Here is a 127,667-nt window from a genome sequence, read left to right as displayed (position 1 = left end):
ACTGATTGAGGAGTATCTGTAACATTTGCACAACCAACATTGTCCCAGATGATCGCACTGCTCGTCACTTTAAACCGCATACACTCCTTGAAGTCTCAGCGCCCTTTGCACAATGGTCATTGCACCGGACTATTGCAATATTAGTCATTCGAACTGCCCTAAGTGCTAGAGGACTCTGCATCTTTTTGCACAATTGTTTTTTGTTTTTTGTCAATGTCTTTATGTCTCCAAAGTGTTCTGTAAATTGACTGTCTGTTGTACTAGAGCGGCTCCAACTAACGGAGACAAATTCCTTGTGTGTTTTGGACATACTTGGCAAATAAAGATGATTCTGATTCTGATATGGCTGTATTTTTGGAAAAACCCGCAAAGCACTGATGCCGCAAAACGTGAAGCGTGAAGTGGCGAGGGAACACTGTATTGGGTTGGAAAGCGATGCAGATCCACCAGCCATTTGTTTCTTTCGGCTGACGTCCTTCCAAACCGATTGGACTCGTCGAAGGTGCTCCTTTACCGTGGGAACTGCCACCGTGTGCTCCTTTTCCTGAAACAGAGGCGGTTGGATACCATAGCATGCCATGAAGGTGAGGGAGTTGTGGGCGTATTCCACCCATGGAAGAAAGGTGGTCCAGGAGGTGGGATTGCGTGCAGCCACACAGTGAAGAGCGGACTCCAGATTTTGATTCGCCCGCTCCGTCTGACCGTTGGATTGTGTGTGGTATCCTTGAGACCAGGGGTGCCCAAACGTTTTGGCTCAGGGGCCACATTGCCGTAAAAAAATTGTCATGCGGGCCAGCATTAATTTTACATGCTACCGACGAGGGGAATGCTTTTTTGTATTTATTTTTATTTTACTTTGTTTTACTATGCTGTGTGCTGCTAGGTAGATCTTATAACTGCCTGACCTGGATAAATGAAGGTTAAAATAAAAATGAATGAAATGCAAAATAAAGTATTTTTATGAAATTTGACTCAAACTCAAACTTTATTCATCAGAATCAACAAACAACATGTTTGCATTAATGTGAAGGGTGATACTGAGATCTCGACTGCAGTAAATGGGGCAGGTCTGGCTCAAAAGCGGTGGTTTTAATGCGCAAGATGTCACGCAGGTGGGAGTCACTTCGTCTTGTCCTCACGCGGTTCTTATTCATGTTCATGACTGAGAATGTCTTCTCACACAAGTATGTCGAGCCAAACAAGCTCAACATTTTCTTAGCAAATGTACGAATCTCTTGGAACCCGTCTTTATCCAACTGCTGGTAAAAGTTGACAAGAGGGAGTTGTTGGTACCGGCTGCGACACTCCGTGTCACACTGCAGCTCAATGAGTTCCAACTGCAGGTGGGCTGGAACGTCACTGAGATCCACGGAAACGGGAGAAGAAAAAAGCGTGATCTCCTTTTCAATAGTTGCAAAATCCCTGAAACGCTGTTGAAACTCCTCAGTCTGAGATGAGATGTTTGCGGCATACGTCCTCATTTGCGCACTGATATTGTGCGCTGGAAAAAGGGTCATTATTTCTTGCAGAGATTAAACACAGCCACAGTCTCTTGGCAAATTAGGAAGTGAAAAAATATTCAGACTTCCATTTGTCCTGGAAACGTCGGCCCTCGCTATCAACTTTCCTTTTCTTACTTCCAGTTGCCATTTTAGAAAGGGTCAAAAAACAGATCATGCGCAAAACGGCCCCGCGAGAGTTCAGCCACAAGTTTACTGCCATCCTGTGGTGAAATATAAAATTGCGCGTGTATTTTGTACTGCCGGGCCACATATTACTGATTTTATGACAAAGGCTTCGGGCCAGTGGAAATATGAACACAGGCCGGATTTGGCGCGGGGGCCGGACTTTGGGCATGTCTGCTTTAGACAGACTGGCTCCTGCGCCCACTACTTTACAGAACTCCTTTTACACATAGGTGGAGAAGTGAGGACTTCGGTCCGATACAATGTCAATGAGGATGCCGTGGAGTCTAAATATGTGAAGGACTAGCAGGTTTGTGGTTTTGAAAGCAGAGGCTAGCTTGGGAAGGGGTACGTAATGGACATACTTGGAGAAACGATCAATAATAGTAAGAATGACGGTGTTACATTCAGAGCGACGTAGGCCGGTAACGAAGTCCAGGGCAATATGGGACCAAGGGCGGCTCGGGATGGGTCAGGGACGCAGCTGACCAGCTGGAGGCTGATGCAAAGCTTTTCCTCTGGCACAGATGGAGCAGCCTACGACAAACTATTGGATGTCTTTTACCAGGCTGGACCACCAGAAGTGTTGTTGGATAAATTGGATGGTACGGGTGATTCCAGGATGATAGGTAAGTCTGGAGTTGTGGACCCCCTAAAGTACTTCGGTGCGGACAGAAATGGGCAATAAGAGCCGCTCTGGTGCTCCGGTCTTGGGATCCGGTTGGGTTCTCTGAGCCGTTTTCACCACTTGTTCTAGCTCCCACGTGGCAGCCCCAACAAAGCAGGAGGAAGGATGGATGGGTTCCGGTTCTACCTGGTTGGAGGGGGGTGAATATAGGTGAGAGAGGGTGTCAGGCTTGCCATCACGTGAACCAGGGCAGAAAGAGAGGCTGAATTTGAAACAACTGAGAAAAAGGGCCCAACAAGCTTGCCGGGGACGCTTGGTGGAACGGAGATAGGTGAGATTCTTGTGGTCGGTCCATATTATAAATGGAGAAACGGTCCCCTTTAGCCAGTGCCTCCATTCTTCCAGAGCCCAAACGATGGCCAGGAGCTCACAATTTCCGACGTCGTAATTCTGTTCAGACGGAGAAAGGCGACGGGAAAAGAAGGCACGGGGATGTAGTGTTTGGGATTTTGGTCCTCCTCTTGTTTCCAAGATGGCGCCTACCAGTGTGGTCGCCTCGGTTATGCGCTCTCTAGTATTGTTTTTGCTTTTGTGTTTTTCATTCGTCTTTGGAGACATTACACGACTCACTTACACAAGGGGAGACTTGCTAATCATCAAGGGACTGTTTTTTTTTTTATTTTTTTACCTGCATTACCAGATTCCTAGCAACCTTTTATTGCTCAATGTTTTTCTCAATGTCTTTATGTCTCAAAAGTATTCTCTGTCAATTGTCTGTTGTCGTATTAGAGTGGGTCCAACTACCGGAGATAAATTCCACTTCCTTTTTTGGACATACTTGGCAAAATAAAGATAATTCTGATTCTGATTATGATGTATGAAGGAAATGTGCTTGGATTCATGTGTACGCAAAGATTCATACATCTGGATATTTTTGTGCTTACGACATTTTCTGGATTTGAGCATACGCCATGTTTAGGAGGAAAACTTTTGTAAAATCTTTGTACATGAGGCCCCTGCTGGGACAGCGTGTGTGCGGCTGTCAATGCTGTGGGGTCGAAACAGCGCACGCACGCTGAACTAAAAAAGAAGTGGTCAGACATAATGGTGCACGTGATGAGCAGTACAGCTGCCCACCACCCACCGCCAGAATGTGCCCAAAACAGGCGGAGGAACAGGCGCGAAGGGCCTAACCCTTATCAAGGAGAGAATCACTGCAATCATGGGTGACACTGCTCTCTTAGTGGTGGTGGGAGCACATGTGGCTGACTCTGACTCTCCCCCAAGGTAAATACCATGTATTTTCAAAACTCACAACAAATGTGTTCATACAGTAACCTACATTCAGCCCTATGAGGCAAAGGTTCATGCGTAAATGTTGTATGTATGGTATTTGTAATACATCTTTTGAATTTAAATAGAACCATGTCAGCGTATTAAAGAGGAAATCAAAAACTTTGACTCCTGTTTGATTACTCAATTTATTATTTTAATACACAGGAGAGGACACGCAGTCGCAGCCATGCGATACATGTTGGGGGGGATTCGTCCACCGTCCCTGGTGTCTCTGGTGTCACAGACATGGAGCATTCATCCACTCTTCCTGGCGTCTCCTCCGGCATCCCCAGCGTCTCAGATACAATTACGGTCCTATAACTGGCTGCTGCTGCCTGCCTGACTGGCCGTGTCCTCACCCGTGCACACTGATAAAAAGAGTCCTTTGAAGTTACTTAATTTGAACATGTACATCGGTTGCATATGATTAAAATGTGTTTAAATGACATACTTGACCCCTCTTCTCCTAAAAAATTTTCATTTTTGTCATGATCCATGCCCTGCAGTTCCTCTTTTGGAGATTGGGTGGCGGCGTGTGCCTTGTCTCTCCCTCTCCCCCTCTGTCTCCCTAGCAATCAGCAATTATATTTGGCCCACAAGCCAATACCAAATGAGCACTAGAGCTGGCCCACTGGTAATATACAGCACATTCACTGCTAATACTACAAATCCCATAATCCTCTGCTGTTGTTTTGGTGCGTCAATCAGCACTCCGGTGTCCTCCCACATCCCAAAGATTATTCCACACCAGATCGTGAGGCAGCTCGCTCCCTTGTCACCTGACAACAAGGCAAGTGCAGGGTGTCAGATTACGCGATTGAGTTTCGCATTCTAGCAGCTGAGAGTCAGTGGAACAACAGGGCACTACTCGATGCATTTTTTTCAAGGACTATCCCCTGCCGTCAAAGATCATTTGCTTCCACTAGACCTGCCGACCGACTTGGACACTCTCATCTCTCTCTCGCCATAAAGATCGACAAAAGGCTTTTGGATCACGAGCTGGACGGAGATCGGCGGAAGGATGCGTCACCGCGCACTTGGAGGACGAGCCTCAGTGACCAGCCAAACCAAGGCAGATCTCATTCCACTGCTGTCACCACGGATGAAACCATGCAACTGGGCAAGTTCCGTCTCTCCCCTGAGGAACATCAACGCCGGCTGAGGGAAGGGCGATGCTTCTACTGCAGTCAGTTGGGTCATTCCCTGAGCAACTGTCACGTCAAAGTTGCCGGTGCCAGTAACAAGAGCACGGGAGCAGAGAGTCTAAATATCATTAAGGAAGACTCTAACCAGGTTCTTCCTAAAGTGACACTATGCTCTCCAGATTAAGAGATTCATACATCTTTATTGATTGACTGGTTCTGACGCAAGTTTACTCAACTCCCTCCTCGTTAGACGAATGCACCTTTGAACCTTTCAAGTAAGATGCTGCAGACGGCAGTTTTATGGGCAAGATCACTCACCGCACCCAAACACTCACATTAACATTTCCTAATTCTCACTCGGAACGCATTAGTTTTCATGATTTTGACGCTATGAATTATGACCTTATTTTAGGGAACCCTTGGTTGAAATTACATAACCCCCACATTGGTCCTCTGGGCATGTTATGTCATGGGGCAGCAATTGCGCCCAGAACTGTTTCAAGCCTCTATGTAATGTTCAGGGATATGTTTAAAATTAAATTCCACAGAACCCATCTGGGGATCCTGACTTTTCTCATGTGCCCACCTGTTACCATGACATTACAGAAGTTATTTCCAAATCCAAAACCCAATCCCTTCCACCCCACAGACCTTATGACTGTGCAGTTAACTTGCTGCCTGGTACCACACCTCCATGGGGGAGGTTGTTCTCTCTTTCAGTTTTCGCCAAACTAGACTTGCGTAATATCTAGTCAGGATAAGGGAGGGGGATGAATGGAAAACAGCATTTAACACACCAACGGGACATTATGAGTATTTGGTAATGCCTTTTGGACTCACTAACGCTCCAGCTGTTTCCCAAAACTTTGTCAATGATGTCTTGCGTGACATGTTGAATGTGTATGTTTTTGTCTATTTGGACGATATTTTGATATCGGATGAGGAGACTCACATTATTCATGTCCGCTCTGTATTGCAGCAGTTACTGGAGAATGAACTTTATGTCAAGGCTCAGAAATGTGAGTTCCACAAGGCGTCCGTTTCTTTTCTGGGTTTTGTGCTGGATCAAGGTGAAGTCAAAATGGACCCTTGCAAAGTTGATGCCATAACTAACAGTAATAATAACTAATAATAGTAGTAATAACTAAAAATAATAGTAATAAACACTAATAATAACTAACAGTCTGTCATCTGGGTTTCATCCTCAAACCAACGGACAAACTGAGAGGCTGAACCAGGAACTGGAGACTGGGCTCCGATGTCTCGCTTCACAGGAACCACAATCCTGGACTCAGAAGCTGTTTTGGGTCAATTGCTCTCACAATTCTCTCCCCTCTGCATCCATTGGTCTATCGCCTTTTTACATTGTGCATGGTTACCAACCATCTCTGTTTCCTGCCATAGCCCCCGAGTCTACGGTTCCATCAGCATTGACCTTGGTGAGATGCCACAGGAGGACCTGGGAGCGAGTGCGCTGAATACTGCTACACCAAGGACAGTCCTACAAGACCGCAGCTGACCGTAGGAGGACAACGGCCCCGAACTACAAAGTGGGTCAGCGAGTTTGGCTCTCCACCAAGCATATTCAACTCCGGGTGGAGTCCCGGAAGCTCGCTCCCAGTGAAGGAACCTGTGTTTTAAAATCTCCTATTACTCCCGTGTTTCCACGCGTGCTCGTTTTCGTGAAAGAACTTCGTTCACAACAATGTATAAAAACCAACCAATTTATTCCTGACAGAGGAGTCTATACATTTTGCAGAGCTCTGGGTGCGTAACTACCCTATCTTATCCTTAGCAGATAAAGTAGTCGAACTCAAACTATCTGATTCTACCCCATACAATGTTTCAAAACGGGCCAGTATGGAATCGCTGTCGTCTGATTGGTCCGTAATCTGACGTCATCGTTGTTCGGCAGAATGATGACTATCTGATCTGGCTCCAGACGCCGCCTCCAGGTGTCGCCTGCAGATGTCTCCTGCATTCAATGTTTATAGCGGCTCCCCGCAGTTCCTTTCTTCCTTGACATCTGTCTCCAAATACCCCCTGATGGGGGGCCTTCCTGCAATATCCTCCTATCTGATTATACTCCATACACATTCTTGCTCTTCCAATCCAGTTAAACCATGAAACTCTATAATGTATTTTATTACATATAGAATAACATATTACAATATAAAGTATTCTATATTCCCTTCACCAGGTTCGTTGGGCCCATCCCCATCATAAAGGTCATCAACCCTGTCACCATGAAGCTTAGGCTCCCAAGGTCGATGCGAGTCCACCCTGCATTTCACATCAGCCTGCTCAAGCCCGCTCGGGAGTCCCCTCTGGTCCCGCCTTCCAGGCCCCCTCCTCCCGCACGTTTCATGGACGGGGGCCCTGTCTTCACGGTGAGTCGGTTGTTGTCGTCTCGTCAGAGGGGGAGGGGGTTTCAATATCTGGTGGACTGGGAGGGCTACGGGCCTGAGGAACGTTCATGGGTGCCGTCTGGGTTGATCGTGGATGACGCACTTATTCAGGACTTCCACATCGTGCATCCTGGGGCTCCAGGGCCGCCTGTGGCCGGCCATTAAAGGTGGGGGTACTGTCATGGGTGTGTGTTATGGTTGTTGTCGTCCCACTGTCTCGTACACACCTGCTCCTGAGAGCATCTTCCCCACCTGTGCCTCATTTACCCTAATTACCCCATGCATTTAACCTCGTGTCTCATTCTTTCTGGTCGCCAGTTCGTTTTCCCTTGTTGTCACGTTCCAGCATTCCTTACCGACTCATAGTAAGACCAGACCCTGTCCTGATTATCGACCTTGCCTTTTTGCCTCACGTTTTTTGGATACTGTTGCCTTTTCGGATTGCCTGCCTATGTACCGACCTATGCCCGTTTATTAAACCTCTCTTTTTGAAACTATCCATTTGATTTGGAGTCGTGCATTTTGGGTCCTTTCCTTTGTTCATGACAGTTGGAGTGTGATGCTTGTGGGCAGAACTAAACCTGTAAGCGAGAAGTTTTGGGAATTGTTTCTGTGAGAAGAATATAAGAAATATGCTTGTGAAGCTGAGTCAGTTTTGATCGTTTTGTTCAACAGTTGTATTTCACAGAAGATGAATTGTATTCAAGGATCAAAGAAAGCTATTTCAACACTCTTTGAATAAAAAACGTGTGGTAGGTTTATTGAAGACTCTAAATTCTTGCCCAAAGATAGCTGGGATGGGCTCCAGCACCCTAGTGAGGATAAGCGGTACAGAAAATGGATGGATGGATTTAACGCACAGTTTTCTGTAGTTAATCGGAATTAATAAAATTGTTCAACATCTACTGCTACTATTGTCTAGGATGCTTGTAACAGCTATTTACTTGAGTAAAATGTTGAAATTAATGTGCAAATCATCAAATAAAAAGATTTAGATTCAAAGACTTGATATATCTGTTTTGATCCTTGAATACAATTCTTCTGTAAAATACAACTGTTAACAAAACGATCAAAAATGACTCAGCTTCACAAGCATCTTTCTTATATTTTCATAGAAATAATTCTCAAAACTTTTCGCTTACAGGTTTAGTTCTTCCCACGAGCATGACACTTCAGCAGTGTTGATTTGTGAGGCCCCGTGGAGATGATTTGAGTACGGTATATTGCTCTTGAGATTATTTGCCAAAGACATGCAACTAATATGTTACTTGAATTTGGCTTCTAAATGTGCAAAGTACTTACTCCAACAAGCATCAAGTTTTAAATAATTAAAATTTACCTCAAAGATAATGCTTTAACCTAATTATATAATTTTTTTTAAATCAGAGGTAATGACAGTGGAATATCCAGACTTCAGGGGACCTTTGAAATGCAAGATCAGATTTGGATGGGATCTTTTGGTAGCGACCTGGGGTGGTCTAGTGTCCGCCAGGACTGGACTGATGTATGAATACTGAAAGGATTTTTTAAAAATAATTTTACAAGTCAGTGATAGTGACAGCGAAATATGCATTTTTCAGGGACTTTTATTTTGAAATGCCACATCAGATTTGGATGGGATCTGTTTTGGCGGAGACCTGGGGTGGTGTACTATGCCCCAGAACTGAAGTGGTGTTGTGATACCGAAGAGATTTAAAAATTTTTTTTTTAAATCAGTGGTAATGACAGCAAAATATGCAGATTTCAGGGGACTTTTATTTTGAAATGCAACACCAGATTTTGATGGGACCTCTTATTTTCTTCTTGTGTCCCCCAGAAGTGGAATGGTCTTGCGATACCTCAATGATAATTTTTAATCCTATTTCAAAATCAGTATTCATTGATAGCCATATCTTATTTATAGGCTTTGATTCTGAAGGTGGCTTTCGCTGCTTGTTGGCGGTTTATTACTGTAATGCCTAGTATGAACAAAATTAGGGTGGCTTGACCGCAGTGGAATTCGTCTCCTCTGGCCCGGCTGAGGAAGACGCACATGGCCGCTTGGGCTCGGACCTCCGTTCCTGAGTGGAATCGCGGCAGTCCCAGCAGTGGACCTTGCCGGGGGCATGCACAGAGTTTGTCCAGCTGCCCCTTGGCCTCGGCTGAGGAAGACGCACACGCCCGCTTGGGCTAGGCTCTCCGCTCCTTAGCGGGACCAAGTCGGCCAGTGGTGGGCCTTGCTGCCGGGGAGGCAGCGGATCTCGCCACTGAGCTCGTAGCAGCGGTGGCCCTCCAGTCCGTGACGTAAGTTCGGCGAGAACAGAGTTTGTCCAGAATTCCTGATTTTGTGGGTTTTAGAGCTGGAAGCCCAAATTATATAAAAATTAATACATAAATAATTGAAATTGGAAATAAATAAAACATTTAAATTGTTGAAATCATGGTGGCACTGTGATAGACTGGTTAGCGCATCTGCCTCACAGTTCTGAGGACCGGGGTTCAAATCCCAGCCCCGCCTGTGTGGAATTTGCATGTTCTCCCCTGTGCCTGCTTGGGTTTTCTCTGGGTACTCCGGTTTCCTCCAACATCCCAAAAACATGCATGGTATGTTAGTTGAAGACTCTAAATTGCCCCTAGGTGTGAATGTGAGTGCAAATGGGTGTTTGTTTATATGTCCCCTGCGATTGGCTGGCAACCGGTTCAGGGTGTACCCCGCTTCCTGCCCGAAGTTAGCTGGGATAGGCTCCAGCACTCCCGTGACCCTTATGAGGATAAGCAGCTCAGAAAATGGATGGATGGATGTTTACATTTTTTATAATTAATTAATTAATTTATTATTACTTATTTGGCCGTGAATATACAGGGTGATTGAAAAGTAACTCCCTATTTTACATCAAAAGGTTCAGAGAATCTGGAGAAATCACTGCATGTAAGCGGGAAGGCCGAAAACCAACATTGAATGCCCGTGACCTTCGATCCCTCAGGCGGCACTGCATCAAAAACCGACATCAATGTCTAAAGGATATCACCACATGGGCTCAGGAACACATCAGAAAACCAATGTCAGTAAATACAGTTTGGCGCTACATCCGTAAGTGCAACTTAAAACTCTACGATGCAAAGCAAAAGCCATTTATCAACAACACCCAGAAACGCCGGGGGCTTCTCTGGACCCGAGCTCATCTAAGATGGACTGACGTGGAGAAGTGTGGAGAAGTGTTCTGTGGTCCGACGAGTCCACATTTCAAATTGTTTTTGGAAATTGTGGACGTCGTGTCCTCAGGCCAAAGAGGAAAAGAACCATCCGGCCTGTTATGGACGCAAAGTTCAAAAGCCAGCATCTGTGATGGTATGGGGTTGTGTTAGTGCCAATGGCATGGGTAACTTACACATCTATGAAGGCACCATTAATGCTGAAAGGTACATACAGGTTTTGGACAAACATGCTGCCCTCCAAACAACGTCTTTTTCATGGACGACCCTGCTTATTTCAGCAAGACAATGCCAAACCACATTCCGCACGTGCGTGGCTTCGTACTAAAAGAGTACTAGACTGGCCTGCCTTCAGTCCAGACCTGTCTCCCATTGAAAACGTGTGGTGCATTATGAAGTGTAAAATACGACAACGGAGACCCCGGACTGTTGAACAGCTGCAGCTGTACATCAAGCAAGAATAGAAAATAATTCCACCTACAAAGCTTCAACAATTAGTGTCCTCAGTTCCCAAACGTTTATTGAATGTTGTTAAAAGAAAAGGTGATGTAACACAGTGGTATACATGACCCTGTCCCAGCTTTTTTGGAACGTGTTGCAGCCATACAATTCTAAGTTAATGATATTTGCTAAAAACAATAAAGTATATCGGATTGAACATTAAATATCTTGTCTTTTTAGTGTATTCAATTAAATATAGGTTGAACATGATTTGCAAATCATTGTAATCTGTTTTTATTTATGTTTAACACAACGTCCCAACTTTATTGGAATTGGGGATGTAAAATACTTATAATTTATTTATATATATACATATGAATATACACATTTTTTGTGTATATTCCATGATTAAAGGAGCAAGTCTATTCAACCAAACCAACGACTTTGGAAGAATTTGAAGGGCGATTACGAGAAGTTATGTCTTCCATCCCACAAGAATTCCTTGTGAAATCAATAAATGCGGTTCCCACACGGCTTGAGAAACTGGTGGCTAATGCTGGCGCACATATCGAATTTTAAATAAAACTCCATGCAATACACTTTCTTCTCATGTTTATTTCTTGTAAGAATTATAGTTCAGAAATAAATTACAAGTACTTAAAATAGGGAGTTACTTTTCAATCACCCGGTATAATCTATGAAAGTTTACCTTTTTGAATGAAATTATAATAAATATATTTAATAAATATTTTTTTTGGAATGGGTCTGTATTTTAATCCTCTTGTTTTGAGCCTCGGCACGGTGTTCAACTGCTTAGCACATCCGCCTCACAGTTCTGAGGACCCAGGTTCAAATCTGGCCTCGCCAGTGTGGATTTTGCATGCTCTTCCCGTCCGTGCCTGCGTGGCTTTTCTCTGGGTACTCCAGTTTCCTCCTACATCCCCAAAACATGTACAGTATGTTAACTAAAGATTATAAATTGTCCGTAGGTATGAATGTGAGTGTGAATGGTTGTTTGTTTATATGTGCCCTGCGATTGGCTGGCAACCAGTTCAGGGTGTACCCTGCCTACCGCCCGCAGTTAGCTGGGATAGGCTCCAGCACGCCCGCGACCCTAGTGAGGAGAAAGCGGCTCACAAAATGGATGGATGGATGTTTTGAGCTTAGCGTAACGCCGCAAAATGGCAGCTGTGTGAATGAAAAAGCAAACACCTACAGGCGCCTGTCAACCAATCAGCGTTCTTCAGCATCTGTGAATGAAAAAGTAAACACCTACAGGGGTCTGTCAACCAATCAGCATTTGTCAGCACAGCCCGCCCCCTCAAAGACTCCCAAGGAAGACCCTATCCGTCAAGAGGAACAAAATAATCCAGGGGAACCTTCCGTAGTTTGGTAGGTTTTTTTTGGTGGGAACAGAGGGGGAACTCAAGCTACCAGGGTAGCTAGGGAACTTCCCGCAATGGTTCCTGCCATGGGAAACCCCGTTGATACTCTTGAGATTTCATTGTACCATGCACAGATGCAAGACACCCTGTGCCAGATGTAACAAAGCAACCCCAGAACATAACAGAGCCTCCTCCATGTTTCACAGTTGGGACAGTGTTCTTGGTATGCTTCATGTTTGCATCTGTGAACATAGAGCTGATGTGCTATTCCAAAACACTCTTCTCCTTTATTCCACATTCACCCAAACCTGTTCCATGTTTCCCAGTTAAATGCATCCATCCATTTACCATACCGCTTATTCTCAATCGGGTCGTGGGCATGCTGGAGACTATCTCAGCTAACCTTTGTCGAGAGGCAGGGGTACACCCTGAACTGGTCGCTAGCCAATCGCAAGGCACATAGAGACAAACAGCCATTCACACTATGGACAATTTAGAATCTTCAGTAAACCTACCATGCATGTTTTTGGAATGTGGGAGCAAACTGGAGTACCCAGAGAAAACCCACACAGGCACAAGGAGAACATGCAAAGCCCACACAGGAGAGGCCAGATTTGAACCTTCAGAACTGTGAGGCAGGTGTGCTCACCAGCCGTTTACTGTCCCGCCCAATTAAACACATTGTCCCTTTTATAGTCTTGTATGTCCCAATCCTAATCTTGTTTGTTCCCTTATGTTTTCACCGACTGTCTTCATCCCTGCCACCATCTGCTGTATTTGTTCGGGATGCCATCTGGTGTGACCTCCATTCCAACGTTTCTGCCATTCAGTATTGATTATGCTTTTTACATAGGCCTTGGCCACTCCCACACTGAAGGATATTTTGATCAATTCTTTCCGTTTAGGTGCTTGTTTTGCTAAATAACCGGCTTTTTTCATTCCCCTTTATTCCTTTATGTGCTGAAACCATCATAAAATCTGAGTCTTATCTCTAGTTTGTTTATACAATGTCTCATAAATTTCAAATACAGTAACAAATCTGACCTGCTTTGTGATACCATGCTCTTTAAGGACAAACACCAATAACACTGGGTTACAAGTTTTTCTTTTTCTCTTTCTTTTCTTTTTTTCTTCTTTTCTTTCTTTTCCATCCATCCATTTTCTGAGCCACTTCTCCTCACGACGTGCTGGAGCCTATCCCAGCTATCATTGGGCAGGAGGCGGGGTACACCCTGAACTGGTTGCCAGCCAATCGCAGGGCACATACAAACAAACAACCATTCGCACTCACAGTCACAATTTAGAGTCTCCAATTTATGCATGTTTTTGGGATGTGGGAGGAAACTGGAGTGCCCGGAGAAACCCTCACAGGCACGGGGAGAACATGCAAACTCCATACAGGCGGGGCCGGGGATTGAACCCCGGACCTCAGAACTGTGAGGTAGATGCTCTAACCAGTCGGCCACCGTGCTGCTTCTTTCTCCTTTTCTTTTTTTAAATTATTTTTTTTAATTTGTAAGTTGTCTGTTTTTTCAACTGATTTAAGACAATTTTGCATTGCTGAATCTGAAAATGAAACCAGTTTCTCTTGTTCAGGTCAGGTTTTTATGCCAAGTTGTTAACAGTTTATTAATCTAATGTTACAAACTTTGCTGACTGAAAAACGAACAGTAAACATTGATAAAACTAAGTACCTATAAATTTAATTATATCATCATTGTTCAAAATTCAGGGCATGAACCTCCGTTTATTTGAACACCTTAAGTGAAAATACCTGTACATGTGGCCATAGTTAAAAAAAAAAGTTGACCTGATTGAGCAAAACCAATGTGATATTTGGATTCAAAATTGTTCTAAATCTGGCAAAAATGTTAGACAATAAATTTGTTGTTGACCAGTGTAATGAATCTGAACAGACTTTAACTTGCGTTAACTTGTTTTGTTCAGTTCACTGTAGTGCCATTGTCACTGCAAGAAATTCCACTGTATATACTGCTAAGTGATCTGATGTTCGTTCCTGAATGTTTAAATTTAAATCTGGGATGACATATGTAAACGCTGTTCTTCCATTCCCAAGATCTTTTGAACCATATGTAAAAACAGAGATGTAAAATTGATGTGTTGTTCAAACTCTCTGCTCGACTACTTCTACCCTGTTTCCTTTTCAAAGATTCAAGGAGTTTAATTGCCATACCAACAAACATGATATGATGCACATGATATGGCATTAAATGTGATACCCAAGATCCCACATTAGCCCAATGAGTCTCAAGACTTATGAAATGCAAATAGAATAAGAACATAATATAAAATAAAACAAGATCAAAAATACCTATTTGCAGTTGTGAATGTGTACAAAGGTGCTAATGCAGCAAGGATTTAGATGCAGCAGAAATACAAATGCCAGAGGCTTGAATTGCACATAATATTTACATGATATTTCCATGGTCCATTGTACTTGAAAAGAATGAAGTGTTCAGCACACAACCCTGGGGGAGGCCAATGCTGCGGGATAATGGAGAAGGAGACAGTGTTGTGGATCCTTTATCCTTTCGTTTAGCACCACGTATACTCTTTTGTAAGGATCTTTTTCCACAGGGGGGTATAGCCTCAAATGTGATGCTAAATAATCTGCTGCTATTTTTGTTCTTTGTCCCATTTGATTTGCCATTTGATTTGCTGTTCTCCCAGAACCATCTATCTTGCCTTTGCCACTCCCCTTGTATGGATGAAGAACCTTCACAGTTGGATGCTGCTTTTCTTTGTGACTCAAATGTTGCCCAGTAGCTCATCATCAGATGTTTATTTCTTTGCAAAGGCATTTCTCCCATCTCAACCTATACTGCATTGGCAGGAGACGTCTTTAAAGCACCACAACATAATTGTAATGCATAGTTCTGCATCACTTGTACTTTTTGATGTTTTTGATGCTCCTCTATAGACCAAGCTTCCATAGTCCAAATACTGAGCATATTAAATGAACATAAACGTTCTCTAAAGTATTTTTACTGGCGCCTCATTTGGACCCATAAGACCTCTCATTATATTTATGAATATTTAGCATTTTTTCTCAACCTAGCTTATATGTTCAGTCCATGTCATCTTCGAGTCAAATATAACTTCTAAAAATCAAAGACTTATCTTTTAATTGTTTTCCATACATATTTATAGACACATCTTTTATCTTTTTTCCTATTAAACATGACTAACGTTGTCTTTCAACAGGAAACTTGAATCCCCATCTGTATGAACATTTCTCAACCATCCTTATTGGGGTTAGTATATTATTTTGGATAAATTAAATTAATATTCTTGCCTCTCTTCCATAAAGCGGCATCACCTCCAAATAGAGGCCCCTTCACAGTCTCGATTTTGCTTTGAAACTTTCCTATCCTATCCAAGCGTGATGAACCGGAAGTACTTGAAGGATAGGTCGTTCGAATTCTACAAAATGCTTTGGAAAGTGTCAGTTCCCACTCAGTGACAGTGTGAATGTGAGTGCGAATGGTTGTCTGTGTCTCTATGTGCCCTGCGACTGATGGCGACCAGTTCAGGTTGCAGTCCGCCTTTTGCCCGAAGTCTGTCTCGAGCAGGCTCCAGTGCCCGTGACCCTAGCCAGGATAAGCGGTGTTGAGAATGGATGGATGGATGCTTTGGAAAGGTGCCTCAATGCCACCTTTAATATAAGTTACTCTTGAGCAACCTTTATGAAAGGAAATCAGACATATTACCCACAATCATTTACGAAGTTTTGCGAAGGTGCTCGAGTCTCACGCGAGAGACATCTTTTTTTTTTACTAACAACTAACTAGTACAGAACGATATGTATAAACAAACATGCATCAAGAATAGTTTTTGTTAACAATGGCAATGTAAACATATGAATTTGCCTCGATCAGTGTAAGACTAATATTATATCCATACAAAGAAACAGCTTAAAACTCAAAATATTATAAAATATAGTAATAGCTGCGAAGGATACAAGTGCGAGTGAGACAGAAAAAGGACTGAAGAAAGCGATATATAGACCTTTTTCATTAATATTTATGTATATTTTTTGACTTTATTTTAGTATGTATATTTCTTTTAATCATTGTAGAAACCCTTTACATGGGTAGAATGGGTGAATTATTAACAATATATTTTATTACTAAGCAAATATTTAGCAAAAAAGGTAAATACATAAATGTCATTTATTTATAGAAATATGATGTGATATAAATATGTAAACACGAATGAAGCCTAATTATCAAATGCCGTAATCTTTGGTTGCTTTATGCTGACCTTTTGTGGTAAAGACATAATAGATGTTGTATTTTATTATTAATTAAATATTTTACGGGTAAAGTCGGCAAGCTCGAGACCTGACGCGACCTTACCAGTTAAGAAAAGTGGAGTCGAATTAATTTGAAACTGATTAACCCCATGACGTATTCCAACAAAAGTTAAGGAAAGATGGCTTAAAGGTAAGGAGATTGGACTTGTCGAGGAGTGCCTGTGAGTTCTTTTTCTTCGAGGAATAAATGGTTACTGGCAAGATGGCGGACCGGATGTTTTGAGTTCCGTTTGTCTGTCCCAATATCATTTAATTAACTTACCTTCCCCCTCCTTGAGCCGTCACCTTATCGTGGTGGAGGGGTTTGTGTGTCACAATGATCCTAGGAGCTAAGTTGTCTGGGGCTTTATGCCCCTGGCAGGGTCACCCATGGCAAACAGGTCCTAGGTGAGGGACCAGACAAAGCACGGCTCAAAGACCCCTTATGATGACGACAAAAAAGGTTTCCCTTGCCCGGACATGGGTCACCAGGCCCCCCCTCTGGAGCCAGGCCTCAAGGTGGGGCTCGAAGGCGAGTGCCTGGTGGCCGGGCACAGCCCGAAAAGGGTAACGTGGGTCCCCCTTCCCATGGGCTCACGACCTGTGGGAGGGGGCATAGGGGTCGGGTGCAGTGCGAGCTGGGTGGTGGCCGAAGGCGGGGACCTTGGCGATCCGATCCCTGACTATAGAAACTGGCTCTAGGGACGTGGAATGTCACCTCTCTGGCAGTGAAGCAGCCCGAGCTGGTGTGTGAGGTCGAGAAGTTCCGACTAGATATAGTTGGACTCGCCTCCATGCACAGCTTGGGTTTTGGTACCAGTCCTCTCGAGAGGGGTTGGACTCTCTTCCATTCTGGAGTTGTCCACAGTGATAGGCGGCGAGCAGGTGTGGGTATACTCATTGCTCCCCGGCTCGGCACCTGTACGTTGGGGTTCGAGAGGGTAGCCTCCCTCCGCCTTCGGGTGGGGGGACGGGTCCTGACTGTTGTTTGTGCCTATGCACCAAACAGCAGTTCAGAGTACCCACCCTTTTTGGAGTCCTTGGAGGGGGTGCTGAACCCTGCACCTCTGCAAATGTCACTGTCAAAGGCACATTAGGTTGCGTAAGTGTTGGTGGTGGTGCTGGTGGCTCTTTTTGATTTGGCACGGCAAATCTTGGTTTTGGCGGGTGGTGGGCGGAGCCTCAGGTCTAGCTTCTTTCACTCATTGTTCATGGTGCTCTCGTGATATTACAATTACCAACTCCTTTCCCGCTAAGGGATTACAGGGTGTAGCTACCTGTACTCTCATGGCCCACACTGATGCACTTTCCGCTTATTCCCAGGGCAGATTGTGAGAATACAGTCCGTTAACGTCGACTATCACACGCTGTGCTCCTTTTTCAATGGCCGCGTCCAACCCAACTCCAAGACTTCTTGTCATCAAATCTCGATATTCATGTCATTCCTGTTCCTTGCTGTACCTTTTTATGGGCAGGTGAATAATCATGCAAAAGTTAGAATTACCTCCACTTGTCACCAATCCTTGAAACTTGGACAGGGAATCTTCTCCTCATTCTCCGTGATACATGCAAATCTTCGCTCCTCCATTCGTCTCCACATACTTTGTTGAAGGGGGCAAACTTGGGTGCGGTTCCATCCTAATAAGAGGACACATTTTATTTTCTATGTGTTTGGTTTTGTTCTTATTTTTTTTTTTTTTTGAAGCCCAGGCGAGACTCTTCTGAGGCTGACGCTTGTTCAAGAATGGCTTGACACAAGGAATGCAACAGCTGAAACCCTTGTCTTGCATATGTCTGTGCGTGGGGGTTCTTGAAGCACTGGCTCCAGTTGCAGTCCACACTTTGTGAATCTCCCCCACATTTTTGAATGGGTTTTGTTTCACAATCCTCTCCAGGGGGCGGTTATCCCTATTGCTTGTGCACTTTTTTCTACCACATCTTTTCCTTCCCTATTAATGTGCTTGGACACAGAGCTCTGCGACCAGCCAACCTCTTCAGCAATGACCCTTTGTGTCTTGCCCTCCTTGTGCTAGGTGTCAATGGTCGTCTTTTGGACAACTATCAGGACAGCAGTCTTCTCTGTGATCGTATAGCCTACAGAACTAGACTGAGACCATTTAAAGGCCTTTGCAGGTATTTTGAGTTAAGTAGCTTATTAGAGTGTGGCACCAGGGGTCTTCAATATTGCACCCCTCCACAATATTAAAATTTTCTGAGATACTCAATTTGAGGTTTTCATTAGTTGTCAGTTATAATCATCAACATGAAAAAAATAAACACTTGAAATATGTCAGTCTGTGTGAAATGAATGTATACATTATACAAGTTTCAATTTTTGAATGGAATCACAATGATATTCTAATGATAACCTGGATAAGTTGAATGGGCAAGTTGTGTCGTCCTTGGGCTCTGGGCGCAGACAGTGTCGTCTGCTGTCTTAGCTGGAGTCGCCATCGCTCACAGCCAGTCGTTTAAGTTGTAGAGTTGAGCTGTTGTCTTACAAAGTCTCCTGCAATGGTAGGGATGTACTGCAGCTTCTGATTACTCAGCGTCGCCTCCGCTGTCTCATTCTCAGCAAACCAGTCTTTGACGAAAGTGATGCCTTCCACTCTTTGATTCTCACAAAGCCTGAAATTATTTACAAAAATTAAAATGTTCGCGATCTACCTGGCTGTCCTCTTTACAGAATGGTGGCTCTGGCCCCCGGTTTAAAAAAAAGCGGATGCCCTACAAAAAAGGTAACGTTCAGTTCAGATTCATATAGGTGAATTCTTCGACCAGGCGGTCATCGCTTGTCCGGACTGCTTCTCCACCAACAATGCTGTTCCAAGACAGTTGTCTTATCCATCAACTTAGTGTCGACTGACTCAAAATACGACCGTGAGTCGAGTTGGGAAGTCATTTGGAAAGAAAAATAGGATAAACTCACACTCAGGTTCAGTAGGGCTTTCTGCGCTGTGGTTAACAAATAGTTAATGCTTTTTATTTGTCCTAAACACTTCCAGGCCCCACTGTTGGGTGCCAGCAGTCATGTCTCACTTAGCCTAGGCTCCCCTGCTCTTTAGAACTAAGGGAGTTCTGACAGGCTCTTCATTTCAAGGGTTAGAGCTTCCCATTGTCCCTGCATATTTCACAATCGACCTTGCTTAAGCCGGTGTCGAGAGAGATTCGCCTAGGTTCTCACAGCCGCTTATGAAGCGATGGCCCCGCTTCAATTAGGCTTCACCTTCACAGAGTAACCTTAGTAGATGTTGGGTGAAACTCTAACCGCTTTTCTTGAAGGCTGCTCTCCCGCTTTTGACTTGTGGCACTTGAAGTGACCTAGGTAGATTAGACGGTCTTGGTACAACAGTCTGGATCTGTTGTTGTTATAGCCGAAACAACCTTTTCAAAATAGAGCTAAAGTAATCAATGGCTGTGTTGATAATATGTTATTAGGTCTGCTAACATAGATAACACTACACACATTACTCTTAAAAGAAAAGGAAGGGAATTTTTTTCTATGCTCAGAAAAGGGTACTTTAGTAAACAGGATTTAGCAAGGGCAAAGCTTCAAATAATAAAAATAAAAATAATAAAATTCACAAAATGCGGCACGTTGGGCGACTGGTTAGAGCGTCTGCCTCACAGTTCTGAGGACTGGGGTTCAATCCCCGCCCCCCCCCTGTGTGGAGTTTGCATCAGAAAATGGATGGATGGATGAAAATTCACAAAAAGGACCTGCATGTGAAACATCTACTCACTCACAAATGAGATGGAATGTTCCAAGCCAGCCCTTGGAAGAGCAAACCAAAACAGTCCAAAAGCATCAGTGCAATAAGAACATTCAAAGTTTCAAAAGATGGTAAAATAAAACAGTCCAAAATGTGAAAGTCCAAAGTACAATAAAAAATAAAAATTAAATTAAATTCAAATGAAAGAAGGAATATTCGATTGATCAGGTCGAACATCCCTCAAACCTTGAGTTGAGAATAGGTGTGGGTTCAGAAGAGAGATGTTGTGGGGCTTCGTCCCTTTGGTCATTGCTGTACTCTTCTATTTTAGTCTAGCCCATTCTCTAAAGCAGTTCAGATCGTCCCTTTTTGAGCTCCCTCTCGAATAATCCTGCATCTTACACATCGATAGATCTGAGACTAAGCTGTTTACCTCAATAGCTAACCGACGGGAGAACAAAAGCACTAAAATCTATACAAGAGGCGGGCCTTGCCAAGGTCTTGTGTTAGCCTAAGGGAGAACTTTGGAGTCATCTGAGAATCACTCACCCCCATCTCTACAAGTTTAGAATTTTCTTTTGACCTTTTTTGCCAAGAGACAAATCATATGATGATAAATTTCCCCAAATGAGTTGAAACTTCTCATAAATGGCCTCTTCTTCCTGTAAGCTTCTCGCCAGTAATTTTCCTTTTCAATGAATGCAGTGAATGCTAAACCCACTTCCTCTAAAGACATTTCTCAGACATTCCTCGAAAAACCTTTCTCAGAAACATCTGAACATCTTTTCTTTCTGTTTGTTTTTTATCAAAGGATTGTTCATACCTGATGAATCGTGAAACAGAATTCACAAATCATTCCTTAACACATCGTCAAACATAATTAAAATTACATATTTCATCAAGTATCTAACGTTCCATTATAACTCCTACTTTTACAATGAAAGGTCTTAACACTTCATCAACTATCTCACATATCACAGGGTGGGCTCAATGATTGGCCGACAACGCCCGCATTGCGTGACGTGACCGACGAATTGGTCTGCGCGGCCCCTCTGCGTAGCTTGACGCACACACGGCAAAAATTGTCTCTAAGCGTAAAATGCCACGGAGATCATCTCTCGTGCTTGGTCCGTTTTAGTCACATGCTGTGATGTAATCAGTGTTCCTCCCGGTTACACAGACCACCTACGCTGCCACCTTCTCGATCGATTTTGGCAGTGAACTACGGTTTGTTGTTATTGAATGCGTGAAATGACTTTGTTGGTATGCACAACCTCTTCACAGGAACTGATATAGGATGTGACAGTGTCCGTATATTCATCCAGGCTGCAAGCTGAATTTTCAAAGACACTCCAGTCTGTACAGTCTAGACAGCTTTGCTTCATTGATCCACTTTGTTTCATTGGTCCACTTTTTCAATGTTTTCACCGTAGGCTTCGTGTATTTAAGTTCTTGCCTGTATGTTGGTATTAAGTGAATTAAACAATGATCAGACGAGCCCAGGGCTGCACGAGGTATGGCACAATATGCCTTATTTAGCGTAGTATAGCAGTGGTCTAAATGTTATTTTCCCTGGTAGGAAAGTTGATGTGCTGCTTGTATTTAGGGAGTTTCTGGTTGAGTTTAGCTTTGTTAAAGTCACTGAGAATAATGAGGGGTGAGTCTGGGTGTTCTTCTTTCAATTTAATTTACTTGTTCAGCGAGTATTAGCAATGCAGCGTTCGTTAGCTTTAGGCGGAATGTAAACACCAGCAAGAATGAAAGATGCAAACTCACGCAGCGAGTAGAATGGCTTACAGTTCAAAAACAGTTCACTATAAATGCGGGCTGCACTGTGTGCTGAGCTCTATGATTTCCATACACCATTTTTCATTGATATAGAAGCATATCCTGCCGCCTTTTGTTTTCCTTGATAATTCCATGACGCAGTCTGCTCAGTAAAGATGGAAGCCGGGAAGCACAACGGCGCCGTCGGGGACAGCCTCACAAAGCCAAGTCTCTGTAACGCACAGGGAAGCAGAAACGTCCGAAGTCTTACCAGAAGATGAAGCTCGTCCATTATGTTGGGTAGGGAGCGTAGATTCGCGAGGTGGATCAACGGGAACGTAGGGCATTGTGATAAAAGCCATATTGTTTGTATTTCATTCATCCATCCATCCATTTTCTGTACTACTTATCCTCACTAGGGTTGCAGGCGTGCTGGATCCTATCCCAGCTATCTTTGGGCGACACCCTGAATTGGTTACCAGCCAATCGCAGGGCACATATAAACAAACAACCATTCGCACTCACATTCACACCGACGGGTGATTCAGAGTCTTCTATTAACCTGCCATGCATGTTTTTGGGATGTGAGAGGAAACCTGGAATACCTGGAGAAAACCCACGCAGGCAGTGGGAGAACATGCAAACTCCACACAGGCAGGGCGGGGATTTGAACCCCGGTCTTCAGAACTGTGAGTCAGAGGTGCTAACCAGTTTGTCACCGTGCTGCCATATTTCATTGAATTGCTCAATAATAAAAATTATTCTTGTTCTTGCATGGTAGGTTGATTGAATAGGTGTGAATGTGAGTGTGAATGTTTGTTGATATGTGCCCTGTGATTGGCTGACGACCAGTTCAGGGCGTACCATGCCTCTCACCCAAGGATTGCTTGGGTACGCTCCAGCACGCCCGTGACCCTTGTGAGGATAAGCAGTCCGGAAAATAAATGAATGAATAGACACACATTGATGTATTACTGCCATCTACAGGTGAAGGATATTACATCAACACATTCAATCATTCATCAACACATTTCCTTACTGTAAAATGAAAATATTCATTTTACAGTAACATACATACAATATTTAGTCATTAATACATAAAATAAGCCAGGGTGATTTTAAATAAAACATTAGATGAAGAGCATAAAATAACAATTTTAACTGTTTCTTTTCCAGTTAAATATTGTATTCATGTATTGTCATTGTCCACTCTCCGCTGCTCTTCTCTCTCTACACGAACGCACCCGGCTGTCAAACTTGAAGTTTGCAGACGACACCACAGTCATTGGCCTCATCAAAGACGGAGACGAGTCTGTGTATTGACAGGAAACGGCCAACATGACCTGGAGCTGAACACGCTCAAGACTGTAGAAAAGATCGTGGACTTCAGGAGGCATCCTTTGCCACAGCTGCCCCTCACGCTGTCCAACTGCCCTGTGTCAACCGTGGAGACCTTCAAGTTCCTGGGAATTACAGTCTCTCAAGTGGAAGATCAACATCAACTCCATCCTCAAGGCCCAGCAGAGGATCTACTTCCTGCGGCTTCTGAAGAAGCATTGCCTGCCACAGGAGCTGTTGAGGCAGTTCTACACAGCAGTCATTGAATCAGTCCTGTGTTCTTCCATCACAGTGTGGTTTGGTGCTGCTACAAAAAAGGACAAACTCCGACTGCAATGGAAAATCAAAACTCCTGAAAAAATTGTCGGTACCTCCCTGCCCATCCTTGAGGACTTGCACGCTGCCAGAACTAAGACAAGAGCTTGCAAAATCCTCTTGGACCCTCCACATCATGGACACCACCTCTTCCAGCTCCTTCCCTCAGGTAGGCGCTACCAAACAATGCAAACTAAAACAAGGAGAAGAGGGAAGAAGCTGTTGGAAATCTTCTTCCCTCTTGCCATTAACTTCTTAAACAGTATCTCTGCATCTTTTTGCACATTGTCAAAAAAAATAAAATAATTGTACCAGCATTACCACATTACAGGTAACCTTTTATTGTTTTTTATGTCTGTATGTCTCACTAGACTACTTGTCGTACTAGAGCAGCTCCAACTACCGGAGACAAATACCTTGTGTGTTTTTGATATACTTGGCAAATAAAGATGATTCTGATTCTGATTCTGACAGGTGATTTTGCCAGACGTTCCCAGCAGACCCTCACAATACGTTTGGGCCTGCCAGGTCGGAACGGCATTTTCCCCCACCATCGGAGCCAACTTACTACCAGGTGTGATCAGTTGAGAGCTCCGCCCCTCTCTTCACCTGAGTGTCATTGAAAGTAATTGAAATAGTTACACTGCTATTACATTTTCAACAGGGTAACTTGCAATTGGAATAAACTGCATTTCCAAAGTAATCTTCCCAACACTTGCACCATAGATAATCAAGATTCAGCCTGAGACTCATACGTTTTCAGATGCTGATGTCCTCATTCTGTTCCTGTGAGCAAACTCAAGTCAACATCAGTTAAATAAAACACAACAGTGTTAGTAATAATTTATTATAAACTGTTACAGTTTGTATTAAAATATATACTTCACATTCTCAGATTTGTCTATCTATTTAAAGGTCATATCATCAACAGTATATAGTAGCATATGTAATAGTGAATTAACTACAGCACTTTATGTATCCATCCATCCATCCATTCATCCATCCATTTTCTGAGCCGCTTCTCCTCACTATGGTTGCGGGCGTGCTGGAGCCTATCCCAGCTATCATCGGGCAGGAGGCGGAGTACATCCTGAACTGGTTGCCAGCCAATCGCAGGGCACATACAAACAAACAACCATTCGCACTCACATTCACACCTACAGGCAATTTAGAGTCTCCAATTCATGCATGCTTTTGGGATGTGGGAAGAAACCGGAGTGCCCGGAGAAAACACACGCAGAACATGCAAACTCCACACAGGCGGGTTTTATATATATATATATATATATATATATATATATATATATACTTGTATATACATACACACACACACACTGTGTAGCTTTTATATGTCAAATAAGAATTTAATTAATTTCGGAGAAAGTAATAAGCCGGGAGCGATGTTTGCGTCACTTCCGGTTCATCGTAATTTTAAATCTAATTGTTAAAATCAAACTCATGTCTCGGAAAAGGGCAGCACGTCGCTTTTTGCAAGTTTAACTTTAGACGAAATGATGACAAACCTTTTTAATCAGTCTCATAATCTGGAGGTTGCTACACTCTACAATATTTTGTGTCCTAGGTTACAGGGGTTTACTCAAACTCAGAACACACACAAAATATAACCAAGAGTGGAATTTTATAGTATATTTCATGAAACACACAACTACAACTGCAAAAATAAAATAAAACTGAGTGTAAAAGAAACAAAGAAAATGAGGCGTACGAAAATGGAAAAGAGGACATCGTGTGTGGTCGCTAGGGCTCCCCAAGGTTGTGTCCTCTCTCCCCTGCTTTTCTCTCTCTACACGAACGACTGGTGTCAAACACCCGGGTGTCAAACTCCTTAAGTTTGCAGATGACACCACTGTCATCGGCCTCATCAAGGACACTGACGCGTCTGTATATCGACAGGAAGTGGAGCGGCTGGAGCTGAGGTGCGGCCGACACAATCTGGAACTGAACACGCACTGTAGAGATGATCGTGGACTTCAGGAGGCATCCTTCGCCACAGCTGCCCCTCACGCTGTACAACTGCCCTGTGTCAACCGTCGAGACCTTCAAGTTCATGGGCATTACAGTCTCTCAGGACCTGAAGTGGGCGATCAACATCAACTCCGTCCTCAAAAAGGCCCAGCAGAGGATGGGCTTCTGAGAAAGCACGACCTGCCAGGGGAGCTGCCGAGGTAGTTCTGCACAGCGGTCGAATCAGTCCTGTGTTCTTCCATCACAGTCTGGTTTGGTGCTGCTACAAAAAACGACAAACCGGCAACCGACAATCAAAACTGCTGAAAAGATTGTCGGTACCCCTCTTCCCACCCTTGAGGACTTGCACGCTCCCAGAACTAAGACAAGAGCGTGCAAAATCCTCTCGGACCGTCCACATCCCGGTCAACGGCTCTTCCCTCAGGTAGGCGCTACCGATCAATACAAACTAGACCTAGCAGACATTCCAACAGCTTCTTGCCTCTTTCAATCAACGTCTTAAACAGCTAACCTAAAATTCCATTGCAACATGCTGCCATTTTTTTTGTCTTGATTTTGTTGTCACATTTCTGTCGGGCCAATTATACATTACTCGTGCACTCACTGTAGTAGTCTCGCCACGCTGCATTATTTGCACATCTGTTGTTGACCAATACTGGCCACTCATGCCAGAGTAGCATCTGCACCATTTTCACAATGACTGAGGAGTATCTGGAACATTTGCTAAATCAACATTATCCCAGATTATCGCACAACTAGTCACTTTAAACTACATACATTCCTTGAAGTCTCTGCACCCATTGCACAATGGTCATTGCACCGGACGATTGCTATATTGCTATATTAGTCATTCAAACTGCTCTAAGTGCTAGAGGACTCTGCATCTTTTTGCACAGTTGTCAAAAAAAAAAAATTCCGTCCATCCGAGCCGCTTCTCCTCACTAGGGTTGCGGGAGTGCCGGAGCCTATCCCAGCTATCATCGGGCAGGAGGCGGGGTCCACCCTGAACTGGTTGCCAGCCAATCGCAGGGCACATACAAACAAACAACCATTCGCACTTGCATTCACACCTACGAAGCAAGGGGGTCCGGGAACGTTCGGTCAGAGGGGTAGGACCTCCTGCACGGTTTGAGCTGGGACATTTTCGAGCTCAGCCATTCCTTTCTACCAGAAGACCTCAGGCAAGCATTGGAGTGCTGTTCTGAGCAGCGCCGCCGCTCCTGGGTCTTTCGGTAGAGCAGGGAGGCTAGCCTGAAAATCATGTAGTGGTCGAGGATGGTTAGGGCCACTAAGTTAAGGTCTTTAGTCAGCTGGAATGTGCAAACAGGGGTTTTGACACCTTAGTGTTGGTGATGTCAAACCCCCGAGTTCCTTCAAATGTAATTTGTTCCAGCATTTCAGGGCTAAATTCAAATTTGCGCTGTTTGAGAAACAATCACAATTTGGCTGTCGTAACTGCTGGATGGTAGGTGGTACCAAGTGGCTCACTATACAATGTGGAATCTTTGATTGCGCAAGCGGCAAGAAAGTGTTTCTTTGGAACTCAGGATTGATATGCAGAGCTGTGGAACTTATAAGGAAAAACCTGAGGTGGGCTGGATTGGTGGGGCCTGTCTGGGCCATAGACCGAGTGATTTTAGTAGAGCTGAGCAAATGTGGCAGAATTCTATATTTTGCCAACTTGTCTAGAAAGGGTGCAATTTCACATAGCCTGTCGTTTATCAACATGTCAGCAATCTGTGTGTGAGCATAAACCGTTAGGAGCGCCGATGACAGCGTGGTTATGGCCTGCCTATTTTGGTTTAAAATTACACAGCAAATTCTGAGAACTAAAATGGCTACTTTTAGCAGGTTGCTTAGCAACCAAGAATTGACTACTTTGTTAGCCATGATTTGTCGGGTGGTTGGGATTTTGTACTGCAATTCCCGAAGTTGTCTCTCGATAGTAGTAAGGCTACAAACGCCACCGTTGGGGGCGTTGTGGATATGTTTTATTTTGGTTGCATTCATATTAGCGGTTTGCAGCGGAACAGCGTGTTTGGTTTCACCTGTGTCTTGGTTGAGCATCTGCGTTGGCGGACTTAGTGTAGCAAGGATGCTGTCACGGAGGCTGGACTTGCTTGCCCGGTCCGGTCTCACCGTGTTGACCATCCTGTGTTTCGTGCGTGGTGCATCGTGGGTGGAGTCTTGTGTGGGCCCCCCTCCCCCCCTTTGCTGCGTGGAGTCACGAGTGGCTGAGAAGTAAGCTCCACGGAGGCGCAGTAACAAAAGTCCACGATAACGCAAATGATCAGGTGCAAAACCAAGGAGAAACCAGAGTGAAGCTTGCGCAGTGCGCAGGAAGAAAGAATTGAGAGGGCGGCCGCCAAGGCGAGCCCCGGAAAGAACAAATCAAAAGCAGGCAAATTCGACATCACAAATGACATAGAACAGAAGAGGAAGTCTGGGAACCAGCACAGAAGGAATCACACATCACAAGTGGTCATTGCAGGTGCAACAGAAGAGTTGGGTACAAGGCGTTGCCCTGGAAACAAAAGGGTGGGCAGGGTGGGAAAATCGATTTCACTGAGGTGCGCTTTGCAAGGTGTAGAGAACAACTGCACAGGAAGTCTGAGGTCTCTGATAAGAGACAAAGCCAACATGTCCTGTGCTGTAGAAGCCATGCGTGTGTGAAAATCACAAAAGAAGTACAATGACTTAGCGGACACTGAGAGTGACGGCCAGCTAATCAAGAAAGGTTGGAGTGAAAGCTGAATGGGTGGACCAATGATGAGGGCCCTATAGGTCGCATCTCACCGAGGGGTCTTGTGGTCTTGAAAGCTTGGGAGAATGGTCGGTGTTGAGAGAGCGACCACTGCTGGACATCTTCAGCGTTCCTGGTATGCACATCCCTTTCGTCAAGCTGTCATCTAGCTGCGATTTGGGTCCAGGAGGCTCAGAGCGTAGCACTGGGAGGATTCTCTGTTGTGTTCTGGCCGCTTCAGGGGCCGGCGCACCTGTGCATAAATCTCACGCCTAGTATAGTCAATTAATGGCATGAAACGACTTAGCAGATCTTGTCCAATGAGCAAAGGTACTGACTTGACAGGTGACACATACACAGGATGAATTATGGAATGTGGCCCTATTGTCCAACGTACCCACACGAGTGAGTTTAAGTGGGTGTTCCCCAAAGCAAGGGGGCGAATTTTAATTTCGCATTGTTGAAGGTTGAGTGTACGGTTGTCTTGCTGTACTTTGTCACACAGTAGGTCAGACATGTCCTCGGATATGACAGTGATGTCTGCTGCAGTATCCACGAGTCCGTCATATTGGAACGTACGTTCAAGTGTGGTTGTGAAGTAAAATTTTTCTGATGTGTCATTAACGGTGAGTTTACCTAGAAGACGCCGAACTGGCTGGTTGTCTTTTTTGTTTGACAGGTAGCTGGAGCCATTCAGTGAGTCACAGGGCATGGTCGGAGACTGTCAAGGTCTGATTGTCGAACTGGGTTTTGGTCTGGGAATTTTGATTTTAGTAACGTGTGTTACCTGGTTATCGTAGTGGTCTGTTATGTGCTTGCCCACGGTCTGTTGGACGGGACGCTTGTCATCGCTAATTGGAGAATCAGCCGAATGCACAGAGACGTCGGAGTCAGAACAGACCATCACAGCCGGCTGGCCGAGCTCAGGGCCGTGGCCTCCAAACAGGGGCCCAGGCTGTCGTAGGTCTTACTTCATATTATTCACCAAGCTGCGGATGATCTCAAGGATAGCATGTGCAGCCGTACCCGATTCTTTGTTAGTGACCCCTTGTGGGGTTGCGAAGGAGGATACATGACTTTTGGGCTTGTCGCATTCGAGCGAACCGGACCAGGTGTCAGTTCTTCCCTGCAAATGTTCAAATTTTTGGCCCGTGTCATTATTTTGGTACATCAAGCCACAACTACTGTGATCCGACTGCTTGGTGTTGGTCTTTATATGAATAGCGAAGCCTTTAGCGGCTAGGTTGCACAGTCGTGAGCTGGACAGCGTGTGAGGGCATGCTGCTAGCCCCAAATGTTGCTTTACATATGGATGCTTGTTTTCAACAAAAAGAGTTTTAAAATGTATGTCTTCCTCCATGTTGGGTTTGTTTAAATTTCCGAAGTATGCTTTACGCAAACGACAGTAACAAGCTTGTGGCGTTTCGAGGCTCTCCTGTTTAACAGTAAGAGCCGCCAGGAAGCTGGTTGGGGCCACTGGATCATCAAATTCTTGAGACAAAGCCTTGACAGAGGGCTTGATAGTTTGACAATACATGTGGCGGTTGTCGTTTGATTAAGCTACGTACTACCTGGTAAGATGTAACTCTAATAAGGTACGATCTATCGTCTGTAGTAGCGGAAGGAAATCGTTTAAGGTAAAAGTCGATGGCTCTCAGGTACGCGGCTGTGTCGTGTGAACCATCAGATTTAGGTTCGAATCTCAAAATGTTGCACGCAATTCTGTCCAAGTCTTTTAAGCTCATACCTGCAGTGACGCCAGGAGAAGAGACAAACGCAGGGGCGGCATTGAGGCGGGCCGTTGACCGTATCCCAGGGAGGCCGGAACCAAGCTCTGCTTTGTCGCTCCTAGAAGGCAGACTGACAGGGTGCGTTCATTTATTTCATTAGACAGTATTTGCTGGAGGAAGACGTGTTCCCGGTTGGCAATTAATTTGCGGGCTGTCTGCAATTCCTGTCGAACAAGTGTTACTTCAGCTTCCTATTCTAGCCTTAGCTTTTGAAGATGGCACATGTCAGACTCTAGTACTGTCAATAGTGACATGAGTTTACATGAGTCCTCGACGCGTTTAGCGCGTTCATCTTTGAGTACCTCAAGCTGCGTTTCAACATCAACGAGGCGGGCTTGTGCAAGGTTTAAATGAGTGTTGGACTCTGCTAGTTGATTTGTTGCTGCTGTTCAGCTTCTAGTTTGAGTCTAATTCTAACTAGAAGCTGAACAGCAGCAACAAACCTTGCACAAGCCCGCCTCGGTGATGTTGAAACGCACCTCAAGCTGCGTTTCAACATCAACGAGGCGGGCTTGTGCAAGGTTTAAATGAGTGTTGGACTCTGCCTTTAAGTTGATTTGTTGCTGCTGTTCAGCTTCTAGTTTGAGTCTAATCCTGTTTTCTTCCGCATCGCACCATTTTAACTGTGACACTAAGTTTTCAACTTTGCAACTGAGCATTCGAGCAAGATTTTATTGAGGGCTTCAAGGCTAGCATCTTTGACAGGTTCTGCATAGTCTGGGACGAGGTCTTTGGTAAGGGTTACTTAAAAGCCGTGTTAACGAGTCGAGACTGTCATAAGGACTTTTTACAAGTTTTGCCATAATTGCGTAGCGTATGCAGTAGCTGTGCTTGGCACGCAACTGGATGGTTTGTAATGTAAGCTCGTTTGAACGGTGCGTCTAATTTGGAATAGATGCACAACAAAAGCGATGTAATAAATAGTTTAAACAATTAAATAGCATTCACAAACTATGGTGCCAATGTTCATCACGTACATTTTAAAAGTATTTGCGAAGATGCGTAGAAGCAGTAATCGAATAGAACAAAATTGTCCAATTTTGTATACAAATTAATTCGATCGAATTAAAATTGCTGCACGAGGTTGAGCAATTTAATCTTTGATTCAAAACTGTGGCGAAGGCATCTTGGTGTAGTGAGAAGAATCAGCTTGTCAACTAAATTTGAAACTAAATTTAACTAATTAATTTGTTTAGCAGGTGGCATGGTGACCGACTGGTTAGAGCGTCTGCCTCACAGTTCTGAGAGGTACGGGGTTCAATCCCCGCCTGTGTGGAGTTTGCGTGTTCCCCCCGTGCCTGCGCGGGTTTTCTCCGGGCACTCCGGTTTCCTCCCACATCCCAAAAACATGCATGGTAGCTTCATTGACAACTCTAAATTGCCCGTAGGTGTGAATGTGAGTGTGAATGGTTGTTTGGATGGTCAGTTCAGGGTAAACCCGCCTACTGCCCGATGACAGCTGGGATAGGCTCCAGCACGCCCGCGACCCTAGTGAGGAGAAGCGGCTGAGGAAATGGATGGATGAATTTATTTAGCTCTGGTAAATAAATTAAATCTAGTTAAGATTTAGTTAAGCAAATTGATTTGATGCTGTGTGATGCTGTCACTACGAGTCAATTCAATTAGTGAACGCAAGTTAGGACTTTAGCTAATTCACAAGTTTTACTTAACTTTGGGTGGAAGTTAAATGTACTTATAATAGGCTTGTGAATTAATTAATTGCGTGTGTGGCTTCCAATGATGTTGGCTTTGGCAGAGGAGAGACGCAAAGCAGAAATAGTTTTAAGTCTCAAAATTGGTTAAAAATAAAAAGGCACAAAGCTTCAATCGTACAATTGTACCGGTGGTGTTAAAGCAAACGAGCGAAAACGGGAATGTTTAAATGAATAACACATCCGCGATCGTGAGTGAATGTCTAGTTAACGGGCCAGCGGTTGCTAGGCCACGCACCGGCTGCAGGCTCCAGGCTGCACGGCGCGGAGCGCGAGGTTAATACTAGCGGAAAAGCACTCGCAAAACAACAGATAAGCATAATGTGGTGCGACAATCACAAACTAAGTTTATTATTCATAACGTCACGTGGACAGCAAAGATGGCGGACGACAGAAGCCTCGAAGTGTTACGCGAACGACCACATGGCAAATCCTCGTGGTTGTAATACACAAAGCAGACAGGCAAAATGGCGGCGGCCGCAGATGCCACGTGTTTTGCACCCACACAAAATAATCAACACTCTATTTTTACTGAGAGGCTAATCTTAGTTTCTCACATTTACAAGCGCTACCACGCCGTGTCTACGGTACGGAATGCTGCTCAACACAGATTACATTTAGACATGCCACACACAAGATGGCGGGCGATGTGTCGCTCTTACTGAAAAAATATTTTATTTTTGTGTGTTCTGAATTAAAAAACTTGAAATCTCACGCGTGTTGCGCCAATATATAGCGTTTATATGTCAAATAAGAATTTAATTAATTTAGGGGAAAGTAATAAACCGGGAGCGACGTTTGTGTTACTTCCGGTTTATCGTAATTTTAAATGTAATTGTTAAAATCAAACTAATGTCTCGGAAAAGGGCACCACGTCACTTTTTGCAAGTTTAACTTTAGACGAAATGACGACAAACCTTTTTAATCAGTCACATAATCTGGAGGTTGCTGCACTCTACGACAGGATTGTCAAAGCCCTTTTTGTCACGGGCCACATCGTAGTTATGACTTCCCACGGAGGGCCGTTATGACTGGATACCCGTATGAAGGAATTATCACCTCATATAATTAGATATACACAGCGAATCAGAAGCCTCTTAAGACATTTTTTTAATTACTACATTTCTTTTCAAAGCGGGATTGGAAACAAAAATGCTTGCAATATCTCAACGTCATTACATTGGAACACTATTAGCAATTTTGATTTGCTTTCGCGGGACACATAAAATGATATGGCAGGCCAGATCTGGCCCCCGGGCCACCAGTTTGACACGGATATATAGCACACAACTGTGCCACCTTAAACCTTGGATTCAAAATGTCATGTAGAGCACTGGCTCTACATGACATTTTGAATCCGAGGTTACAGAGGTTTACGTAAACTCAGAACACACACAAAATACGACCAAGAGTGGAATTTTATGGTATATTTAATGAAACACACAACTACAATTACAAAAAGAAAAGAACACTGAGGGTAAAAGAAAGACTGCGATTGGCTGGCAACCAGTTCAGGGTGTACCCCGCCTCCTGCCCGATGATAGCTGGGATAGGCTCCAGCACGCCCGCGACCCTAGTGAGGAGAAGCGGCTCAGAAAATGGATGGATGGATGGTAAAAGAAAGAAACAAAGAAAATGAGGCGTACAAAAATGGAAAAGAGGACATCATGTGTGTGGTCGCTGGGCTAAAATAAATGAGCGTGTGAGGGCTTAATGCGTTGAGTCAGAGCGAGAGAAGGCAAAGTTGGGATTTCATATGAAGGTAGTCATTTCCCCACAATTATTAAGCACTGATTTTGTACATCAAATTAACGATTGCAGTTTCGACTCACGGACGCCGATCAGCTGGTCTTTGGGGTGGACTTCTTCCGGACCTTGGGCGGAAACGAAGCAGGTTTGGTTGAATAAAAACCAGATGCACAAAAAGAAAAAGAAAAAAGAAAAAGGAAATAGGAAAGGAAACTTTTTGTCCCGTTTGGAATGCGTTTATAACTTCCCCGCCGGTTGACCTGGAGGCGAGCCGAGCTCTGGCCCTCAGAGGCGTGCGGCACCGTACGGGATGCCGGCAGTTGCTCGCTGAGGCCCCGCCGACCGATCGCGGCTCGGGAAAGCGATCGGAGCCGCATGGTCGACTTCTTCGATCGAAAACGCAGCCGGCTTGGCAGAGAGTCGTAGGAAGAGGGATTGCCGACTTGAAGACCACACCCATCACCCTGAATCTTGTCTACAAGTTTGAGTACATGGGTTTTAAAATAATATTCATCTAAAACACTCCCAACTTTGTACTCCCACGCATCGAATCATTGTTTAAACTTTGGTCGTGGCAGATGGGTTGCTTATTGTTCAGTACAACATTTCGTATTGTTTGATTTCAAATCATGAACAGCTTTCAAAATATTGCAGAGGACCTGCCAAACTGAGAATAGTGAGACAGACACCAAGGCATACATTTGGAATATTTCTACAGTTTGCAAGATATCAAAACAGACATTTTATCTTTCGTTAACCAACAGAGGCGTGGGTGGCGTTTGCAGTTCCGCTCAACGCCGGTGGGTGGCGCCTCACGCACATGGGTGAATATTAGCCACATAGTCTGCTTGAAGGGAGTGTCCCTCCAATCTTTTGGGAAGGAGTCTTTTGAAGACACTAATCAAGATTTGACGAGAAGCTGCTAATTAGGTTAAGGTCCACTTGACGTACACTAGGCACGATCCTAGTCGCCGTCTTACAGCAGGGCAGCGTGGAGGAGTGGGGTTCTCAGGTGGTCGCGAGTCTCTGTGGCGCCTCGATTTGGGGAGCGCATGTCCGCATGAATATCAGTGGTAGACCATGCATTTAGTACCTGGGCCTTCAGTGGGGACTTACCCGACCAACTTAACTGACCTCTTAATCACTACGCTCACGTTGCAATTATAGGAACCATCAAAGAAAAAAAATATATATGTAATATAGCACGCAACTCTGCCACATACGTCATGTAGAGCAGTTTAGAATTCATATTTATCTGATGACATGGAAAAAAAAAAAAAAAAAAAAACATCATACTCACTAGAGAAATGTCTTAACGTGCATATTGATACAGACGAGTTTTTCTAGTCAAATTTGGCCTGCTCTGACTGACTAATCAGAGGACGTAAAAATGATGATGTCATTGTAGGCCAACTAGCTAGCCCTCCGAAGCAAACTTGAAATGTGATTAGTTAAAGAAACACTCCCATTGCAAATATAGTTACATCGGTCAAAACTAACGATTATGAAGGCCTTGGGGCAGATTAGAGGACAAAGAGGCTGAAGTCTGATTGGACAAAAAAATAATAATAATAATCTCGTTTCCGCACTGTATGTCCTGGAAGCACGCAAGTGGAACACGAGAATAGATTGTTGGGAATAAATAATACAATTTCGTGGAACAAACATTCGAATTTACGCACTATAATCTTTACAGGTTAAATCGGCCTTGTCGAAACTTTTGAATGCGCGACCAATTGTTCCTTGTTGTAGTACTTTTTTCACACCTCGCTGTTCTCTAATAAGGGGCTTCGAACGGCAAAATTTACAATGCCGAGGAACTGTTGGTCGCTTGTTAGATATCTTGGTCCCATGATGTGAAACTGTGAGCAGCATGATGAAGAGGACTGTTTAAATACCAATTCAAATTGACTCGGGAAAATTATTAGTTGATCATGGATATTAATTTTTCCATTCAGCTCTTTGCTAAAGAAAGGCAAAAAAGTACTCAACCATTGAACAATTGAACAAGGGCATTCAAAGGTTTAGAGATAATCAAATTAGGTTCACCTACAAAGTTTAGTGCATTATAGAGACATCCTGAAATAATATTTTTTTGTGGGTATTGTGTATACAATAAGGTGGCAACATTAAAATACGTTAATTTAATAATAAACTCATGCAACAAAGGAGTATTCTCATGATTTTATAATGTAAAATCAAAGACAAAGCACCCACGGTAAAAACACAGCCTAAAAAAAAAAGCACTGAACACTGAAGATTTAACGTATTACATAAGTAGTATATTATGACACATCTCTGTCACTTTGTTCTAATGACAATTATTCCTGCTACTTTTTCATACTGCCGTGTGAGGACATGGCAATTAGTACACCAACCAAGTCTTGTATTTGAAGTAGGTTATTTTTAGTGTTAAAATTTCAATTTAAATATTAAGGCACGTGCACAGACATTTTTGGGGGCAAGGTGCTCTGGCGAAAAAAGGACACTCATCGTCAAAATTATTTCTACAATTCTGAAAAACATGTATTTAACTTGTATTTATATCCGTTAACACAATCAACACAGTCAATAATACAACTATTAACAAAGGAGATTAAGGGAGGTTACGGTGGATATAAAAGGTCAGCACACCCCTGTTCAAACGACAGCTTTTTGGAAGGGGGCTGCGAGCAAGGCTCAATGCCCTTCAAATTAAAAAAAAATTATCTAATAAATAAAAGTAAAATTGATGACAGAGAGGGTAATTATTATTATTATTTTTAATATTGATTGACAAAAATTGGCTGGAACAAAAAGGGTACTTTTTTTTTGGTTCAAGGCAAAAGTTCAGGGCACACCACATAGTGGTTGTGTGTGCACGTGCCTGTAAATATTAATTGTTAAGGTAGCTGCCATGTCCAGTATTGCTTCAATAAAACAAAACTATTACAACACTGGAGAACATTCTCTAAGCAATAAACAAGATAGGGAACTTATAATTAAATGTAATGAGTTCGAGTGAAAGGCTGAGTACAACCTAGACTGGTGGCCTGTCAAACAACAGGGAACACACATTCCAAGATACATAGATAACTATTCACATTCCCATTGTCACTAAGTGGGAATAAAACCCACGCTTCCTGCATCAAAGTTGGGCGAGTAAACTACTACTATCAATTCTGTTAATATACCGGTAATATACTGTAGGTCATTTTCATATCATTAAATCAATAATGGTAAAGAAAAAAAAAAACTAATTTAGCAATTATTTTATGCCGCCTTGGTTTTATATAGGTAAATGTCTCCCATGCTTCCTCCTGCATTCCCAAAACATGGATAGTAGGTTAATTAAAGACTAATTTGTCCAAAGGTATGGGTGTGAACGGTTGTGTGCTTATATGTGCCCGCCGATTGGTTGGTGACCAGTCCGGGGTGTGCCCAATTTCGGCTGGGGTAGGCTCTAGCTCACCCCTGACCCTAATGAAGACAAGCGGTATAAAAAAAATGGCTGGATAATATGATATAATAATTATTAATATATATCAGCTTTGCATAGAATTGTCTTTGAAGTCAAGAACATAATAATGAATATTTTTTTTCGATAATACATCATCAAATATTGGGACATTCCTTGTGAAGGAAGTACTGTATGTTGTATATGTAACAGTAAGCAGCCAATATACAGATAAATCACAAGGATAAAAACTATGTTCTGTATGTTAAAAATAATGTACAGTACAATATTCTGTTAAGAATTATAATGACAAAATAACAAAATAAATAAATGTACAGTATAGGTTGTGTGCTCCAAACACATTTTTGCTTTTAAATGATGTCATCAAGAAGATGTGGAGTCCCTACCCAGTCCAAGGTCCTTGGCTCAGAGGCAGCCATAATCATGCACATAAACTGTTTACCTGTCCTCTTATCAATCGGATAAATCGTGGTGGGGGTAAATCTTAGGTTATTTTCCACAAACTCACAGAGCTGCTGATAAACTTGTGGATATTCATGGCGTAAGAATACTCCTCGGATCCTTAACTCTCGTTGTATATTGATAAAACAGATTTCTCTGGCCTTCCTGCCTTCTTCTCCCTCTTTGTCAATATCTGCTGTTCCTGGTGGTGGAGTTAGGATCAGGGTTTCCATCTCACCCTGTTTTTTGTGGATCTTTCTGTCAGGGCTAAAAGAAGCCAGAGCAACTTTTGCATATTTTCTGACTGCTGGAGCTTGGTTCCTTGGTGAAGGCCCATCAGGCAGCTGTTCACCGACAGCAATGGATACATTCAAGATAAAACATTCATTCGGGTCATACTCATTTCCAGCTTCTTGCAACTCTTTACAGTACTCACCGAGGTTGTCTTTGAAACTTTCAAGCTCTCTTAGGGACAAGTACGTAGGTGACATAGGTAGACTATCCAGGCCTGCCTGCAAAAAGTTACTGGATGACACAGTGTTTGGGAAACCAAGGAAGAGTACGCCTTTACCTCGAGAAAGGTAACCAACTTTGGCAAGACGGGAGAAGGCTTTGTGGACTTCAATAGTCTCACGACAATGTTTGATGATATGTCGACATGAGCTGCCAATTCTACCATAAACACAACTCTCTTTATGAATGTCCCAGTCTTCTCTTCGGCAGTTGCGAGAGCAGTAATATGTGTAGCAGCTGTGGCAGGATTTAAAGTAAAGGCAAGCATTGAACAGAGTTTCAGTTCTCCGGCATTTGTTGTTTGAACACATCATTGTATCATCTTCATCTGGGCTCTGATCTGGGGAGCACTCATCTGCACCCATCATTGCATCACTTGCCCCATCCATATCTTGAAATGAATCAGGGTTTAATCTTACTGAGGTTGGCTGCTTGTCAAGAGGTGGTGGTTCTTCTGCAACAGCCTCTGAGTTCTTCCTTGACAGAGATACTGCCTCTTCCTCATCAATTAGCTTCTTTAGCTGATCTAGTATATCCTCACTTGCCCTTCGAGTGTGCGGTTTGTAGTCGGTCACAAGATCAGCCAGCAGCTCATCAAGTTGTTCAAGACTTTGCTGAAGAGAGTTGTCATGTGGCTTTTCTTTGGTTGAGGCTGTAATTTCTTGATCTTCAGTGCCTCTAGAGTCCAGAATATCCCAACTGGCAGACTTTCCTTCAGCCTTCCTAAGATTCCCAGTCCGAAAGTCATTATCAGTGATTGTAATTTCAGGAGTTACTAACCACTGTTTGCTAGTTGTGTTCTTTAATGTCGGTGGAGGACTTTGGTCAATCAAGGAGTTATCAGACATTGATAAAGCTGCATAACGTCTTGGTGAAGTGGAGAGATTGACTACCACTGGCTGTGGTTTGTCAACTGAGGCTCCGACAGGTTTCCTTGGATCTAGATCATTATAGCTCTGATGCCGTTGAACAGAACGGGGTTGTTCCCTCCCTGTATGTGACGTGATGATATCATCTAATGATCTGGAGTATGCTTTAGAATCTGTGCCAATTCTTTGAGTTTCTGCAGAAGGGTTAGAATACCAAGGCATTAATACAGCTTCTTGTTGGACTTTGGTTGGAGTGACTTGGGACACATAAGTTACCGGATTAGAGGAATATCCAGAAGCATATGAACTGCACCAGTCATCTGTCTGTGCCTGAATGATTCTCACATTTTTTTGGCTGTCTGTATAATGGGCCCTTGCTGGGACATGGTGCAGTGGTGGCATGGCGTGCATGTCATGTGAATAATAAAACCTTGGAGGAGCAGTCTGAATTTGATAAGTCCTTGGGTCATCTCCATAAAATATTCTAGTTGGTTGTGGTTGTATGATATATGGCCCTGGCTCATTTGCTGTATGGGATTTTGGATACCCGGCCTGTAAGGTGTATGGATAGGGCTCCATTTCACTGTAATAAGGCCTTGTACCCATAGCATGCACCAGTCGACCTCTTTGTTCATGTACATATTGCACTTTGGAGGTTTGTCCTGTGTTATGTTGATCATGAAAATAAGAACTTGGCTGAGGAGGAGCAGTGGTAACATATCTACCAGGATCATCATCATAAAATATTTGGATTGGCATGTTAGGACTGGAATGACTTCTGTTTTCCATATCATACCCAGAAGAAGACATCCTTTCAAAAGGGACCTCCATTTGGTATTTGTACTTATTTGGCAGACTGCAGGAATTTTGAGAAGCTTGTCTACTCTCTGTACCCACTGAATCAGTAGGAGTTGGTGCTCTGGAATAGGAGAAATGGCGGGGGACAGTCAGGCTCCTACTCCCGAAATTGTGGTGTCTCTGCCAGGGGATGTCCATTTGAGGAGTAGGCTGTTTCTGTCCAGTATGATGTAATGCTGAATCATTTGGTTTAATGTCTACCCGACATCTGACATGAGGGCTGGTTGCTGGTTTATCCAGCAATGCCTCCTCATAGGTATTAGCCACGTAACGGGGTGAATAATATCTATTGTTATCACTAATTTGAGGATGAAGTCCAGCAGGATGTATTTCATGTAAATGTGTTTTATTTGCTGCATAGGAGGACTCCTTACGTGGTGATATATCATGTCTCCAGTGAGATTCTACAACAGTCCGTCGGGACTCCCTTCCCTTCCTCCCTGAGGATGAGGACTCCGATGATATAGGGGTGAGACTGGTTTGGATTCGGGGTGCACTTTTTGACCGAGCCCTTCGTTTATGCTCAGGAACAGCAGGCTCACTGTCCATATGTGTTTCCGTTGGTTGAGATGTTAACCTATAATTGAAAATGTCTGGAGCAGAAAAGCGGTACCTCTGCTGGTGGCCCAGGGCATTCCAGACAATATTTAGATTAGCTCCATGCCTATCCGTCTTCTTATTGTATGGGGAATACATTGAGTATTTATGATGATTTGGGTACTCCAGTGAGTTATAATCAAAGGTACGGCAGTGTTGCTTCTTGACTTTGCTCGTAATGTCTTCCAGTGTGCTGCAATTTAAAGAATTACATTCTTTGGAGAGTTGCAAGGATTTGGAGAGTGAAGAAATGGGGATAACCTTTATGTCTCGATGCACACTTGATACCAATAAGTCAAGTGGTTCGGTGAGTGTCATCTTAAAAGGACTCCTTTAGTTTTCTCCATTAAACTCAATGATTGTTGATGTTCCCTAAAAGATAAACAAAAAAAAGTAACAATTCAGATTTTTATCAAAAATTCATGAATGATGAATAAATATTGTAACGTATCTGTTCCAATGGAATTCCTGAACCAAGACTAGTTGCCATAAAAATGTTTTGAAAGACAAACAAACTTACAAACGAAGCGAATTACCAATTAAATGTGAGCATTTACATCAGTTTCATAAAACCGGTAATTTAGATGGATAGATGAATATGGGTTAGCAACACAAACCCCCAAAGATGTATAAAAATGAAAGGGACCTTAACATGTTAACTTTGAGTAGTTCATTATATAAATACCTTTAAAATATGCATTTAATTGCACTTTTCTATTTTTGCACTCCAGGCTACGCTAAACTTTCCTCAGAGCGCCAATTCTTTATTCCTGATAATTCTGATGCACGAGATGCATTGAGTGATGTCAGCGCACAAAAATGTTTGACTACTGACATTGATGGAAGAAGCAAGACTGCATTGCTTGGTCCATTGCTCAAAAGTCCATGACTAACAAGGTGCCGTAAAAAAAATTGTATTTCCAGTTTGTAGCATTGAAGTGCTGGGGCCCAAAGTAATTATCTTTTTCTCTGGGCCCCATATCCCTGGCGGCACCCCTGCTGGATGAAAAGTTTTTGCTCTTTTTAAAAGATGGAGGGAGGCACGGTTGGCACATCTGCCTCACAGTCCGCCTGTGTGGAGTTTGCATGTTCTCCCCGTGCCTGCGTGGGTTTTCTCCGGGCACTCTGGTTTCCTCCCACATCCCAAAAAACATGCATGGAATTTGATTGAGGACTCTAAATTGACACTCCCTTAGGTGTGAATGTGTGCACGAATGGTTGTTTGTTTCTATGCGATTGGCTGGCGACCAGTTCAGGGTGTACCCTGACTCTCGCGCGAAGATTGCTCCAGCACGCCCGCGTCCCTAGTGAGGATAAGCGGAACGGAAGTAGAATGAATGAATGAATAAGAGATGGAGGCACTGAGGACAGCAAATTGTTCTGTGCATATTGTACAGCAAAACCTTATAACACAAGCACTTCTTGCCTACAGCATCACATACTATGCAACGGGTTTTGCCTTAAGGTGATACTTTGATGAAAAACATGCATTTTGACTCAAGGTAATACCATGGGATAATGTTTGTGTCAACAGTTCTTTTCAGAGCAAGGCTAGTTTATTTGAACTGTCTGAACGAGGACAAAATAGACTCAGCGGTATCATGAGAACAATGTTTTTTTAAATCACACTGAAATGTTTAAAATGTTCTGGTCTTTATTTCTATCGCAGTCTTTCCTCAGGATATTCTGAGAATACATTTTCTGATTTGGGTAATTGAAAGGACTATTTTAATTATTTTTAATTGACCATTTAGGTTTACTTTTGGAAAGTATATTTGAGGGTTCCTCCTGTACTGCAATCAGAATCATCTTTATTTGCCAAGTATGTCCAAAAAACACACGAGGAATTTGTCTCCAGTTGTTGGAGCCGCTCTAGTACGACATTAGACAGTCCATTGACAGAGAACACTTTTGAGACATAAAGACATTGAGAAAAACAGTCACTGAGCAATAAAGGGTTGCTCGTTATCTGGTAATGCCGGCACAATTTTTTTTTTGTATTTTTTTTTGACAATTGTGAAAAAAGATGCCGAGTCCTCTAGCACTTAGAACAGTTTGAATGTCTAATATAGCAATAGTCCGGTGCAATGACCATTGTGCAAAGGGCACCGAGACTTCAAGGAGTGTATGGAGTTTAAGTGAAGAGTAGCGCGATAATCTGGGACAATATTGATTGTGCATATGTTGCAGATACTCCTGAGTCAGTGTGCAAGTGGGGAAGATGTTACTCTGGCATTAGTGGCCAGTATTGATCAACAACAGATATGCAGGTAGTCCAGCGAGACTACTACAGTGAGTGCACGAGTAATGTATAATTGGCCCGACAGAAATGTAACAACAAACTAAAGACAAAATAATTGGCAGCATGTTGCAATGGAATTGTAGGTTAGCTGTTTAAGAAGTTGATTGCAAGAGGGAAGAAGCTGTTGGAATGTCTGCTACTTCTAGTTTGCATTGATCGGTAGCGCCTAACTGAGGGAAGGAGCTGGAAGAGCTGGTGACCGGGATGTGGAGGGTGCGAGAGGATTTTGCATGCTCTTGTCTTAGTTCTGGCAGCGTGCAAGTCCTCAAGGGTTGGTAGGGGGGTACCGACAATTTTTTCAGCAGTTTTGATTGTCCGTTGCAGTCGGGGTTTGTCCTTTTTTGAAGCAGCGCCAAACCAGACAGTGATGGAAGAACACAGGACTGATTCGATGACTGCTGTGTAGAACTGCCTCAACAGCTCCTGTGGCAGGCTGTGCTTCCTCAGAAACCGCATTAAGTATATCCTCTGCTGGGCCTTTTTGAGGACGGAGTTGATGTTGATCGCCCACTTCAGGTCCTGAAAGACTGTAATTCCCAGGAACTTGAAGGTCTCAACGGTTGACACAAGGTAGCTGGACAGGGGCAGCTGTGGCGAAGGATGCCTCCTGAAGTCCACGATCATCTCTACAGTCTTGAGCGTGTTGAACTCCAGGTTGTGTCGGCCGCACCACAGCTCCAGCCGCTCCAAATCCTGTCGATATGCAGACTCTTCACCGTCTTTGATGAGGCATCTGTCATCTGCAAACTTCAGGAGTTTGACAGCCGGGTGCATTGAGGTGCAGTCGTTCGTGTAGAGAGAAGAGCAGCGGAGAGAAGACACAACTTTGGGGTGCCCCAGTGCTGATGCTACATGTGGATGAGGTGGTCTCCCCCAGCCTCACCTGCTGTGTCCTGCCTGTCAGGAAGCTGTAAATCCACTATCAGATGGCAGGTGAGACAGCTGAGCTGGTGAAGCTTGGAGGAATGGTGTTTAGGGATGATGGTGTTGAACGCTGAGCTAAAGTCCATGAACAGGATCCTCGCGTAGGTCCCTGCACTGTCGAGGTGTTCTAGGATGAAATGCAGTCCCATGTTGACTGCATCATCTGCAGACCTGTTCGCTCGGTAGGCAAACTGCAGGGGGCCCAGCAGGGGACCTGTGACGCTCTTGAGGTGGTCCAGCACGAGACGTTCAAAGGACTTCATGACCACAGGTGTCAAGGCGACAGGCCTGTAGTCATTTAAACCCGAGATTGTAGGTTTCTTGGGGACTGGAATGATGGTGGAGCGTTTGACACAGGATGGTACTTCGCACAGTTCCAGAGATCTATTGAAAATCTGTTTGAAGACTGGAGTGAGCTGGTCTGCGCAGACTTTGAGGCAGGATGGTGACACATGGTCTGGGCCTGCCGCTTTGTTAATTTTTTTTATGCGTCTCACATCCTGTTCATGGATGATTAACGGAGAAGTCAGGTGTGATTGTGGTCGGTGGTGTGGCTGGGTGGGTGTGGCCCTGTGCCCGCTCTGATATGCGCCTTTCTTAGCTTGGCGAAGTTGCTTAACTTTGGCAGTGAACCACAGCTTGTTGTTATTGAATGTGCGAAATGACTTCGTTGGTACATACACATCTTCACAGAAACTAATATAGCATGTGACTGTCTGTATATTCATCCATCTGAATTTTCAAAGACACTCGAGTCTGTGCAGTCAAGACAGCTTTGAAGTTCTATCTTTGCTTCATTGGTTTACTTTTTCACAGTTTTCACCGTAGGCTTCACGCATTTAAGTTCTTGTCTGTATGTCAGTATTAAGTGAATTAAGCAGTGATCAGATGAGCCCAGTGCTGCACGAGGTTTGGCACGGTAAGTGTTATTTAGCGTCAATGTGCTGCTTGTATTTAGGAAGTTCATGGTTGAGTTTAGCTTTGTTAAAGTCCCCGAAAATAATGAGGGGCGAGTTCGGGTGGTTTTTTTCAATTTTGTTTACTTCTTCGGCGAGCACTAGCAGTTCGTGTTAGCTTGAGGCGAAATGTAGACACAAGCGAGAATGAATGATGTGAACTCACAAGGCGAGTAGAATGGTTTACAGTTCCAAAACAACGACTCTAAATGCGGGCTGCGGTGTGTGCTGAGCTCCGTGAAGTCCGTACACCATTTTTCGTTTATATAGAAGCATATTGTTTTCCCCGATGATTCCATATTGCGGTCTGCCCTGTGAAGATGGAAGCCGGAAAGCATGACGGCGCCATCGGGGACAGCCTCACAAAGCCAAGTCTCCATATAGCACATGGCGGCGGAACATCCAAAGTCTTTACTGGTCTTTATCAGAAGATGAAGCTCGTCCATTTTGTTGGGTAGAGAGCGTAGATTTGCGAGGTGGATCGGCGGAAACGGCAATCTGTATCCTCTTTTGCGGAGCTTCACCTGGCTTCCTTCTGTGGCGCCGCCTCCATCTCCATGCGCCAAAGACTGCGGTCGCTGCTCCGGTGAGTAACTCAGGGAAAGTAAACTGAGCGGATTTGCAAAACTTGGTGAAGGAAAGTCCGGAGTAGCCTCCTTGATGGTTAGCAAGTCTTCCCTCGTGTAAGTGAGTCGTGTAATGTCTCCAAAGATGAACGAAAAAAATAAAATAATCGAGAGCGCGTGGATGTACTCAAAAGTAAAACAAAGGTTTCCAAGACATGATTTTTTTGTGAACATTCTCAGCCAAATTACAAAACGTTGGTCAGGAGTTGGGATTGTAGTAGCTCAGTATGTAAGGACTTGGGCTTTGGAGTCAGAGGACACGGATTCGAGTGCCGGATTTGAGTCGTTTACAGATCAAGCCCACTTACAGACTGCAGAGCAGGTATGCACAAATTGGAAAATAGTTACTTGCTATTGTTTGCAGCTGTGAAAAATTCCATCAATATGTTTATGGAAAATACATCCTTGTTGAGAGTGGCCACAAGCCGCTTGAAAGTATTTAAAAAAAAAAAAACTTACACCAAGCTCCCATGAGACTTTAGAGCATATGTGTCAAACTCTGGCCCGTGAGCCAAATTTGGCCCGCAGTGTAATTATATTTGGCCCGCGAGGCAATACCAAATGATTACTAGAGCTGGCCCGCTGGTATTATACAGCCGCATTCACTGCTAATACTACAAATCCCATAATGCTCTGCTGTTGTTTTTGGCACGTCAATCAGGACATGACCCATAAACACCCTCTGTGACAGTAGTCATATCACGCTACAACTGTCACCGTGCTACCCCTTCCCAAAAATGGCGAAACGAATGGCAGAAAACAGGAGCTTTCTGAACAGGTGGGAGGCAGAATATCTGTAACATCTGCTGTCAACGTGGCTATAACTAAGGAGAACAAGATTAGACGACATGGAACGACACACCATGACAAGTAGAAGGACTTGGACATGACTCAAAGGAGCCAGAAAGTACAGGAGATGAAAAGAAGTTGTTATATTGTTAGTTAGTTATATTGTGGCAGCAGAGATCGCAAAATCAGCCCAGCCCTTTGATGAGGGAGAGTTTCTGAAAAAGTGCATGATGAAAGTTTGTGACCTTGTGTGCCCAGAGAAAAAGCAAGCATTTTCAAACGTGAGCCTGAGCAGAAACACAGCAGCTGATCGTGCTAACCAATCTGTATGACCAGCAGATGGAAAAGGGAAAATATTTCATTGCATTCTTCCTTGCTGTGGATGAGCGCAGTGACGCATCTGATACTGCTCAGCTGTCAGTCTTCATCCGTGGAGTGGACTCAAATCTGTGTGTTACGGAGGAGCTATTGGGATTAAAATCAATGCATGGCATAACCACAGGAGAGAACATCTTTGAGGAGGTTTCCAAATGTGTAACTGAAAAGAAGGTGCCGTGGGATAAACTCGTGAGATTAACGACAGCTGGTGCGCCAGCGATGTGCGGTAAAAAGAGTGGACTGGTGGGCACGGTGAAGGTGAGCTAACTGTTTATCACTGCATCATACATCAGGAATCACTGTGTGGCAAAGCCATAAAGATGGAACATGTTATGACCACAGTAACACAAGTAGTTAACTGCATAAGAGCCAAAGGTCTGAATCATCGGCAGTTTAAGTCTTTCTTGGAGGAGTGTGCGATACGAATACGCAGATGGGCCTTATCACACAGGTGAGATGGTTAAGCCATGGAAAAGTACTTAACAGATGTTTCGAGCTGCGTGAGAAATATGTCAGTCAAGGACACAGCAGAGCTCTGGGAGAAAAGGATTCTGTGAGCTGGCCTTTCTTTTTTCGAGCCATCTCGAAGCACTGAACCTCTATCTCCAGGGGCGGGGGCGCATCATCACAGACATGTACGCTGCAGTGAGCAGCGTACAGATTTTAAAATAAAACTGTGCCTGTGGAAGAATTAGATGCTGCAAGGACACCTTGGCCATTGCAAGTTAACACAACAACCGCTAGCTAAGCTCGTCATTACGACTCAGTAAACGTCAACAGCTAACATAGCACAAGCCAGGGGTGAGTCTTTAGGGGTGCTGAGCTACTGGCCAGGCAAGATAAATGTAACGCTTTTGTAGCCTACATTTTAACGCAATTTCTATAACACAGAAGTACAACACTTTTTGGGAAAGAGTGACAAAACCATAAAATCTGACAAAGGTTATTTAAATGTTGGGCCACCACAGCAAACGAGGAATGCACTGGATTAATAAAACAAACATATTCTAGTCTACTCATTTCTAGGGGAAGATAACTCATTGCATTCACCATGCAGTATGCATTTTTTTCTGGAGTAAACCAGCCCCGTATAGTGAGTACTAAAATAACCAAAAATGGACCTCGGACTCATTTTTTTAACCTTTATATAAAATACAATGCAACATGTATAACACAATAATAGGAATTGACTTTTGTTAATACATGTACTTTGAATACTAATACATAAAATCCTCTCTTGGCTCCTCCCTCTCTCTGTCTCCTAATTGTAGTTAATTGGCATCCAGTCAGTTAGACCACCACCATCTGAAACATTTTCTAGATGGAAAAAAATGTCAGCTAACTCCACTTCAGCTCACAGATCCTCTAGTCTAATTGCAACAACATAAAGAGGCTCTCTCCCATGGAATTAAAGGTAAAGACAGCTTGAGTGACAAAGGACTGTTTGTAAAGGAACCAAAATAAGGAACTCTGAAGACACTAAGATGCATTTGGTGTTAGTTTTCATGGAAAAGGCATATTAAGCAATAGGAGAAAACTATTATATATACAGGTATATAGTGTATGGATATTTATACAGGGTGACTGAAAAGTACCTCTATTTTAAAATACTTATAATTTATTTATGTTGTGATATTTTTCTAAATGTTTTTGTGTATGTTCCATGATTAAAGGAGCAAATCTATTCTACCAAACCAACGACTTTGGAAGAACTTGAAGGGCGAATATGAGAAGTTATGTATTTCATCCCACAAGAGTTCCTTGTGAAATCAGTCAATGCGGTTCCCAGGCAGCTTGAGAAACTGGTGGCTATTGCTGGCGCCCATATCGAATTTTAAATAAAACTCCGTGCAATACACTTTCTTCTCATATTCATTTATTGTAAGAATTATAGTCCAGAAATAAATTACAAGTACTTAATAATATAAATAAATATAAATATAAATAAATTACAAGTACTTAAAAATAGGGAGTTTTCAATCACCCAGTATATATATATATATATATATATATATATATATATATATATATATATATATATATATATATATATGTGGCACGGTGGCCGACTGGTTAGAGCGTCAGCCTCACAGTTCTGAGGACCCGGGGTTTTCTCCGGGCACTCCGGTTTCCTCCCACATCCCAAAAACATGCATTAATTGAAGACTCTAAATAGCCCATAGGTGTGACTGTGCGTGCGAATGATTGTTTGTTCGTATGTGCCCCGCGATTGGCTGGCGACCAGTTCAGGGTGTACCCCGCTTCCTGCCCGATGATAGCTGGGATAGGCTCCAGCACGCCTGCGACCCGAGTGAGGAGAAGCGGCTCAGAAAATGGATGGATGGATATATATATATATATATATATATATATATATATATATATATATATATAGCGTATATAAAATCTAATTAATTTAGGAGAAATTTTATTTAGGAGAAAAGAATAAGCCGAAAGCGACTTCTGCGTTACTTCCAGTTTAGCGTGATTTTAAGTTTAGGCGTTAAAATCTAATTGTTTTATCTTAAAAAGGGGCACCACGTCTCTTTTTAGATGTGTAAAACTCCAGGAAAAAGTGACGAAAAACCTCTATGTCTCGTCATCTGAAGGTTGCTACAGGAATTAGATAAGAGTTCTCGATAACCAGAGGTCTTTTGTTGAATCCAAACACACAAATGATACAGATAGTGGATTTTTATAGAATTTTTAAAAAAATCTAACAGGGGAATCTACAGGAGAACAATGCAGGAAAAGCAAAACAAAGGACAGACAAACATTGGTAGAAGGAGGCTGGACATGTGAAGTGAGGGTGGAAAGACAAGTGACAATGCATAGAGCTGGGGTTTCCTGTTCTCGTTAGTTTAAAGCCAAATATGCACCAATCTGTACTTTTGTAGACCGCAAATTGGACTACGTGGAACACGATTTAGGCAGGCTGGTTGATCTCCCGAATGTTTGGCCGGTCCAGTCCGTATGGGGAAGAGGTGGAGTTGACGGAAGGAGGAGGAAGAAAAACAAATAATAAAAAGAGTTCCAAGTGCAGGGCGGCCAGAGCCCGGGGTGGCGCAAGTCGCAATATGCTCAGAGCAGACTTGTGCCGCCCGTTCCCTTCCCAACGGAGCTTGCCCGTGAGCTGCCCAGGAACCCGCAAGGATAGCTCAGGGAGCTGGGAGGGTGCCCTTCAGCGGGGAAAGGTCTGATGTGTCCTCGCCACCTTGTGGTGATAGCTGAGGCTTCCTGGCCTATCCAGTCTTCGGCAAGGTGTTCAAGCGAGCGAAAGCCAGCCAACAAAGGAGACTTTATGCCCAGCCGAAAGGGGGTGGTGCCATCCCTCCCTCCCCGGGGGCCCAATGGGAGGTAGACCGCTCTTAATGTTACTTTTCCATCCTATGAATATTTTGTGGTTGCAAAACAGTGGGATAAAATATTAATTATTGGATCTAAGATAACGAGACCAGTTTCCAGCTTTGCATTGTCACGAACACATCCTCTTTAATCCTTGTAATGAATGTTTCTATTTTATGTGGTTGTTGAGAACACTAATATTAGCAATGTGGCATTTGTGTTGTGTGTGGGGAAAGATCCCATCTGGCCCAGTAGACAAACAGACAGACATCAGTTTTCATCAGTTTTCTCCGGGCACTCCAGTTTCCTTCCACATCCCAAAAACATGCATGATCGGTTAATTGTAGACTCTAAATTGCCCGTAGGTCTGAATGTGAGTGCGAATACTTGCGATTGGCTGGCAACCAGTTCAAGGTGTACTCAGAAAATGGATGGATAGATGGATGGCTATATAAACAGTGGGTACGGAAAGTATTCAGACCCCCTTAAATTTTTCACTCCTTGTTATATTGCAGCCACCCAATATTGACAGAAAAAATAAAAAGAATTGTGGACATTTGTACAGATTTATTAAAAAAGAAAACCTGAAATATCACATAGCCATAAGTATTCAGACCCTTTGTTGTGACACTTATATATTTAACTCGGGTGCTGTCCATTTCTTCTGATCAACCTTGACATGGTTCTAAACCTTCATTGGATTCCGGCTGTGGAATACGGATTGGACTTGATTAGGAAAGCCACACACCTGTCGATATAAGACCTTACAGCTCACAGTGCACTTCAGAGCAAATGAGAATCATGAGGTCAAAGGAACTGCCTGAAGAGCTCAGAGACAGAATTGTGGCAAGGCACAGATCTGGCCAAGGTTACAAAAAAATGTTTGCTGCACTTAAGGTTCCTAAGAGCACAGTGGCCTTCATAATCCTTAAATGGAAGGCGTTTGGGACAACCAGAACCCTTCCGAGAATGGCCGTCTGGCCAAACTCAGCAGTCGGGGGAGAAGAGCCTTGGTGAGAGAGGTAAAGAAGAACCCAAAGATCACTGTGGCTGAGCTCCAGAGATGCAGTCAGGAGATGGGAGAAAGTTCTAGAAAGTCAACCATCACTGCAGCCCTCCAACTGTTGGTTGGGCCTTCCAACAAGACAATGACCCTAAGTACACAGCAAAATTAACGAAGGAGTGGCTTCAAACCAAAGCAAAACAAAGCAAATTTATTTATAGAGCGCATTTCATACACAATGTAACTCAATGTGCTTTACATGATTGAAAGCATTTAAAAACAAAGAAAAAAAACCAGCATATAAACATTCAAAACAAAGATAAAAAACTAAATAAAACTATAATTAAAACAGCGTAGTGCAAGAAATATCATTTAAAAGTGGAAATGCTCTTAAAAGCATGGGGAAAAAAGAAGAGTTGTTAACCTGGACTTAAAAACATGCACACTTGGTCAATTTTGTTGGCAACTTATTCCATTTGTGTGCAGCATAATAGCTAAATGCGGCTTCACCATGTTTGCTTTGGACTCTGTGGTCCACTATTTGAGCTGAGTCTGTCAATCTCAGAGCCCTACTGGCTTTATATGCCATTAGCATTTCATTCATGTATTCAGGACCTAAACCATTTAGTGATTTATAGACCAGTAGCAGAACTTTAAAATATATTCTCAAGCTGACTGGAAGCCAGTGTAAAGAACTGAGAATTGGAGTAATATGTTCTGATCTCTTTGTTCTGGTCAGAACCCGAGCTGCAGCATTCTGAATGAGCTGCAGCTGTTTAATGCTCTTTTTAGGGAGTCCAGTCAGAAAACCATTACAATAGTCAAGTCTACTTGAGATAAAAGCATGGATGAGCTTCTCCTGGTCTGCTTGACACATGCAAACCTTCACTCTGGATATATTCTTCAGATGGTAGAACCCAGTTTTAGTAATTAATTTGAAAGTCAGGTTGGAATCTGTCAGAACACTGAGGATTCGGACTTGGTCTTTGGTTTTTAAAGAGAGGGACTCCAAGTATTTTACTAACAGCAATCCTCTTCTTTTTATTGCCAAAAACAATTATCTCAGTTTTATTGTGGTTTAATTGAAGACAATTTTGGCTCATCCAATTATTTATCTGTTTTAGACAGTGACACAACACCTCAACTGAACTGCAGTCACGTGGAGACACTGCTAGATATAACTGTGTGTCATCTGGATAACTATGATAGTCAAAATTAAAGTGCTAAAGAATTTAAACCAAGGGTAGCGTATACGGGCTGAACAAGAGGGGTCCAAGAACTGAGCCTTGAGGGACCCCATAGCCATTCGATGAGATTGAACACTTCCAATGGTTACAAAATAACTCCTTTCATCCAGGTAGGACCTGAACCATTTAAGGATTGTTCCATTTAGTCCTGCCTACGTTTCCAACCTTTTAGCAGTATATTATGATCTACCGTATTAAAAGCCGCACTGAGGTCCAACAAGACCAGAATTGACACCTTTCCCGAGTCAGTATTCAACCTTATATCATTTAGCACTCTGATAAGAGGAGATTCTGTACTGTGATGAGTTAGGAAACCTGATTGAAATTTGTCATTTGTCTCATTTGCTCTGACGTGCACTCTGAGCTGTAAGGTCTTATTTAGACAAGTGTGTGGCTTTCCTAATCAAGTTCAATCAGTATAATCAAACACAACTGGACTCCAATGAAAGTGTAGAACCATCTCAAGGATGATCAGAAGAAATGGACAGCACCCCAGTTAAATATATGAGTGTTACAGCAAAGGGTCTGAACACTTATGGCTGTGTGATATTTCAGTTTTTCTTTTTTAATAAATCTGCAAAAATTTCAACAATTCCGTTTTTTTTCTGTCAATATGAGGGGCTCTGTGTACGTTAATGAGGGAAAAAAAATTAACTTAAATGATTTTTAGCAAATGGCTGCAATATAACAGAGTGAAACATTTAAGGAATACTTTCCGTACCCAATTTAAGGAATATATATATAGGAATATATATAGGGAATATATATAAGGAATATATGTATATATATACAAAAATGTAATTTGCATCTTCAGAAAACATGCTGCAAATCATGAAAATTCATTTTGGACACCAAGTAACAAAGACATTTTGCTAAATTAGATACTAGTTACCCCCTCCTTGAGCCGTCACCTTGTCGTGGTGGAGGGGTTTGTGTGTCCCAGTGATCCTAGGAGCTAAGTTGTCTGGGGCTTTATGCCCCTGGCAGGGTCACCCATGACAAACAGGTCCTAGGTGAGGGACCAGACAAAGCACGGCTCAAAGACCCCTAATGATGACAACAAACAATGGACTTCGTTTTCCCTTGCCCGGACGCGGGTCACCGGGGCCCCCCACTGGAGCCAGGCCTGGTGGTGGGGCTCGAAGGCGAGCGCCTGGTAGCCAGGCCTGCACCCATGGGGCCCGGCCGGGCACAGCCTGAAAGGGTAACGTGGGTCCCCCTTCCCATGGGCTCACCACCTGTGGGAGGGGCCATAGGGGTCGGGTGCAGTGTGAGCTGGGCGGCGGCCGAAGGCGGGGACCTTGGCGATCCGATCCCCGGCTACAGAAGCTGGCTCTAGGGACGTGGAATGTCACCTCTCTGGCAGGGAAGGAGCCCGAGCTGGTGTGTGAGGTCGAGAAGTTCCGACTAGATATAGTCGGACTCGCCTCCACACACAGCTTGGGCTCTGGTACAAGTCCTCTCGAGAGGGGTTGGACTCTCTTCCACTCTGGAGTTGCCCACGGTGAGAGGCGCCGAGCAGGTGTGGTAAGTATTTACTGCCCCCCGGCTCGGCACTAGCCTCCCTCCGCCCTCGGGTGGGGGGACGGGTCCTGACTGTTGTTTGTGCCTATGCACCAAACAGCAGTTCAGAGTACCCACCCTTTTTGGAGTCCTTGGAGGGGGTGCTGGAGAGCGCTCCCCCTGGGGACTCCATTGTTCTGTTGGGGGACTTCAATGCTCACGTGGGCAATGACAGTGAGACCTGGAAGGGCGTGATTGGGAGGAACGGCCCCCCCGATCAGAACCCGAGCGGTGTTCTGTTATTGGACTTCTGTGCTCGTCATGGATTGTCCATAACGAACACCATGTTCAAGCATAAGGGTGTCCACACGTGCACTTGGCACCAGGACACCCTAGGTCGCAGTTCGATGATCGACTTTGTGGTCGTGTCATCGGACTTGCGGCCACATGTCTTGGACACTCGGGTGAAGAGAGGGGCGGAGCTGTCAACTGATCACCACCTGGTGGTGAGTTGGCTCCGATGGTGGGGGAAGATGCCGGTCCGACGTGGCAGGCCCAAACGTATTGTGAGGGTCTGCTGGGAACGTCTGGCAGAATCCCATGTCAGAAGGAGTTTCAACTCCCACCTCTGACAGAACTTTGCTCATGTTCCGGGGGAGGCTGGGGACATCGAGTCCAAGTGGACCATGTTCCACGCCTCCATTGCTGAGGCGGCCGACCGGAGCTGTGGCCGTAAGGTGGTCGGTGCCTGTCGTGGCGGCAATCCCCGAACCCGTTGGTGGACACCAACGGTGAGGGATGCTGTCAAGCTGAAGAAGGAGTCCTATTGGGCCTTTTTGGCCTGTGGGACTCCTGAGGTAGCTGATGGGTACCGGCTGACCAAGCGGAATGCAGCTCTGGTGGTCGCTGAAGCAAAAACTCGGGTATGGGAGAAGTTCGGTGAGGCCATGGAGAAAGACTTCCGGACGGCTTCGAGGAAATTCTGGTCCACCACCCGACGTCTCAGGAGAGGAAAGCAGTGCACCACCAACACTGTGTATAGTGGGGATGGGGCGCTGCTGACCTCGACTCGGGACGTTGTGAGTCGGTGGGGAGAATACTTCGAAGACCTCCTCAATTCCACCGACACGCCCTCCCATGAGGAAGCAGAGTGTGGGTTCTTTGAGGCGGGCTCTCCTATCTCTGGGTTTGAGGTTACCGAGGTAGTTAAAACCTCGGTAACCTCAAACCGAGATTTGCCCGGAGTTCCTAAAGGCTCTGGATGTTGTGGGGCTGTCCTGGTTGATACGCCTCTGTAACATCGTGTGGACATTGGGGACAGTGCCTCAGGATTGGCAGACTGGGGTGGTGGTCCCCCTTTTTAAGAAGGGGGACCGGAGGGTGTGTTCCAACTACAGGGGGATCACACTGCTCAGCCTCCCTGGTAAGGTCTATTCAGGGGTGCTGGAGAGGAGGGTCCATCGGGAAGTCGAATCTCAGATTCAGGAGGAGCAGTGTGGTTTTCGTCCTGGCCGTGGAACAGTGGACCAGCTCTACACCCTCGGCAGGGTCCTCGAGGGTGCATGGGAGTTCCCCCAACCAGTCTACATGTGTTTTGTGGACTTGGAGAAGGCGTTCGACCGTGTCCCTCGGGGAGTCCTGTGGAGGGTGCTTCAGGAGTATGGGGTACCGAACCCCCTGATACGGGCTGTTCGGTCCCTGTACGACCGGAGTCAGAGTTTGTTCCGCATATCCGGCAGTAAGTCGGACTTGTTCCCGGTGAGGGTTGGACTCCGCCAAGGGTGCCCTTTGTCGCCGATTCTGTTCATAACTTTTATGGACAGAATTTCTAGGCGCAGCCAAGGCGTAGAGGGGGTCCGGTTTGGTGGCCTCAGTGTTGCATCTCTGCTTTTTGCTGATGATGTGGTTCTGTTGGTTTCATCAAGCCGTGAGCTCCAACTCTCACTGGAGCAGTTCGCAGCCGAGTGTGAAGCGGCTGGGATGAGAATCAGCACCTCCAAATCTGAGACCATGGTCCTCAGTCGGAAAAGGGTGGCATGCCCTCTCCAGGTCGGGGATGAGATCCTGCCCCAAGTGGAGGAGTTCAAGTATCTTGGGGTCTTGTTCACGAGTGAGGCAAGAATGGAACGTGAGATCGACAGGCGGATCGGTGCAGCGTCTGCAGTGATTCGGACTTTGTATCGGTCCGTTGTGGTAAAGAAGGAGCTAAGCCGAAAGGCGAAGCTCTCAATTTACCGGTCGATCTTTGTTCCTACCCTCACCTATGGTCATGAGCTGTGGGTCGTGACCGAAAGAACGAGATCCCGGATACAAGCGGACGAAATGAGTTTCCTCCGCAGGGTGTCCGAGCTCTCCCTTGGAGATAGGGGGAGAAGCTCGGTCATCCGGGAGGATCTCAGAGTAGAGCCGCTGCTCCTCCGCATTGAGAGGAGCCAGATGAGGTGGCTCGGGCATCTGATTCGAATGCCTCCCGGACGCCTCCCTGGTGAGGTTTTCCGGGCACGTCCCACCGGGAGGAGACCCCGGGACGACCCAGGACACGCTGGAGAGACTACGTCCTTCGGCTGGCCTGGGAACGCCTCGGGATCCCCCCGGAAGAGCTGGATGAAGTGGCTGGGGAGAGGGAAGTCTGGGCGTCCCTGCTAAAGCTACTGCCCCCGCGACCCGACCCGGATAAGCGGTAGAAAATGGATGGATGGATGGATGGATGGATACTAGTTACTACAATACAGTATATAAAACACTTTCCATCTCACTGATGTCACTCCTTCAGTGGAGATACAGTGATTTACTTCAGGTCAGTAAGCATTTTGAGAGAGCACTGTTTTTATGGTGAGTATTTTCTAAGGGAATGAATAGACAGTGGTGCACTGCAGCTTCGTACCGTTGGCAGTGAACACTGAACAAATGCCTCCTTTCGCAGAACTAATACATCACTTTCACTGAAACACTGATATTCATGCAGCTATATTTTTATTGGGTTTGGTGTATTCTGTATTCAACATAGTCAGTCAGAGAAAGAACACGTTCACAGGGCTTAAATTTCTTTGTGCTATGACATTTACTTGGATAGAAAGAATAGATAGTTGTTGTTGATTCTTGTTGGGCGGCACGGTGGACGACTGATTAGAGCGTCAGCCTCACAGTTCTCAGGACCTGGGTTCAATCCCCGGCCCTGCCTGTGTGGAGTTTGCATGCTCTCCCCGTGCCTGCGTGGGTTTTCTCCGGGCACTCCGGTTTCCTCCCACATCCCAAAAACATGCATTAATTGGAGACTCTAAATTGCCCGTAGGCATGAGTGTGAGTGCGAATGGTTGTTTGATTCTATGTGCCCTGCGATTGGCTGGCAACCAGTTCAGGGTGTACCACGCCTCCTGCCCGATGACAGCTGGGATAGGCTCCAGCATGCCTGCGACCCTAGTGAGGAGAAGCGGCTCAGAAAATGGTTGCATGGATGATTCTTGTTGTACCGGGTATCCAAATGTCCTACATGTGCAAATAATATAGCGCTGTTGCACAAATACTGTTTGAATGGGGATCATTTTAACTAGACTTTACAACGATTTTATTGGGCTGATTGGTATCTGCCGATATTTAGCATTTTATGCTGATCGGCTGATCGGCTTTAATGTCATAATTCGCCGATCCAATCAATGACGTCATTGACCTGCTCCACAAAAGACATTTTACTCCACGTCGCCGCATGCACAGTATACCTGAATGCAAGAGTTAGTTTATTTTTAGCCTTGTCGCGTGTCTTTTGACGTAGTACTGTAAATATCTGACGGCCAATGGAGAAAAAAAACAAAAAAACTGTCGGCGATGTGGGACAGACAACACGTCGGACACAGGCAACACGTAATGCCCGGATCAGGCTAGAAGACATTCTTTCACGATTGCACTGTCAGAGACTACTGCAATAAAATCTTGTATTGTGATACCACCGCATCCTGTTTTTTACAATCATTGGGCTTCATCTTGCCAACTCAAATGCGACCAGATACGCTCATTACCGTAACGACGACAACAAGAGTGGTGCGAGCCGACTGTATTATAAAGACAAAATGGGGAAAAACGTGTGTTGGTGTTCACCGGTGCTCAGGACAGGAGAGGACGTTCGTTTAAGGCTTGCTTGTGGTATGTTCACGTACTTTTAATACGATACGGCTCACAAGCAGGCAATAAAATGTTATGTAGCCTAGCAAGCTAGTGGTAGCACGAACGGTTGGATGTAAACATGCCGCCATTCTGTTGAATCATGCTCTAAAGTTTCGGTGTGGGTGAAGTCATTTAATCAAAAATAAAGTAATTTAATTACAATAAGTTTGCACCTATTATTTCTGTCATGTAATGTTGGTTTGACCTGACTCATTAGAATGCACAATCTAACTAGAGGAGTGATTTCCAACCTTTATGGAGCCAAGGAACATATTTTACAATTGAAAAATCTCACGATACACCAACAAACAAAAATGTCACAAAAAGTGGATACATTAATTACTGTATTTTCTACAACCCCAATTCCAATAAAGTTGGGATCTATATTTAATTAAATACACTACAAAGACAATATATGTAATGTTCAAACTTCTAAACTTTATTGTTTTTAGCAAATAATCATTAACTTAAAATTTTATGAACACGTTCCAAAAAAGCTGGGTGAAGTGGCAAAAAAGACTGAGAAAGTTGAGGAATGCTCATCAAACACCTGTTTAAAACATCCCACAGGTGAACAGGTGGGTGCCATGATTGGGTATAAAAGGACCTTCCCTGAATTCCTCAGTCATTCACAAGCAAATATGGGGCGAGGTTCATCTCTTTGTGAACAAGTACGTGAGAAAATAGTCGAACAGTTTAAGGACAATGTTCCTCAACGTACAATTGTAAGGAATTTAGGGATTTCATCATCTACGGTCCATAATATCATCAAAAGGTTCAGAGAATCTGGAGAAATCACTGCATGAAAGCGACAAGGCCGAAAACCAACATTGAATGCCCGTGACCTTCGATCCCTCAGGCGGCACTGCATCAAAAACCGACATCAATGTGTAAAGGATATCACCACATGGGCTCAGGAACACTTCAGAAAACCAATGTCAGTATACAGTTCGGCGCTACATCCGTAAGTGCAACTTGAAACTCTACTATGCAAAGCAAAAGCCATTTATCAACAACACTCAGAAACGCCACCGGCTTCTCTGGGCCTGAGCTCATCTAAGATGGGCTGACGCAAAGTGGAAATGTGTTCTGTGGTCCGACGAGTACACATTTCAAATTGTTTTTGGAAATTGTGGACGTCGTGTCCTCCGGGCCAAAGAGGAAAAGAAGCATCCGGACTGTTATGGACGTAAAGTTCAAAAGCTAGCATCTGTGATGGTATGGGGCTGTGTTAGTGCCAATGGCATGGGTAACTTACACATCTGTGAAAGCACCATTAATGCTGAAAGGTACATGTTTTGGAGAAACATAAGCTGCCATCCAAGCAACGTCTTTTTTATGGACGCCCCTGCTTATTTCAGCAAGACAATGCCAAACCACATTCTGCATGTGTTACAACAGCGTGGCTTCGTAGTAAAAGAGCACGAGTACTCGACTGGCCTGCCTGCAGTCCAGACCTGTCTTCCATTGAAAATGTGTGGCGCATTATGAAGCGTGAAACGTCGCAACTTTATTGTAATTGGGGTTGTAATAAAAGACCATTTGTTCTGTTTCTCACTATGGCTCACTGGCATAAATAGAGGAACAAAGATACATTATTTATTGTAACTATAATTTTTTGGAGCAATTAAGTACACAAGTATATACAGTAAATGAATAGGTCATTTAAATAGACACATTCCTCCATCTTGTTATCGGATCGGTGAGCAAGTTTTTTAAACTTGCTGATCGGTGATCTGCCCCAAAAATCATGTAAAGCCCAATTTTAACATGGTTTTCACAAGGACACTGGTATTTTTTTATGCTTTTGTGCTTTTGTCCACAAGTTGAGGCTGAGCGAAACCAGCATTTAGAAAATACTGGCCAATAATACAGAATAAACCTACACGTATGTTCTCAGAAATCTCATAATTACTGTATGTTACCGTAATTGTCTGTGATTTCTGACTGATATTGAAACAATAATCCCACGTTACCAGTGAACCATTGATTGTGCATCATTCCACATTTAGCAAACAAGACCAGTGAAGAACAAGTTATTTGCTGCCATTAAAGCATTAATAAGTTGCATTTGTTTCGTCGCGGTTTTTACTGAATACATTTGTTCTTTTAATTTTGGTTGCAAATGATCCTGCAATTTCATTTTTAAACTCAATATTATGTGACGGAACGTAATGTTATAACCAAATTATTTTGTTAGAAATCCTTTTGTTAATCAACAGGACATTTCCTTGACAATATTTTTGCCTTGATGTCTTATTTCAAAATATGATTTGTCAGTTTGTTGATCCAATAACAATAATTAAATGCAGGGAGTCATTCTGTTATTTTATAATGACGAGATGATGAATTTATATGGCTTCAAACGGCTGTAGGAGGGTAACAATGGCGATGATGTGGACTGAAATGGAAAATGAGACACTTCTGGGTGAAATGATCCTTTGTGTGAGAAAGTTAGCGAAACCGCAGTATAAATGCATGTGACATGGCTACAGCAGAAATGGAAGCCTTTTGGCATGGTGGGCAAAATTATGGAACTGCGTGTTTGGCATCTGTTGCTTGGTGCACTGCAGCCCAGACATGTTAATTTAAATAAACTATAAAATAATACATTTGAGGGCTGACCGATTAATTGCTCTCATTTGAAAAATCATTACTTCTATACATGATGTAGATTTTGAGGCATTTATTCAAACAAGTCTGTGATGTCTTCTGTCAAGGACCTGCAAGAATTGGGACATGCAAATTACTGGTGCTTAAAATTATTATTACAAAGTCAACAGATTTGGTTTGACAAAACTCTCTCAGTGAATTCGTGCAAATCCGCTGCATGGACAGCCCACTGCCCGTGGCTAGAACTCTTACGAGGATGATGTCATGTGTGAAAGGATGGACCATATCAACCACCGTGATTACACCAAATAGTAATATAGCAGCGACAACGCGCCACGAGCACACAACATTCAAACAAAATATGACACACGTTGCAAGATCGGAATGGTCGAATTCATTCCGACTAAAAGCGTGGGTCATTGTGAGGGCATGCTTATCGGTTATCGCCGCGTGGACGGAAAACATTAACGAATATGGGAATTCAACATTTACTTAGCAGTGTAGCTAGAAGGGCATAGTATCGTATTTTCCATGCACGTCAATCGTGCCTGGATGTCAACATCATTCAGCGAATCCAATGCTTCGTATCTTACCACATCATTCCGGAGACCCACTCTGAGTGTTTCCATTTTTTGATACGAGGGAGTGACAAAATCAAGCGAAAATGCAAAACACGCGTTTTGTTTCCTCCTCCCCCCCTCGCTCCCTTCACAAGGTGAGACGGGTCTCTTGCGGATTGCTGCGCATCCTCGCTGCACCATCCGCATCTATCTTGCCGCAACCACAACCCAGTCTCTTCTCTTTCTCGAACCCACCCCTCCCCTTCCATTTTCCGTTCTCCGTTCAGTGCTCTTGCTCAGTGGCGGTTCTAGAAATGTTTTACTGGGGGCAGGGGCGTTTATTTTTATTTTCTTCTCAGAGGGCACAGTTTTAAACATAGGGGCAGTTTTAATCACACACACACACACACACAGTCTAAATTGATTTATCCATGGGATTTATTAACTTTATTCGTGAATAGTATTTTTTAAATTGTATTCATGACATTCTTTCTTCTTGTTTTCCTTTCGGCTTGTCCCTTTAGGAGTCGCCACAGCGCGTCATCCTTTTCCATGTAAGCCTATCTCCTGCATCCTCCTCTCCAACACCAACTGCCCTCATGTCTTCCCTCACGACATCCATCAACCTTCTCTTTGGTCTTCCTCGAGCTCTCTTGCCTGGCAGCTCCATCCTCATCATCCTTCTACCAATATACTCACTATTTCTCCTCTGGACGAGTCCGAACCATCGAAGTCTGCTCTCTCTAACTTTGTCTCCAAAACATCGAACCTTGGCTGTCCCTCGGATGAGCTCATTTCTAATTTTATCCAACCTGGTCACTCCAAGAGCGAACCTCAACATCTTCATTTCCGCCACCTCCAGCTCTGCTTCCTGTTGTCTCTTCAGTGCCACTGTCTCTAATCCGTACATCATGGCTGGCCTCACCGCTGTTTTATAAACTTTGCCCTTCATCCTAGCATCTTCTGTCACATAACACACCTGACACCTTCCTCCACCCGTTCCAACCTGCTTGGACCCGTTTCTTCACTTCCTGACCACACTCACCATTGTTCTGGACGGTTGACCCTAATATTTCAAGTCCTCCACCCTTGCTATCTCTTCTCCCTGTAGCCTCTCTTCCCCCAGCACCCTTCTCATTCATGCACATATATATTATCTTACTTCGGCTAATCTTCATTCCTCTGCTTTCCTGTGCATGCCTCTATCTTTCTAACTGTTCCTCCACCTGCTCCCTGCTTTTACAGCAGTCAATGTCATCCGCAAACATCATGGTCCACGGGGATTCCAGTCTAACCTCATCTGTCAGCCTATCCAACACCACTGCAAACAGGAAGGGGCTCAGGGCTGATCCCTGATGCAGTCCCACCTCCACCTTAAATTTATCTGTCACACCTACAACATACCTAACCACTGTTCTGCTGCCCTCGTACATGTCCTGTATTATTACATACTTCTCTGCCACTCCAGACTTCCCCATGCAGTACCACAGTTCCCCTCTGTATACTCTGCCATAGGCTTTCTCTAGATCTACAAAGACACAATGTAGCTCCTTCTGACCTTCTCTGTACTTTTCCATCAACATCCTCAAGGCAAATAATGCATCTGTGGTACTCTTTCTAGGCATGAAACCATACTGTTACTCGCAAATACTCACTTCTGTCCTGAATCTAGCCTCCACTACTGTTTCCCATAACTTCATTGTGTGGCTCATCAACTTTATTCCTCTGTAGTTCCCACAGCTCTGCACATCACCCTTGTTCTTAAAAATGGGCACCAGCACACTTTTCCTCCATTCCTCAGGCATCTTCTCACGCGCTAGAATTCTATTGAACAAGCTGGTCAAAAACACTACAGCCACCTCTCCTAGATGCTTCCATACCTCCACAGGAATGTCATCAGGACCAACTGCCTTTCATTTTTATCATCATCTTTAATGCCTTTCTAACTTCCCCCTTACTAATCATTGCCACTTCCTGGTCCACCACACCTGCCTCTTCTACTCTCCCTTCTCTCTCATTTTCTTCATTAATCAACTCCTCTAAGTATTCTTTCCATCTATCTAGCACACTGCTGGCACCAGTCAACATATTTCCATCTCTATCCTTAATCACCCTAGCCTGCTGCACATCCTTACCATCTCTATCCCTCTGTCTGGCCAACCACTAAAGATCCTTTTCTCTTTCTTTAGTGTCCAACCTGGCATACATGTCATCATATGCCTCTTGTTTGGCCTTTGCCACCTCTTCCTTTGCCCTATGTCGCATCTCAATGTATTCCTTTCGCCTCTCCTCGGTCCTCTCAGTGTCCCACGTCTTATGAGCTAACCTTTTTCCTTGTATGATTTCCTGTACTTTGAGGTTCCACCACCAATCTCCTTGTCTCCTTTCCTGCCAGAAGATACACCAAGTACTCCCCTGCCTGCCTCTCTGATCACCTTGGCTGCAGTGGCCCAGTCTTCTGGAAGCTCCTCCTGTCCACCGAGAGCCTGTCGGCACAATACTCATCCTTTCTCAGCTTCCACCACATGGTTCTCTGCTCTGCCTTTGTCTTCCTAATCTTCCTCCCCACAACCAAAGTAATCTTACACACCACCATCCTATGCTGTCTAGCCACACTCTCCTCTACCACTGCTTTACAGTCGGTAACCTCCTTCAGATTACATCGTCTGCACAAGATGTAATCCATCTGCGTGCTTCTACCTGCGCTCTTGTAGGTCACCCTATGTTCCTGCCTCTTCTGGAAAAAAGTGTTCACAACAGCCATTTGCATCCTTTTTGCAAAGTCTACCACCATCTGTCCCTCCAAGTTCCTTTCCTTGATGCCGTACTTACCCATCAATTCTTCATCCCCCCTATTTCCTTCACCAACATGATCATTAAAATCTGCACCAATCACGACTCTCTCTGTGTCTGGGATCCTCGGAACTACTTCGTCTAACTCCTTCCAGAATTTCTCTTTCACCTCTAAGTCTCATCCTACCTGTGGGGCATAGCCACTAATCACATTACACATAACACCCTCAATTTCAAGTTTCAGCCTCATCACTCGATCTGATACTCTTTTCACCTCCAAGACATTCTTAGCCAACTCTTCTTTTGAAATAACCCCAACTCCATTTCTCTTCCCATCTACAGCATGGTAAAATAATTTAAACCCTGGCGCTAAACTTCTCGCCTTACTGCCTTTCCACCTGCTCTCCTGGACACACAATATATCAACCTTTCTCCTAATCATCATGTCAACCAACTCCCGAGAGTTTCCTGTCATAGTCCCAACATTCAAAGTCCCCACATTCAGTTCTAGGCTCTGTGCTTTCCTCTTCTCTTTCTGCCGAAGAACCCGCTTTCCACCTCTTCTTCTTCTTCGACTTCGACCCACAGTAGCTGAATTTCCACCGGCACCCTGCAGGTTGATGGCGCCGGTGGCGGACGTAGTTAACACGGGCAACAAACCGATCCTGTATGGAATTCTTTTGATGAACAGTCATATTTGTTTGGCAAAGTTTTAAGCCGGATGCCCTTCCTGATGCAACCCTCTGCATTTATCCGGGCTTGGGACCAGCCAACAGTTTGCACTTGCTTGTGCCCCCCATCGGGATGCATTTTCATGACATTCTTTCATTGTATTTTAATGCTATTTTCAGACCAGATGTGAAACGAACTTTCGCCTCGCTTGTCTGACACATCTTTTTTTTTTTTTTTGTCCTGTTCGGCTGTTAGGTCAAGCATAATAGAGGATCTGTATCCCTTTTATGCCGGAACAGTTTTACTGTGTCACCCTGGAGTTTTTAAGCTTCCGCTGTGGTTTCTCAGTATTATAATTAATGTTTATTGAGAATCAGAATCAATCAGTTGAACAGAACAAAGTTTCTAGGGGGGAGAGAGAAACGAAGACAAAAGACAAAGCACTAATTGTAAACAGAATGAGAAAAGTAAATCATTACATATCTACAACAATGAAACATTAGATATGAGTGTTGCACGGGGTGCGATTGGCTGGAAACCAGTTCAGGGTGTAGCCCCCCCTCCTGTCCGAAGATAGCTGGGATAGGCTCCAGCACTCCCGCGACCCTTGTGTGGATAAGCGGCTCATAAAATGGATGGGTGGATGGATGTTGCATGGGGCTGTAGTGGTACACCCTGTGAGGGAAGGACAGGAGAAGATAGAACAGGACAAGAACAGGAGAAAAAGCATGCAGGACAAGGGTCGTAAACTCGGCTGTTCAACTGAAGTTTGGTGGGATTGACTATGTAAATTATAAGTCTATTGGACGAGAGTGTGAGTGAGGGGATACAAAAGCAATTCGCATATTCATGAGTTATTTGTCACCAGGCCCCACCGAGGCGCCCCAATGCCACACCCCCAGCCAGCGAGTAATGATTGTGACTATTTATTCGGGAGGTCGATTATGCTTAAATCGCCAAGTATGCACAATCTTGGGGAAAGTGGAATCCTGAAATTCAATCCTGTGGGGAATCCTGAAATCTTGAAATTCAAAATATAACAGAATTTTTGTGTAACCAAAGCCCAAAATCATTGAATTGCTATGTATTCCCATATAGCATGAAAATAGGTGTCTGGGGTATTTTTGATGCATTGCGTGCATATATTAGATGGAGAGAAGCCCATTTTATGCATCGTGTACTGAGTAAAGTGTGTTCTATGGAGCACTTTATATTGTATAAGATGTAGATTTGTGTTTTCTGTCATTCTAAACGTATTGTTACATATCTGTATCCAGTAGCTACGGTCAGCGGACATGGAAAGGTCTTCCCATTTAGTGATTGGTAAGTCCATTGATTTAGTGCATGAAATTAATTTATAAACTTTTGAGAGATTTCTTTTACTTTGCGGGAGAAGCTTCACTATTTGCTTGACAAACTCCAGCAGTTCGAGGATGCTCTGGAGTGTTGGTATTCTTTTTTTTTTGTTTTTGTTTTTTTGCTGCTTTTAATTTATTGTATTGAAGAAAGTTTCCACCAGTTATTTGGAATTCTTGGAACAGTTCATCACTTGCCTAAAAACATTATTGTTAAATACTTATTGTCGGTGGTCAATTCCATGTTGTTCCCATGTACTAAAATGAAAGGGTATGTTATTAATTTCAAAATCTGGATTATGACAGATTGGGGAGAACATATACTGGGAGCTAATTGAGATCCTCGAGGTTAAAAAATATGCCACCAATTCATTAAAGTGGATGCGATTATTGGATTTTTGAAGCATTTATTATTTATTATTTATTATTTTTTATGGCGTTTAGAGACTTCCATCCATCCATCCATCCATTTTCTACCGCTTATCTGAGGTCTGAGGTGAGTTCCTCCCGGATGACCGAGCTTCTCACCCTATCTCTAAGGGAGAGCCCGGACACCCTTCGGAGGAAATTCTTTTCGGCCGCTTGTATCCGTGATCTTGTTCTTTCGGTCACGACCCACAGCTCGTGACCATAGGTGAGTGTAGGAACGTAGATCGACCGGTAAATTGAGAGCTTCGCTTTTCGGCTAAGGTCCTTCTTTACCACAAGGGACCGATACAAAGTCCACATCACTGCAGAAGCTACCGATCCGCCTGTCGATCTCTCGTCCCATTCTTCCCTCACTCGTGAACAAGACCCCAAGATACTTGAACTCCTCCACTTGGGGAGGATCTCATCCCCTACCTGGAGAGGGCACGCCACCCTTTTCCGACTGAGGACCATGGTCTCAGATTTGGAGGTGCTGATTCTCATCCCAGCCGCTTCACACTCGGCTGCGAACTGCTCCAGTGAGAGTTGGAGATCACGGCTTGATGAAGCCAACAGAACCACAGCATCTGCAAAAAGCAGAGATGCAATACTGAGGCCACCAAACCGGACCCCCTCTATTCCTCGGCTGCGCCTAGAAATTCTGTTCATAAAAGTTATGACCAGAATCGGTGACAAAGGGCAGCCTTGGCGGAGTCCTAACCTCACTGGAAACGAGTCTGCCTTACTGCCGGCAATGCGGAACGTACAGGGACCGAACAGCCCGTATCAGGGGTTTCGGCACCCCGTACTCCCGAAGCACCCCCCACAGAACTCCCCGATAATAACTATTGTCGAAAGCTTTAGCTTTCTCTGCGTCGTGACATGATGATTGCAATGCCATATGTTTTAAGCTAGCGTATGTTTTACCATGCCTGCGCCCAATAATGCAGGGCACCTTATGTATGTGTTAAATACAGAAATAGACCCCGTTCCTGAGACTGCGCCTTTTAATACGGTGCGCCTTATGGTCATGAAAATACGGTACCTTTTCAAGTCTCGCTTCAAGGGCTTTTGAGATAATCTTGATATCTACATCAATCAGTGATAAGGGCCGATAATTAGGTGGGAGAGTGGGATCTTTACCTGACTTTAGTAATACCTTAATTGAGCTGTGTTCATATGGCTACTAATTTGACCTTTATCGTTTATCTCCTTGACTGATCTGAAAAATAGAGGAGCTAGTATTGGCCAGAAATATTTAATCAATTCAACGGGGATTCCTTCAAGGCCAGGCGCTCGTCCCGATAACCCATATTTTTTTAATGGGTTATGTCATTGTGTGATGGTTAAACAAACATCAAGGCTGTCTGTAATTTGTGCATTTCGTTGAGGAATGTTTAGATCCTTAATAAAAGTTTCAATTTATTTTTGGTCTGGATTGTTCAAGATGCATATAAGCTGCTACAAGAATTGTAAAAAAAAATTCATTCATTTCTAGCGGTGACTGTGTACAGTTGCCGTTTGAATCTTGAATGGCTGTAATTAATGATTTTTCTTTATTGCGTTGAAGTTGGTTCGCAAGGAATTGTTCCTGATTTATTATTGTACTCATAGTTAGAGTTAATGTAAATTAACTGTTGTTGCAGAAAATCTGTTCTTTTTTTATGTCTAATCGATGTTTTGCCTTTTGAAGTTGGTTTCTAAGCATCTATGTAAGCTTAATTGCATATTCTTCTGTGAGATGTTTTAACTTTTCTGTCAATTCCATTACACAAGCTTGATCATGGGAGTTATTTCATACACGCTGAACACGCATTCGCTTCATTTGCACCACATTGATATGCTCTTCCCACCTTATTCCTCTTCATCCGTCAACGGTTTGCTGTTAGTGGCCATGGGAGGCACAACGTGGCCCACTCAGCTGGTTCCTTTGATTTTTTTTCTTCTTCTTCTTTCTAGTTCTATTCTGCTTCCATCCCCTCCGCCCCGCTATACTCACAGCCGGCGACAATGCGCTATGAGCAGCCACGGTGGCTAACATTATGCCCCGTCCCCCCGGCTGGCCCTTTGCTCACAAAATAAAATAATTCCAGTTGGGAGAGGTTGCTGAGCGCTGGTACGATGCAGCCAGCCACCCCCCTCTGCTGTGGCGTGTACACCACACGTCAAATGCTAATTTGGAATCAATACTCATACGACGCACACCTGTAAGGGAATTTTCCTTGAAAAGTCTCAGTTCCACTTAGGAAAGTACGCACATTGATCCTGCAACAAAGTAAAACATTCAAAATCAGTTCATGATTATAAATGAGACTGGATAATGTATTGTGAAAGGTGAATTCATGGCAACGGCAGAAACAATTCTGAAAAAATAAATTCCCGGAGACAGAAGTCGACATGCTTATCGGGGAGGAAGATGGCTTTGGAAGCGCCACAACAAATAAAAGGAAACACGGTGAATGGCAGAAGATCACTGCTGCAGTGAATGCATTAAGTTCAACAGGTAGGATAGACTGTCGAGGAAATAAAAAATAATTGCCTACTTAAAAGTAGATGCCAATAAAAATAACTGCGCCCCATCGCCAGATGCCTTACATGAGATCCATCTCAATCAAGTGACAAATGAATCTACTTTATTCATCCCTGAGGGAAACAAACAAATGAGGAGTATCATTATTTAAAAAAGACAACACAACAACAAAATCATACACAGTGCAAAATATAATCCATAATTAACATTTGATATTGACGTGGATGTGTGAGAGTGTGAGAGGCATGGCTTTGATTCGTCACCTCATGCTTCGCTACAATTCCTTGTCTCCAAAATGTGTGTAGGCCTTACGGATGGGTTAGAGTTTCCGTACATGTGCGCACTTTTTTCCTTCAAGTTTTTTTTTTGATAGGTCACATACTTCTGTACTTATCTTTGAGGCCCCAATTCCCATTTTAAAGGCAGCAAAGAGCAGTGGAGAGGAATACAGAACATTTTAGCAATACAATTGGCCTTCTACACAACATTTTTTACAATAGGCTACTACTGTTGCAAGCTTGCTCGGTTTTTTGTTGTGTTAAGCTTAACTATAATGTTAGCTAGAAGTATGCTATCAACACAAACTGACATAAATGCCTGGGGACTCAATTATCAAAAAGTGCGTAGGGGTCTTTCTAAAAGTGTACGTATGCACAAAAGCTGAAAATGTCGTCAGACCAAAATCCTATCAAATCATGCGTACACACAAGCAAACCTTGCCTTGATAAGTACAAAAAAAAAAAGAATTGCAGCCCATCAATACTGTTACTGCTACTACACTGACAAAAAGTCCTAAAAATGTACTTAATATAATGTTATTTTTGTGGAGAAGAGATAAATGTCAATAATAATAATAATAGGAATAATGTCGGTTTATCACATGTTAATCATGTACATTAAGACCTTGGTGTGGTGGCATAATGTGCAAATTGAGACGACATGGCTGAGTGACGAAACCGGACAACCACTTTTCAGTCTTTTCTTGCAAGTAAAATACCACACGTGAACAAATAAAATAAAAGAATCAGAATCAGAATATATATATATATATTTTTTTAATCAGTTTATTTGAAAGGGGACAATGCAATTTCATAAAACACATGAAATATACATGGTTAAAAAAGCCAGAATTAGTCAGAAGGCTAATTTACATCTGTAGTCCCCTGGCCATGATGTAAAAAAGCCGTAAAATACATCTACAAGACATTATAATACAGGATACATAATCAAAGACTTACTATACTATTAAGAGAGAATAAAACCACAAATCATTTGATCATAACAAAAAAAACCATCATAACATACTTGGCACGGTGGACGACTGGTTAAAGCGTCAGCCTCACAGTTCTGAGGACCCGGGTTCAATCCCCAGTCCCGCCTGTGTGGAGTTTGCATGTTCTCCCCGTGCCTGCATGGGTTTTCTCCGGGCACTCTGGCTTCCTCCCACATCCCAAAAACATGCATTCATTGGAGACTCTAAATTGCCCGTAGGCATGACTGTGAGTGCGAATGGTTGTTTGTTTCTATGTGCCCTGCGATTGGCTGGCAACCAGTTCAGGGTGTACCCCGCCTCCTGCCCGATGACAGCTGGGATAGGCTCCAGCACGCCCGCGACCCTAGGGAGGAGAAGCGGCTCAGAAAATGGATGGATGGATAACATACTTGTCTTTTAGTGTTGGCAGCTATAGGTGTTAACGAACCACATTTTCAGTTTTTTTGTGAAGGCCTTGTATGTTCTCAGCAGCTTAACCTCCTCAGGTACTGAGTTCCACTCACCAGCGCTCCTCACTGACCAGGCTGACTTACTGAAAGTGCTCCTGCGCAGAGGAATGAGACAGTCACCTCTGACAGACCCTCGAGTGACACGCTCAGAGCTGTTTCTTTGGCTGATGAACTCAGCCAGAGGAGCTGGAGCCAAATCATGCAGTACTTTATAAATCAAATTTAAATCTGCAAATATGTGAAGACTGTCCCAGTTTAAAAGACTGTATTTTTTAAAAATTGCACAGTGATGATAGTGCCTTGGTTTTTTATCCATCACTTTAATTACTTGTTTGTACAAATCTTCCAATGGTTTTTTGCATTCTGACCAGCCTGGGACAAACTGGTTATGCAATAGTTAAAGTGACTAAGAATCATTGAATGCAAGTAAATCTTTGCGGCTTCAGTTGACATTTCATTTCGAATTGCACGAAAATTTGCGAGGTTTAATTTGATATTTTTACACAATTTGTCAATATGGGCTTAAAAGGAAAGCTGTTATTATTAACATTATTCATTATTATTAAGTTATAAGCTATTATTAACCCAAGATATTTGTATTGGCTGACAATTTGCATTTTATCTCCATTAACAAGTATGTCGGGGTCAGGTGATACTCTATTTGTTTTAGTGAAATACATGCCTACAGTTTTAGAAACGTTTAGCTGTAGACAGCACTCCTGCAACCAAGTTGTGACAAAGGACATTGTATTAGTGAGTTTAGCAGCAACAGTATCTTTGGAGCGACCATGAACAAAGAAAACTGTGTCGTCTGCATACATTACGCACTCTGCTTCAGAACAAACAGTGGGCAAATCGTTGATATAAAGACTAAATAAAAGGGGGCCTAATATTGATCCCTGAGGGACTCCAGAGGTTAGCCTAAGGGACTCGGATCTGCAGTTGTTAACTGATACAGATTGTGTTCGGTCATGCAGATATGATTCAATCCAGCTCACAGCTTTGCGAGAGAAGTTAAATTTTGAGAGCTTGGTAAGAAGAACAGAGTGATTTACTGTATCGAAAGCTTTCCTGAGGTCCAAGAACACCGCCCCTACAACTCCACCCTTGTCGAGAGAAGATTTTATTTTCTCAATAAAGAGGCATGTAGCCATTTCAGTGGAATGCTTGGATCTGAAACCAAACTGTATCGCGTGGAGAGAGGGGGAGCTGCTGATTAAATAATGGACAATCTGCTCTGACACCCATTTTTCTGCAACTTTGGAAATGGCCGGAAGAATGCTTATCGGTCGGTAGTTATTCAGAGATGTTGAGTCACCGGATTTAAAGACAGGGGTAACAATAGCAGATTTCCAGGCCTTTGGGAAGTGACCAGATGAAATTGAAAGATTAATGATTGAGGCCATAGGAGTAGCAAGAGTTGAACCTAGATCTTTGAGCATGCTCGTGTCCATTCCAAAAACATCCTTTGCCTTAGATGGTTTGAGTGAATGAATTAAATCGATAACTTTGGTCTCAGTAATATTTGTAATAGTAAAGAACTGCGTTGCAGACAGTTTGATCTTCCACTTCAGGTCCTGAGAGACTGTAATTCCCAAGAACGTGAAGGTCTTGACGGTTGACACAGGGCAGTTGGGCAGTATGAGGGGAAGCTGTGGCAAAGGATGCCTCTTGAAGTCCATGATCATATCTACAGTCTTGACCGTGTTCAGCTCCAGGTTGTGTCGGCTGCATCACAGCTCCACCCGCTCCACTTTCTGCCGATACGCAGACTCGTCACCGTCTTTGATGAGTTCAATGACTGCAGTGTCGTCTACAAACTTCAGGAGTTTGACAGCCTGATGCGCCCAACCTTGGGGCGCCCCGGTGCTGGTGGTGCGTGTAGATGAGGTGGTGTCCCCCAGCCTCACCTGCTGTGTCTTGCCTGTCAGGAAGGTGTAAATCCACCGGCAGATGGCAGGCGAGACACTGAGTTGGAGAAGCTTGGAAGAAAGGAGTTCAGGGAGGATGGTGTTGAACGCAGTGCTGAAGTCCACGAACAAGATGCTCGCGTAGGTCCCCGTGCCTTTGAAGTGTTCTCGGATGAAGGGCAGTCCCATGTTGACTGCATCAGCCGCAGACCTGTTTGCTCGGTAGGCAAACTGCAGCGGGGTCCAGCAGGGGACCTGTGACACTCTTGAGGTGGTCCAGCATGAGGAGTTCAAAGGACTTTGTCACCACAGATGTCAGGGCGACAGGCCTGTAGTCATTCAGACTCGAGATTGCAGGTTTCCTGGGGACTGGGAAAATAGTGGAGCATTTGAAACAGGATGTCACTTCGCACAGTTCCAGAGATCTATTGAAGATCTGTGTGAAGACTGGAGCAAGCTGGTCCACGCAGACTTTGAGGCAGGATGGAGAAACAAGGACTGGGCCTGACGCTTTGTTAATCTTTTGTTATTTTAAGATTGCTTTCACATTCTGTTTGTGGATGCTCAACGCAGAACTCAGAGGTGTGATGGTGGTCGGTGGTGCGGCTGGGAGGGTGTGGGTGTGAAAGTGTCCTTTTCGAATCTGCAGTAGAAGGCGTTCAAGTCATTGGCTAGTCTTTTATTGTTCTCAGCTTTGGGGATTGGTCGCTTGTAACTGGTTAGCGATTGTAATGCATGCAGACTGATTTAGAGTCGTTGTTTTTCTAACTTTACTGCATAGTTTCTCTCTGCAATGTTAATTTCTTTAGTCAGCTGGTTTATAGCGCAATTATACAGGGCTCTATCCCCATTTTGATATGCATCCTCTTTAGCCTGGTGAAGTTGCTTAAATTTGGCAGTGAACCACGGTTTGTTGTTATTGAAAGTATGAAATTACTTTGTTGGTACACACACCTCTTCACAGAAGCTCATATAGGATGTGACAATGTCTGTATATTCATCCAGGCCGCCAGATGAATTTTCAAAGATGCTCTAGTCTGTGCAGTCTAAACAGCTTTGAAGTTCTATCCTTGCTTCGTTGGTCCACTTTTTCACTGTTTTCACTGTAGGCTTCGAGCATTTAAGTTCTTATCTGTATGTTGGTATTAAGTGAATTAAGCAGTGATCAGATGCGCCCAGAGCTGCACAAGGTATGGCACAGTATGCGTTAGTTAGCGTAGTCCAGCAGTGGTCTAAAATGTTATTTTCCCTGGTAGCAGACAGCCGATGTGCTGCTTGTATTTAGGGAGTTCATGGTTAAGCTTAGGTTTGTTAAAGTCCCTAAGAATAATGAGGGGTGAGTCTGGGTGTTTTTTTGTTTACTTGTTCAGCATTTGTGTTAGCTTAAGGCGGAATGTAAACACTGGTGAGAATGAAAGATGCAAATTCACGAGGCGAGTAGAATGGCTTACAGTTCAAAAACAGCGACTCTAAATGCGGGCCTGCAGTGTGTGCTGATCTCTGTGACGTCAGTACACCATTTTCCGTTGATATAGAAGCATATCCCCTCGCCTTTTGTCTTCCCCGATAACTCCATGACGCGGTCTGCCCGGTGAAGATGGAAGCACGGAAGCATTACTGTGCCATCGGGGACAGCCTCACAAAGCCAAGTCTCTGTAAAGCACAGGGCGGCGGAACATCCGAAGTCTTTACTGGTCTTTGTCAGAAGAGGAAGCTCGTCCATTTTGTTGCGTTTGCTAGGTGGATCGACGGAAACGCCAATGTGTATCCTCTCTTGCGGAGCTTAACTTCAATCCCGGCGCGCCTCCCCCTACGTCGCCTATGCCTCCATGCGCCATGGACCGCAGCCGCCTCCCCGGTGAGTAACTCGGGGAACAAACTGAGCGGATTTACGAAGGTTGGTGAAAGAAAGTCCGGGGCAGACTCCCTGATGTTTAGCAAGTCTTCCTTGTGTAAGTGAGTCACGTAATGTCTCCAAAGACCAACGAAAAACACAAAAACCGACAATACTAGAGAGCTTGTAACCGAGGCGTCCGCATGGATAAGCGCCATCTTGGATAAGGAAAAGCAAGCAAAGCAAAGAAGAGGTTTAATGTAGCCTTCATTTATTCCAGTTGTTATTGAATCTACTTTATTAAGCCCTGAGGGCAATTTAATAGCATGAGGAGTATCATTATTAAAAAAGGACAGACAATACAACAACAAAATAATACACATTGCAAAATATTAACCCTAACCCTAACCCATCCATAATTAACATTTGATTTTGAAACTGGACGTGAGAGGCCTGGCTTCGATTTGCCACCTCATGCTTCGCTACATGTCCTTGTCTCCAAAATGTGTGTAGGCCTACGGATGGGTTAGAGTTTCCGTACATGTGCACACTTTTTCACTTCAAGTTTTTTTTGATAGTACATACAAACACTACATACAAACTATGTAGTTTGCGCAGGAACTCGAGTACTTATCTGTCATGTTTTGCATGTGCAGCGTTGATAAGTGAGGCCCCAGGTGATTTGTGCACGGGTGGTAATGTCACAGTGGCTGGTGGAGCGAAGCTTGTGATGCAGTTTGTGTGGAAGATAGTCTGTGTGTACAGGATTATACATTTATTTGACTGTGTGCTTTATTGACAAGTGAGTAGCAAGTATGCATGTACTGTATAAGTTCCCTTCTAACAAGAGCCAACACCTGCAATACCCAAGTGTGTTATTAGATTGATTTACACCACATTAAGTAGTGAAAGATGCCATGTAGCAATCACTGAGTTAGCAACATAAATAATAATAAATAATAAATAAAATAAAAATGTGCTGTCACATAATTTGCCCTTAACATTTCTGCCTGCCCCCTCAACTATGTATGCCTAGAACCAGCCTTGTCTCGAAACCTAGATATGCCAGTGTACTGCAGCAGTTAAGTTACGTGGCTGACACGTTTGTGGAGCCAATGTTCCAATTAAAGGCACAGAATAAAAAAATACATCAGAACCTTCTTATTTCTCAACTGATTTTCATGAAGTTTACTTTTATTTTGGCGGCGGCACGGCTTCTCGACTGGTTAGCACATCTGCCTCACAATTCTGAGGATCCGTTTTCAAATCCGGCCTCGCCTCTGTGCAGTTTGGATGTGCTCCCTGTGCTTGCATGGGTTTTCTCCGGGGACTCCGGTTTCCTCCCACATCCTCAAAACATGCTTGGTAGGTTCATTGAAGACTCTAAATTGCCCGTAGGTGTGAATGTGAGTGGGAATGGGTGTTTGTTTATATCTGCCCTGGAATTGGCTGGCGACCAGTTCAGGGTGTACCTCACCTCTCCCCCAAAGATAGCTGGGATAGGCTCCAGCACGCCCGCGACGCTAGTGAGGCTAAGCGGTATGGAAAATGAATGAATGAATGCATGCTTTATTTTCTCAACATGAAAACATACGTTATTTGATAACACGTTTGATTAAAAAAAGGAAAAATGTATGTAATGATATAACTATGTCACTTTGCTTGCTTACTCCACATTGTCTCTCACAGTGATCTGATTGGGTTACACACAGTTGCAAGTGATACAGGCTCATAAATACTGCTCCTCATTTATTATTACAGAGCACACCTGATGAAATCCACCAAGCTGTTGTTGGAGGGTAAAGCTGACAGTGTGAATGAAGCGACAGAGCCACAATGGTCACCCCTGTTCTACCAAACAACAATCACCTAAAGAAGTTCCTGAAGCTGGATGTAAAGATGCTGCCAGTCACTAACTGGATGGTTCAGGTTGGTGCAGTTGTGTATCGACAGAATCTGGATTTTTCATCAAAAATAAGGTTTTACGTTCTGTTGTGTGCATGCATGTGTTTCTCCTTTCACACAGTTTTTTTTGTTTTGCTTATTTATTTATTTTTTGCTTAACATTTGATTACGGCAGACGAAGATTATGCAGGGTTGTCATTTTAGCTCTCAGTATCGCATACTTAAATGACCACACAATGTACATATTGTCCCATTACAATTATTCTGGTGCCATTCTACATCAGTGTTAAGATGATCATAAGGAACTCAAAACAACTGACAATCATTTTGCTTATTATGATTATTATTATTATTTTAAACCTGTCCTGTTCAGCTGCATGGCCTTGCAGAATGGTGGATCTGTATGCCTTTTGCTGGAAAGGTTTTGCTGTACAACGGGGGAGTTTGAAATAACCCCTCTGCTTATTTTTATTTTTTCAATTATTCTGATGTTTATTGAAAATGCAGCCGGACAGAAAAGGGTTTTAGGGGAAAGACAGAGGGATAGAGTGGACAAGGGGACTCGGGGTGAGAACCACAGCAGAACAATAGTGAGACAGTCTAGATATTTGAACACAAGTAACATATCAACAGTCATTTGTAGATTGGGGGGGCGATGAGGACATAACTAACCAAGAGAACACGATAAGAGAGGACAGAAAAGGGCAGTATAACCTGTGTTGTTGTTAGTGATCTCAGTAATAGTAATTACGTATGTAAGTAATTAAAGCCTATACTCTGTCTATCGAACTTATTAGTGAATGAACACCATATCACATGCATGTTAGTCAACTGGTGTATGGAGTTGCTGAGCTGGCACATCGAGGAAGGGTTCAGCCCCCTTCACCCACAAGGGGGGCGGCCCAGCATCCCCAGGGGCCAACCTTGCAAATCCAGAAGGATAGGGTTTAAAATGCATGCAAGTGACCCTATACTGTGCATAGGGGTCTAAAATGACAAGAAATTATTTGGTCGCATTACATTGCATTTGCATTACAAATTACATTTCTGTATGACATTCTTTCCCAGGCAAATAGAATCAAGCTTCTCACTGTTTTAATGAAAGGTGACCAACCTTTCTTCAAGTTATCCATTTGCTTATTACGTTTGGCAGAGATGTTCTCTAGGGTTATCTTCTCTATGACAAGATTTTGCCATTGGTTAATGTTGATGGCCTGTTTATTTTTCCAGTTTAATAGTATTGTTTTTTTTTTTTTTTTTTTTAGTGATAGCTAGAATTAAAAGTATTGGTTGAGCATGTTTATTTTGAAGATCTATACCTTTTAAATCATCCATCAGACAAAGATTAGGAGAAATCAGAATCCTACAGTTAAAAAATGAGGGCGGTGTCTGTGTAACTAGTGACCAGAGGGCCGTACGGGTGTACAATGCCAAAGAGCATGCAAATAAGTGTCTGGAGCGTTATCAGTACAATGAGTGCCTATGTTAGATTTTGAATAGCCCATTTTATGCATACTATAGTGTGTAACTTGTGATCCGTGGAGTACTTTGAACTGGATTAGCTGTAAATGACTGTTTTTTAATGTCATCAAGAATGTGTTTCAACAGATTTGTGCCCAGTAATCAATGTCAGTAGAGACTGAGAGGTCTTTTTCCCATTTTGCAACTGATAAGTGTATTAAATTACTACTTGAGATTAATTTGTATACTTTTGAAAGGAGGTTTTTGTTTTGTGGAAGTAGTTCTATTATTTTCTTAACAAAAATGGGAAGTTCTAAAGTATTTGTGTGCGTTGGGAATCCTTCTTGGATTGTTGTTCTAACTTGATAGTATTGAAGGAAGTTACCTCTAATTTGAAATTCTTGGAGTGAGCTTTCACGTGACATGAATACATTATTTTTGAATAAGTGATGTAGGCGGTCAATTCCACTTTGTTCCCATGTGTTGCAGTAAAGGGGTATTTTGTTAATCTAAACATCTGTATTGTTCCAGATTGGGGAGGAATGATATGGTGCTAACTGAGATTGCGTGGTTTCTAGACTTTTCCACCAAGCTGATAAAGTGGCAGCAATAATCGGATTCTTAAAACAACTGTGGCGTTTGAGACTTGTGCTGAGAAATGGGAGGTCTGAAAGTTTGGTGCTATTGCAGTCTATCTGTTCTAGTTCCAGCCAAGATTGTTGTTCAACATTTGGATGTAACCATTTAATGAGGTACTGTATTTGGCTAGCTAAGTAATAGTGTTTGATGTTGGGTGCGCCAAGTCCCCCTTCTGCTTCACCTTTCTAAAGAGTCGCTCGCCTGATTCTATTTCTCTTATTTTTAGAGTAAAAATTTAAAATGGCAGACTTTAGCATTTGGAACCATCCTAATGTGGGTTTGAATGGGATCATTGAAAATAAATAGTTAATTTGTGGAAACGTTTTCATTTTTACTGTAGCGATACGCCCTAAAAGTGAGATAGGTATGCTGTTCCAACGTTTTAAATCATCACAATTTTTTTTTTACAGTAGATGGATGTAATTTAAATTATTTAACTCTGTAGGTTTTTCTGAGCTATTAATGCCTAGATACTTCATATTCCTGGTTATAATAGGAATGTTTGGATTTTGGTGCGGAGGATTCCATCACTTAGTCGTTATAGGGAGTATTGTTGATTTTGACCAATTGATAGCATAGTCTGATAATTGCAAAAATGTTTTAATGAGGTTAAACACTGTTTGAAGTGATGCCTTGGGTTCTTGTAAATAAAGAAGGACATCATCTGCGTAAAGAATGATTTTGTATTCTGACATTAGAGTACAGATACCTTTAATATTAGTGTTTTGCCGTATTGCTGTTGCCATTGGTTTGATAAATAGTGAGAATAGCAGGGACGAGAGAGGACACCCTTGTCTAGTTCCTCTTTGTTAAGTGAAACTTTGTGATGTGAGACCCATTTGTAGTGACAGTTGTTTTGGGTGAGTTGTATAACGCTGCGATCCAGTGAATATGAGTCACCGAAGCCAAATTTCTGAAGTACATCAAAAAGAAAAGACCAGGGGCCTCATGTACAAAAGGTGCGTACCCACAAAAATGTGGTGTCCGTTTTTTTTCACGGCAAAGATCAGATGTATCAAGAGTGAAATGACCGTGGAAATGTGCTGTGCCTCACGCCAACTGCATGGCTGGCGTATGGATGTTTCTACAGCTTTTGGTGCTTTGGCGATACTTAGAGGTGATGATGGTAAACTGTTATAATAAATAAATCTGCACAACAGACACACATTCACAGCAGTGATGAGCAATTAACACACCCGCATGCCTGCAATTACACGAGTGGATATAAAAGCATGCGCAAAGTGATGCAGAAAATACCAATAACAAAAATGGCTGCTTTAGCTCTCCTGGAATACGTTGCAAACGGTGTAATAAGGAGAGAACGTCAGTTCAAAGACAGAGAGGATTTATTATCAAATGATGACAACTGGCTCATCAACCGATTTAGGTACCCGAGGGCAGTCCTCCTGGAACTGTGCGCAGAGCTGTGGCCGGGTTTGGAGCGCGACACCGCAAGAAGCAATGCGCTGCCTGTGCCGACACAGCTGCTGACCACGATGGGGTTCCTAGCGACCGGGGCATTCCAGAGGGAGCTGGCAGATCGATCAGGACTGTGCCAGTCGACACTGAGCCGAGCCATGCCAGCCGTGTGGGACGGAATTATCCACTTGTCCGCCAGGTATATCCAATTCCCTTACAATGCAGTTGAACAGGCCCACACTAAAGCGCAATTTGCAGCGAAGTCCGGTTTTCCTAATGTAATCGGAGCTATCGACTGCACACACATTGTTATAAAAGCGGCATCACATGATGAATTTGTATATGTCAACAGAAAACAATTTCATTCGATCAATGTACAGATCATATGTGATGCGCAAATGCAAATAACTAACATTGTGGCGATGTGGCCTGGTTCAACACACGACTCATACAGTATGGTTGGGAAGAGACTACAAGCTGGCACTGTGCCTGATGGGTGGCTTCTTGGTGAGTTCACTTATTTGTGTAATTATCCTAATATTGATCCCTGATACGCATTGAGCACGTGCGGCCCCAAAATCCTATCCTGTATTAACAGCATCATTACTCGTCAGTGGTGGCGGTTAGTGATTATCTGTTTTTAGGTGGTTAAACTACAGCTTCAGATGTAACAAGCCCCTGATTGTCTCTGTGTGCGAAGAACTCAAGTTAATAACCCCTGTGCGTAAAGTATGAAATGTTCGAATCAGCTACACCTTTGTTTGTATGACAATAGTGTGTGATGCATCTAAGTAGTATGTAACATAAATTTTTAACAAACTTAACAAACAGACTTTAACAAAGCTAAACTCAACCACGAACTCCCTAAATACAAGCAGCACATCGACGCTAAATAACACTTACCGTGCCCAACCTCGTGCAGCACTGGGCTCGTCTGATCACTGCTTAATTCACTTAATACTGACATACAGAGAAAGAACTTAAATGCGCGAAGCCTACAGTGAAAACAGTGAAAAAGTGGACCAATGAAGCAAAGATGGAACTTCAAAGCTGTTTAGACTGCACAGACTGGAGTGTCTTTGAAAATTCAGCTGGAAAATTGAAATTTAAAATTTCAATTGAATATACAACAAGCCGTGGTTCACTCCCAAACTTAAGCAGCTTCGCCAAGCCAAGGAGGATGCATATCAAAGCGGGGACAGGGCCCTGTATAATCGCGCTAGAAACCAGCTGACTAAAGAAATTAACATTGCAAAGAGGAACTATCCAGAAAAGTTGGAAAAACAGTTTAGCGCTAACGACTCTCAATCAGTCTGACATGCATTCCAATCGATGACAAATTACAAGCGACGATCCCCCCAAGCTGAGAACAATAGCACAAGAGCCAACGACTTGAACATCTTCTACTGCAGATTTGAAAAGGACACTTTTACACCCCACACCCATGCAGCCGCTCCACCGGCTTATGCGTTAACCATCCGTGAACAGGATGTGAGACGCATCTTCAAACAACAAAAGATTAACAAAGTGGCAGGCCCTGACCTTGTGTCCCCATCCTGCCTCAAAGTCTGCGCGGACCAGCTCGCTCCAGTCTTCACACAGATATTCACTAGATCTCTGGAACTGTGCGACGTACCATCCTGTTTCAAATGCTCCACCATCATTCCAGTCCCCAAGAAACCTGCAATCTCGGGTCTAAATGACTGCAAGCCTGTCGCCTTGACATCTGTGGTCATGAAGTCCTTTGAACGGCTTGTGCTGGACCACCTCAAGAGCGTCACAGGACCCCCTGCAGTTTGCCTACCGAGCAAACAGGTCTGTGGATGATGCAGTCAACATGGGACTGCACTTCATCATAGAACACCATGACAGTGCAGGAACCTACGTGAGGATCCTGTTCGTGGACTTCAGCTCAGCGTTCAACACCATCATCTCTGAACTCTTTTCCTTCAAGCTTCTCCAGCTCAGCGTCTTGCCTGCCATCTGGCAGTGGATTTACAGCTTCCTGACGGGCAGGACACAGCAGGTGAGGCTGGAGGAGGCCACCTCATCCACACGCAGCATCAGCACTGGGGCGCCCCAAGGTTGTGTTCTCTCTCCGCTGCTCTTCTCTCTCTACACGAACGACTGCAGCTGAGCGCACCCGGCTGTCAAACTCCTGAAGTTTGCAGATGACACCACTGTCCTCGGCCTCATCAAGGACGGTGACGAGTCTGCATATCGACAGGAAGTGGAGCGGCTGGAGCTGTGGTGCAGCCGACACAACCTAGAGCTGAACACGCTCAAGACTGTAGAGATGATCGTGGACTTCAGGAGGCATCCTTCGCCACAGCTGCCCCTCACGCCTTCAAGTTCCTGGGAATTACAATCTCTCAGGACCTGAAGTTTTCGAAAAGGCCCAGCAGAGGATGTACTTCCTGCGGCTTCTGAGAAAGCACAGCCTGCCACAGGAGCTGCTGAGGCAGTTCTACACAGCGGTCATCGAATCAGTCCTGTGTTCTTCCATCACAGTCTGGTTTGGTGCTGCTCCCAAAAAGGACAAACTCCGACTGCAACGGACAATCAAAACTGCTGAAAGGATTGTCAGTACCCCACTACCCACCCTTGAGGACTTGCACGCTGCCAGAACTAAGACAAGAGCGTGCAAAATCCTCTCGGACCCACCACATCCCGATCACCAACTCTTCCAGCTCCTTCCCTCGTTGAGCTTGAATTCTCTCGCGGCTGCTCGATTCCCATGTTCCTCCTTGTTACTGATAGCTTACAGTTTAAACTGCGCTTTGTAAGCGTGTCTCTTCGTAGGTGCCATTTTCGGGGGTCCTTAGCCAAACCGATGCACATACCGGAACTATATACCTACTGGCGGTTTATTGATAGCTTCGCTTTTCGGCTTTGCTCCTTCTTTACCACAATGGACCGATACAAAGTCCGCATCACTGCAGACGCTGCACCGATCCGCCTGTCGATCTCCCGTTCTATTCTTCCCTCACTCGTGAATAAGACCCCAAGATACTTGAACTCCTCCACTTGGGGCAGCATCTCATCCCCGACCTGGAGAGGGCACGCCACGCTTTTCCAACTAAGGACCATGGTCTCAGATTTGGAGGTGCTAATTCTCATCCCAGCCGCTTCACACTCGGCTGTGAACTGCTCCAGTGAGAGTTGGAGCTCACGGCTTGATGAAGCCAACAGAACCACATCGTCAGCAAAAAGCAGAGATGCAATACTGAGGTCACCAAACCAGGACCCCCTCTACGCCTCGAAATTGAATTGAAATTCTGACCATAAAAGTTATGAACAGAATCGGTGACAAAGGGCAGCCTTGGCGGAGTCCAACCCTCACCGGAAACTGAGTCCAACTTACTGCTGGATATGCGGACCAAACTCTGACTCCGGTCCCACAGGTCCCCCCGAGGGACACGGTCAAACTCCTTCTCCAAGTCCACAAAACACATGTAGACTGGTTGGGTGAACTCCAATGCACCCTCGAGGACCCTGCCAAGGGTGTAGAGCTGGTCCACTGTTCCGCGGCCAGGACGAAAACCACACTGATCCTCCTGAATCTGAGATTCGAGTTCCCGACGGATCCTCCTCTCCAGCACCCCTGAATAGACCTTACCAGGGAGTCTGAGGAGTGTGATCCCCCTGTAGTTGGAACACACCCTCCGGTCCCCCTTCTTAAAAAGGGGGACCACCACCCCAGTCTTCCATTCCAGAGGCACTGTCCCCGTTGTCCACCCGATGTTGCAGAGGCTTGTCAACCAGGACAGCCCCACAACATTCAAAGCCTTTAGGAACTCCGGGCGAATCTCATTCACCCCCGGGGCCTTGGAGCTTTTTAATCACCTCGGTGACCTCAACCCCAGAGATAGGAGAGCCCGCCTTAGAGAACCCAGACTCTGCTTCCTCATGAGAAGGCGTGTCGGTGGAATTGAGGAGGTCTTCAAAGTATTCTCCCCACCGACTCACAACGTCCCGAGTCAAGGTCAGCAGCGCCCCATCCCCACTATATACAGTGTTGGTAGTGCACTGCTTTCCTCTCCTGAGACTCCGGATGGTGGACCAGAATTAACTCGAAGCCGTCCGGAAGTCTTCCTCCATGGCCTCACCAAACTCCTCCCATACCAAACTCCTCCCTTTTGCTTCAGCGACCACCAAAGCTAGATTCCGCTTAGCCAGCCGGTACCCATCGGCTGCCTCAGGAGTCCCACAGGCCAAAGAAGCCCGATCGGACTCCTTCCTCAGCTTGACGGCATCCCTCACCGTTGGTGTCCATCAACGGGTTCGGGGATTGCCGCCACAACAGACACCGACGATTTACGGCCACAGCTGGTCGGCTGCTTCAGCCATGGAGGCGCGGAACATGGCCCTTTGGACTTGATGTCCCCCGGCTCTCCTGGAACATGAGCAAAGTTCTGTCGGAGGTGGTAGTTGAAACTTATTCTGACAGTGGATTCTGCCAGACGTTCCCAGCAGACCCTCACAATATGTTTGATATAATCCATAATCTTAATTCTCTTTGACTGTGATCGAATGCCATTGACATTCCATGACACAAAAGTTAAGTGTGACATAAAGTGTAATGGGTGCATGTATGGTCATTTTGAATAGATAGGTACTATGTATTCTTTGTTGTTGTTTTTTGTGTGACAATTTGCAGCAAATTTTATGGTATCATGTTGATCGATGTTATTTAAAGGGTGATAAGGATGATATATTTAAGTACAGCAAAGCCAGGGTACATAAAAGAGTATCAAATAAACAGAAACATAAAACACAGAAAAAAAACAACAACAGTGCTCAGAGGATAATATGGTGTGTAGTTGTCTGCAGTGCACAGGGAGAGTGTTGTGAGGATCGTGTGTTTGGCGTGTGTAAGAACAATGAGAGCAGGGAAACAGGAGTGAAAAGGAGTGATGATTCATGCTGGTGGGATGCGTGGTTCCGTTCTTTTGTTTTCTTAGCAAAATGAAAAGAAAGAAACAAAATACAGAAAGCTTTTGACAATTAATAATGACAGGAAATCAGGAAAAGTACTTATCGCGAAGAGGCAGGGGGTGACGTTGGCATCACGAAACAGTTGACCGTCGACGAACAGCTTGTCGACAACCAACCGCGCTGGTTTGCCTTTCTCACGGTTGTTCTTCATCAACGGGTACAATATCTTACGTCTCTCGTTGGTTTCCTTGGGGAACTGGTCGTTCATTCCAAACGATGTCCCTTTGACTTCACGACCTTTTGTTTTCACAAAACTTTTTTGTTGGAAGTGTTCAAACTTTCCAATGATGGTACGTGGTCGGTTTCCTGGGCGAGGGCCTTTCTCATCGATGAACACTGTGAAAGGTAATCTTGTCTACTGTATCTTGCTGTATCTTGAGCGTGGATATCATTAACTTTTTAATCTGCGCCTCGGGGTCTTCTGGTGCGTTTTCTTGAATGCCCATGAAAATGAGATTGTCGCGCATGCTTCGTGATTGGATGTCCAGCGTGATGTCTTTCATGAAATTATATTCCAATCTGAGAGTTTTCAATGCTGCTGTCGTTGACATCATGTTTGATCGGACCGCAGCATTATCTAATCTTTGCTCCTGGACCTGTTGCTTTGTAAATTCTAAGCCGTGTGGGAGCTCTGTGATCTCTCTGTGATCTCTCAATTACACCGAAGCAAGTCGAGTGTAATTGACAATTTATTTTTGATTGAGTGGAGGACACTGGCCTGTCTCTCTGGTGAACCGAGTAGATCTTCTGTCGAGGTAGACGGATCTGTTTTCTTCCTCTTCAGCAGCTGCTCAGTGCAGGAACTGGGATTCTCCATGACAGATAGGTTAGCGTTGACATAGCTTTCGGTGAGAATCACAAATGGCTCCCTGCTAGTTATCGCTGTTAGCGAAGCTGGTGGAGGAGAAATAGACTGACCGGTAAAATCAGAGCGTCGCCTTTTGGCTGAGCTCCTTCTTCACCACGAGAGACCAATGCTGAGTCCATATCACTGCAGACATTAAAAAGTATATGTTTGGTATCCAGGAAAGGAACTTAGAGGGACAGATCGTGATGGACTTTGCCAAAAGGATGGAAATGACTGGAGCGAATACTTTCTTCCAGAAGAGGCAGGAACATAGGCTTACTTACAAAAGCAGAGATAGTGGTACACAAGTAGATTACATCTTGTGCAGACGATGTAATCTGAAAGAGATGTATAGCAAAGTGTAGTGGATGCTAGACTCAGTAAAGAAATATTTGTAAGTATGGTTTCATGCCGATGAAGAGCACCACAGATGCATTACTTGCCTTGAGGGTGTTGATGGAGAACTACAGAGGTGAGAAGGAGCTGCATTGTGTCTTTGTACAGTGGGCACGGAAAGTATTCAGATCCCCTGAAATTTTTACTTTATTTTGTTATATTGCGGCGATTTGCTAAAAATCATTGAATTTTATTCCCTCATTAATGTACCCACAGCACCCCATATTGACAGAAAAAAAAAACGGAATTGTTGAATTTTTTTGCAGATTTATTAAAAAAGAAAAACAGGAATATCACACAGCCAGAAGTATTCAGATCAATTGCTGTGACACTCATGTCTTTAACACGGGTGCTGTCTATTTCTTCTGATCATCCTTGAGATGGTTCTCCATCTTCATTGGAGTCCAGCTGTGTTTGATTATACTGAGGAGACTTGATTAGGTAAGCACACACACCTGTCTATATAAGACCTTAGAGATCATCTTAACACAGTTTACAGTGCATGTCAGAGCAAATGAGAATCAGGAGGTCAAAGGAACTGCCTGAAGATCTCAGGGACAGAATTGTGGCAAGGCACAGATCTGGCCGAGGTTACAAAAAAACTTCTGCTGCACTTAAGGTTCCTAAGAGCACAGTGGCCTCCATAATCCTTAATCCACATGAAAGCCCACATGGAGTGGGGTAAAAAACAACAGAAGGACCCCAAGATGGTAAGAAATAAGATTATCTGGTTTGATGAGACCAAGATAGAACCTTTTGGCCTTAATTCTAAGCGGTATGTGTGGAGAAAACCAGGCACTGCTCATCACCTGTCCAATACAGTCCCAACAGTGAAGCATGGCAGCGGCAGCATCATGCTGTGGGGGTGTTTTTCAGCTGCATGGACAGAACAACTGGTTGCAATCGGAGGAAAGATGAATGCGGCCAAGTACAGGGATATCCTGGACAAAAACTTTCTCCAGAGTACTCGGGACCTCAGACTGGGCCGAAGGTTCACCTTCCAACAAGAAAATGACCCTAAGCACACAGCTAAACTAACAAAGGAGTGGCTTCAGAACAACTCCGTGACTGTTCTTGAATGGCCCAGCCAGAGCCCCGACTTAAACCCAATTGAGCATCTCTGGAGAGACCTGAAAATGGCTGTCCACCAACGTTCACCATCCAACCTGACAGAACTGGATAGGATCTGCAAGGAGGAATGGCAGAGGATCCCTAAATCCAGGTATGAAAAACTTGTTGCATCATTCCCAAAAAGACTCATGGCTGTATTTGCTCAAAAGGGGGTTTCTACTAAATACTGAGCAAAGGGTCTGAATACTTATGGCTGTGTGATAGTTCAGTTTTTCCTTTTTAATAAATCTGCAAAAATGTCAACTATTCAATTTTTTTCTGTCAATATGGGGTGCTGTGTGTACATTAATGAGAAAAAAAATGAACTTAAAAGATTTTAGCAAATGGCTGCAATATAAAAAGAGTGACATTTTTAAGGGGGTCTGAATACTTTCCGTACCCACTGTAGATCTAGCGAAAGCCAGAGAGGAACTGTGTTACTGCATGAGGAAGTCTGGAGTGGCAGAAAAGTATGTTAGAATAGTAAAGGTCATGTATGAGGGCAGCAGAACCACGGTGAGGTATGCTGTAGCTGTTACGGTGGAGGTGGGACTGCATCAGGGATCAGGGATTGTCATGTGATAGAAAAGTCTGCTGAAGGGGAAAGTTTATATAACAGTGGTGAAGTCAGCCATTATGTATGGCTTACAGACAGTGGGATTGAAAATACAAAAAGAAGCAGAGCTGGAGGTGGCAGAAATTAAGATGAGGTTCTGTTTAGGAGTGACTAGGTTGGATAAGATTAGAAATTCGTTCGTCAGATGGACAGCCAACATTTGATGTTTTGGAGGCAAAGTTAGAGAGAGCAGACTTTGATGGTTTGGACACGTCCAGAGGAGCGATAGCGAGTATATTGGTAGAAGGATGATTAGGATGGAGGTGCCAGGCATAAGAGCTATAGGACGACCAAAGAGAAGGCTGCTAGATGTAGTGAGGGAAGATATGAGGGCAGTTGGTGTTAGAGAGGAGGATGCAGAAGATAGGCGTAGATGGAAAAGGATGACACTGTGGCGAACCCTAACGGGACGAGCCGAAAGAAAAAAAATATATTAACATTTCTTTATTTAATTGCAGTTTTCAAACAAATGTGTCAAACTGATTAATCATGTGTTTTCCCTGTCCATAGAGTGTCTTGGAGCAGAGAGCGAAGATAAAAAGCAGTTCACCTGCCTCTCCAGAAGACACTGTGGTGTTTGTGGACAGATACCTTGAGAAGCATGTCACCCCTGGTAGCCTGCAGTCCATCATTAAAACAAACCCTCTATATAGTTTGACAGATACAGTGAAGATTGTTCAGAAGACACCTTCCTGGACTATTGAGGAGTATACCACGCAAACAAGCCATGGAAAAGTAACAGATCTTTTACAGGTAATTCAGAATAAGAGTAGGTGCAATGTGTGTGACAATAACACAAAAGGGCGATTTTGACATTACTTTGTGCAAAGATTTAAAAAAAAAAAAAGAATGATAACACCAATAAAGACTATGCTACTTGTTTGATTGTGAATATTGAAATTTTTTGAAAATTTCTTGGCTCATTGTTAGGGTTTGTATACCAATAATCTGTTTGTAACACCAATAATCAAAGGAGTTCAGTTGTCAGGGGCTTTATGACCCTGGTTGCATCATCCAGGGAAAGAAAATTCTTGGTGAAGGACCAGACAAAGCACAGCTCAGAATCCCCTGTGATGATGACAAAAATGGACCAAGTTTTACCCTTCATCCCTTTCCTGGATGCAGTTTACCACTGCTCCCCTCTAGAGCCAGACCTGGAGATGCTCGCAATTGTGAGCACTTAGTGGCTTGGCCTCATAAGGGTGCAGCATGAAGAGGCAACTTGGCTCCCCTTTCGCCTGAGCTCACTACCTGTGGGAGGGACGAAGGGGCTCGGGGTCAGTGTGAGTTGGGACTGATAGAGTAAGACTTGCCTTGACACACAGCTTGGACTCCAGAACCAGTTCTCTTGAAAGGTCTTGGACTCTCTTTTACTCTGCCCCCGCTGAGAGGCGCCGAGCCGGTGTGGCATAGTTATTGCCCCTGAGAGCCGAGAGGGTAACGTTCCTCCGCCTTTAGGTGGTGTACGGGTCCTGAGTATTGTTTAATAATACCAATAACAATAATAATAAATTATATTTATAATGCACTTTACATTCCCAAACAACCTCAAAGTGCTACAAAGAGTTTAAAAACACAATTAAAAGCGTTCAGAAGGTACAACAAGCAACTGTATAGGGTAAAGGCAAACACAATCGGAACACCAAAGTTAAGAATGGAGATTAAAAAAAGCAAATAAGCATTTTTAAATGGGAGTTTTTAGCTGTATTTTTATTTAATTTAATTGTTTTTACACTTTGCGAAGCCCTCTGGGACTAGGGAGAGCATTCCAGAGACATGGTGCCACTGCTTGGAAAGCCCTGTCCCCCTTGGTGGCGAGTTTAGTCCTGGGCCAGTGGAGGGGGTAGGTGGAACGGCGGCACCATGTGGTGGTGTGTGGAGTAAGATAGCTTGCTGTGATATGGGCGAGCATTGCCCTGAAGACAGTAGTGGGAATGTAAGCAGTTTGTGGTGGATTCATAAGCATTTTTTACCCACATTTGGATGAGACACATTCAAAGGTCAGGCAGAGGAAGAGGAGTTAGCTGGAGGTCTGCATGGTAGATGACTGCCAAGCCTCCTCCCGTGCCATAGAACTGGCCTTCTAAGGTAGGTGTATCCAGTCGGGCAGGCCTCACCCTGGTTTGTGACAAGTTTCTGTTAAACATATGAGGTCAATTTCCTTTTAGAAAATTAAATCCACTATGAAACAGGCTTTTTTCTTTGTAAGAGACAGAGCATTAAAAAGTTAAATTTTAATGCTGGGATTGGTCATCTTTGTAGGGGCCGAAGTTGGCTGAAATCCACTCCAGATTCTCTGTGCTTCTCGGCTTAGCACAGCCTGTTATTTGTCCGAATGTTTCTGCTCTGATGACTTAGCCAGTGATGCTTTAGCTGTGCAACATGGAGAGATGCCTGGTGGCACAGGGCTTACGCCTCTGCTGAAAACCTGAGATCCGAGAGCACGCTGGAGCAGGAGTGGGGCCCCAACAACCTTACACCACGGACGGCACCCAATGTGGCACAAAGCGGTGAGGTCTGTAGTGAAGTAGCTGCCAGTATCATTGCCAAACCTCCGCCAGAGTAAACACGGAGATGCAATCAGAAAGGCCGGCTGCTGATGGTGAGTTCACTCAGAATTTCTACTTTTTTGTTCATCACTTTGTCGGCTTGGTGTTCGCCCTCCTCTCTGGCGATCCTTTATGCTTATACGTTTATGCCTATGCACCACACAGTATCTCAGAGTACCCACCCTTTTTAAAGCCCTTGGAGAGGGTACTGGGCCGCGCAGTGAAGGATGCTATCAAGATGAAGAAGGAGCCCTATTGGGCCCTTTTGGCCTGTGGGACTCCGGGGACAGTGTGTGGGTATACAGGTCAATGCAGCTTTGGTGGTCTCTAAGGCAAAAAGTTCAGGCATGGGAGGAGTTCTGTGAGAACATAAAGAATTACTTTCAGACGGTTTCAAGGAAATTGTTGTCCACCATCTGGCGCCTCAGGAGGCGGAACCGGTTCACCATCAACACTGTGTTTAGTGGGGATGGGGCGCTGCTAACTTCAACTCATAGTGGGTAGGTGGGCAGAATAGTTGTCAATTTTATCGATATGCCTTCCAAAAAGAAAGCAGCGTCTGGGGACTCTGAGGTTTGCTTTTGTATCGATTATCTGGAATTGAGATTGCTGAGGTGGTCTAAAGAGATTGTCAGTGGCAGGGCCTCTGGGGTGGAGGAGATCCACCTGGAGTATTTTAAGGCTGCAGATGTTATGGGGCTGTCATGGTTGATACGCCTCTGCAATACTGTGTGGTCATCAGGGAAAGCGATTGGCAGACCAAGAAGGTGGTCCCCCTTTTTATGAAAGGAGACTTGAGGATGTGTTCCAACTACTGGAGATCAGACTAATCTTCCTCCATGGTAAGGTAAGTTTGAGTCTTCTGGTGAGGAGGGTGCATCGGGAATTTAAACGTCAGATTGTAGAGGAGCAGAGGGAGGGGCTGAGAGCAGAGCCACTGCTCCTTCGGCATCAAGAGGAGCCAGATAAGATGGCTCACGCATCTTGCTATGATGTTTCGGGCACATCGTACTGGAAGCAGGGCCCAGGCATGAGCACGTGACATGCACACACACACACATTCAGACTATAGTATGTTACCCATCTGGCCTGGGAATTCCCCTGGAAGAGATGGCCAGAGTGTCTGGGGACAGGGAAGGATTGGCTTTTCTGCTTGGGCTGCTGCCCCAGTGAACTGATAAGCAGAGGAAAATGGATGGATGGATCTGAACTCCCACATATAGTTAGCTGCTTTATATTTGAAACGTTTGTGGGTCATTGCAATTTACATTTAAATCAAATTATTTGTTTTTTAATGTCAGTTTTGGGACCTTGTAGAGTGCATGTATGATGTACATAAGCAGAATTGGTTTTGCTATTTAATTTTATTGTCATCTCTTTTTAATATAAAATTGAATGGGGACAGTCCAGAATACAAATCTGTAGATAGATGGATACCTTTTGTGACAAATTTAATTAATCGCCATTATACTCTTGGAATATGCACATTCTATAGTCAGACCTTTGTTGTATGTTTCTGACTAGGATAAAGAGAAGACACCCAAAGAGCTGGACTTCTGGCTAGAAGATCAGTTCACACCAGGATTTGATGCTTTATTGAAGAAAAAGGAAGCACAACGACGACGCAAAAGACTTCACAGACTACTTTCTGTCATAGGCTTGTTTATCAGTGTAGTTATTGTTATCACCATTGTAGTAATTGTGGTGCGAGAGAAGAAAGTCTGACTGCATTGGACAGGAAGGACATTTTTCATTTTGTGGTGACCAATATTTGTTTAGGGGTGCTGAAGATGGGTTTTAGGGGGTCTAGGACAATAAACCTTCACCATAAACACATACTACCAAATCTCTTTTTTTTTTTGTGGGGGGGGGGGGCTTAAAATAGACCTAGCGACGCCACTGGGGTTGTTAATCAAAGGTATGTCATGGGTGAAATCCCGCATTTAATTTTCATTTCAGGTTTCTTTCACATACATTATTTAATGCGGCTACTGTGGGGTCAAATGTAGTTTACTTGAAACTAATAGTTATGTAAGCGTACAAAACTGTTGTGAGCCCCCTAAAGAGTACTGCACTAGTATTGTGAGCATGATGTAGTAGTGCAGTAAAAGTACATGTATTATGAAAGAGCAGGTTAATATGCAATTAACTTGATGTGGCTTGGTTGGCAAACCATGATTAACATTACCTTTTTGTGTTAGAAATTATTGATAAAATAATTACATAAGGCACATCTGCTTCACAGTTCTGAGGACCGGGGTTCAAATCCTGGCCCCACCTGTGTGGAGTTTGCATGTTCTCCCCGTGCCTGTGTGGGTTTTCTCCTGGCACTCCGGTTTCCTCCGACTTCCCAAAAACATGCATGGTATGTTAATTGAAGACTCTAAATTGCCCGTAGGTGTGAATGTGAGTGCGACTGGTTGTTTGTTTATATGTGCCCTGCGATTGGCTGGCGACCAGCTCAGGGTGTACCCCGCTTCCTGCCCGAAGATAGCTGGGATAGGCTGCAGTACTCCCGTGACCCTTCTGAGGATAAGCGGCTCAGTAAATGGATGGATTATGTCTTGATTATATATATTTTTCCACTTAGATTTTTGGAGGCCAAAATTGTCACGGGAAATAAAATATGAATAGTTGCCCAGCTTTATAAATGGCAAAATATTAGACCTAAAAGACCATGCATTTGTTATGCAAATTATTTGCAAACCATGTTCAACCTATATTTAATTGAATACACTACAAAGACAAGATATTAAATGTTCAAACTGATAAACTTTATTGTTTTTAGCAAATAATCATTCACTTAAATTTTATGGCTACAACACGTTCCAATAAAGCTGGGACAGCTGGCTAAAAAGACTGAGAAAGTTGAGGAATGCTCATCAAACACCTGTTTGGAACATCCCACAGGTGAACAGGCTAATTGGGAACAGGTGGGTGCCATGATTGGGTATCAAAGGAGCTCTACTAAATTGCTTAGTCGTTCACAAGCAAATATGGGGTGAGGTTCACCTCTTTGTGAACAAGTGCAGTGAGAAAATAGTCGAACAGTTTAAGGACAATGTTCTTCAATGTACAATTGCAAGGAATTTAGGGGTTTCATCATCTACGGTCCATAATATCATCAAACGGTTCAGAAAATCTGGAGAAATCACTGCATGTAAGCGGCAAGGCCGAAAACAAACATTGAATGCCCGTGACCTTCGATCCCTCAGACGGCACTGCATCAAAAACCGACATCAATGCGTAAAGCATATCACCACATGGGCACAGGAACACTTCAGAAAACCAATGTCAGTAATGTCAGTACAGTTCGGCGCTACATCCGTAAGTGCAACTTGTAACTCTACTATGCAAAGCAAAAGCCATTTATCAACAACACCCAGAAACGCCGCAGGCTTCTCTGGGCCCAAGCTCATGTAAGATGGACTGATGCAAAATGGAAGAGTGTTCTGTGGTCCATCGAGTCCACATTTCAAATTGTTTTTGGAAATTGTGGACGTCGTATCCTCCGGGCCATAGAGGAAAAGAACCAGCCAGACTGTTATGGACGCAGAGGTCAAAGCCAGCATCTGTGATGGTATGGGGCTGTGTTAGTGCCAATCGCATGAGTAAATTACACATCTGTGAAGGCACCATTAATGCTGAAAGGTACATACAGGTTTTGGAGAAACATATGCTGCCATCCAAGCAACGTCTTTCTCATGGACGCCCCTGCTTATTTCAGCAAGACAATACCAAACCGCAACAGCGTGGCTTCGTAGTAAAAGAGTGCGGGTACTAGACTGGCCTGCCTGCAGTCCCGACCTGTCTCACATTAAAAATGTGTGGCACATTACGAAGCATAAAATACGACAACGGAGACCCCGGACTGTTGAACAGCTTAAGCTGTACATCAAGCAAGAATGGGAAAGAATTCCACCTCCAAAGCTTCAACAATTAGTGTCCTCAGTTCCCAAACATTTATTGAATGTTGTTAAAAGAAAAGGTGATGTAACACAGTGGTAAACATGACCCTGTCCCAGCTTTTTTAGAATGTGTTGCAGCCACAAAATTCAAAGTTAATGATTATTTGCTAAAACAATCAAGTTTATCGGTTTGAACATTAAATATCATGTCTTTGTAGTGTATTCAATTAAATATAGGTTGAACATGATTTGCAAATCATTGTATTCTGTTTTTATTTATGTTTAACACAACGTCCCAACTTCATTGGAATTGGGGTTGTACTTTAGTCCTTATGTATTGCAAATATTATTGATTCTTGTTGCTCACTATCGGAAAATGATAATGATGAAATGAAAGTCTCGGTAAACTGACTTTGTGATTTACACTTTAAGCCACGAGTGTCCAACTCAAATACACAGTGGGCCAAAATTTTAAACTTGAACAAAGTCGCGGGCCAACATCGAACAACTGAACCTTTTAATATGGACCCAAACACGTTTTGCTTTAACATTGGAATATGGAACAAGCAACGCTTATTACCATACAAACGTACTTAATAGTGCAGACATGCAAAATAGAATTTCAAATAAAAAAATACATAAACGACATTCATTTATCAAAATTTAAATAACAATCGTATGCCACTTTTGTATTTGCAGCCTCCTGATTTAAATATCAAAATACACTTTTTCCACAGGCTAATAATTTAAAAAATAAAATAAAAATAAATCAATCAACAATTCAAGCCCATGCCTTGTAGTAGCAAGGAAAAGTGAATAAAGAAAACAATAATTATTGCTTAGTTTGCTACACAGTGATCTAATGATCTGATGATCTTTTTAAAAATGTGTACTTCATGTGTTTTATGAAATTGCACTGTCCCCTTTCAAATAAACTGATTAATAATAATAATAATGTGCCCAAGCCAGATACCTGGCATCTCTTCATGGATGCTAGTTCATCAATTTCTGGGCTCAGGCTCTGAGCTGAGGAAATCCTCAGTATCGAGCAAAGGTGCTCATCAGTCAGACGTCTCCTGTGAGATGGTTTGATCATCTTCATCGAGGAGAAAAGTTGCTCACATAGATAAGTGCTGCCGAACATGGAGAGCATCTGAGCAGCTTGGGTGCGTAGCTGAGGCATTGTTTCAGGGATGAACTGTGGAAATTGTGCGGCACCCACAGCATCATACTTTGACTTCAGCGTGTCATTACACTAGAGTACAATTAGCTCCATTTGGAGGTTGGTTGGCTGGTTTTCCACATCAACTGCGAAGGGATTACTGAGCAGTTCAAACCTACATTTCTGGACATCAAAGTCGGCAAATCGCCGGCTAAACTCAGCGACGACTGTTTTTCAACACGGCGATAGAGATCTGCGTTTTTATGGTTTCGCAGCAGGGAAAATGGCCAAGGTTTCCTTGCAGCATCTGATTCTTCCACAGGCACAGTTTAAAACTAAACTGTGCCTGTGTTTTCACTGCAGCATACAAGTCTGTGATGATGTGCCCCCGACCCTGAAGATACAGGTTCAGTGCATCGAGATGGCTCGAGATGTCACACAGAAAGGCCAGCTCACACAGAAACCTTTGCTCCCGGAGCTCTGCTGTGTTATTCCCTTTGCTTTCCAGAAACTGACATATTTCCTTACGCAGCTCGAAACATCTGTTTAGTACTTTTCCACGGCTTAACCATCTCGCCTCTGTGTGAGACTGCATGTCTGCGTATTCCGAACCACACTCCTCCAGGAAAGACTTAAACTGCAGATGATTCAGACCTTTGGCTCTTATGAAGTTACCTACTTGTGTTACTGTGGTCATAACATGTTCCATCTTTAGGGCTTTGCCACACAGTGATTCCTGATGTATGATGCAGTGATAAACAGTTAGCTAACCTTCACAGCTCTCTTCCTGCATCTTCTCCCGAACCCTGCCCACCAGTCCACTCCTTTTACCGTACATCGCTGGCGCACCATCTGTCGTTAATCTCACGAGTTTATCCCACGGCAGCTTCATTTCAGTTACACATTTGGAAACCTCCTCAAAGATTTTCTCTCCTGTGGTTATGCCAACCATTGATTTTAATCCCAATAGCTCATCCGTAACACACAGATTTGAGTCCACTCCACGGATGAAGACTGACAGCTGAGCAGTATCAGATACGTCGCTGCTCTCATCCACAGCAAGAATGCAATGAAATCTTTTCCCTTTTCCATCAACTGGTCATACAGATTGGTGGCAAGATCACATGTGCGGTCAGCTACTGCACAGGTGTCAAACTCAAATCTGGCCCGCTAAATAATTTTATGTTGCCCGCGAAAGCAAATAATCTGCCAACTTTCATGATTCTTGCTCAAATTCTCATATGTAAGAAATAGCATCATTGAGATATTGCAAGCCTTTTCTGAACTATAGTTGAACAAAGTATTACTTTGACTTATGATTTCAAAACTAAGTATCCACCAATTTGTTGTGTGTAGGTAATAATATTATGAGGTGACTAAACATTTATATGATTTCACAGTCAATGGCCCTCTGAGGGAAACCGTGATTACAATGTGGCCCGTGACATAAATTTTGTTTGACACAACTGAGCTACTGTGTTTCTGCTCAGGCTCACGCTTGAAAATGCTTGCTTTTTCTCTGGGCACACAAGGTCACAAACTTTCATCATGCACTTTTTCACAAACTCTCCCTCATTAAAGGGCCGGGCTGATTTTGCGGTCTCTGGTGCCACAATATAACTAGCCTTCACAACAGCCTCCCTTTGTGACGTTTTTGAACAGTTTCTGAAACCAAACAAGACAAACAGGTTACACTTGAACACTTGGAGACATTTTCACAGTGTAGTAGAATGCCTGCAAACGAGTGACTGCTTCAACTATTTCTCTTTCAGCTATTTACTTCAAAGAGGGCAATTGCATTCTCAGGGCCAAATGCTCTAACGAGCAGATCTCCCCTGCGGTTTACAGGGCAATACGTCGTCTGGGTAAGCTATGAGGTAAAGCCATAAACGAGGACTGCCATTGTACTATCAAAGACAACAATTGACATGTAACACTGGAAAGGCAACTTTGAGGCACCATATGGAATTCGCAGGGTGTACAGTTGATTCAATGACGAGAGCCACCTAGTGGACGAAAGTGTGACAAACTATAGGTAAGAGGTTCATTCAAACTTTCTTCGTACAAGAAACCCATTTGTCCGATTTAAATTTCAGTCAGTCCTTTTCAGCGAGCGATAACAGCAGACAACCAATAGTCTCAACACTAATTCAAAATAGACTACTGTTAACACAAAATAGATACATACATAATTGTTCATTCAACTACATTAAACAAATTATACACATTAGTTAATGAATACGCCCCTAATATTGATGATCCAACTTTTATTCACACACGTTTTTCACATCTGACCGATTTGTCAGCTAATTCAACAATTATTATAGGTGGCGACTTTTATATAGTACTTGATCCAACCATAGACCGCTCAAATTCAAAACATTCCTAACAATCACAGCCTTCCTGAATATTAAATGAATATATGCAGGATTTTGGCGGCACGGTGACCGACTGGTTAGAGTGTCAGCCTCACAGTTCTGAGGACCCGGGTTCAATCCCCGGCCCCGCCTGATGGATGGATGCAGGATTTTGGACTCACCGACATATGGAGAATAAAAACCCATACAAAAAGGAATACACTTTCTTTTCTTCAGTTCACTGCTCCTCTAAAATGGACTACTTTCTCACAAATAATTGATCAAAACAACACTTCCAGAATACATCCAATAATAATTAGCGACGATGCTCCAATTTCTCTCTGCCTCAAACTTGAATCGAACATGATACCTTCTCCAACCTGGCGCTTTAATACTTCTCCACTGAAAGATCCAGAGTTCGATATATTTGTAAGGAAGGAATGGGAAGATTTTCTAGATATGAATGATTCCACAACTGTATCCCCATCCTTACTTTGGGAAACAGGGAAAGCTGTAATTAGAGGCAAAAACATTTCATTCTCTTCCTACGACAAAAAAACAAGAACAAAAATTAGAAAGCAAATTGGAGATAAAAAAAAATCAAACAACTCACAGACGAATGTGCAATGATTCCGAAAGACCTATTTAGGAACCAACTTTATCATGCTAAGCAACAACTAGATTGCATATTATAAAAAATAACAGCTAAGATACACTAATTTTGAGCACAACAATAAATGAGGAAACTACGCAGCCCCCCCTGGTGCCAAGGTATGAGAAAAATAAAATGAATTGATAATCTGTTCCCTCAGTTTAGTAATCCGTACCCTCAGTTTAACAAATGTCTGCGGCGCCGTATACCTACGTATATCTGTCAAGAGAAATAAGTTCTATTTGTATGTTATATTCTTACTGGTGTGAATTCTGTGTATAAATTGTCATGTCGTGATATATTCTACATCCCATTTTTTCAACTGAAAGGCAATATTGCTGTAGTTCGAGGGGGTTGATCATTATATAGCGGTACTAGCAGGACCGGCTACAATTAGCCTCCGTGTTTCCTTTCACTTTCCGTGCTTTTAAGTATTCGCTCTCTGCAAATCACGCTATCATGACAACCTTCTTATCCCCGATGTGTTGACATTAGTGTGTTTTATTTTCTGGCACATAGCGGCCACCAAAGGGGTCCGAGTTGAGTTGAGTTCTCGCCGCAGAAGTGGAAGTTCGCAGACAGACAAATGCGTCTGTGATGGATCAAGCAATGTAAGTATCTTGTCTGCAGTTATTCACCATTTTGTTTCATGATAACAATTTGTTGGGGCTATTTACTGCCGTACTGAGCTGGGTTCTGCTAAGGTGCGCCAGTATATGCTAAAACATATGGCTAATACACACCCAGAGAATCACATTCAGATTCAAACATTAATTTGATTGATTGAGGAATGTTGTCCGCGTTACATGCCCCTTTTACAAATTAGCAGAATCATATTGCCAAGTTCAAGTACTTTTCATCTTGTTGTGTCTTCAAAGTTTACCATGGTTATTCAATGAAGCTTAGTGTCCTCTGGTTGTCAAGTGTAAGCCATTTCATTCTAATCAATTGCAGGTCGGCTGTGGTCTGATGATAACGATCCTTATGATTATGCCAATACCCATAAAATATGTGTGTTTATTTACTGAATTTATAGAAAAGACACAAAGTTACAAGAATTGTGAAACCAATGCTATGTGTGATAGACTAAACTGCAAACTATACTAAAAACATGGAATGCAGAGATTGAACTCCATCCATCCATCCATCCACTGTCAACACAGCTTATCCTGGTTAGGGTCGCGGGGCGCTGGAGCCTATCCCAGCTGACTTAGGGTGAAAGGCGGACTACACCCTGAACTGGTCGCCAGTCAGTTGCAGGGCACATATAGACACGGACAACCATTTGCACTCACATTCACACCGTCACTGAGTGGGAACTGATCCCACACTGCCCGCACCAAAGTCAGGCGAGTGCACCACTACACTATCAGTGACTAGATTGAACTCCAGACGTGCTAATATACACACAGGGCAGATTCAGTCATTTTGCACATTGTTGAGCTTGACAGGAACCTTATTTTTGTTTCACAGGATGGATTCAAATTTTTGAAAATTCCTTCAAGAACAAAGAAGTTTAGATGATAATGTCATTGCCACCTTTATTGAAGAGAAGGTATGTACCCCCTTGTAAACATTTGCCATTTCATTGAGATGTATATTCAAGGCAATGTTTTTGCTTCATATATGTGTAGTGTGGCGGCACAGTGGCCGACAGGTTAGAGCGTCAGCCTCACAGTTCTGAGGACCCGGGTTCAATTCCAGGCCCCCCCTGTGTGGAGTTTGCATGGTCTGCATGGGTTTTCTCCGGGCACTCCGGTTTCCTCCCACATCCAAAAAACATGCATTAATTGGAGACTCTAAATTGTCCGTAGGCATGACTGTGAGTGCGAATGTTTGTTTGTTTGTATGTGCCCTGCGATTGGCTGGCAACCAGTTCAGGGTGTACCCTGCCTCCTGCCCGATGACAGCTGGGATTGGCTCCAGCGCGCCCGCGACCCTAGTGAGGAAAAGCGGCTCAGAAAATGGATGGATATATGTGTAGTGTAATATGGTTGATTTTTTTGGGAGTTTGTAAATGTGAAATATCAGTCTCAGTAATCAGGGTTTATGTGGCGAAGTGAGTTTGCACACAAATTATTTTTGGCAGGTGATGAGTCTAGTACACAGTGTAAATCAAGAAGTACATAAACCATTTTACATTAAATAAATAGCCTAACTGTAGTTATTGAGTGCATGCACCAATGACCTCGTTTGTGAATATCTCTAATCAATGTAAGTGTGCGGCAAGGCAGTCATGTGAACTACAATGTACATTAGGTATGGGTATATATACAGTGTATATATATATACAGTATGCTATAAGGCAATGCAATCTTGCAATGTGAACAATGGGAAATGTTGATCAGCTGTTTCGTACAGTAGCTGCTGGCAGCTAGATCAGAAAAAAGAGCCAATTTTAAAAAGAGCAAAATACAATGACAGATCAGCAGCTGACAGAATATGGCTCTTGTCAATCATTTATCTACCTGGCTGTAACAACCATGTTTTACTCTCTAGGCCTTTTAACTCATTATGTTTCAGAATTATTGATGATCATGCTATTTAGGTATTGCTACATCTTCTTGTTGAATTACCAGTGTTCTTCTTTTTTCCTCAGATTGATTGCTATGCTGTCCATACAATGACAGATCAGCAGCTGACAGAATATGTTCCCAAAATTGGAGACCGAATTGCAATACGTCAGAACTGCAGAAGAGAAGTGGCTATGTTTGAAGGAACCAACACAACCATATCCAAAGCAACTGAATCTTTGATTTCAAAAATTAAACAAAAGTGGGGATCCAACAATGGCCTTACAGATGAGCGTGTGAAAAAAACTTTCTGGCAATTCTAATGCCTCAAAAGAACGACGCAATTATCAAATGGGCCTATTTGAAGAGAATCAGGGCAGATTTGTGCACGTGAGACAGAGAAGAGGGGGAGGCACAAGACATTTAAAGGCCCCAAAGAATACAACAATGTCAGAATTAATAGAAATAGGCAAACCACAATTTTTTCCGGATGGAAAATCAAAACTAGGCTGACAAAGTGATTGCGAATTTTCAATGCGAGACTTCACCGAAGAAATGCTTGAGCCACAAACAACTTTAGGTGAGCAGTATGAAAAGCGAAAGGTGAAAACATTACGACTTTATTTGTCATGCAAAAGGTTCTCTACTAATGATGTCCATGGAAATGTTCTTCATGAACCACATGACACTTGTTCTGAGAGTTTGACTGCGTTGGAGGGAACAGCGAATGTGCTTACCTTGGACAGCATAATTGTGGGCGCGGTAGGTGGACTCTTAACAGAGAACAACATTGGTGATGAAGAAGTTATCATTGTTGACACGGATGCTGTCTTCAGACATACCTTTGCTGATTATACCACTTATGATGTTGATGACCCCCTCGATGACATGGAGCTCTTAGAAGTGGAAAATCCACTTCCAACCCAAGAATCTCATCCACTTAAAGTAACAAAGCGTAAGCTGCACAGGGGAAATGTTTTCAATGAGTTGAATACGGCCTGCGGCACGGTGGACGACTGGTTAGAGCGTCAGCCTCACAGTTCTGAGGACCCGGGTTCAATCCCCGTCCCTTCCTGTGTGGAGTTTGCATGTTCTCCCCGTGCCTGCGATGATACCGATGACACGACATAACATGAAAGACGAATAGGTTAACATAGCTAAAGTCCTTACCAGGGAGGCTGAGGAGTGTGATCCCCCTGTAGTTGGAACACACCTTCCGGTCCCCCTTCTTCAAAAGGGGGGCTACCACCACAGTGTGCCAATCTAGAAGCACTGTCCCCGATGTCCACGCGATGTTGCAGAGGCGTGTCAATCAGGACAGCCCTACAACATCCAGAGCCTTGAGGAACTCCGGGCGAATCTCATCCACCCCCGGGGCATTGCCACCGAGGAGCTTTTTAACTACCTCGGTAACCTCAACCCCAGAGATAGGAGAGACCGTCTCAGAGAACCCAGACTCTGCTCCCTCATGGGAAGGCGTGTCGGTGGAATTGAGGAGGTCTTCAAAGTATTCTGCCCACCGACTCACAACGTCCCGAGTCGAGGTCAGCAGCGCCCCATCCCCACTATACACAGTGTTGATGGTGCACTGCTTCCTGAGACGCCGGATGGTGGACCAGAATTTCCTCGAAGCCATCTTTCTCCAGTCTTTCTCCATGGCCTCACCGAACTTCTCCCATGCCCGTGTTTTTGCTTCAGCGACCACTAAAGCTGCATTGGCCATCCGGTACCCATGTGGGACTCCTGATGGGAGTCCCACATGGGTACCGGATGTGGGACTCCCATCAGGAGGTAGGTGTGACTGTGAGTGCTACTCCCATCAGGAGTCCCACATGCCAAAAAGGCCCGATAGGACTCCTTCTTCAGTACGGCCACAGCTCCGGTCTGCCGCCTCAGCAATGGAGGCGCGGAACATGGTCCATTCGGACTCGATGTCCTCCCCGGAACATGAGCAAAGTTCTGTCAGAGGTGGGAGTTGAAACTCCTTCTGACAGGGGATTCCGCCAGACATTCCCAGCAGACCCTCACAATACGTTTGGACCTGCCACATCAGACTGGCATCTTACCCCACCATCGGAGCCAACTCACCACCAGGTGGTGAGCAGTTGACAGCTCTGCCCCTCTCTTTACCCGAGTGTCCAAGACATGCGGCCGCAAGTCCGATGACACGACCACAAAGTTGATCATCGAACTGCGACCTAGGGTGTCCTGGTGCCAAGTGCACGTGTGGACACCCTTATGCTTGAACATGTTGTTTGTTATGGACAATAACAGAACACCGTTCGGGTTCTGATTGGAGGGGGAGGGGGGCGTTCCTCCCAATCACGCCCTTCCAGGTCTTACTGTCATTGCCCACGTGAGCATTGAAGTCCCCCAGCAGAACGATGGAGTCCCCAGCGGGAGCGCTTTCCAGCACCCCCTCCAAGGACTCCAAAAAGGGTGGATACTCTGTTTGGTGCATAGGCACAAACAACAGTCAGGACCCGTCCCCCCACCCGAAGGCGGAGGGAGGCTACCCTCTCGTCCACCGGGGTGAACCCCAATGTACAGGCGCCGAGCCGGGGAGCAATAAGTATACCCACACCTGCTCGGCGCCTCTCACCGTGGGCAACTCCAGAGTGGAAGAGAGTCCAACCCTTCTCAAGAGAACTGGTACCAGAGCCCAAGCTGTGCGTGGAGGCGAGTCCGACTATATCTAGTCGGAACTTCTCGACCTCACACACCAGCTCGGGCTCCTTCCCTGCCAGAGAGGTGACATTCGACGTCCCTAGAGCCAGCTTCTGTAGCCGGGGATCGGATCGCCAAGGTCCCCGCCTTTGGCCACCACCCAGCTCGCACTGCACCCGACCCCTATGGCCCCTCCCACAGGTGGTGAGCCCATAGGAAGGGGGACCTACATTACCCTTTCGGGCTGTGCCCGGCCGGGCCCCATGGGTGCAAGCCCGCCCACCAGGCGCTCGCCTTCGAGCCCCACTGGCCCCACGAGCCTGGCTCCACACTGGGTCCCCGGTGACCCGCGTCTGTGCAAGGGAAACCTGAATCCATTTATTGTACTCGTCATAGGGGTTTTTGGAGGAACAAGTGATTATATTTGTGTATGTATCCAGATAGTTATGCTTCAAGTGTCAACTTTTTTCTGAAAATGCCTGATTCCTCAAGATGTACACACGACATCTACTGGCCAGTGAGGATACTGTGTCAACTGATCAGGAAAACTGATATTTAATGAGTCCTCTATAGTGGCAAAAGTAATATATTAGTTTATATGTGACAATAGTTGACTTTGGAAATCTTAAAATTGCATATTATAGGCCCTTTAAAAACTTTGTTTTCGTGTGGGCCTATGCACATATATTCAATTGATGAACTATCAAAACCAACAATGAGAGAGCATGAATTGAAAGTGACAGCCACATGGGTTGTCGAGTGTGGAGTGGTTGGTGTATGTGGTGTGGAACTAATATCTTTTTTTTTGTCCAAAGGTGCAGATCTTTTAGCTGCTCAGAAGATCTATGTGCGATTCTTCGAGCCAGAGAACCCATTTACAAGGAGACCAATGTCACATACGTGTGGCTGTGTTCTGGAGTTGCCCAACAACTATGGGTCCTACCCTGAGTTGGCAGAGGAGTTTGATAGGATACTTAATGCAAACATGTGGGTGATGGACATAATTTAGTTTTCATTGTAACACATCTTTGTTCCCCTATATATCTGAAGGATAGCAAGTTAAGCCAGCTGTTCTTTTAGCTGTATTTCAATTTAAATAGTTAAAAAGCTTTGATAAACCCAGATACTGTTGCATTTGTGTCATGGTCTGTGTTTTGGTTTGGGTTGTGTTTAGTTTTGTTCCATCTTTTCCTGTGTTCCAAGTTTGTCGTGTGCTAATTAAGTTGTTGTGTCCACCTGTTCTCGTCTACTTTGTGTCGACCAATCAGCTCTCTCCAGCCACTCATGTCTTGTCCAGGTGTTCCTCGTTATCTCGTCTATCTGTTTGTATTTAGTTCCCTGGTTTCTTTCAGTTCTTGTCGGTTCATTGTCGTTGTCACGTCTTTGCCGATGTTATAGTCGCCCGTTGTCTTTATCATTGTGGTATGTCATTGTCAGCTGTCATTTTCCTTTATTGAAGAGTAAATATTATTTTGAGACTCCCGCACTCCTGCCTTGCCTCCCTGCTTCCCTGCAATTGGGTCCATCATGTTCTTGCCTTGCGTTACTCGTCCTCGCCCTAACCACGTACGTGACAGAATGAACCGACCAGAACAGGACCCAGCAGGAAGAACATGGCGTCACCCTGGACACCACCAAACTGCCTCCCACCGTCCTCAGCCTGCCATCCATACCTACCCTCCTCCAGTAAGCCCTATAGTTCAGTCTTTTCTGTTCTTTTCATTGGGTCCCCCCACTTGTCCTAGTTATTCACCATGCCCTCCTATTTTACATCCACATGTTTCTTTAGATTCTGATCTTTCTGATTGTGAAGATGGCCCCGATTTAGTTAACCTCCTGTCTGATTCTGAATCTGACACAGATTTTTTTTTTTTTTCTGGTTCCTTCCCGAGTTTATCCCGTCCTCGTCAGTTTTTGTCACGTCTCCCCGTTTCCAACCCCAGTGAGTCCAAAACCTTTTCCTCTGACCTTTTCTTGGGCACCCGTTTGGCCATCTACCCGGGACCACTGCGTGGTGGCCAACGGAGGCGCCCAAGTAAAGGTCAAATTTTGCCCCCTCGTTTTTCCCCTGTTCACAAGTCACTTAATTTTTCACCTGTTCCCACACGTTGTTCCACGGCTCCAATTAAGTCACGTCTAGTCAAACCTGCCACCATGTTCGGTACCAGCCATTTTTCCTAGTTCACCTTCCCGAGACCTTGTGCACGCTTCCACTCCCGTACTCTCTACTCCCAAACCTCAATGGCGGCAGGCTGAGGAAGCGACTGCAGGCCCCGTTCCTGCTCCTCTGCAGCTGCGGCAGGCTCCCGTTCCTGGTCCTCGGCAGCTGCGTCAGGCTCCCGTTCCTGCTCCTCGGCAGCTGCGGCAGGCTCCCGTTCCTGCTCCTCGGCAGCTGCGCCAGGCTCCCGTTCCTGCTCCTCGGCAGCTGCGCCAGCCTCCCGCTCCGGCGGCGCTCGTTCAGCGGCCGCCACCCGTCCCCGCTCCGGCGGCGCTCGTCCAGCGGCCGCCACCCGTCCCCGCTCCGGCGGCGCTCGTCCAGCGGCCGCCACCCGTCCAGCGGCCGCCACCCGTCCCCGCTCCGGCGGCGCTCGTCCAGCGGTCGCCAGCCGTCCAGCGGCCGCCACCCGTCCAGCGGCCGCCACCCGTCCTCGCTCCAGCGGCGCTCGTCCAGCGGCCGCCACCCGTCCTCGCTCCGGCGGCGCTCGTCCAGCGGCCGCCACCCGTCCTCGCTCCGGCGACGCTCGTCCAGCGGCCGCCACCCGTCCTTGCTCTGGCGGCGCTCGTCCAGCGGTCGCCATCCAACCCTATTGCCTGGCCCCTGCATTACCATTGGCTTCGGCACCGTGGCCGTCCGCCTGAATGGCCCTGTAAAGACCCTGGTGCTTGGCGTCCTGGACGACCTCCTGAACCGCTCAGCCAAGCACCTCACCTCGGGTGGCCTGGATTTCCACCAGACTGACCTGAGGGGTGGACTCTGTTCCCTCCTCCAGGCCCCCTACCGCCCACCCTGGGTTGGTGACTTTTTGGTTGTTGTTTGGGGAACGTCTGGGATCCGTTCCTTTAGAGGGGGGGTACTGTCATGGTCTGTGTTTTGGTTTGGGTTGTGTTTAGTTTTGTTCCATGTTTTCCTGTGTTCCATGTTTGTCGTGTGCTCATTAAGTTGCCGTGTCCACCTGTTCTCGTCTACTTTGTGTCGACCAATCAGCTCTCTCCAGCCACTCATGTCTTGTCCAGGTGTTCCTCGTTGTCTCGTCTATCTGTTTGTATTTAGTTCCCTGGTTTCTTTCAGTTCTTGTCGGTTCATTGTCGTTGTCACATGTCTTTGCCATGTCATAGTCGCCAGTTCTCTTTATCATTGTGGTATATCATTGTCAGCTTTCATTTTCCTTTTTTGAAGATTAAATATTATTTTGAGACTCCCGCACTCCTGCCTTGCCTCCCTGCTTCCCTGCAATTGGGTCCATCATGCGTTACTCGTCCTCGCCCTAACCACGTACGTGACAATTTAATGGACAGTTTGGTAGCTGCCTTGTCCAGAATGTGTTTTTGTCTTTTATAATGTACTGTGGTATGATCAGATGATTATTTTTGGCTGATTATGCACTTTTATGTGGTACATTGTTATATACACTTGCGCTGAAAGTTGGGTCAAACACCTCTATTCATACCAGCCAGAGTGACTACTTGTTTACACTGAGTTGACATTGTTTACATTACATTTGCAAGTTGTTTTTGACAAAATAAGCACTTTTGGTGTGGTTACACACAACTTGAACTGGTATTGTCATGCAAGTTTTAAGTAGTTTTTTTTTTCTCCCTTTATAAAACCGCTCTTACTGCAAGTTTTTATGCAATGTACTATACATATTTTCATAAAGCAGGTTTCAGGGTCATACTGTTTCTTGCACTACCATGGTGCCTTGTTGTCCACTGATTGTATAAAAATAAAGTCCGCAAATGTTCCAATCTGAAAAATGTTTCTGTGTGGAGACAGCCAAATTCACTCAGTTCACACAGACTATGTCAATATTGTCTACAGTCTACAGCTTTAAGGCCGTCACCTTGTTACTGCTTGATTTGCCAACGTGCATTAGCGTAAATTTGACCACCTCATTTCACTTGGTCATTGCGCCATCCTCCCAGAAATATACTGAGGATAACCTAAGGATCAAAATACAGTTCGTACTCAAGTTGGTTTTGCTACCTGAACCAGTTGAAGACAGTTGGTTTTATTCTTTAAACTTATTTTTAATTACCACACACATTTATAGCTTCATAAGGTTTATAGCTACATATTTTGATCACAAAAATGTGTATACATCAGCAATTTGGGTGGCAATATCAAGGCAAATACACATAATAATGATGTAATAGAATATATACAATGAAAAGTATGCTGTGAAATTAACTGCAACAACAAAACATTTCATAAACCAAAAGAGCTGAAAGAAATTGTCATGGCTGAAGACAGCTGTCTGTCAAGATACCTTTTTTCTGAACAATTCAAAAAAGGGTCTGAATTCCATCAGTGGATGCACGGCTCAAATGAGGCGTGAAAAGAACACTTGTTTGATGGAAGATTGAGTAGCTTGTCCATCGAATGTCGAATGAAGAGGAGGCTAATAAATGGTGAAGTGAGGTGGAGTAATATAGTGGAGTAATGAGGAAGAGGCTTGGTGGGGCAGAGAACAGTATAATCCAGGTTCGGGAAATAAAAACCCTCCCATAATTTGGATCCATCTGAGCATCGCAAGAATTTCACAGCATGCCGGTTGAGAACTCATCTACCCTGTTGAGATATTGTGGTGATTAAATTCAGTTGGTATAATAAATGGTGAGACCGATTATATTTTTACTTTCTGGATCTGGGATGTCCACCTGCTTTTTTAAATGATCAGGTGGATTCATAATTTGGCAGGGGTTTTACATTCTGGTTGCTGGATTACAGAGGCAAATCAGGTGTTGTACCATCCAGAACAGAGAATGCATGCATGACATTAGGAGTTAAGAGGTATTGGTTATTGGTTGAATGATATGACATGTTAGAAATTGTATAGGACTTTAAAACCCTTTACACCTTTATCGACTAAGGCCTAAAAGTGAAATGAGCTCCTCTCTCAAGTAGAGGTAGTTGTCCATGGCCATATATCCATTGACTGGGACTTGAAGGTTGTTCTGTGCCATTATATGTGTACAGAGAGTGAACACATCAACATCACAAGCAACATCATTGCGGTGGATGCAGTCACCTTCACACCTCATAAGGTCCTCCTCACCAACTTGGCACAAAACGTCCTGGGTGCCATACAGCTCAGGTACCATGAACATTGCATGAGGTACCCGCTCGTTCTTGGATGGACGAATCAGATGGCTGTTCCACACTTCCTTGGTGGAATCCAACTCATCCTATAGGGGTTACAAAAACAATTGTCATAACAAATGGGTTAACAGAACAATATATCATTAAAACTTAAAATTGACACCTTTTATTAAAGTAGCATCTCATTTAAGCGTACAATCGCACCTCTACTAATGTGGATGGATGCCTTCTGTAAACTTGTGGCAAAGTGAGAGTGAAGGAAAAAAAACTGACAGCAGTTTCAACATCTTTCATAAAAACTTCACTGAGGTCAAACCAGCTTCCGTGTCCATATTGAGGTAAACTTGTAAATTTTTATAAGTATACTGTAATCATAGTTGAAACAATGACTGTTCGAACAATTGACTGTTAGAGCACGACCATAGTTGTGGCTAGACATAATCCTCTTTTTAATAACAACCTATTTTAAAAAGTAGCATGTATTTACTTTCCAATCAGCAGAGACTTGCATAGCCATCAGATCCAGACCAGTAGAGTCATGTCTGACATCTTAACAGTTCACCACTGACAACTCCATCCTTCTCAACTTTTCACCAAGGAACAGGCGCGTGCACACATACCCACTAGGTGGTGCTCAAGCACCTGCCCTTTTGCCCTGGGCAAAAAAAGTGCCCTTTTTTTTGCTCTAGCCCCACCCCCAATCAAATAAAATAAATAAATAAATAAATAAATAACCCTCTCTGTCCACAATTTTATCAAGTGTTTTGAAATCTGATGGGCATTTATTTGAGTTTCTGGGAGAATTCTACATATGCTCCCACTTTGCCCGCCCCTCTCTTCTTCAGAAATGTGCCATTTGAACAGGGGTGTGTTGACTTTTTATATCCTTTGTAACCTCTCCTTACCTCTTTTTTAATAGTTGTAATATTGACTGTCTTTACTGTATTAACAGAAATAAAAATGTCCTGTAAATTAAATAGATACATACCCATCCATCCATTTTCTGTACCGCTTATACTCACAAGGGTTGTAAGCGTGCTGGAGCCTATCCCAGCTATCTTCGGGCGAGAGGCGGGGTACACCTTGAACTGGTCACCAGCCAATCACAGGGCACCTAGAAACAAACAACCATTCACACCTATATCATTTAGAGTCTTCAATCACCCTAGCATGCATGTTTTTGGGATGTGGGAGGAAACCCGAGTACCCGGAGAAAACCCCCACAGGCACGGGGAGAACATGCAAACTCCACACATGAACCCCCGTCCTCAGAACTGTGAGGCAGATGTGCTAACCAGTCGTCCACCGTGCTGCCTACATACAGTGAGTACGGAAAGTTTTCAAACCCCCTTAAATGTTTCACTCTTTGTTACATTGCAGCCATTTGCTAAAATCATTGAAGTTCATTTTTCCCCCTCATTAATGTACACACAGTACCCCATATTGACAGAAAAAAATTAATTGTTGATATTTTTGCAGATTTATGAAAAAAACTAACTGAAAACTCACACAGCCATAAGTATTCAGACCCTTTGCTCAGTATTTAGCAGAAGCACCCTTTTGAGCGAATACAGCCATGAGTCTTTTTGGGAAAGTTTTTCATACCTGGATTTGGGGATCATCTGCCATTCCTCCTTGCAGATCCTCTCCAGTTCTGTCAGGTTGGATGGTGAACGTTGGCGGACAGCCATTTTCAGGTGTTTCCAGAGATGCTCATTTGGGTTTAAGTCAGGGCTTTGGCTGGGCCATTAAAAAACACGGAGATGTTCTGAAGCCACTCGTTCGGTATTTTAGCTGTGTGCTTCGGGTCATTGTAATAATAAATAAATGATAAAGATAATAAAAAATATAATATAATAATATAATAATATTATAAATATATATAATATATATATTATAAAATATATATAAAATATATAATAATATAATAATATTACAAATGAATCATATTATAATATTATAGTATTATAAAATAACAATAATATAATCAAACATAGGTGGACTCCAATGAAGGTGTAGAACCATTTTAAGGATGATCAGAAGAATTGGACAGAATGCAGCCCGATGGGAGGTACAAGTCAGTGCAAACTGTAGGCCGGTCCCAAGCCCGGATAAATGCAGAGGGTTGCGTCAGGAAGGGAATCCGGCTTAAAACCTTGCCAAACAAATATGAGCGTTCATCCAAAGAATTCCATACCGGATCGGTCGTGGCCCGGGTTAACAATGTCCGCCACCGGCGCTGTCAACCTGCGGGGCGCCGTTGGAAATTCAGCTATTGTGGGTCGAAGTCAAAGAAGAAGAAGAGGTGGAAAGCGGGTTCTTCGGCAGAAAGAGAAGAGGAAAACACAGAGCCTAGAACTGAATGTGGGGACTTTGAATGTTGGGACTATGACAGGAAAATCTCGGGAGTTGGTTGACATGATGATTAGGAGAAAGGTTGATATATTATGTGTCCAGGAGACCGGGTGGAAAGGCAGTAAGGCTAGAAGTTTAGGGGCAGGGTTTAAATTATTTTACCATGGTGTAGATGGGAAGAGAAATGGAGTCGGGGTTATTTTAAAAGAAGAGTGAAAAGAGTATCAGATCGAGTGATGAGGCTGAAATTTGAAATTGAGGGTGTTATGTGTAATGTGATTAGTGGCTATGCCCCACAGGTAGGATGTGACCTAGAGGTGAAAGAGTAATTCTGGAAGGAGCTAGATGAAGTAGTTCTGAGCATCCCAGATAGAGAGAGAGTCGTAATTGGTGCAGATTGTAATGGACATGTTGGTGATGGTAATAGGGGTGATGAAGAAGTGATGGGTAAGTACGGCATCCAGGAAAGGAACTTGGAGGGACAGATGGTGGCAGACTTTGCAACAAGGATGCAAATGGCTGTAGTGACCACTTTTTTCCAGAAGAGGCACGAACCTACAAGAGCGGAGGTAGAAGCACGCAGGTGGATTACATCTTGTGCAGAAGATGTCATCTGAAGGAGGTTACCAACTGTAAGGTAGTGGTAGGGGAGAGTGTGGCTGGACAGCATAGGATGGTGGTGTGTAAGATGACTCTGGTGCTGGGGAGGAAGATTAGGAAGACAAAGGCAGAGAAGAGAACCATGTGGTGGAAGCTGAGACAGACGAGTGTTATGCAGCTTTTCGGGAAGAGGTGAGAGAGGCTCTCGGTGGACGGGAGGAGCTTCCAGAAGACTGGACCACTGCAGCCAAGGTGATCAGAGAGGCAGGCAGGAGAGTACGTGGTGTATCTTCTGGCAGGAAAGGAGAGAAGGAGACTTGGTGGTGGAACCTCACAGTACAGGAAATCATACAAGGAAAAAGGTTTGCTAAGAATAAGTGGGACACTGAGAGGACCGAAGAGAGGCAAAAGGAATACATTGAGATGCAACACAGGGCAAAGGTAGAGGTGGCAAAGGCCAAACAAGAGGGATATGATGACATGTATGGCAGGTTGGACACTAAAGAAGGAGAAAAGGATCTATACAGGCTGGCCAGACAGAGGGATAGAGATGGGAAGGATGTGCAGCAGGTTAGGGTGATTAAGGATAAATATGTTGACTGGTGCCAGCAGTGTGCTAAGCTCGATGGAAAGAATACTTCGAGGAGTTGATGAATGAGGAAAATGATAGAGAAGGGGGAGTAGAAGAGGCAAGTGTGGTGGACCAGGAAGTGGCAATGATTAGTAAGGGGAAAAATGGAAAGGCAGTTGGTCCTGATGACATTCCTGTGGAGGTATGGAAGCATCTAGGAGCGGTGGCTGTGGAGTTTTTGACCAGCTTGTTCAATAGAATTCTAGTGCGTGAGAAGATGCCTGAGGAATGGAGTAAAAGTGTACTGGTGCCCATTTTTAAGAACAAAGGTGATGTGCAGAGCTGTGACAACTATAGAGGAATAAAGTTGATGAGCCACACAATGAAGTTATGGGAAAGAGTAGTGGAGGCTAGACTCAGGACAGAAGTGAGCATTTGCGAGCAACAGTATGGTTTCATGCCTAGAAAGAGTATCACAGATGCATTATTTGCCTTGAGGATGTTGATGGAAAAGAACAGAGAAGGTCAGAAGGAGCTAGATTGTGTCTTTGTAGATCTAGAGAAAGCCTATGACAGAGTACCCAGAGAGGTACTGTGGTACTGCATGCGGAAGTCTGGAGTGGCAGAGAAGTATGTTAGAATAATACAGGACATGTACGAGGGCAGCAGAACAGTGGTGAGGTCTGCTGTAGGTGTGACAGACAAATTTAAGGTGGACGTGGGACTGAATCAGGGATCAGCCCTGAGCCCCTTCCTTTTTGCAGTGGTGATGGATAGGCTAACAGATGAGGTTAGACTGGAATCCCCGTGGACCATGATGTTTGCAGATGACATTGTGATCTGCACTGAAAGCAGGGAGCAGCTGGAGGAACAGTTAGAAAGCTGGAAGCATGCACTGGAAAGAAGAGGAATGAAGATTAGCCGAAGTAAAACAGAATATATGTGCATGAATGAGAGGGGTGGCGGGGGGGGGGGGTGGGGGGGGGGGAGTGAGGCTACAGGGAGAAGAGATAGCAAGGGTGGAGGACTTTAAATACTTGGGGTCAACCGTCCACAGCAATGGTGAGTGTGGTCAGGAAGTGAAGAAACGGGTCCAAGCAGGTTGGAACGGGTGGAGGAAGGTGTCAGGTGTGTTATGTGACAGAAGAGTCTCTGCTAGGATGAAGGGCAAAATTTCTAAAACAGTGGTGAGGTCAGCCATGATGGACGGATTAGCGACAGTGGCACTGAAGAGACAACAGGAAGCAGAGCTGGAGGTGGCGGAAATTAAGATGTTGAGGTTTGCTCTTGGAGTGACCAGGTTGGATAAAATTAGAAATGAGCTCATCAGAGGGACAGCCAAGGTTCATTATTTTGGAGACAAAGTTAGAGAGAGGAGACTTCAATGGTTTGGACACGTCCAGAGGAGAAATAGTGAGTATATTGGTAGAAGGATGATGAGGATGGAGCTGCTAGCCAAGAGAGCTAGAGGAAGACCAAAGAGAAGGTTGATGGATGTCGTGAGGGAAGACATGATGGCAGTTGGTGTTCGAGAGGAGGATGCATGAGATTGGCTTACATGGAAAAGGATGACACGCTGTGGCAACCCCTAACGGGTCAAGCCGAAAGGAAAAGAAGAAGAATTGGACAGCACCCGAGGTAAATATATATGTCACAGCAAAGGGCCTGAATACTTATGGCTGTGTGATGTTTCAGTTTTTCTTTTTTAATAAAACATCAAAAATTTCAATTACGTTTTTTTTTCTGAAAAAAAAGGAGCAGGAAAAAAAAGGAGCAGGAGTACATCTTCCTTACGTACATGGAGTCCCCTGTCTTTGCATTTTGTGCGCATCCACCTGTCGCCATGCAAAGCCCCTGAGCCTTGTAGCTCCTACCTGATGAAGTCCATAACTGTCTCTGGGTGGTCATAATAGAAGATTCGGCGGAACAATTCATGCTTCTTCAGAATTTGTTTGAGGGTCCTCAAACTAAGATCAATCCTGTGTTTGGAGCTCAGCACATGCAGAATGTGTTTGTAGTTAAGTCCCAAATGAAAGTAAAGCTCTATGAGTTCTTGTTGATCCATAATGGATACCAGCACATCACACCAGTTCTGTAGGGGGGGAATAGAATTCTGTTTAGATTTCCAATTACACTGGAGAATGGATATGTGATCAAATGAATAATTAATTGGAGTATCATTTAGCATATTTATTTACTTAGGCTGACAGAATAGATTTATATTGACAGTTCTGAGAGAAAAAATGTCAGTGTTATGTTGAGCTTTAGCCACCTATCCAAACAAGTGTGTGTGTGTGTGTGTGGGGGGGGGGGTCCTCAGTGAGTGGGTTTGCTATTTATTTTGGGGGGGGCAGTGGGGGGTTCCTTCCTAAACATTTGGGAACCCCTGTGATAAGGAATGAGGAAGATATCGAGACGGGCTGCCCAAAATCTCTTCCTGAACACTCCTTAAATCGGAGCATGCGGGGTATAGAAGAGCTTTATATGATCGTGTGACTCCAGTGAATCTCTTAAAAGTCCGATAAAAACATAGTTGCAGAGAAACGTGCATTCATTATAGCCGGCCACTGCCAATATCAACCCCCTCAAACTTTGTCTTTCAGTTGAAAAAGAAAATCTGGTAGCTTAGTACAGCAGTAAATAACCAACAAATTGTTACCATGAAACAAAAAGGTGAATAACTGCAGACAAGATAATTACATTGCTTGATCCATCACAGACGCATTTGTCTGTCTGCGAACTTCCACTTCTGCGGCGAGAACTCAACTCCAATAAGGACCCCTTTGGTGGCCGCTATGTGCCAGAAAAAAAAACCACACTAACGTCAACACATCAGGGATAAGAAGGTTGTCATGATAGTGTGATTGCAGCGATAGTGTGATTGCAATGCTTAAAAGCACGGAAAGTGAAAGGAAACATGCAGGCTAATTGTAGCTGCTAGTACTGCTATATAATGATCTTCCCCCTCGAAATACAGCAATATTGCCTTTCAGTTGAAAAAATGGGATGTTGGATATATCACGACATGACAATTTATACACAGAATTCACACCAGTAAGAATATAACATACAAATAGAACTTACTTCACTTGACAGATATACGTAGGTATACGGAGCCCCAGACATTTGTTAAACTGAGGGTACGGATTACTAAACTGAGGGTACGGATTACTAAACTGAGGGTACGGACTCCTAAACTGAGTGTACAGTTGACTAAAGTGAGGGTCCAGATTACGAAACTGAGGGTACAGTTTACTAAACTGAGGGAACAGATTATCAATGAATTTTATTTTTCTCATACCTTGGCACCAGGGGGGCTCCGTAGGAAACAGACTTCAACGTAACAAAGAAAAAACACAAATTACATCTTTCCAAGATTCAAATAGCAAATTTACTCAATCACCAAAGGATATTAATGACATACTTTACAACCACAACAGTATCTTATATTCATCCCATAATAAACCGAATAAAAAAACGACATTGAAATGTTTTTCAATAACCTAAACATCCCTCAAATAACTTCAGAACGTAAAGAGTTTTTAGATGCCCTATTAATCCTCGCAGAGTTACATAGGGCCTTAAACGATATGCCAACAGGAAGAGCTCCAAGCAATGATGGGTGAAAACTGAATTCTATAAACATTTCTGCTGTATACTTGAATGACTATTTTTCAGAATGGTGATAGAGATAAAAGATAAATGCCTGTTTAGAAGCCATATGAATATAGCCTCAATAAAAGACTTCACTCTTCCAGCTAATTACTGACCGCTGTCTCCAATTAACATGACATCAAAATCATATCTAAGGCTTTAGCCAACAGACCAGAAAAAAATTCTGCCGTCGTTAATACATTCTGACCAAACAGGTTTAATTAAAGGACGGAGCGCCACCAACGTCAGATAAACCTAATAAGTATGTCGCAGCGTAATAACCAAAAAACTATTGTCTTGTCACTAGACGCAGAAAAAGCTTTTGAAAAAGAAAAGACCAGTTAACGTCTTTTCTTTTTGATGTACTTCACAAATTTGGCTTCGGTGACTCATATATACACTGGATCGCAACGTTGTACAACTCACCCAAAGCAACTGTCACCACAAATGGGGTCACATCTCAAAGTTTCACTTTACCCAGAGGAACTAGACAAGGATGCCCTCTCTCGCCCCTGCTATTCGCACTATTTATCGAACCACTGGCAATAGCAATACGGCAGAACACTAAGATTAAAGGTATTAGTATTCCTGTGTCAGAACACAACATTAATCTTTACGCAGATGATATGCTTCTTTATTTACAAGAACCCAAGGCATCACTTCAAAAACTTTTTAACCTCATGAAGACATTTTCACAATTGTCAGAATATGCTGTCAATTTATCAAAATCAATAATACTCCTTGTAACAACTAACTCATGGAATTCCGCGGACCAAAATCCAAACATTCCTATTATGACTGGGAATATAAAATATCTAAGCATTAATATCTCAGCAAAACTTACAGAGTTAAATAAATTAAATCACATAATATCTCTACTGCAAAAAAATTGTGATGTAAAATGTTGGAACAGCATGCCTATCTCACTTTTAGGGTGTATAGCTACAGTAAAAATTAAACGTTACCAGAAATTCACTATTTATTTTGATCCCATTCATCCATCCATCCATCCATCCATCCATTTTCCCGACCCAGGTGAGCGCCAACTGGCACCGCACCAGCACCCACGGAGCATGGGTGAGTCATCATCACACCATCAATGCTCTCCGGGAGTGCCCCCCCCCCCGGGCACTGGGGTCCCCCTCATACTACCCCGAAATTGGGAAAGAGTGAAAGAAAGACGCCGGAACCGCAAACACAGGGACAAGGGGAGAAGATCTCCACTCCATGTATGTGTCCTCTCACCATGCAAATCAATCTAAAATGTGAGAAAGAAAAAAAAAGGGAAAATAAATATAAATTAATAAATATAGGGTCGCTGATGTTCCAGTGGTACACTCGTCTTACTTTGGTGCGGGCAGCGTGGATGGATGTATGGATAAATAAATATCCATCCAACCATCCATCCATTGTCTGTACCGCTTCTCCTCACTAGGGTCACGGGCGTGCTGGAACCTATCCCAGCTATGATCGGACAGGAGGCGGGGTACACCCCGAACTGGTTGCCAGCCAATCGCAGGGCACATACAAACAAACAAACAACCAGTCGCTCTCACATTTAAACCTACGGGCAATTTAGAGTTTTCAATTAACCTACCATGCATGTTTTTGGGATGCGGGAGGAAACCGGAGTGCCCGGAGAAAACCCACGCAGGCACGGGGAGAACATGCAAACTCCACACAGGCGGGGCCGGGGATTGAACCACGGTCCTCAGAACTGTGAGGCTGACGCGCTAACCAGTCATCCACCCTGCCGCCTGATCCCATTCAAACATACATTAAAAAGCTTCCAAATGCTTGACTCTCTAAAAACAAGAAAAATAGAATCAGCCGAGCTACCTTTGAGAAAGGTAAAGCAGAAGGGGGACGTAACACGTCCAATTTCAACCACTATTACTTAGCTATCCAAATACAGTACCTCATTAAATGGTGACATCTTAATGTTGAACAACAATCTTAGTTGGAATTAGAATAGATAGACTGTAATAGCACCAATCTTTCAGACCTTCCATTTATCAAGTCTAAAACGCCACAATTGTTTGAAGAGTCCAATTATTGCTGCCACTTTATCAGCATGGTGGAAAAGTCTAGAAAACACACAATCTCAGTTCTAGCCTAGAAAGGCCCAGAATTAGCTTGTGTGAAGTTGTTACTGTGTGAAGTTGTCACTGAAAACAACAACAATGTGTACAGCAGGTGCTGGGAAGCATTTTAAGAGTTAAAAACTGCAAATGTTTGTAAAAGCCCAACCAAAGTTTGGGGATTGAAACCACTGCCTATAACTAGTGAAAAGGGTATAGATCTGGCCAAGAAAGCCAGAGAATTGGCTTGAAAACCAGCCTGTGTGAAGTTATCACTGAAAACAAAAAAAATGTGTACAGCAGGCGCTGGGAAGCATTTTTAAGCGATAAAAACTGCAGAAGTGTTTATAAGCCCAACTAAAGCTTTGGAATTGAAACCACTGCCTGTAGTTACAGAACCTGGGAATTTACTTGGAATTTACTTGGAAAGCAGCCTGTGTGAAGTTATGACTGAAAAAAAAAATGTGTACAGCAGTCGCTGGGAAGCATTTTTAAGCGATAAAAACTGCAAACGTGTAAAGGCCCAACCAAAGCTTTGGCATTCAAACCACTGCCTGTAACTAGTGTAAAGGGGAGAGTTCTAGCCTAGAAAGCCCCAGAATTGGCTTGGAAAGCAGCCTGTGTAAAGTTATGACTGAATAGAAACATTTTTCAGCAGGCTCTGGGAAGCATTTTTAAGCGATAAAAACGGCAGAAGTGATTACAAGCCCAACCAAAGCTTTGGGATTCAAACCACTGCTTGTAACTAGTGTAAATGGGAGACTTCTAGCCGAGAAATCCTCAGAATTGGCTTCGAAAACAGCCTGCAGTCACGTGTAAAAGCCCAACCAAAGTTTTGGGATTCAAACCACTATTTGTAACTCGTGTAAAGGGGAGAGTTCTAGTCTAGAAATCCCCAGAATTGGCTTGGAAGCCAGCCATTATGAAAACAAAAAATTGTGTACAGCACTCGCTGGGAAGGATTTTTAAGCGATAAAAACTGCAATGGTGAGTGCTTTTAAGCCCAACCAAAGGTTTGGGATTCAAAGCACTGCCTTTAACTCGTGTAAAGGGGAGAATTCTAGCCGAGAATGCCCCAGAATTGGCTTTGAAAAAAGGCTGTGTGAATTATCACTGAAAACAAAAAACATGTACAGGAGGCAGTGGGAAGCATTTTTCAGCAATAAAAAACTGCAAATGTGTGTAAAGGCCTAACCAAAGATTTTGGATTCAAACCACTGTCTGTAAAAAGTATAAAGGGGAGAACTCTAGCCTATAAATCCCCAGAATTGGCATGGAAACCAGCCTCTGTGAAGTTATTACTGAAAAGAAAAAATGTGTACAGCAGGCGCTGGGAAGCATTTTTAAGCGATAAAAACTGCAAATGTGTGAAAAGCCCAACCAAAGTTTTGGCACTCAAACCATTGCCTGTAACTAGTGTAAAGGGGAGAGTTCTAGCCTAGAAAGCCCGAGAACTGGCTTGGAAACCAACTTGTGTGAAGTTGTCACTGAAAACCAAAAATGTGTACAGCAGGCACTGGGAAGCATTTTTAAGCAATAAAAACTGCAAATGTGCGTAAAACGCCAACCAAAGTTTTGGGATTCAAACCACTGCCTGTAACTAGTGTAAAGGGGAGAGTTCTACCTTAGAAGCCCCAAAAATGGCTTGGAAGCCTGCCAGTATGAAAACTAAAAACGTGTACTGCACGCGCGTGGAAGCATTTTTAAGCGATAAAAACTGCAAGTGTGTGTAAAGGCCCAAGCAAAGCTTTGGGATTCAAACCACTGCCTGTAACTAGTGTAAAGGGGAGAGTTCAAGCCTAAAGCCCCAGAATTGGCTTGGAAGCCAGCCAGTAACCATCCATCCATTTTCTACCGCTTATCCGAGGTCGGGTCGCGGGGGCAGTAGCTTTAGCAGGGACGTCCAGTCTTCCCTCTCCCCAGCCACTTCATCCAGCTCTTCCGGGGAGGATGTTCCCAGGCCAGCCGAAAGACATAGCCTCTCCAGCTTGTCCTGGGTCGTCCCCAGGGTCTCCTCCCGGTGGGACATGCCCAAAACACCTCACCAGGGAGGTATCCGGGAGGCATCCGAATCAGATGCTCCAGCCTCCTCATCTGGCTCCTCTCAATGTGGAGGAGCAGCAGCTCTACTCTGAGCTCCTCCCGGATGACCGAGCTTCTCACCCTATCTCTAAGGGAGAGCCCGGACACCCTGGGGGGGAAACTCATTTCGGCCGCTTGTATCCGGGATCTTGTTCTTTGGGTCCACAGCTCGTGACCATAGGTGAGGGTAGGAACGACGTAGAACGACCGGTAAATAGGGAGCTTCGCCTTTCGGCTTAGCTCCTTCTTTACCACAACGGACCGATACAAAGTCCGCATCACTGCAGACGCTGCACCGATCAGCCTGTCGATCTCCCGTTCCATTCTTCCCTCACTCGTGAACAAGACCCCAAGATACTTGAACTCCTCCACTTGGGGCAGGATCTCATCCCCAACCTGGAGAGGGCACGCCACCCTTTTCAGACTAAGGACCATAGTCTCAGATTTAGAGGTGCTTATTCTCATTCCAGCCGCTTGACACTCGGCTACGAACTGCTCCAATGACAGTTGGAGATCACGGCTTGATGAAGCCAACAGAACCACATCATCTGCAAAAAGCAGAGATGCAATTCTGAGGCCACCAAACCGGACCCCCTCTACGCCTCGGCTGCACCTTGAAATTCTGTCCATAAAAGTTATGAACAGAATCGGTTACAAAGGGCAGCCTTGGCGGAGTCCAACCTTCACTGGGAACGAGTCCGACTTACTGCGGACCAAACTCTGACTCCGGTCGTACAGGACCGAACAGCCCGTATCAGGGGGTTCGGTACCCCATACTCCTGAAGCACCCTCCACAGGACTCCCTGAGGGACACGGTAGAACGCCTTCTCCAAGTCCACAAAAAACATGTAGACTGGTTGGGTGAACTCCCATTAACCCTCGAGGACCCTGCTGAGGGTGTAGAGCTGGTCCACTGTTCCCCCACAACATCCAGAGCCTTTAGGAACTCCGGGCGAATGTCATCCACCCCCGGGGCCTTTTGCCACCGAGGAGCTTTTTAACCACCTCGGTGACCTCAACCCCAGATATCGGAGAGCCCGCCTCAGAGAACCCACACTCTGCTTCCTCATGGGAAGGCGTGTCGGTGGAATTGAGGAGGTCTTCAAAGTATTCTGCCCACCGACTCACAACATCCCAAGTCGCGGTGAGCAGCGCCCCATCCCCACTATACACAGTGTTGGTGGTGCACTGCTTTCCTCTCCTGAGGCGCCGCATGGTGGACCAGAATTTCCTCGAAGCCCATCCGGAAGTCTTTCTTCATGGCCTCACCAAACTCCTCCCATACCCGAGTTTTTGCTTCAGCGACCACCAAAGCTGCATTTCGCTTGGCCAGCCGGTACCCATCCGCTGCCTCAGGAGTCCCACCAGCCAAAATAGCCCAATGGGACTCCTTCTTCAGCTTGACAGCATCATATATATATATTTTTTTATATGTATAGCCCATTTCCATTTAAGGCTTTTTATTTTTTGAATGAGGTCAGTAACTCGCATTTGCTGTCTTATCCAACTGCATTTTTTTCTTGTCGCGAATGCTTATTTTCAACATTTGGTGTTCCACGTTCCTTTGGGTTACACATAGTCTTTTTGATAACTTTGGCATTCGTAGTCCAAGTTTCACTACCGTAAGTGAGGAGTGGTAAAATATATTGATCAAAAACCTTTCTTTTCAAGCAAATGGGAAGATTGTTCTTGAATATAACACGAAGCCTTCCATAAGCCTGCCCGGCAAGCTTTATGAGGCGTTCAACTTCAGTGCTTGTATTTACAGGCATTGTTACAAGTTGGCGTAAATAGATGTACAAGTAGTTGTTTTCGATGGCGTCTCGGACATAGTCCTCCAATCTTTTTGTGGACAGTAACGATTGAACATGACGTTCATTTCAGACCTGAGCGACGACTTTCTCACTCTAATTCCTGAATACGACGCTGTAGTTGTTCAGCATCGTAGGAGAATAAAATTATGTCATCTGCAAAACGAAGATGGCCCAAATAAGCGCCGTTAATTTTCAGTCCTTCTTTTTCCCAATTGAGCTTTTTAAATATTTCTTCAAGGCAAGCTGTAAAGAGCTTTGGAGACAGTGTGTCGCCTTGCCTGACCCCTTTTCCTAGACTTATTCGGACTCTTTCATAATCAATTCGTATTGAACCTAAAGAATCATTGTATATTGATTGTAGAATGTTGATATAGGTCGGCTCTATCCCTTGATTTATCGAAGTGGTGGTGACTGAGTCAAACGCTGTTTTCCCAAGACTAATCTGATCAGGTAATCGATCTCATTATAGTAGTAAAAATTCGGCTCATGTGGAAAAATGTCTAGGACTCACTCACCGATTTGGATCTGTGTACCACCCACAATCACAAGGAGTTGTTGAACGTATGAATGCAACTTTAAAACAAAAATTGGCTAAATGCTGTGCACATGTGTTGAGAGCTCTCCCAATTGTGCTCATGTCCATCAGAGCGTCTGTAAATAGTACACACAAACTCAGTGTCATGGGTGTGTGTTCCGGTTTTTGTCCCTGTTTCATAAACACCTGCTCCTGAGAGCATCTTCACCACCTGTGCCTCGTTCACCCTAATTACACCTTGCATTTAACCTCGTGTCTCATTCTTTCTCGTCGCCAGTTCGTTGTACATTGTCGTCGCGTTCCAGCATTCCTTGTTTCCACGTCACCGACTCACAGTAAAACTAGACCCTGTTCCGATTATCGACCTTGCCTTTTTGCCTCATGTTTTTGGATACTGTTGCCTTTTTTGGATTGCCTGCCTGTGTACTGACTTCTGTCCGTATATTAAACCTCTCTTTTTGAAACTGTCCATTTGTTCATGACAGAACGAACTGGCCATAACATGGATCCAGCCGACTCCGACCCGGTGCGCAAAGCCAAGTGCAGGGTCAACGCCTCTTGAAGCAGGCTGAGCAGCTTGCTGCCCCCCACCTTCATCTAGAGGGACTGTCAGAGCGTCAGGACAATATGATGAGACAGGTGGCCTCACAGTTTGAAGTGCTAATGAATATGCTTCAGAAGAAAGAACCACCTGGCGCAGCACCCAATGCCGCCACTGTACCATTGTTTCCAGGTGAAGCAGTCGTCATGCAGCCACCTACCACCTCCGCTGCTGTCTGCCCACAGCTCTCTCGACCGGAGTGGTTCTCTGGGGATTCTGGGACTATTAAGCCGTTCATCACTCAGTGCGGACTCCACTTTGCCAGGCAGCTGCCTTCCCCACCGAGCGGGCAAAAATCGCTTTTGTAATTTCCCACCTGACTGGTCATGCGGAGGCGTGGGCTACTGCTGAATGGAGCCGCAATTCCGCTGCGTGTCATTTGTGGTCTTTGTTCGTAAAGACTATGGAGCAAATTTTTCAGTTTTCCACACCAGATCGTGAGGCAGTTCGCTCCCTTGTCATCTTACAACAAGGCAAGCGCAGGGTGTCAGATTACGCGATTGAGTTTTTTATTTAGTTATTTATTATTATAAATTTTATATTTATCAAATCCAATCAATTGAGTAATTAAAGAAATAATACTCAATAATACTGCAGCTAATGTATGTTCATGCAGTAACCATACAAATGATACTGTAAATAAATTTAGCAGCCTCAGATTCATGACTAAGTCTGGCTCTTTTTTTGACATGGTCTTCACTTGTGTATGTACTCATCAACCTGTGAACATCTACAGTGGAAGACGACAAAATATCAGCCAGACAGACAAATACAAAAAAGAAGAGTAATTACTTTGACTCAAACAGGACGTATAAAGTATTATTCTGATTTAAACCGTAATAATATTTTGTTGGTCAGGCTATTAGATCAGGGTAAACCCTGTGTAAGTCTAATAACAGTGTAACATTAAATAACATGAACATAATATTAATTTACCAAAGCGCCGACAAAGATAGATACTGCTATATTGTCATTATAAAAGTGCATGCTCAACTTTTCATTACCTGTACTGACTAATTAATATGTTATTGTCTGTTATTTCTGAAAATATTAGTATTATCTGCAATTACAGAAATCATATCTTGTGCTAATATATTTTTGGGGACCAAGAACAGTTAAAAAGACTGTATTGCAGTTGAAGATGGAGAAAAAGTTTCCAGAATCTTCCACTGCAACACCACATCTATATTACTTGAAGCTAAATAGGTAGCTAATTAGCTAAAATTAACTCGGGTGGGCATTGTTGAACACGGTTATATTTAACAACAACCTCTACTTTCTGTTGCTTAAGATAAAGTAAAAGTAATTACTTACCGTTACTTATGCAGCCATTCCACAGTTTGTCCGACCGAGTCCAGTGTGTTTTGTTTGAATTCAAGTTACCGAGCTAGCTGACTAATTATCTATTTTTTTTGTGCTTAAGTGTGCATGTGGCGTCAAATGATACTGATTACGGCAAGAGTATTCTCCCCTAAGCAATGAAGGTGGTTGAAGGGTGGATGTGCTGTTCACTGAGAGCTCTGGTGTGGTCGTGTTTGTTTCAGATACTTTAATACTTAGCCTCGTTGTGACTGCAGGCCTGGCTAAAACCTGCTTTGAATGTTGGAGACTGTGTTAGTGACAAATATAGGACATATGAGGACCTGCGCAGTGACGTCACTAAAAGTGTGTGAAAAGTGTGTCAAAGTACCAAAGTCGGCCAAAAGGTTTCAAAATAAAAAGTGAGTCAAACGATAAACACACTTACACAATATATTTCGTGAAATCGTGATATTTTATCGTGAGATTTTTGGTGTGGGAGCATCTGAGGGAGCTCTAGAATGTGAGGACGTCAAAAATGTCCTCATTTTCCCATGTGTTCTGACAGTGAAGGTGTGTTATCATAAAATTGTCCTGGTTTGTCATGAATACAAGTACATACGCTTGCACACACGCACACACACACACACACACACACACACACACACACACACACACACACACACAGATATCCCCTCCAAACAAAACTGTAACACCGCACTTCAACTACCATCCATCCATCCATTTTCTCCTCACTAGGGTCGCGGGCGTGCTGGACCCTATCCCAGGTATCATCGGGCAGGAGGTGGGGTACACCCTGAACTGGTTGCCAGCCAATCGCAGGGCACATACAAACAAACAACCATTCGCACTCACATTCACACATACGGGCAATTTAGAGTCTCCAATTCATGCATGTTTTTGGGATGCGGGAGGAAACCGGAGTGCCCGGAGAAAACCCACGGAGGCACGGGGAGAACATGCAAACTCCACACAGGCGGGGCTGGGGATTCCACCCGGGTCCTCAGAACTGTGAGGCTGACGCTCTAACCAGTCGGTCACCGTGCCGCCCACTTCAACGACATTTAGTTGTAATCAGATATGGTCTTTTATTATTTCACTGCAGGTGCCACGGTGAGCGACTGGTTAGCACTTCTGCCTCACACTTCTGAGAACCGGGGTTCAAATCTGGCCTCATCTGTGTGGAGTTTACATGTTCTCTCCGTGCCTGCATGGGTTTTCTCCGGGTATTTCGGTTTCCTACCACATCCAAAAAACTGAAATTGTCCATAGGTGTGAATGTGAGTGTGAATGGTTGTTTGTTTATATGTGCCCTGCGATTGGCTGGCGATCAGTTCAGGGTGTACCCCGCATCTCGTCTAGTGTCAGCTGAGATAGGCTCCAGCTCGCCTGCGACCCCAGTTAGGGTAAGTGGTATGGAAAATGGATGGATGAATTATTTCACTGCAGTTATTTTCTTTTAAAAGGGACGTATGGATTTAATATATATATATACTAAATATAGTTTGTACATAGATAGTGGAGTGATTGGTAAAAATACGTAACTGCATAAATGATTGCAAATGTATTTAAAGCACAGATTAGACTCAACTAGTATGAGCATTAGTGTGACCGGTTTATCCAGCTTCCAGCTTTTCCAGTTACCCTGTCATGTCGAATTATACTCCAGAGCATGTGGGACTGAATCTTAAGACCTGGGAGGTGCTTATTGGCTGCTAGAAAAAAGCAGTATGTTCTTAGCCTCCCTGTTCACACAGGGTGACAGTAGCAAGCAAGGAGTATCACTGTTTTTTATAATAACCTCATCACATAATGTAAAATGGAGTTTGGTAAAGCATGTCTGAATCTAAAGACTCTCTTTTTGACAATGATGATGTTCAAATGGGGTGAGTAGAGGCAACTCAGTTGTTGTTTTTTGTTTTGTTTTGTTTCCTGAGTTTAAATATATAACCTTGAAAAATACATATTGCAAGAACAATATAATCTGTACCATATGAAAGAACAAATCTGTTCCCTATTTGTGCTCATATTTATTAGCTAGCTGAAGAAAATATTTGCCTATTTGCCTATAATTTAAAGTAATAAAATTACATGACATCTTTCCATCCTATTTGTACAAATGAATAATTCACTTGGGTTTCTGAGCATGCATTTATAAACATAATTACGGTCAGCCAATTTTCCCGTCATTGTCCCAACATCCAAAGTCCCCACATTCAATTCTAGGCTCTGTGCTTTCCTCTTCTCTTTCTGTCTATGTACCCGCTTTCCACCTCTCCTTCGTCTTTGACCCACAGTAGCTGAATAATAATAATTCTAATTCCATTTATGCCACCCAATTTTCTGTAACTATAGCTGTAGTAGTACACTCGCCTGACTTTGGTGCGGGAAGCCTGGGTTCAGTTTCCACTCAGTGACGGTGCAAATGGTTGCCCGTGTTTATATGTGCCCTGCGACTGACTGGCGACCAGTTCAGGGTGTAGTCCGCCTTTGCCTGAAGTAAGCTGGGAGAGGCTCCAGCGCCCTGTGACCCTAACTAGCCCACGACCCTAACCAGCCCACGACCCTAGTGAGGATAAGCGGTACGGAAAATGGATTAATGAATGAATTCAGCTGCTGGCTCGCCGTCAGACGACATAGCTTCGTGTACGCTAGCGGCCAATTTTCAAACACACGTCGGCGCGCACACCACGATGAAACCCATCGTGTCTCTGCTTTTTTCTTCCTGAAATGACTGCATGCATAATCTTTTTTTTTTTTTTTTTTTTTTTTGCTGCACCTTTCAGAAATTAGGGCACATATGCGACCAAATTAACCACACTCTAGAGGCCTGTCTCGTCCGACAAAAAAAATCATATGCCGGATTTCCAGCACCACGCCAGAGTACTAAACCATGCCTCCGAAGACGCAGATTGATCATAATTTATGTGTCCCTGCTAATTTTTGTGCAGGATGCGGAACGCATATCAAGCGAGATCCCTGCTAGTGAAAGGTATCCCCATGAGGACGAATGGTTAATATCACTCATGAGTATATGTGTGTGTGCTTTACGGAGACATGGCTTTGTGAGGGTATCCCTGATTGCGTCGTAATGCTTCCGGGCTTCCATCTTCACCAGGCAGACCGCGTTATTGGGGAAAACAAAAGGCGGCGGGATATGCTTCTATATCAACAAAAAATGTCGTACTGACGTCAGCCCACACTTTAGAGGTGCTGTTTTTGAAATGTAAGCCATTCTACTCGCCGCATGAGTTCGCATGTTTCATCCTCGCCGGTGTTTACATTCCTCCTCTAGCCAACATTAATGCTGCACTGCTAACACTCGCTGAACAAGTAAACGAAATTGAAAATAAACACCCAGACTCACCCCTCATTATTCTTGAGGACTTGAACAAAGCTAAACTCAACCACAAACTCCCCAAATACAAGCAGCACATCAACTGTCCTATCAGGGAAAATAAAATTTTAGACCACTGCAATACTATGCTTAATAACGCATACCGTGCAATACCTCGTGCAGCTCTG

General features: G+C 44.0%; 3 protein-coding genes across 3 annotated transcripts in view; 2 read left to right on the top strand and 1 right to left on the bottom strand.

The window, feature by feature from the left end:
* Positions 1–36,910: 36,910 nt before the first annotated feature.
* ajm1 (apical junction component 1 homolog) lies at positions 36,911–60,950 on the bottom strand. Its single transcript, XM_061698815.1, has 2 exons — positions 60,820–60,950; positions 36,911–40,754 (listed from the first exon to the last, which is right to left on the bottom strand). Exon 2 carries the CDS (start codon positions 40,698–40,700, stop codon positions 37,455–37,457), a length of 3,246 nt encoding a protein of 1,081 aa, XP_061554799.1. The 5' UTR covers positions 40,701–40,754; positions 60,820–60,950; the 3' UTR covers positions 36,911–37,454.
* A 14,896-nt stretch (positions 60,951–75,846) lies between these two features.
* On the top strand, positions 75,847–91,675 carry LOC133414090 (uncharacterized). The gene is made up of 5 exons (XM_061699225.1): positions 75,847–75,953; positions 79,403–79,633; positions 80,079–80,163; positions 87,912–88,154; positions 91,475–91,675. Exons 1-5 carry the CDS (start codon positions 75,847–75,849, stop codon positions 91,673–91,675), a joined length of 867 nt encoding a protein of 288 aa, XP_061555209.1.
* Positions 91,676–125,900: 34,225 nt separating this feature from the next.
* Positions 125,901–127,667, top strand: part of crb2a (crumbs cell polarity complex component 2a) — a 146,411-nt gene continuing 144,644 nt past the window's right edge. Inside the window, 1 exon segment of the mRNA XM_061697727.1 lies at positions 125,901–126,028. Within this exon segment, the coding sequence (XP_061553711.1) occupies positions 125,962–126,028 (67 nt within the window). The 5' untranslated portion in view covers positions 125,901–125,961.

Source organism: Phycodurus eques, chromosome 15 (assembly GCF_024500275.1).
Source record: "Phycodurus eques isolate BA_2022a chromosome 15, UOR_Pequ_1.1, whole genome shotgun sequence".
In the NCBI taxonomy this organism is placed as follows: domain Eukaryota; kingdom Metazoa; phylum Chordata; class Actinopteri; order Syngnathiformes; family Syngnathidae; genus Phycodurus; species Phycodurus eques.
This window is presented reverse-complemented; position numbering and strand designations above follow the sequence as displayed.

Coding starts and splice junctions, on each gene's coding strand:
- LOC133414090 (XM_061699225.1), top strand. CDS start 75,847: ATGGTCACCCCTGTTCTACCAAACAACAATCACCTAAAGAAGTTCCTG. Junction 79,634..80,078: donor ATTATCCACTTGTCCGCCAG/GTATATCCAATT, acceptor ATCTGTTTTTAG/GTGGTTAAACTACAGCTTCA. Junction 80,164..87,911: donor TAATAACCCCTGTGCGTAAA/GTATGAAATGTT, acceptor CCCTGTCCATAG/AGTGTCTTGGAGCAGAGAGC.
- ajm1 (XM_061698815.1), bottom strand. CDS start 40,700: ATGACACTCACCGAACCACTTGACTTATTGGTATCAAGTGTGCATCGA.